Genomic DNA, 143,581 nt, shown 5'->3' on the forward strand with positions numbered 1-143,581 from the left:
AAACCTTTCCGTCCTGCTGTCAACATGGATGGTTTTCTGTGCAGTTTCCCGAGACAGAGCGAACATTCCCTGGGCGGTCGGTCAGCACGCAGAACGGCCGCTCTCCTGTCCGCACCAAGGCTCACCCAGCAGTGGTTTCCTGCCCAGCTCTTCCCCGGGGGGGGGGGGGGTGCAGGCGTGACTCACGCGGTCTGACTCCCGCTCGTCCATCCCTTCCCAATAGCTTGTTAAACGTACCTCCTCAAACCTCTCCAGGGTCTAGGCAGGGGAGGAGCTCCCCATGGGGATTCACAAACCCCCCTGTTGAGCCTCGTTGGGTTCTTGAAGATGCTGAATGGTTCCCTTTTGCAAGGAGGGGTCTGTGATGACTTTCCTCCCTGTGATCAGCTCTGTGGTTCTTGTAGACCAGACTTTGCATTTTTCTCCACAGATGGCTGCTGGGTGACAGACAACAGGAAGGACACTTATAATTAGTCCAATTATCTCTAACCTTCCCGTCGAGCACCGCCTGCGGTGACCCACGGAGACCTGTGCAAATTCAAACAGAAACCATAAACAAGCATGTTGCCAAGACCTTCCTTGCAAGAGTCCTTATCTCCATTCTGAGAGAAAGCATGGACTTGAGAACGACACCCAAGTGGGAACAAATGAGCCCGAAGAGGGCGCACGCCTGATCTGGCAGGGGGTCCACGCCCTCCCGCACCTGCGCACTTGGGGTGCAGATTCAGGCCCGTTCCCCAGCCTCTGGTGAGGGACGGAGTGGGCTTGCCAAGGAGGACAGGGGGCTGCGGATGGCCCCCTTGAAGCTGACGGCGGTGCCGACCTTTGTAAGAAAGATTCAAAGGTGGGGCGCCTGGGTGGCTTAGTCGGTTGAGCGTCCGACTTTCGCTCAGGTCGTGATCTCGCGGTTCGTGGGTTCGAGCCCCGCGTCGGGCTCTGTGCTGACTGCCAGCTCAGAGCCTGGAGCCTGTTTCAGTCCGTGACTCCCTCTCTCTCTGACCCTCCCCTGCTCACGCTGTCTCTCTCTCTCTCTCTCCTAGAAATAAATAAAACATTAAAAAAAAAAAAAAAGATTCAAACGGGATCATTTCTACAGGCCACGCCATGTTGCTCTCTCATTAGGCAAAGATGTATTGGTGCCCCCAGGGCCACGTGCTGTTAGGTCCCGCAGACGTGGAAACCTGTGGAGAAGGAGCCCGGTGTTCTGTTGGATGACCCTGCAGCTCTGTCTGCGTCATCTGGCCACAGACCACAAGAGCATTAGCCTGGTGTCCCAGCAGGTGCCCAAGGTTTCCAGGTAATTCTGCACCACTGCATGGAGTCCTCAGACTGTGATGCCGACGCCTGGACCATTTATGCTCTGGATTTTATAAGCATAAGGTTAAGACACACTTCTGAGAACCCTCCCAGCTGGGAAGCCAGCGTAGGGCATGGGGTTGCAAAGGGCCCGTGGTGGGTTCTGTCTCCCGGTGGAGGAGATGCTTTCTGGAGGCGGGATCTTCTGAGCCGGCCCAGCGTGCGAGCGGGCGAGGAGTGTGAAGGAGCCGTGAGCTCTGGGGTCCTGAGAGGTGGGCGGGGCAGGCGGAGGAGGGTCTGAGTGCAGGGCTGAGTGTCTGGTGCCACCCGACTGAGGACAGGAGCCTTAGGGAGAGTTAATGGTGAGGCTGTGGTGGACTGGAATTTCACAAGCTTTTTCTAGAGGTGGAGGCAAGAGAGGCCCACCCAGTCCCGGCGGAAAGCACCGGGGAAAAGACTGTGATGCTTGTTCTGGGCAGCAAATCTCCGGGGAAAGCTTCAGACCGTCACCCATCTCCCCGTCCTCAGTGCCCCCCAGACCAACGTGGAGCGATGCCAATGATTATCTGACGACGTTTAATGCCCCGTGGCCCTGGTGGTGCTGGTTGCGCCCTGGAGTCTGGGGTCCCGTGGAGAAGTCATGGGGGCCGTGCTGAGGGCACAGGCTAGCTCAGTGTTTGCCCACCCAAGGTGGCCCTCCTGCTGTATATCTGAGGCTCTGTGCTCCTCGCCCACTGCTGTCTGGACCCGGAGGGTGACTCAGGAACAGCCTCTGGCATCACACCAGTGAGCCCTCTGCTCAGACTAAGTCCACGTGTGGGTATTTGAATTGGCCAGCTGACTTATGATGTTTCTGCAAGAAAGTTCTTGGGAAAATTTGGCAGATCTAAGGATGAATTTGGCTTTTCACCAAAACCCTTCCCCAGACCATCAACTCCAGATTTTGTGGAGGTATTTAAAAAGATACTGTGGATTCCTGACCACAGAATGTTAGCTTAAGAGTGTTTAGAGGTTTGATCTAACTTGCCGATTTTTCTAGTGAAGACACTGAGGCCAGACTGTGGGTAGCTCTGAGTGCACTGGCGTTTCCCTCTCCGCACCTGCTCTGGACAGTCCGGGCACCTTCTGTGTGTTTTACTCTGTAGGGTAGCTCTCTTGATGGTGATGTAATTTCATCAAGATGCTAATGTTGGAGTTAGAAGGTGTGAGCACAGTAGTCAGCCCCAAATAGAATACAGGTTTGTTAGAAAAGTGTAAAGGGCTGGCCCCACTGGGGAGCTGCCCCTGAAGTCCAAGGCAGAAAGCAGCTCTTGCCAGATACAGAAAGTTCTTGGTTCCCTGTGATTGTCCTGCTCTTTCCCGTTCATTAACACAGAGCTCAGACTGCATGTGTCTCCTAAATGAAGCTGGGATTTTAATCACACAGGGAACACATCCACACAGATGCCCAGGCAGCTGAAACTTTAATGTGCTCCTTCAATAAAAAATTAATGTTACAGGTTTAACTAAGTGTTCATAATGAATATGCAATTAGAAAATCTCTTGGAGCATTTGGGGACCCATTCCTCAAAATTTCATGCTCTGGTACATACAGCTTCCCCCTGAGAGATGTGAGGGAAGTTACTCAGAGTTTGGGGCCAACTGCTCCAGTGGTTTCAGAAATGACATCTTGCTATTTATTAAACAAATATTTATTGAATTTTCTCAAGAAGAAATATAATTATACTTGAATTATAGTCTTTGTTAAGTGGTTTAAGTAGGCTTAAACTCAGTAGATGACAGTTCAAAACTCTTTGACTGCTATTAATATTCTAAGGAATTATTTGAATTGTTATTGGGGGAAGAGACTTTACCTTTGGTGCAAAAGGCAGTTTAGAAATGTACATATTGGTTTTTGTAGAGGGAGAAACAATAGGATTATTCCATCCATCCATCATCTACCCATTATCCAGCATCCACCAATCATCCATCCATCCACCCATCCATCCATCCATCCATCCATCCATCCATCCATCCATCCATCCATCATTTGTCTATTCATCCCCTCCCTTCCCCTCTTTCTCACCTAAGCTCCAGAGCTCAATTTTCTATTGTTTTTTAAAAGTGTTTTTAAAATATTTTTTTAATGTTTATTTATTTTTGAGACAGAGAGAAACAGAGTGTGAGCAGGGGAGGATCAGAGACAGAGGAAGACACAGAATCTGAAGCAGGCTCCAGGCTCTGAGCTGTCAGCACAGAACCCGACGTGGGGCTCGAACTTGTCAACCTCGAGACTGTGACCTGAGCCAAAGTCAGACACTCAAACGACTGAGCCACCCAGGTGCCCCGATTTCGCTAAATATTTTAAAGGCTCTCAAAGTCAACATACCCTGGCAGAATCCATTTTCTTTGCTAATGGATTCTTGTTCCAAAATTCCTAGTCTCAGTGAATGACACCACTATCCACTTAGCTGTCCAAATTCAAGGGTAAGGAATCATTTTGGACTACTTCTTTATCATCCACACAAGTCCTATTGACTCTGCCTTTTACACTCTATTTACTTTGTCTCCTCATTTCTACCGACTTAGTTGAGGCTCTCCTCATTGGTCCTATAGATTCTCAGAGTAACATTAGATTATGTTACTTTCCTTGCTTAAAATTTCCAATGGTTCTTGGCATAAAATCTGGTATAAAATAAGTGGCTAAGGTATATTTATATATACATTTTCACCACCTGCCACATGCATCCTATGATCCATTCATTTAACATTCGACAATAACTTTGGAGCCTCTGCTCTGAGTGAGGTACTTTACAATGAACAGGAGTGAATAAGACAACCCCTGCCCTCAGAGGTATTGCAGCTTAGAGGTGGAGCTATTTGTGCATCCCTTGAAGTTTTCTGCTGCGTGGTCGGCCTGGGGCGCCCCTGGAACCCTCTCCTGCTTCCTCCATCTGGACAGCTCCTTGCTGTGCTCTAACACGGTCTCAAGTTGTCCTCTTAGGAACTTCCCTCCCACACCTGCGGTTCCTCTCGGGCTCCTACAGCCTCATGCACATTCATGTTCCGAAGCACACACGTCCCAGGTACTGACTTTGTACGTGTGCACTTGTTATATTATGTTGCTAGGCTTCCCACGAGTGGGAGCGTGGTGACCCTCTGAGAATGAACCCAAAGCCTGTGTTAGTGTGGATCAGAGTGAAGACGTGTAAAGTGACCTTACAGACAAAATGTCTTAGGCAAAGATTTGTGTGTAACTTGATTGAAGGTTAATATAACCAAAGAAAGGGCTCATCTGCCAAAAGGGGAAAGATAGGAGTTTTTCAGCCAAGAAAACCATGTAAAGGAAGGAGCCCGTAGTGACTGGGCTGCCCATGGGGAGGGGCTGAGATCACTTGGGCTGGAGCCTGGACCCAATCCCCAGGAGAAGGTCGGGCTCTGCTGGCCCCTGCCGGGCTGGTTACCTTCCGACCCCTGGTCTCAGTCCTTGGCTGCGGATCCCTAGTGCCATCCCAGACTGCCTTCCCGTGGGCTAGCGCGTGAGGTGTCACGGCTCTGGTCCACTCTGACTGTCACCTAATTCAGCGGCAGTCTGGTTTGTATATATGTCTCTTGTGGATATGATTTGGCAATTTTGGCTTTTTTTGGGGGGGTTATTTATTTATTTTGAGAGAGAGTGTGCATGCAGACACACAAGCATGCACATGGTGGAGGGAGAGCGAATCCCAAGCGGGCTTCATGCTGTCAGCACAGAGCCCGATGGGGGGCGAGGAGATCGAATTCACAAACGGCGAGATCGTAACCTGCACCAAAATCAACAGTCAGACGCTTAATGGGCTGAGCCCCCTGGGTGCCCTGATTTACCAAATTTATGAGGAGGGTAAAAGCCAGAGGGTAGCCCTGGACTGTGAGGTCTAAACAAACCCTCCCACGTGCTCTCGGCCTGCATCCACGTGCCAGATCCTCAGGGTTTTGTCTCGGGTTTAGGACAATGTCCTGCAGAGAGAGGGATCCAGGCAGACGGCTGTTGTTTCACACATGCTCCAGGTTCTCCTAAGGCTAAGCCCTGTGCTTAAGTCTCCTGCAGGTATTTAGAGCATCATCTGTAACGTGTGCGGGGCTCCCTCTACCCCGGACGCTCCGTTAGTGTCCCCTTCAGGCATCTTTGGTGTGAGTCTCTCTTGCGAGACCCGCCAGAGGCCTGAGTTCAGAGCATTCGTATTTACTTGACCAACAGGATGTGTTTGTTTCCACACATGGCCCTTAAGTTCTCAAGGAAAATTTAAGTCCTAAAACTTGACTTTCTGCTCTTCCAGAAAGAATGGGTTCACTAGGTGTTTTCAGGCACAGATTGCTGCTTGCTGTCTAAAATTCTTTTGAAACATAAACGTGAAAAAAACCCTTTTCCTTGACCTAACACCTCAGAGCAGGGAAGCCAGCTGACACGGGGAAGCGGGTCACATGCGTGTCTTCTGTGTCGGTGGGGCCCCGTTCTGTCTCATTCACCGGGAAACACCGATGGGTCTCTGGATGCGTGCGTTCCCCACGGCGTGAGGTGCGGCAGTATCCGCCTTGGAGGAGCCTGTGACCTTCTTTGGCCCCACCTCCTGCCGTGGGGTCGAGTGAGGTCTGGGGGAGACGACGGCCGGGGTAATATTCCGAGAGACAGACAGGGCCACGTGCACTGGCTTCCCTCTGTGATGCCAGAAAACTGACAAATGGCAAATTCTAGTCTAGCCAGCTCTCCCCGGTGCTGCTCACGGCCGCTGTGGCCGGCGGCCGTCCTGAGCTGCGCCTGCTGGTAGTTTTCCAGGGCCTTTGTGTGATTGGTGGGTGATACTCACGACACATCCCTCCCCTACCTGGCCATCCCATGGGTCACATTTTCAGAGTCCCCTGGAGGACACAGTCCTGGGAAGGTTGCAGCTTGCTGATCTCAGACCTCTTGCCTAGATTCATGTTAGTTTTTATTTCTGATTTTTGGAAATAACATTTTCTGATTTCTCCTTCATATTGCTCATCCTTCAATTTTATAGATATTCATGTGTTCCATTGTGACAACACTGTGATAGATTCCATCTTGGGAAATGGGGTAGCAGGATGGAATCCCAACGTCTGGAGGCCTTAAGGATGGAGTTCACAGTGGTGGTCACGGCACTATCTGTGGTTTGGTCTTCTTAGGAAGGCTTCTGGAAGGACCGGCCCTTTGAGCGTTGTAGACGCTGAGTCCAAGCCCCTCGGTGATGGGGGTGCAGGTGGGTGGCCCCAGCTGCTCTCTCTAAGACAGGATGAAATGTCCGCTCCCCTGCTGGTATGTGCCCAAGACAGCCAGGATGCAAGTGCTGGGTGTGGTTCTTCTCTACCGTCTCTTCCTGTTGTGTCGGCTTGAGGCTCCCGGAGTGTTGCCGGATGTCACATGCCCATCAGTGCAGATGAGGGAGCACCACCCCAGGGAAGCCTCATCGTGTGGCCTCTCCCACCTTTTACATCACAGTAGCTCTGGGTTCAGAGCGAATGTGCAAGCAGTGGCTACAATGTTTTCTTTCCTCTGAAAGAGTTACCCGGTAATTCTGTGCAAAAGGCAAAAGGTTAAAAAAAAGCTGTTAAAAAGGGGCACCTGGGTGGCTCAGGCAGTTAAGTGTCATGATCTCACGGTTCATGGGTTTGAGCCCCACATGGGGCTCTGTGCTGACAGCTCGGAGTCTGGAGCCTGCTTTGGATTCTGTGTTCCCCTCTCTCTCTGCCCCTCCCCTGCTTGTGCTCTGTCTCTCAAAAATGAATAAATGTTAAAAAAAAAAAGTGTTAAAAATTTTCCATAAGCTGTTCATATAAAGAAAGGAGACCCAAACTTTATTTATTTTTTTTATTGGTAAGACAGGGTTTTTTTCGAGTTTTTTTAAAATTTTAAATAGTTTATTGTCAAGTTGGTTTCCATACAACACCCGGTGCTCACCCCCACAAGTGCCCTCCTCCGTGCCCATCCCCCCTCCCCCTCCCCCCACACCCATCAGCCCTCAGTTTGTTCTCAGCATTCAAGAGTCTCTCATGGTTTGCCTCCCTCCCTCTCCCCACCATTTCCCCCCTTCTTCTCCCCCACGGTCCTCCGTCAAGTTCCTCCTAATCCTGCTATACGTGCAAACATATGGTATCTGCCCTTCTCTGCCTGACTCATTTCGCTCAGCCTAACACCCTCAAGGTCCATCCACGTTGCTACACAGGCCAGATTTCATTCTTCCTCATTGCCATGGAGTATTCCATGGTATAGATAAACCACATCTTCTTGATCCATTCACCCTTAAAGAATTTAAACTCACGTTGTATCAACTCACATTGATATAAAACTGCTGAACCAACAGTCCTGTGAATTAGAATTCTAGGAGCTCATATGCTCTGTGGTGAGTATATGTGTGCATGTGAGTATATGTGCATGTTTTGGGGATGGTAGTAGAATAGTATCAAGGTGGGAATCTAGAAAATGAGTTCAGTGTGGGACTGAGATAAGAAGTCTACTGACATTTTGAAGGAAATTAACCCAATAGCCAAGAGGTGCAATGAGTGTGTTTCTGTGTGTGTGTGTGTGTGTGTGTTTTCCCAGCAAGAAGGAGGCAGAGGACGAGTCCTATAAGTATTTTTAAGCAGGACATTTAAAAGAAGAGTTGTGGTACACAGGGTAACACTCATGAGCAAACCTTAAACGTCAGCTGGCAGAGTGGTGAGAGTACAGTCCCGCTCGGCACATCGTAGGTAGTGGGGCTCTTTCCACGCAGTGACTCCCCCTCCGGTGTCTTCCACTTCCAAACACCACATTTCGACATCTGACTTCCAAGGGAAGGAGGGGGCAGAGTAGGGGTGCAGATCACTCCTGCCCACAGCTGGTCACATGGCTCCAAGTGGCCTCCGAGAAGCATGGAACATGGCACACCTCTGAGCGAGTCTTGCGCAAGGGTCTATGGCATCTGAGTTTGTGCTCTTAGAGCTTGAATTCTGAGGAAAGGCAGACAGCCAAAGACCTGAGACTGTGTTTTCTTTCTTTCTTTTTTTAATTTAAATTCGAGTTAGTTAACATATAGTACAGTTTTGGTTTCAGGAGTAGAATTTAGTGCTCATCCCAACAAGTGCCCTCCTCAATGCCCATCACCCATTTAGCCCACCCCCCACCCACCTCCATCCCTCAACCCTGTTTGTTCTTTGTATTTAAGAGTCTCTTTTGGGGGCACCTGGGTGGCTCAATGAGTTAAGTGTCTGAGTCTTGATTTTGGCTCAGGTCATAATCTCATGGTTTGTGAGACCGAACCCTGCATCAGGCTCCAACATGAGTGTGGAGCCTGCTTGGGATTCTCTCTTCTTTCTCTCTCTGCCACTCCCCTGCTCATGCTCTCTCTCTCTCTTAATAAATAATAAACATTTAAAAATGAATAGGGTCTCTTATGGTTTTGTCTCTCTGTTTTTATTTTATTTTTCCTTCCCTTCTCCTATGTTCATCTGTTTTGTTTCTTAAGTTCCACATATGAGTGAAATCATCTGATATTTGCCTTTCTGTGACTAATTTTAATTAGGATAATACACTCTAATTCCATCCACTTTGCTGCAAATGGCAAGATTTCATTCTTTTCAATTGCCAAGTAGTATTCCATTGTATATATACACCACATCTTCTTTATCCATTCATCAGTTGATGGACATTTGGGCTTTTTCCATAATTTGGCCATCGTTGAAAGCACTGTTAGAAACTGTGGGTGCGTCTGTCCTTTCAAATCAGTGTTTTTGTATCTTTGGATAAATACTTAGTCGTGTAATTGCTGGGTCATAAGGTAGTTCTATTTTTAACTGTTTGAGAAACCTTCATACTGTTTTCCAGAGTGGCTGCACCTGTTTGCATTCCCACCAACAGTGCAAGAGGGTTCCCCTTTCTCTGCGTCCTCACCAATGTCTGTTGTTTCTTCAGTTGTTAATTTTAGCCACTCTGACCAGTGTGAGACGGTATCTCATTGTGGTTTCAAATTGTATTTCCCTGATGATGAGTGATGTTGAGCATCTTCTCATGTGTCTCTTGGCCATCTAGCTGTCTTCTTTGGAAAAGTGTCTATTCATGTCTTTTACCCATTTCTTCATTGGATTATTTGGTTTGGGTATTGGGTTTGATAAGTTCTTCATAGATTTTAGATACTAACCCTTAAGCTGATATATATATTTGTAAATGCTTCTCCCATTCCATTGGTTGCCTTTTAGTTTTGTTGATTGCTTCATTCGCTGTTCAGGTTTGTTTTTTTTTTTATCTTGATGAGGTCCCAATAGTTCATTTTTGCTTTTGTTTCCCTTGCCTTCATAGATGTGTCTAGCAAGAAGTTGCTGCAACTGAGGTCAGAGAGGTTGTTGCCTGTTTCCTCCTCTAGGATTTTGATGGTTTCCTGTCTCACATTTAGGTCTTTCATCCATTTTGAATTTATTTTGTGTCTGGTGTAAGAAAGTGGTCCAGGTTCATTCTTCTGCATGACACTGTCCAGTTTTCCCAACACCATTTGCTTTTTCCCATTGGATATTCTATCCTGCTTTTTCAAAAATTAGTTGGCCATATGTTTGTGGGTCCATTTCTGGGTTCTCTATTCTGCTCCATTGATCTGTGTCTGTTTTTGTGCCAGTACCATACTATCTTGGTGATTACAGCTTTGTCATATAGCTTGAAGTCCGGAATTGTGATGCCAAAGTCCCAGCTTTGGCTTTCTTTGTCAACACTCCTTTGGCTATTCAGGGTCTTTTCTGGTTTCATATAAATTTTAGGATTGCTTGTTCTAGCTCTGTGAAGAATGCTGGTGGTATTTTGATAGGGACTGCTTTAAGTGTGTAGGTTGCTTTGGGTAGTATAGACACTTTAACAATGTTTGTTCTTCTAATCCATGAGCATGGAATGTTTTTCCATTTCTTTGTGTGTCTTGAATTTCTTTAATAAGCTTTCTATAGTTTTCAGTGTACAGATCTTTTCCCTCTTTGGTTAGGTTTATTCCTGGGTATCTTACAGTTTTTGGTGCAATTGTATGTAAATGGGATCGATTCTTTGATTTCTCTTTCTGCTGCTTCATTATTGGTGTATAGAAATGCAACAGATTTTTGTACATTGATTTTATATCCTACAACTTTGCTGAATTCATGATCTGTTCCAGCAGTTTTTTGGTGGAGTCTTTTGGGTTTTCCATGTAGAGTCTCATGTCAAAGACCCAAGGCTGTGTTTTCTATGACAGTTGAAAATGGTCACATTTTACAAATTCCTAACTGATTTATTACCTGTGACTCCTTATTTGTTTTTAGAAAATACTGTCAAGAGTTTTTACTTATAATTTCTCTGAAACACACTATTTATCCTCTTTTTATTTATTTCACTTTTTATTCATCCTTTTTAAAAGAGTAGTTGCCAACATATTTACCAAACCTGAAGTTGCTTTAAATATTTTCATCGACCTGCTGCATTACACTCAGCGAAAGGAAGCTAACGGCTTTCTGGCTGGGGAAGGGCCCAGAGACCTGGGCTCCAGCACTCCTGAACACCATGATCCTTCATCGGGGCTGGGCCAGCTATGGTTTTCTGCCTTTCTAGTGGCCCTCCTGCTTTACAGAGAGAGCCCTAGGGCAGGGTTGCGCTGTGCTTTGATCTAGGCTCCCCACCCAAACTCAGGATGTGGATTTTGGCAAGTTGCTTACCCTCCCAGGTCAGTCCTGGGATGTAAAAAAGATCAGAATAGGTGCCCTTATTTCAAATTGCTTTTGATCATCTCTGCTGGGAGAGGCTGGGAAACATCTAGGTTCATAGCTCATGGGCTGACGGGCTATGTGTTCCTCTGTCAGTCAGAACTAACAGATCTGTCTTATTTATTGGAATTCTGCATTCCATTTTATTGAACAAAATATCCCACTAATGTGAAAACCCCTGGGGAGGTTATTAAGAATCCCCCCAGCTCTGAGCCTCTGATTCAGAAGCACACTATTCTTTTAGTTAATGGTGTTCTCTTCTTCTGGGTTTTGGCTGCCCAGCTTCTGGCTTTTCCTGCCTCTTCATGGGTCTCCTAGATGGACAGGTAGGTGGGGGCAGTGCTCAAAAGACAATACAGATAATCCTCTGGTGACCATGGTGAGGGATTAGAAGGAAGGAAGAGGAAATTATTGGCACAAATAAAGACTTTGGGATATGAATAGATGTTCTGGCGTGTGCCCCTACTGCCTGCCTATCTGGAGAAGGAGCCTGCCCAGTCCCCTGCCCCCCCGTGTAGAGAGCACAGCAGGAAGCCCCACGCACAACTGCTGGAGAAGCAGTCAGAAGGCCCCGACTGTCTCCCCATCCCCAGCCACTAGTCTGCCATGATTCCTAAGATTTACATAATTAATCTCCATGGCTCTTGGGACAAGGATGCACTGGTGAGGAGGATGGTGGCATCCCCATACACTCCCACGGCATCTAACCCCAGGACATGCGTCAGAGTGGCTGGGTGATGGAGGCTGGTGGATGGTTAGGACGAGATGGGCAAATTGTGATGGAAATCCTGACGGTGAGATGAGGGCAGGGATCCCTGTTCCAGGGACGTGGAGGGAGGGGCGGTCCAGGAGGGGCTGGGGGCTGGGAGGGGTGGGTTGGCACCACAGTCCTGGAGCCAAAGGGAGGCATATGGCAAAGATGCCTATCAAAGCGCTTCTTGATTATTTTGTTATGCAGGTGTGGAGGCCTGGGAAGCCAGACACTCACTTCCTGTGTCCTGGTAAGAATAGCAGGACCGTCTGTGGCCTCACGGAAAAGGGAAGGGCTGTTTCCAGGGATGTGCGTCCTCAGCATGAAGTGTGAGCTAAGATGAAAGTCTACCCCAAGTGATTCCTTCCTTCTTCTTCTTTTTAAGTAGGCTTCGTGCCCAGCCTGGAGCCCAACCCAGGGCTTGAACTCAACACCCTGAAATCAAGACCTGAGCTGAGATCAAGAGTTGGACACTCAACCGACTGAGCCCTTGTGCCCTTGATTTCTTCCTTCTAAACTGAAGCCAGTGAACTAGGAGTGGGTTAATTTGTATACTGCTTTTTTAGGATCTTCAGAAATGAAAATTGTTTGTCTTTCAATACTGTGATGGAGTCTGAGGGTTTGAAAGAGGAGCTGCTGAAATCAGCTGTTGGCTGGGGCTTCTGCAGAGCCGGCCAAGCACTCGCTGCAGAAAAACGTGGGGAGACTGGGCCGCTGGCCCCCTCCTCCGCAGTGGAGCAGGTCCTGGCCCCTTGTTCTCCCCTCGCCGCCTCTCTTCCCAGTGCACCCCTGCACCTTTCCCAGTGTCACCGCCCTGCGACCTCTCCAGGGTCACCACCACCAAGGTCTGCTTGAAAAGTCGGAGAGACTGTAATGCTGCATCTGTTTTGATAGTGCAGTGTTGTTTGTGTTGCTCACTGTGACCAGGGGCTTCTGTGGGCCCAGCCTGTTACTGCCTGGGCTTCAGAAATGGAGCAAACTCCGAAAATGTCAAATCTCTAAATGTTGATGATGAGGACATGTCACAAGTGTGATGCATTAGACGTCTCAGGACATTTGCCCCCTTCATTTGAAAGGTTAGGCTTCATATGAAAATAATAAAGAAGTCCCCAAAGGCCAGGAGTAGTTTTTAGAAAAAGTATTTGATCAAACATCCTCTCAAGATTAAGAATGATCAACAAATGAGGTGTATAGGAATTTGGCCACTAAAGGCTGTAGACGGCAAGCCCACAGCTAATGCACACTCCAGGGTGGGGCATCTAGATCAAGAACGAGCAAGGTGCCCATACTCACCGCCCCGTTCGACGCAGTGCTGGGAGTCTGAGCAGAGCCAGCAGCCACGACAAAGAAGTAAGAGGCATCCAAACTGGAAAAGAAGCAGACTTGGCCCTGTGGGCAGACGACGTGATTCTGTATGTAGAAAACCCTGAAGACTCCTCAAGAAGCTGGTAGAACTCATAATGAATTCAGTAAATTGTAGGACATCAGACTCAGGTGCATTTCTACATCCTAACAAAGAACCACCTGATAAGGAAATTAAGAAAACAATCGCATTTGTTGGGGCGCCTGGGTGGCTTAGTCGGTTAAGCGTCCGACTTTTGCTTAGGTCATGATCTCGCGGTTCGTGGGTTCAGGCCCCGCGTCGGGCTCTGTGCTGACTGCCAGCTCAGAGCCTGGAGCCTGTTTCAGTCTGTGACTCCCTCTCTCTCTGACCCTCCCCTGCTCACGGTCTCTCTCTCTCTCTCCTAGAAATAAATAAAACATTAAAGAAAAAAAAAAGAAAACAATCGCATTTGCAATAGCGTCCAACACAATAAAATACTTAGGAACTAAAGTTTTTATAGAAATAGAAAAATATCCTAAAATTTATATGGATTCGGAAAATACCCAGAATAGCCAAAAACAATCTTGAGAAACATGAACAAAGCTGGGGGCATTACACATCCAAATTTCAAGATAAGTGCACAGCTGCACTGAGGGACGGGGTGTAGCTGAGCAAGCTTACAAACTGCATGGGAAGTGGCCCACGCTTGGAAGGAAGCTGTCCCCATGCACATGTCACCTGTGCATGCAATGTGACAGCCGCACTATTTTCTCTATGCTCCAAACCCTCCTGACACTGCACTTGGGAACTGCTAATCTGCTGGATTTCCAACAGATTACATATTTGTGAGCTCTTATAACCTCTTGCAAGGCATGAAGCACGGATGCACGTGTTGATGAAGTCTCTCCTTGAGAGCCGAGCCAGCATTTAAGGGAGAGATTCCGAGGGCGCTTTGTTCTTCAGGCCACCCAGTTAGATGCCGGGCAAAGGAAAGCACATTCCTCCCCTTGGGAGGCAGACAAGGTGGCTGGAGGGCCCTGAGAGCCCTTACCATCCACAGGCCTCCCCACGGGCCACCCGCATCCAGCGGGCTTGTCAGACTCCTGAGGCTGCATCTTGGAGCCCCTCCAGGCTTGCGCCTCAGGGAGGTTTGGGGGTCAGGATAGGTCATTCCTGCTACATCTACTGAAGGCCTCTGTGTTCTGGAACAGGAGAAGTCACTGGGACCAGCGTGGATGGAGAGAGGGACCCCGGGCCAGGATCTGGTGCTTGGATTCCCATCAGGACAGGTCTTACATAATGAGGTAGGGACATGCAGGAGGCCGGCAGACATTTGCCTCTCAGCTGCAGAAACAATTCTCAATGGTGGGCGCTGCCATTCTGGAACGTACTGTCCTGTCTGCACCTGTCCATGCAGTGCAGGACCGCATAGGCCACTCTCAGCTGCTGACTAGTTTTAGAGTCCTACCAGCTTCAGGTCAGGGCTGCCGCTTTCCAAGTTTGTCTTTGAGTCCTGGGCTGTGACCCGGTATGTGGACCCCGGGAGGTGTGTGCCGGTTAGTTTGGTCCAAATGTGAGGCTGTCCTTCACTCCAGGGTGCCCAGAAGGTTTCAAGCACCTGAAAAGATGGGCGCTGGCATCAGGTGACCTCAGGCTTGTCTGATCTTGTGCCCTGACTGGGGTTGGCCTGTCCATGTTGCATCGGGGGGGGGGGACGGGGGGGGGGACAGAGCCGACTCGGACACAGGCGTTCGTGTGCATTTCTGCCCAGGAGCTGCTGCTTCCCTCGGGGGAGATGGTTTCACCAGGGACGCTCTGACTGATGGACAGAAATGTCTTTAACAGACTGTTTTTTACTTTAAAAATACTAACAATAAAAGTTGGTTGTTCCTTTCTATATTGATCTGGAACTCAAGGTCTGAACTCATGGGCTGGACCCAGGCCCAGGGTGAACCTCCAAGAACAGGTCCCCAAGCTGGTCCCTCAGAGTGAGACACGGCTGGTGACCTGTGCCACGAATCGTGTACTTCCATGAGTGGACACTCTGTGTGAGCACACAGCTGAGCTGTGCACGCACATGCACACTATGCAGTCCACGCATCTCAAGGGTCACTGTACTGTGGAAGAAAGCCCCGCCCACACGGCTGGCTGAACCTTTGCCCAGCAGCCTTCTGACTGAAGACTTCCAGGGCCGGCCGGGAGCACCCGTCCCCGGCAGCCTTCTGACTGAGGGCCTCGCGGGGCCGGCCGGGAGCACCTGTGGGCAGTGGGAGCAGAGCAGACGGGTCTGCGCCATCACAAGGCAAGGCCACAGTGTCCTTGGGGAGTCTGAAGGCCTCAGAAAGGTCTCGGTGGCAGCGGGAGCCTGCGCTGCTGGAGAGGGGAGGGCAGCCCTCTGAACTTTCATTGACCCTTTAGGCACCAAGGCGAGATGCTAGGGTCCCCGTGCTTTAACAGTGTCTGACAGACAGGCTGAGCTGGTCCAAGACCTTAAGGTTTATTTCATAAAGAATATCTCTTGAGAATGCTCCATTTCAAATTTATTCACCCAGGGAAGATGCTAAGGAGTGAGGGCATCATGCCCTCCCTCTGCCCAGGGACTGTGGCCCGAGGAAGATGGGGTGATGGGCAGGGACGGGCGGCGACCCCACAACCAGGCAGGCCGCACCTGGTGCTTCCTGGGGCCAAGAACAGGCAATGGTCCGTAGGCCCTCTGGGGCTCAGAAGCCCGTAACCGGTCCCTCTGCAGATGAGGGACCCGTTCGTGGGAGGCTGTTCTGAGCCCTCGACACGTGGCCGTCTGTTAAAAAGTCACGTAATTCCGTTATTCTGCACCCTCCCACCCTGTGCGGAAGAGTGCAGACAACAGGTCGAATTTAGAGAATGACTTCTGGTCTCTCGTATGTTCCAGTTTGACTGAGTAGGTAGGGAAGTTGACAGGCGAGGGTTGGTAAACCAGGCCAGGTTTCGACGATTTGGGGGGGAGGGGTCACAATAAGGTCATGGGCAGGCCCAGGGCCCAACCAAAGGAGGGAGCTCATTTTTCTGAAGAAAACATATTTTCCTATCTTTATGTACTGAAAAGGTCACTGTGTTTACAAAGGAAACCTCATTTGGTTACCCATTTCCTGAATCTTCTTAATGCCCAGCCCCTTTCCTGTCCTCCTCAGGAGTTTGCGAGGTACGTAACCTGTACCAGTGAGTCCCCGGCTTCCTGTGGGTGGGGACGGTAGCGTGTCAGGGTGACCAGGAGACGCATCAGTGGTAAAGCTTTTTTTCTGAGAAAATAGGTTTCAAATCTGAACGCCTGCTCCCCCTTCCTTGGGGCGTGCTCACAGAGCACCTGTGACTTCCTGGCCACCTTTCTTCTAAATGCAGGATTCCAGTCACTCGAATGTGACCTTATTTCACCTTCTAACCAATGAGGAAGGTGACACTCACTTTCAGTTCTTCACTCTCTTCAGTTCTGAAGGTGAGTGCTCCATGACGTGCCTACCCCTCCTCCTCCCACTGAGACTGAGCCACGTGAGCTTGCAGGGTGGAGGTGAGGAAGGGCTCGCAGTTTCCAAGCCTCCCTGTGCTCCATCCCAGCAGGCTACTTGTCATATGGAAAATGCCATTGCAGCTTGTAAGACTCACAGAGCACTTGACCATGGAGCCATTTGCAAAGCCGTCTGCATAGAACCGACCCTTCTAAACTCTCCCCCTTTTCTCCGCTCTGCCCCTTGCCCCTGAGATGTCCTGGGGGTGGTGTTTTGTTTTATTTGGGATGATTTTGCAGTTGCAAAGTTCTGGTATTCACTTCAAAGTGTGCGATATTCACTTCTGTGCAATGAAGAACTGCCACTTTGATTTAATTATAGATGGTTTCCATCTTAGAAGTTAAGGAGAACACTCACCCCAAATTCCTGCAGGAGGGCCAGCCAGGGGCCCAGAGGACCCGACTTGGTGAACCAGAACACCACAGGAGCCAGCTCCCCAGGGCTGGGAGCTGTGGACAGGCGGACAGGGGTCTCGTCCAAATGCTCACCATGGCCTCCGGTGTGACAGGGCCCTGCTGAAATCACAAAGCCGGTTAAAAATTTCCCTCATACTCTCTGTCTCTTGATGAGAGGATTCAGAATGTGGCTCCGGCCACTCCCCTTTGGGTCGGGTGTCCGTGGTGTCTGAAGGGCCAGTGGGCTGTGCTTCAGACGCCATAGCCTCAGGAGGCCCCTGACAGGTGGGTGGAGGCTGAGGAAGGCAGGCGTCCATACTCACACACTCCTCAGGAGGTAATTTGGGTATGTGCTCTGAAACACGATCTAGGTCCTGGATGTGTGACTCGATTATTTACTTGGACTGCGTGGGTGTTGTCTTGTGAACCTAGGGTAGGATTTTTGATAGGGAGAGAGTCTTGAGTTTGCTACAGTTACAGTTGTTGTGGATTGAAAGTGTTCCCCAAATGTCCTTTAATCTCTGGTTGGCCTGGTGCTTGAAATCATCAGGCAGAACTTCCTGCAAAGATTTTCTTCCTTTGCATCTGAACCTCAGAAGGAGGTGGCTCTCCAGAGTCACTGTCCCCCACATCTCGTGGAGCACTGTGAACAGTGGACAGTGCACACGTGGCCCTGAGCCCCACGGAGCCTACAGTCCCTGGGGCCTCACACTGTACGGGGCCAGTGAGGCAACAATGCACCTGCTAATGGTCTGGTATTTGTGCCAACCCAGACAGAGGCCTTCCGTTTGCAAGGCTCTGTTGGATCACTGATGCCGGAGGGGGTGTGGGCGGTGAGCTGGGGTGTGCACACGCTTTGCCTGCGGGAGCCCGGTGGCTGGGAGGAGGGCAGCGTGGACGTGCAGACACTGGTCGCTGCTTCCCCATCGCTTCTGTTCGGAGGTCTTCCCGGGGCTGTCCTGAGGTCCTCCCAGCAGCTAACCCTCTTCCCACATCAAACTTTCATCTTGTTTTGGGCTGGAAAATTGTTTCGTGCCATTCTAATTTTTCTTCACACGATGATTTATAGTGTAAGCTGAGAGCTTTGGACCATCTAGTCTCTTTGTGCCGCTCAAGAAAGCTGTTCTCTCTTAAGAAGCCTGCTCTTGAATTAGAAGCCTGGAGTTTTAAGGCCCAAAGTCTGAGAGGAGGTTTATAAAAGTGATTTGGTTCTAAGCTTTATGCAAGCTCCCCATCCCCCAACCCTCAGCTAGCAAATCCCGTGGCTCATTTGGTTGTAGTGGGGAAACAGGGAATTTTTAAAGAAAAATAAGTTCTCTCAGTCATTTTATCACCTCCCCCCATAGTGAACCTTTGCATTTCAGTGAAGAGTTTTGCTTTCTCCCAGGTACTTCCTCTTCCAAGAATATGAGAAACGTGTCTCTGTTCTGAATCTCCCCCATCCTGAAATATTCCACCAGACACCGAGATTATGGCTCTTGGAGGTACGCCTCGTTACTCGCTGAAGTTGAAGCTCTCCTCCCATGGTCAGTGGCCTGTGACGTAGCCCGTAGGAGGCAGGAGCACGTTAGAAGGCAGGGTGTTCAGACCGAGTGCATGAGAAACATTGGGATAGCTCGTCGATGACATAGACTCCTATCTGTGTCCCTCCCTGTGATGCAGTGAGTCTCGCATGGGTCCCAGGAACCCAGTGTTTTCAAATACTCCAGGCAATTCTTATCTTTGACAAATACTAACATATCCGGTGACGGCTGGCCAACCCCAGCAGAGCCTGTCACTTATGGAGTTTGTAGACAGCAGAGTCTCAGAAGGTGAGACGTGGAGCTAGATGTCGATGGTGGCCAACGTCGGAGATGGGTGGGGGGGGGTGGCCCGTCAGGCAGCAAAGCAAGAGGAGCATCCCGGCAGGAAGGGAAGCAGAGGCGATGGGGTCGCAGTGTGACAGTTCTAGACTGGGTCAACATCTCCCATTAGTGATGTGAGGTTGAGAAAATTATTCTCAATGGTGTGGGTGGACCCTCTCTAATCAGTCAAAAGACCTTAAAGCAAACACCAAGGTTTCCCTAAGGAAGAAGATCCCCTCGGGACTGGAACTGATATCCTGCCTCAGTGTCCAGTCTGCTGGCCTAGCGTGTGGGGGTTTGGGCTTTTGGGCCCCATTATTGCAAGAGCTGATTCCTTGAGACACTCTCCCTGCACCCCCACCCCCGGCCCCCCAGTATAGACAGGAAACATGGCAGGGAAGTAAAATGAAAGGGTTACATCTGTTGGTTGATTTGTGTTCTGCAGCTATGACCAGAGGATTCACACATTTCAGATGGTTTTGTTGTGATTTAAATGGCCCAAAGGCTAAAATGAGCAAATCAGAGGACTCTAGATGCTGGCGAGGATGTGGAGAAACGGGCACCCTCCTGCACTGTTGGTGGGAATGTAAGCTGGTGCAGCCCCTTTGGAAAACAGCGTGGAGGTTCCTCAAAAAATTAACACTAGAACTCCCCTGTGACCCAGCAATAGCACTGCTAGGAATTTACCCAAGGGACACAGGAGTGCTGATACATAGAGGCCTATGTACCCCAATATTCATAGCAGCACTCACAACAATAGCCAAAACATGGAAAGAACCCAAGTGTCCATCAACGGACGAATGGATCAAGAAGATGTGGTTTATCTACACGATGGAATACTCCATGGCAATGAGAAAGAATGAAATCTGGCCATGTGTAGCAACGTGGATGGACCTTGAGGGTGTTATACTGAGCGAAATGAGTCAGGCAGAGAAGGATAGACACCATATGTTTGCACGTATAGGAGGATTAGGAGGAACTTAACAGAGGATCATGGGGGAGAAGAAGGGGGGAAATGGTGGGGGAGAGGGAGGGAGGCAAACCACGAGAGACTCTTGAATGCTGAGAACAAACTGAGGGGTGATGGGGGTGGGGGGAGGGGAAGGGGAGTGATGGGCATGGAGGAGGGCACTTGTGGGGATGAGCACTGGGTGTTATATGGAAACCAACTTGACAATAAACTATTAAATAAATAAATAAATGGCCCAAAGCTGACCTCTGTGGTGCTACATCTGCAGAGAGGAAATCTGAAGACTCAGCTTCAGGCTGAGCCACCTCCAACCCTCCAGCCCCACCGTCACATGTGACCGATCCAGACACTGAGCAGAATGACACACCCCGAGCGCTGTAGACATGACTTTGGCTCCGCAGAAGCAAGGCAGGGCCACCTCTTCTGAAAAACTGCCCTCCATGGACCCGGAGAAGATGGCCCTGTGAGACAAGGCTGAGCTTTTGGCGTCAGTTTTATGAAATGAGTTGTTCCAGAAAATGTTCTGCAATGTCAGTGTTGAGTGATCTCATCACTACCAGTGCAGGGCAAAACTCACTTTAGCAAATTATTTTATAATTAGTTAATGCTGTATGATCAAAAAACGATTTCAGATTCTGTGTCTCCCTCTCTCTCTGCCCCTCCCCAACTTGTGCTCTGTCTCTGTCTCAACATTAAATAAAAAAACAAAAAAATTAAAAAGATTTATAGTCTTGGGGCGCCTGGGTGGCTTAGTCGGTTGAGCGTCCGACTTTCGCTTAGGTCATGATCTCGCGGTTCGTGGGTTCGAGCCCCGCGTCGGGCTCTGTGCTGACTGCCGGCTCAGAGCCTGGAGCCTGTTTCAGTCTGTGACACCCTCTGTCTCTGACCCTCCCCTGCTCACGCTGTCTCTCTCTCTCTCCTAGAAATAAATAAAACATTAAAAAAAAAAAAGATTTATAGTCCTTAGAATAGGGCACACTGATCCAAAAATCAGCACCGAAAATCCTAGGAAAAGTACTCAAACAGTACTTGTTCTAAGCCCAGGCTTTCCTGAGGTAAGCAAGGCCCGAACCCCAGCCCAGCCCCCCAGCGAGCCGACTCAAGGCCTCTCGTCTGCCTTCGGCCTGCTGAGATGAGAGGGGAGCTGTGCTCTGCACTGAGTCCTCAGGCTGGAGGTTCCTCAGGCTGGGGGCAAGCCGCTTTGTGTCTAGATCTCCATGGTGAATGAGGGGCTAATTTGGTGGTCGCTTAGGACCTTCCATGGTAGAATCAGTGCAAATTCCTTTCTACTCTTGGAAGATAGCTTCCTTGCTATTATATCCCTGATGATGTTTGGATGTACCAAAATTTATAGCAGTAAGTTGATAAGTGGTTTTTGGCCTGAAAACATAATAATTAAAAATGAAAAGTAAATTAGGGAAAGATAGTCACTTTTAGATAGTAGAACCTGAGCAGTGCTCCTCAATTTGTCCTCTGAATTTTTCACCACAATTCTGCTTCGAAAGTCATGTCTGTGTCAGTTGGTGGCGTTCAGCACAGCAGGTTGGGCGAAGCTATCTGGCATCCTGGCTGTCACCCCATCTCTTCCTTGGGTAGGATCATGTGGGTCTCTCACTCTAGAAGCCACGTGGGGCTTCTCCCTTATTCACCACAGAAACCCAACTCTCCTGCCAAGCACACAGCTCTGCCGGCCTGTCCAGTTCTGAGTGCTCAGCAGAATGGGCCAGAGCAGATCTTGTCTGGTGTTGCTCAGGCCCAGTGTTTGGAGGGTCCATTTATTCAGACTCTGCTGGGGCGTGGATTCAACCTGTGTTTCCACAAATGGGCTTCTGGGCATCCCCGGTCTGAAACTGTGCCCTCAGACCCCCCCCTACACTTGGTCTTTCTGGGGATGCCATGTATAGTAAAACCTTGGTTTGTGAGCATAAATCATTGCAGAAACATGGTTGTAATCCAAAGCACCTGTATATCACAGCAAATTGCTCCATAGGAAGTAATGGAAATTCAGATGATTTGTTCCAAACCCAAAAATATTCATATGAAAATGATGATACAGTACTATAATATAATACAGAACAATAAAGAAAATCAAAATACAAAGAAAAATAAACAAATTAACTTGCACTTATCTTTGAAAACCTTCATGGCTGGTGTGAAGGAGATAAGAGAGAGGAGGGGTATTGTATAGGATGTCTTTCACTGTCACTAGTGGAATTAGTACTATCTATTGACTCAATGGAATCTTTCTTGCACGGGGGCCATTGAATATGCTTGCACGGATGTTGACTACAGCACAGCATTAATAAACTCTTGTCATAGGCCGTATGTAACGTAACTGGCAATAAGGCAGCAGAGGAAAGGGTCTATATCTGCAGGCAGCCTGACCTAGAATGAAGCAAAGGACTGTCCATAGGTGCTTGGAAGTGACAAAAAATACACTAGTGCTAGTTGTTGGCACCTTTCAGTGTTCTGAAAAAAATCACTGGTTTCTGCCAAACACCATGGCCTGAGCATCTGAGCGTGGGGGGCGATCACCCACAATTCTGCAGCAAGATGTGCGGGGGGAAGAGCCACTGGCTCAGTTGTGATCATGTGACATTCGGCATCGCGTACTACTTGTATTGCGCAACATCACTCATTTATCAAGATAAAATTTATTAGAAATATTTGCTCGCCTTGCGGAATGCTGGCAGAACAAGTCACCCACAACCCAAGGTTTTACTGCATAGGTTGCGCCCGGCTTGCCTTCATAAGGGATTTCGGTTCCTTATAGTGGCAGGTACTGCTAGACATGTCCTTGCCCATGACCTTAGAAAGAAGGCGTGGATCCGAAGGATGCTGACCCTGTCTGAGTTGGGGCAAGGGTGAGTGGGAAGGCGAGACAGAAGGAGGTGTAAATTCATAAGGAAAACACAAGGAAATGTCGGAAAAGTCATCTCCCTTCTTCCTCAGGATTTAAACATTTTCTTTTTTTCTCCAAACTTAGGGAAAATATTTTCCACTCGAATCTTCAAATGTTTATTTTGCTTCAAATCTTTACATGTATAATTAATTCAACAAATATTAATTTAATGGAGTGTCTCCTGTGTGTCAGGCACTCTTATAAATGCCCAGGCAAAGAACAAAGTCCCTGCTCTCATGGAACTTGTATTTTGGGTGGGTTTAATAACAAAACACAAATATTTTATGAATAAACCAAGTAATGAATAAGAATTGTATTTCTTTTTAAATGAAGATGACAGATGTTCTTTCTCCTTCCTCTCTTCTTTCCTTATGTTTCTTTTTTCATTTGTTTTGTCTTCCTTTCTTCTTTTAGAAACTGGCTTCAGACCTATAAACAACTCTGGGCAAGAACTTTCCTTTATAAAGAAAGCTTGAGGGGCGCCTGGGTGGCTTAGTCGGTTAAGCGTCCGACTTTCGCTTAGGTCATGATCTCGCGGTTGTGGGTTCGAGCCCCGCGTCGGGCTCTGTGCTGACTGCCAGCTCAGAGCCTGGAGCCTCTTTCGGTCTGTGACTCCCTCTCTCTCTGACCCTCCCCTGCTCACGCTGTCTCTCTCTCTCCTAGAAATAAATAAAACATAAAAAAAAAAAATTAAAGAAAGCTTGAAAAGCATTGTCCAGCTCTAGTTTTTCACCCAGGTTGTGGATGTTCTGAATTGTCTTCAAGTTTGCAGAGCCTCACACGTGACTTTGCTGGCTGGGACTCCAGTCCTGGGAGCGGACTGTGCTCTCCCGGGGAAGGAATCAGCCTTGGGAACCCAGTGGTCTTAGTGCTGCCTCAGCCACTCAGGAACCACATTTCCTTCCAGAATGATCTAGAGGGAACCACATGCTCCAAAGCTGCTCCTTGTTTGTTGTAAGGGGTCTTTGAGGAAAACACAAACCAAAGCAGACAAACCTTGCAGTAGAGATGCCCCAGCAGGGCCACCTTTTCCCAGGAGGCCAGAACGGGCGCCCCGCCCCCAGGGCTGGTGTGTTTCCTCAACCTCAGCTTTCCTTGCAAAGTCTGGAGTGGTTCACAGTGGTGGAGCTGAGCCCCAGCCCCTTGGTGGGGACTGAACACTGCTCTCTGTCACCGTGTCCTGTCCCCACGTTGGAGGGCCCCTTGAACACAGCAGCGACATCAGAGCCGCCAGACTCCGGGAGCACCCTGATCTTCTCCAGTGCTGTTCTCTGCTTTCTGGTAAAGAGGTACGTGGAGCCAAAACCATCCTCTCTCATGCTCTAAAGTGATGGCTGAGAAACTAGAATTTACATTTTTTTTCAACAAAGATTAATGATCATTAGATGCTTAAGTAGAGAAATAAAGAAGCAATTAATTAAGTCTCCGCTCAGAAATGTTTTCCCAGCCTTTCCCATTGTGAGAAATTGGCTGCACTCTCATACTGTCAGAAGATGAAGTAGGTCAGGCACTGCATAAAGCCAAGCCCAGCCTGGTACCGCCAGCGTCTCTCCCCTGCTGGGGTACACAGCCCTCCTAACTATGCCACTGTCATTAGCGCTCCAGGCTCCGATTAGCTTTACGAGGAATGAGAGGAGCCCGCCCCGAGAAAAACAGAGAGGCCCGTATGCCTGCTGGACAGAAGGGCGCTATGCTCAGACATCCCCCCGTGAAGCCTGTTGGATGCCTGAGCTGGGCAGGATGGGGGAGTTGGCGTCACCAAGACCCCAGTTTGTGCCTGTGGGACATGAGGCCCCAGGCACCCTTGTGGGAATCTTCCCTCAGAGGCTGAGCGGCCAGCGCTGCTTCAGCGAGTGTGTGTCCATGGCTCCCTGGTGCTCAGGACAGGCTGATCCCAGGGGTCCCTTGTACCCAGGAGCCAGGAGGCCCCACATCTCGGCAGTGTGATTTTGGCTCAGGTCATGGCCCCGGGACCATGCGATCGAGCCCTGCATTGGGCTCCGCATGGATATGAAGCCTGCTTGAGATTCTCTCTCTCTCCCTTTCTCCCTTCCCTGCTCATGCGCACATGTGCACGTGCGCTCTCTTTCTTTCAAAGAAAAATAAAATATACAATTTATTTGGCACTTTGGTTTTTTTCAAAATTAATATACTCATATCATTACTTAACTAAAGAAGCTTTCCTTTTTATTTAAAACCATGTGCATAAAATATTACATGAAATTTAATGTAAAAACAGAAAGATCCAAAGTAAATACTTTCATTTATTCCCCAAGCCAGTCAAAAGCTTGCCCTTTCCTTCCCCTGTGACCCTTCACTCTGTGCAGCTCATGAAGAGGAGTAAGCAATTGTGTTTTAAAGCCAGTGTGTGAAATTAAGATCTTGGTTGTGAATAACTTCATAGGAAACAAATTATTTTGATCAAAATGGTCAAGATTCCATTTCCACTTCAAAGTATGATGATGGCTATAACTTATCAAGCATATGTTTTGAATAATAAACCATTGTAAGTATTTTGTATTCGTTGTCTCTAATTGTCCGAGCCTTGCCTTAGGGGGGTAGGCAGCGCTGCAGTCTCGAGGGGCTACATTCTTTGTGACGTTGCTCCATTGCAAATGGCAAGAACGTCACTTCTGGGTAGCGCGTACTTTACATGATATAAGAAAGTGCCCGTAACCCAGGCCTTTAGAAGTTTTGTTTCTGTTGTGTCTGTTCTCCTTCTCATCACGGTCTCAGTGCCAGGGGACTGCCACCCCCTGCTGGACCCGTTCTCGTGCCCCTGGTTTACCAGTGAATGTGGGGGGCTCCTGCCGCGGCCTGTCCTGGTCTGTCTGCTACCAGCCGTCTCCCCTGACTGGAAGGCAGGTGCCCTGAAGGCAGGTGCTCTGTTCCGTCCACTTCCGCGTGCCCAGCGTCCTAAGAACCCTGCCCGGTGACTAGAAGGCACTTTACACGCGTTGGCTAAAAGCAGAGAAGCATGAGTTTCTGATCATGAACGAACAGTGCCTCCAGGAATAGCCGCCTTAGTGTGTTGTGTATTTGTTTTTAGTGTTTTTAATGTGTTTTATATGAATGAAGGATTTTATATAAAATTTAAAATTTTTAAAAAAATTTAACCTCCCAAGCATTATTTTTTATCATTAAAAGTTCACAGACAAGCTTCTGCACAGCCAAGGAAACAACCCAGAAAATTAATAGACAACCAACGGAATGGGAAAAGATAGTTGCAAATGACATATCAGATAAAGGGTTAATATCCAGAATCTATAAGGAACTCACCAAACTACACGCCTGAAAAACAAACAACCCAGTGAAGAAATGGGCAGAAGACATGAACAGACACTTCTCCAAAGAGGACATCCAGATGGCCAACAGACACATGAAACGATGCTCAGCATCCCTCCTCATCAGGGAAATACAAATCAAAACCACACTGAGATACCACCTCACGCCAGTCAGAGTGGCTAAAATGAGCAAATCAGAGAACTCTAGATGCTGGCGAGGATGTGGAGAAACGGGCACCCTCCTACACTGTTGGTGGGAATGTAAACTGGTACAGCCCCTCTGGAAAACAGTGTGGAGGTTCCTCAGGAAACTAACAATAGAACTCCCCTATGACCCAGCAATAGCACTGCTAGGAATTTACCCAAGGGATACAGAAATGCTGAGGCATAGGAGCACATGTACCCCAATGTTCATAGCAGCACTCTCCACAATAGCTAAAACATGGAAAGAGCCTAAGTGTCCATCCACAGATGAATGGACCAAGAAGATGTGGTTTATCTATACCATGGAATACTACATGGCAATGAGAAACAATGAAATCTGGCCATGTGTAGCAACATGGATGGACCTTGAGGGTGTTATGCTGAGCGAAATAAGTCAGGCAGAGAAGGACAAATATCATATGTTTGCACGTATAGGAGGATTAGGAGGAACTTGACGGAGGAACAAGCGGGAGAAGAAGGGGGAAATGGTGGGGGAAAGGGAGAGAGGCAAACCATGAGAGACTCTTGAATGCTGACAAAAACTGAGGACTGATGGATGTGGGGGGGAGGGGGGGATGGGCATGGAGGAGGGCACTTTGGGGATGAGCACTGAGTGTTATGTGGAAACTAATTTGACAATAAACTATTTGTAAAAAAATAAATAAATAAATAAATAAAAAGAAAAAGAAAAAGAAATAGACAATCTGAATAGACCTACAATAAATAAGCTGAATGGATTATTAATAAAAAATTCTTTCACAAAAAAAAAATAAAATAAAATGTATTAGCAGAAAAAAAATAAATAAATAAAAGTTCACAGACAGGGGCCCCTGGGTGGCTCAGTCGACTGGGCATCCAGGTCCAGCTCACATCATGGTCTCACAGTCTGTGGGTTCAAGCCCCAAGTCTTGAGCCTGCTTCCGATTCTGTGTCTCCCTCTCTCTCTGCCCCTCCCCCACTCGCTCTCTATCTCTGTCTCTCATAATAAAAATAAACGACATAAAAACTTTTTTTAAAAAAAGTTCACAGACATTGTTGGTCAACTGATATCCCAGTAAGTAGGCACACTGGGATCTAATCCTTCCTCCTAGTTCCCGTCTGTGGACACAGTTCTGGCCATTTGTGCATCTTTGTACGTAAATACGTGCTGAAGACTGAATTAATTTGCTTCGGATAGATTTTTAAGAAATGAAACTATTTGGTCGAAGTTTACAACATTTTAAAAGTTATTGTTGAATTTACTGAAATGCTTTCTCGAAATTTTGGACCAACTTAGTCCTATCAGTAACACTATGTCGAATGTTACAACATTACTTATTTATTTTTTAAAATTATTGTAAGTATTGGGAAATAAAAATGCATCACTTTACTTTCTTGTGAGGTTGAACAATTCTCACATATTTATTAGGCATTTTTTAAATACTTTGTGGCTTTTTATGTAATCTGCCTACTTAAGGCAGATTGAACCTTAGGAACATGCTTTTACAGTTCTTGCAAATATTTTTCTATATTATTATTTGCATTTTAATTTAGTGTATTCATTCTTTTTTATATGCAGAACTTTAAAATGTGGTAAAATGTAAGAACTTTTATGTGATAAAATGCAGCAATTTTCTCTGATATTAAAAAGAACTTTCTCAACCAATGATAGAGAAATTCACCTATACATTCTTTTCATCTTTTTTGGTTTTTATTTTTAGCATATTAACTCCTTAATCCCTCTGAGATTCATATTTATGTATAATGTGAAGCACTAGCACATGCTTATTTTTTCTTTCTTAGTTTTAAAAGTGAACTTAGATTTTGTTTTCCTCAAGAGGAATGTCAAGAGCCCCCTGGTTAGGTAAGGCGTCCTCAGCGCCTGGCTGGTGGGGCGCCACATGAGTGCCGTGGGCCCCCGCACACACCCGCCCCCAGGACCCCAGGAGCGGCACCGTTTGTTTCCCTCCCCACGTGTGGCTCTGGACTTGGTGCCTCCCGGGGGCTGGCGGGGCCTGGGTTTGCCGTTTATGGCAGCGGGCAGGAGCAGAGCCAGCCGCCCAGTCGGGCGGACATCTGCGTGGCCTTGGTTTCGGATTCCAGCCACACCACGCGGCCTGCGGGCGCTTAGTCCGGCTGGCGCTCCGGGAACTCTTCCACACGGGGTGGCTGGAGGGAGGCCTGATGGTCAGACGGGGTGGCTGGGAAAGAGCTGCCTTATTCGACTTTGGCTCCAAACCAGATCCACCTGCTATTTGAGAACAGGATGGTCTCAATGGAAAGATCCTATCAAAACAAAATCAGAAACTTTTTCTCGGAGGAAGAACTCTGAAATCCTTGGACTGATTATTTTTCATTCCGTACAGGTTGCTATAACAACAAGTATCTTGTGGTAAGGCAGACAGGAACCAAAGTGACATGCTTGAAAAAGTGAGTCACTGTATTTTAAATTATTTTTTTTCCTTGTAGAATTAAATGTTTTCAAATGTATTTCCAAGAAAATAAGCCCAAGGTCTATATAATCTTGACCTGGTTGAGCATGAGCTGCCTAGACTGACCAAAGCCCACCGTATGGGCCTATCCTCATGGAAATTTCAATAACAGTCTTGAATCCCTCAGGAAAAAAGCCATTTTTCCTTCTTAAGGGCATATGTGAATGTTGATAAATCTGCAGTCAGCATTCCTAAGCGAGGCATGCCAGAGGTCACTGTGCCCTTTCTCTCAAGCGAGGCTTGTTGGAGGAAGGACGGGTAATTGCACAAATCCCCCATAGGCTCGGCCTCTCCTCTGGCTTTGACTTCCCCAGATGCCCTGTCACCAGGCACCGCTGCCCAGCCTGTGAAGGCCCAGGTGCTGAGGCCACTCCCGCAGCCCCAGGGGCACCTGGCGGTTCAGCTTCAGGTGCCTCCTCCAGGCACGAGCAGAACGAGCCGGATCTACGCGTGCCGTGACTTGAAACGTTTGTGAAGAGCCGGGACCTCTGTTTCCTGGAAGGGTCTAGTGGGGACAGTGTTTGGGAAGTCTGTCCTGAGTAAACATGGTCTCGCTCTGGGCAGAGAAAAGTGTCCATGCACATTGCACTTGATTAGAAATAAACGGAGCAGGAGCCACTTGGCCAGTCTGTTCTGAAATACCCGCCTTATGAAAAATATCCACCTCATTAAAAATCCCAAGGGAGCGTGTCTGAGAGGTGCTACCTTAGAAGGTGGGCCAGATCCCTACATGCTTCTGGAGGCAGCTCGCACTCCTCAACCATCATCCGCAAATCATTACGGGGCAAGTTAACGCGGACCTGCGTTCTGCAGTGACTTGGCTCAGTGATGGGGATGCAGAGGTGACTGAGACGTCATTCCTATCTCAAGGACTTAGAGTCTAGGGGAAAAGGGAGCCTGGGACCTTCCCAGGGAGACTTATCACCAGGTACGAAGGAGGGTTGCAGAAATCAGGAGGAAGAGCAGCACAGGGTGGGGGTAACGACAAACTGGGAAATGTGAAGGAAGACTTTCCGGAGGCTGCTTCCGAGTTCGGGAGTAAACTGGCCATCTGCCTGTGGCGCAGGTGGAGGAGGGCGTTCTGGCCGGGGCCAGACCGGCTGTGACCGGGGAACGTTGGCTTGTCGGTGTGGTGGGAGCCGGGGACGTGCGTGAGGCTTTTGCAACGCTCCCATGTTTATGGTGGTGGAGGGCCACCGCCGAGAGCTCTGAGCCACATGTCATCGCATGACAGCAGGACTAACGTCACATGTGAGAGAGCGGTTTCTGTGGCTGATTTGGGGCTGAGGTAGCAGCAGGCCAGTTTGGCTGAGAGCCCAGCTAGGAGGCTGCTGGGTTAGCCCCTCACGAAATAGTGAGGCTACAAAGAGGGGAACGTGGAACAGCACGGAAGAGGGAGAAGGCAGGCAGTAGCAGGAAGACACTTGGGTGTATCGGCCATGAGGGGCCGGATGAGGAAGAATACCAGAAGACTCCAAGGCTTCTGGCTTGACAGGGCAGGAGTGATGACAGACTGGGGGAGGGGCTGTTGGCTTGTTCTCATAAGTGGAAGAAAGACCATTCATTGATTTTTCTAATTTTCTGTCTAATGTCTATATTTTAAGTTATAAAATTTCCCCCAAGGATTGTTTTAGCTTTATTCTACAGATTTTGATGCATTATGATTTTGTTTTCATTTGGTTCAAAATATTGTATAATTTTTCTTATGATTCCTTCTTTGATCTACTTAGGCATGTGTTGCTTAACTTAGTATTTGATGTTTTCTCATTCTGTTTGTTACTGATTTCTAGTTTAATTCCATCATGATCAGAGAATCTACTGTGTATGGTCTCGTTCATTTGAAATGTGTGAAGACTTGCTTTATGGCTTGACACATGGTCTATTTTGGTCAAGGTCCCGTGTGTATTTGAAAAAATACACATTCGGCTATTGTTGGCTAAAGCACTCTCTCTATGTAGATGGGCCAAATTGGTTGATATTTTTGGTTAATGTTATTCACATTATGTTTAAATCTCCAGATATGATTGTGGATTTATCTATTTCTTCTTTTAAGTTTGTCCATTTTGCTTGAAGCTCATTAGATGCCTGCACATCTTGGACTTTGTCTCGATGACAAATCAACTCTTTATCATTACGATGGGAAGATGCTGAGTGTGGGGCGGGATGTCAGGTGGGACATGGGACACCCCGGGGAAATCTGGGTTTGGACCTCAGGAAGAGGCACCACGTATGTGAAGATGCATCGTCACGTGCATTGTGACTGGCCTCTCCTTTTCCTTTACATTTGATCACAAAGTGGCTACATTTCATCCCTTAACACCCTTGCTAGGCGCGTAGTAGGCTCACTAATTTGTGCTGCATTGCTCCTGGTTTGTCCTGCAGGCAAATACTCCAGGGACGCGCACCAGTGGGCATGTCAGGTCGGACCGTCCACCAAGGCCACCTCAGGCAGTAAATGGCTCTCAGACGACACAGGGTCTCACTCTTCCTCCTGCCCACAGGCAGCTCTTTCCCATAGTGTTGATCTTGTTCAGGGTGCTCGGCCTCCGTGTGGCTGACTCCGGGTGCTTCTCAGAAGATGGGCTGGCACGTGGTCCCCGTGCTCCTTGCAGTAACCTCTCCCACATCAGCCTCCGTTCAGAGTCTAAACCACAACTTACCTAACCACCCTTATGTGATCAAACATTTTCATCGTTTCCAGTTCTCTGACATTGATATTATAAATAACATCACGATGATCCTTGTACAGGAATCACTGTGCACAACTGAATATTTGATTAGGGAAAACGCGTAGCTGGAAGGAACATTCCTGTAAGTCCATTTTCTAAGGGCTATTATTTTCCTTAGAAAATAATGATAGCTCCTCACGGGGAGAGCGACATCCCTCCCAGTAAGAAATAAGGAACAGCTCACCTTCAGCTCTTACTGGGTATCAGGACTGATTCCAGGACTTTCCACAGTTAACAACCCCATCCTCTCAGAAGTCGTGAGCCGGTCGCAGGTCCAGCAGGTGGGAGGGAGCTCGGGGCTCACCCCTGGGGGCCCTGGCCCAGGGTCTGCTTGTTAACACCCAGGCTGTGCCGCTCACGGGCCCCTCCTCCATGCGCTGTAGGGCCTCTGACAAGCTGGCCTCGCCCGTCAGGGGAACTGCCGGAGCCCTGATCCCCTCTCTGCTCAGTTGCTCCTGGGCGGAGGTGGGCCCTGGGGAGGGCCGAGAGCCAGGAAGGCTGCAGGAGCCCCTCGGACAGTGAGGGAGTGAGTAGGGTTCCTGTTAAATTCTCCTCAAGCAGCGCTTGGAGCCCAGTGAGGAAGCCCCAGGGCTCGTGGTCAAACCGCTCCCTTTCTGTCTCGGAATGACTTCTGTTCTCTGGGGCGTGCACAGACTCGCCTCAGGGCCTTCTGGAAGGGTAGGGAAGGACAGAGGGAGCTGCCGGGCAGGAGGGAGCTGGCTTTGTCAGTGGGTGGAGCACCAACGTTTCTCCTCCAGAACGGGGGTGGGGGGGGTGGGGGGGGGTAAGAGGGGCTGGGGGCCTGGGGTGTCAAAACTTGACTGGAGCTCCCCCCCATCCAAAGGGGAAGGAAAGGGGGCTGGGCTTGGATGGACTCTCAGGAACTTACTGAGATGGGAGTCAGGTACCTCACATGTCTGGTTCCCTTTGCAAACAATCATTCTTTCCACTTGCAGTTACATGCAATTTTTTAAAAGTTTCTCAGACATGCTTCCCTGTGTCCCCCAGGCCCCGGGGGCCGTCTGGAGTTTGTTTTTTCCTTAGCCCCTTTGCACAAGCCCTCCCCAGGCCGTCTGGTGAAAGCAGGCCTCTGCCGGGTGAAGGGTCTTCTGGCGGGGGCGGGGCCCGGGCTTCCCGGGGCTCCTTTCTGCAGCTGCCCCCGCTGAGCTCTCCCGAGGGCCTGCCGGCCCCCCTCCCCGACAGGCGGGCTGGCGGGAGCCTGCCTGGCGCCCCCGCTGTTCCGGCCCCGACGGCGACGACGCGCCCTGCCTGGTCACGGGTCTCCGCGAGTTTTGTCCACGTGGGCAAGGGGTGGTGGAGGGGCCGTGTTAATGGGAGTGGGATGGCCCTCAGAACAGCAGGAGGGTGGTGAGGGTGCCCAGGTCATTCAGGAAGTGGCCCCAAACCGCTCCAAGTGTTGGCATTCCTCCGGGGCAGCCCCGACGCTGTGGCGGCAGGAGCATCAGGGGGATCTTGGCTCTGCCGAAGGCCCTGGCACAGACACCGAAGGGGCCGAAGGCTCTGCCCCTTTCTGATTTCCTCTGCCAGGTATTCACGTCCAGAGAGCCGTCCTGCACGCACGGAACCCATCCTAGCCAGAAACAGGAGGGAACTGCACCGGGACCCCAGGAGACAGCGCGACGGCCCAGTGCAACACTGGCCACAGGACTGGTGGGTTTTTGAGAGAGAGAGAGAGAGAGAGAGAGAGAGAGAGAGAATGTGTGCAATCAGGGGAGGGCAGAGAGCGAGGGAGAGTCAGCGGAGAGCCTAGCACTGGGCTTGATCCCAAACAAACCCTGAGATCATGACCTGAGCTGAAATTGAGTCAGATGCTCAGCGACCCAGGCGCCCGCCCCCCGCCCCCTTTTTAGGACTAGTGATTTTATTTATCGCTTTCTCGGCTGTCACCCTCAAACAAATGCAGGACCGCTGGCAGCGGCAGGCAGGCAGTGGGCGGCTGAGAGCAGGGCTGCTGTGTCCCAGCTCTGGGGGCGCGCTCACCTCGAGGCCCGTGCAAAGGGCATCCTCGGGCTGTGCTGACCGAGGGTGCACGCTGTCCCTCGGTCACAGGAACATCATCAGCGTGTGATGCTGACCATGGTCCGGCGGGCACCACGAGGGTGTGGGGTGGTTTCTTCCCATCCCCAGGAACGTGCTTCGGACCCCACAGCAGCCGCTGCAGGTGAACGGGCCAGCCCGACAAAGTGCTGAGAGATGTGGACCCAGGACACGCGTTCCCTCCTTGTGGGGGCGCCGGGGGCCCCCAATCACAGGGTCCTTGAGGCACAGCTGGGCCCAGACTCATGGCTTTTCTCAGCGGTGCCTGCTCGGCCCAGGGGGCACAGCGCTACACCCCTACCCTCACCGTGCTGCTCTGAGACGGCTCCGGACCCAGCCTGCCTTGTGTTTGGGGCGTGACTGTCCTGCCCAACTGCTCCTCCTTCCCGTGGGCCTTCCCTGCCTTTGCTGCCTCTGTCTTGATCCGCTGTTCCTGACCTCGGCCTGGCAGTCCCGCCTTGACCCTGTCTGCTGACCCTGGAGGGTAATTCTCGCTGACAGACCCCTCCCCTCACAGCCCTCACACGGCCCTCCCCTTCCTGGTGTCACCTCTTGGCTAATCCCCAAATAGGACAGTGGGGGGGGGGGGGCGCACGTAATATTGCATCTTGACGGTGCTCCCGGGAGCCTGTTGTGTGACTGGGTTGAGGGCAGAGTGTGGGTTGGGGCAGCCGGTCGCGTCGGGGCCCCAGCGTGGAGCCATGGTCTGGCGAAGCGGAGGGCACGCGTAGCCGAGAACGGCTCGCTGGGGTGACTCAGATTCATGCTGGACGCTCGCTCTTTGCTCTCGCCCTGATCTAGTCGCGTAGATTTTATGCACAGATTTCTTTCTTTCCGGCTTCACAGGTCAGTGAAGAGTATTTCGAATCGGCTTGGTCTGGGGCTGTCCAGACACACGTGAGGTGCTACGGCGTCTCCCCACGTCTCCTCCGGTGTGGGCGGGTCTGATGCGCACCTGCGCCCGCGTGGCACAGCAGCGGGCAGGTGCCCCCCACCCAGGCCCTCGACATTCTCCTAAGAAAAACTTCCACAGGGCAGGAATCACCGAAGGCTGTTACTTCTGTAAGCCAAACTAATATTTTTTAATTGTTATTTTATGATTTGTTTTAGAGAGGGAGGGCGAGAGAATCTCAAGCCGTCGGCACACAGCCCGATGCGGGGCTTCAACCCACGACCCGTGAGATCATGACCTGAGCCGAAATCAGGAATCAGACGCTTAACTGACTGAGTTCCCAAGTGCTCCCAGACCACTCTTTTTAAAAGCAATGTATTCATTTTATTCTAAAGTGAACGGCATGAACACGTAGCCTCTTGTCCACAGCCTGTGTCGGTTCTGTACGGGTGTCCAGGGACCTCCCTGCCACCCTGGTGTCACCTCCTGGCTAAACTGACCCGCCAAGGGTGTGGTTCCCCTTCTCTTTGCCTCACTCCCCATCGTGCGCGGGCCAGCTCTCAGATGCCCATACACGACCCTTCCTCCCCCGCCCCAGACCTCAGTTCACCTCCTGAAACACCGCCTCGGCCATGTCATTCCCCAGCTCAAGGCCTCGGAAAGCTCCCAGTCTTCCAAAGGGTGCCCGTTTCACCTGCTATGAGCACCGGGCACCCGCCCGTCTGCCTGCACCTCCTCCACAGAGCGGAGTGTGGCCCCTCACGAGCTGCATTAACTCTATCGGTCCTCCATTTCATCTTACGTTCCAGTCACTGCCTTTCATGCGTCTCACACACCCCCTCTAACCGCATTTAGGGCCTGCTTCCTCCTCAAAACCCTTCTTTCCCTTGCGGAACGGCGGTGTTGTCTTCTGCAAAGCCATGAGCCGTCACAGGCTCAGATGGACCGACCGACAGTGGACATGTGGGTAGGCAGACACACTGCGGAGCAGCGGTGCTTGTCGACCCACGAGCCACGGCTTCACTCCCAGGGAAGTGTTCTATGGGACCGAAAGCAGCGTCCAGGGTGCCTGGTGGCTCAGCCAGTTGAGTGTCTGACACTTGATTTCGGCCCACGTCATAATCTCAGTTTGTGAGTTCAAGCCCCACATCAGGCTCTGTGCTGACAGTGCAGAGCCTGCTCAACTCTCTCTCTCTCTCTCCCTCTCTGTGCCCTCCTTGCCCCACCCAAGTTCATTCTCACTCTCTCGCTCAAAATAAATAAACTGGAAAAAAGAGTGAAAAGTCCATGCATCTAAAGGAATTTTGAGTAGTTCACATGTTTTCTTACAGCACGGGCGCCACTCCTGGGTGGTGGTCCTCACGGCTCCCTTTCCCGCCAGCTCTTGCTCTCGGCTTGTGTCCACCAGCCCTGCCCAGAGGGAGGCCTCTCCAGGCCTTCTCTTCCCATAGTCCCCCATCTCAAGCCCCAGAGGCTGTCTGACAAGGACGGATGCTCTTTGGAAGGAGGGAGAGAAGGATGTGGGAAGCCAGCCGAAAGAGCCCTGTCCAGAGGCAACAGGGAGGCAGGTGGAATGCGCCCATGCAAACGCACCCTATCCCCACAGTGTGTGTGTTTCACGAATACATATGAAAAACCTGGACTTAAGTTTACAGAGATTGTGCCTTACACACGTCCAGCTTCTGTAGAGCTAATAACAGACAGGGTTTCCACTGCAGGTTAATAGATTTGGGAGCCATCATCTACCCACACTAGGTAAAAATCTGCAGAAGTGTGAGCCCCTTGTAGTGGGCTTCACTGTAGTGTGTTTTCAAATCTGAGAGGATTGTAATTATTTATGTTATGATTTGAAGATAACAAAGCTTGCATATTCTAGATTCACAATTATTTAAACCATTCTAAGGTGTGCTGAGTTCATAGACTGGTTTCTTTGACTACATTACCTGCAACCTTCAGTACATGAGAGGGTATGTATGGCCCTAAATCTTAAAAGGTCCTGTGCTAGCTCTGGGGGTCAGTGTTCATGCTGTGACCTGCCACTCAGGGCTCCGTCTGGGACACCCTGGGGCAGGGGGAGGTGGGGCTGTTTCCATGAGCAGGGAGATCCCCTGCCGAGTAGCTCTGCCTGCTCCTCTTCCCTACGAGACCTTTAAAGAGGATGAAGGAAGCGAGTGTTTTTCTTTCCATCTTCCAAAGACCACTTTTCTGTATAAAAGATGCCCTACATCCTTTTTATAAGGTCCACAAGCCAAGTGGTGCCTCTCAAAGTACCTGACAGCCGTGACGCAAATCACCCATGGCCTCTGCTGCGTCTCGTCCCCGTTTCCCAGGAACATAAGTGAATCTGCAACACGGCAGCAGGACCTGTGTTCAGGAGGGGTGGCTTCCAGGACGGGAAGGGAGCTGGCCATCCGGCCGTGACGCCAATGTGCCAGGTGAGGCTCAGCCTTGAATCAGAAGACAGAAGAGGTGCTCACGTCTCTCGTGCCTCAAGGCGAGCAGCTTGGGGGCGGGGAAGAGAGGAAACGGTGATGCTGGGGTTAGTGGGCAGGAGCGATCACAGCCTTGGCGAGAGGGGCTGCAGCTGCCCAGAGGGGACTGTGCGTGCCTGCACCCAGCGTCTCCTCTTCTGGGAGCTTATTCTGGGAGGGCACCAGGCACATGTGCAAGCACTCGCCAAACAATCAAACATTCATCGGCGGGGGGTGGACGGGATAAACCAAATATACCCCGTGCCATGGAACAGCGTGTGGTTGTTAAAAACAAAGCCCGTCTGTAGGTTCACAGGCAAGATCCACACAATGTGTCTTAACTAAAGAAGAAAATCGTAGAGGCTTCTACACAATAACATGACCTTATTTCCACGAAGAGAAGAAAAGGCAAGGAGGAGACAGAGGTTTGCATAAACAGAGGGAAATACTGGGAACAGTATGAGTTACTTACAATATTTACCTCTAGAAGGGAAGGGGGCAGATGGAAGGTGGAATCGAGAGATTTTTCACATTTTAAGTAATATTTGCCTAGAATATTTGAACTTTTATAACTCCTGTATAATTTCTGTAACCTGAAAAAAAGCCACTTAAAAACTGCCTTTCTTGGTAAGAAAGGAACGCACCCGGTTCCCGTCGATGGAGAGGCGGGGCTTCTTCAGGGAGGCCCCGAGGCCTCACAGCCCTGTCCTCTGCTGCTGCTTCTCCTCCGCGGGACCCTCCCATCCGCAGTAGCTCACAACGTACTGATGCCGCGGCCGGGGGCTGAGCTGGGCCCCGAGACGCGCTCCTTCCCGCCCTCTTGCTCTGCTTGCAGGAACCTCGGCCCGAGCCGCCCTCACCCGCTTCTAGTCTGGCCTCCTGCACACCCGAGTTTCAGTCGTGCGTGGCATTCCTCTCGGAGGCGGCGTCTGGGTGAGCAGGGAGGGAATCAGAACCAGGTTTTACCGCCTGTGACACACACGAGGCTGGGGGTCAGCTTACAGACACGCACACACGTGCACACACACGTGCGTCAGCCCCGCCCCTAGTCAGGTTCTTGGGTTCTGTGGCCCTGGGGTTGGGAGCGTGCAGGGCCGTCACCCCCCGGGCTATGGAGCCTCTGTAAGTCATGACGACTGTGGGCCCGGACGCTCTAAGGAGGATGTCCTGGAAAGTGACCCAAGTGCTTGGGGAAGGGTGGCTGTTTCCGGTGGCCGCGAAGGTGCCACATGCCTCCTCCTCTCCCTCTTCCATCCGAGCTCCGCTTGAGGTGCGGGGAGATTTCCTCTGAAGGTGACGGCACTCAGCTAAAAAGTGCCAAGTCTTGCGTCAGTTAGAGACCCTCGGACCACAGGGTTTGCAGAGTGGGTCTACCAGCCTGCAGCTAGGAAATCGGGTTTTATCGAAGTGCCTCCACACGTGACTTCTGGGTGTCCCATTCACATTTATGACATTTAAGATGACACGTGCTGACTCTTGGACCACCAGCCCCTGCTATTAGTAAATGTTCAGTTTCCCGACCCCCTGCCCTTTCCCAGGCAAGACAGCCCGGTTCGCCCCTCACTGGGCCTGGGCGCGTGCTGCTGAGGAGAAGGTCCCTGGACGCCCAGGGCGTGTCTAATGCCTGAGCACGACCTGCGGCCCCACATAGGCCTGGGTCCCGCTCTCCAGCTGCTCATGTGGATCTAGCTACAGTAAGTCACCTGAGGCAGGGGCCCTGCCTCCAGGTGGGCTCTGAACGCAGCCGCTCTGCTGTCCGTTTGTCCAGGCCTCTGACACACACCAACGTGAGCTTCCGCTCTGGCCCAGCCCTGCCTGCCAGACCTTGCTCCCTGGCCCCAGCCATCGCGGCCTTTGGCCCTGTGGCCTCCGTCCATGGTGCCTCAGGAAGAAGACTCAGCGGCCTCATTTTTAGGGGCAACAGTATCATAAAAGGGGTCGAAGAACTGAGCGCAGCAGCGGGACGGGGTTTGGGCAGATGCCGCCTGCTGGGTGCACAGGGTGAGGGCCGGGCAGTGTGGCCTCCGCCCCCCTCGCCGGCCTCCTGCTCCCTCTGTGGCTCCGCAGCCACCCAGACCTCCCTCCCGCGTCTGCAGACATCAGGGCGCTGGAAGCTATGGCGGACACATCATTTACTTTGTTAGAATAATTCTCCATTTAAACAGAAATGACTTTAAGATGATTTTCATTAAAAGGAGAATGGGTTGGGGCGCCTGGGTGGCTCAGCTGGCTAAGCGTCCGACTTTGGCTCAGGTCATGATCTCACGGTTCGTGGGTTCGAGCCCCGCGTCGGGCTCTGTGCTGACAGCTCGGAGCCTGGAGCCTGCTTCAGAGTCTGTGTCTCCCTCTCTCTCTGACCCTCCCCTGCTCACGCTGCCTCTCTCTCAAAAATAAATAAAACATTAAAAAATTAAAAAAAAAAAAAGGAGAGTGGGTTTCTGCTCCCATCAGATAAAATGCCTCGTGTCTTTGTCACCCTGATGACCAGGTCCTACAAGCCCGGCCACCGGCCATCCAGCCTTCTCACCGCTCTTGGGGGAAGAGGCCTGACGTGGCCTCATGAAGAGTCTGCTCAATGGTTGAGGGCCCCTCATAAGCGCCGACACCCATGAGGGGTGACACGCCACTCCCTGCTGTGATCCTCTGGCACCTTCTCTGCACTTTCCTTGGACCCGGCCGGCTGTCCTGGTGGACAGGCAGGGAGAGGAGGCCCTGGGGCAAGTCAGGGCACCCAGCAGGGGCGGTTCCACCCGGGGTTGGCCAGAGTCTCCTGGACATCTACACAGGCTTCTCTGCACGAGTCCTGCAGGCAAGACAGCTGCCCGAATGGGGACCGGCCAGTGGTAGGGGTCCTGGTGGGGGTCATGCAGAGGGAGGGCCCAGCCCCCAGGTCAGGCCGCTGCCTCCTGCCCAGAACTGGCATCGAGATTAGGAAAGCCCCTTGCTTTCCTTCCATAATGGTTGGATCTGAGTTCTGGTCAAGGACTATCTCCGTCTCCCTATTCTTTTCAAAAATGGGCCAATTCAGCCAAACAACATTATGAGCAAAATTACCTACATGCTGGAGTTTAACACTAACCAGACTGAAGTCTCACTTACAACATAACCCAGTCCCGAGGGGATAAGCAGAGGCCAGCTCTATGACGTTACCGAGGACTTTTCTGTGGGATGCTCCCACCAGGGGAGGCCCAAGGGCCCCGGGGAGTACGTCTGCAGTATGTGGCACACTGATGTCCCTGTCTGCAGGGAGGACGGGGCGCGTGGTGGCACACTGATGACCGGGGTCCCTGTCTGCAGGGAGGACGGGGCGCGTGGTGGCACGCTAGATGACCGAGGTCTCTGTCTGCAGGGAGGACAGGGCGCGTGGCGGCACACTGATGACCGGGGTCCCTGTCTGCAGGGAGGACAGGGCGCGTGGTGGCACGCTAGATGACCGAGGTCTCTGTCTGCAGGGAGGACGGGGCGCGGGAGCCCCGGTGGAGCCTCAGGGCGCTCTCTGAGCCGTTCCTCGAGACAGACAAGCTGTGGAGCCTGTAGTCCCGGCCGCAGGGCCGGCTCGGACACCAGCCCCGCCACTTCCTCTTCAGCTCGCTCTGCACCTGCGGTGAGGGCAAAGCAGTGAGGAAGCGGGGGTCACACGGGGTGTAAGCTGGAAACATAAACTCAGGCGCTCTCAAGAGAAGCAGCCCGTGCCAGGCCGGCCCGGACAGGTTGTGGCCGACTCCTCTCCTCGGGGGGACCTGTGGGTACAGAAGGTGACGCCCCAACAGCGAGCTCCAAACAGCAGGAACCAGGGGTTTCCTGACACCGGTGGGGACTCGGTGCTTGGGAGCCACTGACAGAGGTGAAGGGCGTTTGGACTGATGGTGGGGAGAGGGACGTGGTGAGCGTGTTAGCAGAGGTGCATGGCAGGAAGGGTCGGGGGTGGCGCTGGCCACGCGAGGTTGGGCAGGTGAAGGACGTGGGAAACGACATTCAGCAGAGTGGGGCCCTGGGGGGCTCGCACATGGATATTCACTGTGGGCAGTGGACTCTGGGAACAAGCTTCTCATCTGTGTGCCCCCCACCCCCAGTCAGCCTCACGTCCACAGTCAAGGAGCAAGATGGTGACCATGCAGGGTGGCAGGGTCCCTCCCAACCACCCAGCCGGGGAGCCTTCCTGAGCAGGGCCTGGGGGAGGCCAGGGCGACCAACGCTGCTGGTGTGGAGAGGAGGAGGCGGCCTTGGCCGTCGGGGCACCGGGGCTGCCCCGACGGCAGACCTGGGCTCTCGTTCAGGTGGGGGGCACAGGAGGAAATCCCGCACAAGCTGAATGTCACCTGCTGTGACAGAGCACGTACTTCACTGTTGAGAAAACAGTAGAGGACCGCCACCACCAGGCCCTGCAAGTGAGAAAGGGGCGTCAGAGGCCGCTCACCCGGCTGGGGGGAGGGCACGGTCCCTTCCCACATGTACCTGAAACGATCCGATGCACAATTCAAACAGTATCTGGTATTTGGTGGAGATGCCAATAGGGAACACAGCAAACACCATGTAGTGCACCCCGAACAGAGGGATGAGCAGCAGAGTGGACTTGGCCAGCCTCCTGCACCGGAGAGAAGGGCGCCGGGCTCAGCCTGTGCCGTCATGAGCCTTGCACGTGGGCCCGCGGCGAGGGCCTCACCCATCTGGGCCTCGATTCTCACAGATTTACTTCCCCTCCCCTTCCCGGGCAGAGTGTGCCAACGTGGTGAGGAAAGGGACACCTCATAAAGCAGCGAAGCTCTCACAAGACATCCTGGAGTTGCCCACCACCGTGCTGGCCCCAGGCCTTACTGCCCCGAGCGGAGGGTCCGTCGGGACCCAGCACCATCAGCAGGGGTGCAGCTGAGCACTGTGCGTGGCTGCGGGGCCAGTGACCCACGCTCTGGGTCGCACGGGTCTTGTGGACCAGGTGCAGTCTCTGTCCGTCAGGGCCCCTGACCTCCCCAGTCACACCAGAAGGCAGATCTTCCGCTCCCTGCACCGTGTGCTGGGCTCCCCTCTGCCTTTCCCACAGCCGCACCTGCTGTGCTGTGTCCCTGTGTCCGTGCCCGCCCCGCGCAGATACAGTCCCTGTTCTCTAAGCCGGGGCTTCTCGGGCTGCACCAGAGCCTCCTGGAGGGCTGGCCCCACCGTCAGGCTGCTGGCCCTGAGGATGGGTGTCGTCCGAATCTGTGTTTCCACCAGGGTCCCAGAGATGCGGTGGCTGCCGACTGGGAACCCTATGCTGAGAACCACTGCTCCGAGCAGTGCCTCTCACTGCTGCACGTTAGAATCATCCAGGGATTAGATGCCGCAGTCCAAGCCGCCTCCTCATCCCTATGAAATCAGGTCTCTGCGGGCAGGACTGGTGGATCTGGCGGATCCCAGTGCGCGGCCAGATTTGACCCTTGCAGCTCCAGCACGGCCTGTGTCAGGAGCATTGGGGTCAACTGGGACTGAGGTCAACTGGTCAGGAATGAGGATCTTGGCCCAGGTCAGGCCACCTGGTGATGTGCGTGCAGGTCGAGATGCCCTAACTGAACATCCAGCAGCCTCTCCAGTGACCCAGCAGCCTCATCCCGAGGGAGGTGAGTAAGGAGGCCTCACCCAATGCTTAGAGAAAGTCATGAATTTCTTTACAAATTTTTGAGGCACCTGCATCAAACCTAGCACCTAGAGCCTGGTATGGGATGTAAGTTCAGGATGTCTCCTGTTTCGGGCAATCTGCACAAACCCCAGAAGCCCGGGGAGCGACCGGGGCCTTGTCGCCGAGGAAGGCCCGTCCGCAAGCACTGCAGCACTCTGCCCTTCACAGACCCAGACGTCTAACCTTACAAGGTGGCTGCACTTAACGCCCCGGTCCAGCATCAGCCTGAGGACAGGAGGTGGCTTTAGTTCACCGTGACATGGAGAGCTGCCTGAACGCCCCTCTGTACTATGCACCCCTGCAGTTTGCTCTCTGCTTGTCTCTAGAGGGTTTCCGGTGAGGCTGCCCTGCTCCGGGGACTTTGTTACTGTTATAATGACAGTTACAGAGAAAAGACGTCAAGATACAACCAGAGGGCAGTGTCATAGACATGCTCTGCCTGTTTTGTTATCCTGGGAAAAGAACAGATTCTATTTCTTTACTTATTTTTGTTCCTAAAATACAAGCAAGTATCTGTAAGACCCACCTAATGAACACTCCCAAAGAACCCACAGAAAAGGTCAGCATGGGGGCTAAACACGACTGGGCAAAAATCAACACTCAGTTTCAAGGGCAACAGAGAACCCTAACCCCACCCTGAGCGCCAGGTATGGGTGGCTCCAGGACCTTCAGCTTTATCCTTCGTGGTCTGATGCAGAATCTCATCGCTAGATCTGGCCTTTTGTGCAGCCTCATTCAACAGACTGGGCAGAGAAAGGGATTCCTTGGATTTCATGTGCCCCCGGGTGGAATCAGACATATACGTTAACCAAACTTTCCCACAGTACTCACTAGTGCCAGGGACTAAGTGTCTTTCAAATATTAACTCAGTTAATCTTCATGAGGAAACTGAGGCACAGAGCAGTGAAGTCACATCCCTGAGGCTTCCAGTTGGTATGTAAACCCAGCACCAGGCCTCTGACCATGAGACACACTGCCTGACCGGCTTCTAGGTCCACTCCCGTTGTCTGAAGGATGGAGAGGAAGGAGACAGGAGACGTCCCCCCACCCCCCCAGGCCAGGAGTCAGATAGCCTGCTCAGGGTCACACAGCTCTGGGTGGCTGAGAATCTAAACCCGGTCTATCTGAAATTGAGGCTCCCATGGGCTTGACAAACTACTCCAAGCTGGTGTCCACTTTATAATAAACATGTGGGTTTTACTTTTTCTTTATAAATTCTTGATAGAAATTTATAGAATCTTTGAGTTCTTTTATAGTCTTCAGATCCTCATTAATTAGCTGCATGATTGTGGGTGAATTACTTAACCCCTGTTCTCTTCCTCACTGAGAATGGGGAAGATGAGGACCATCTTCACGTAATCACTGAGCCAATAAACGTGAATTATTATTAATCTCAAGGCCTGGCATTAGGTGCCAGCAAGGACCACGTGGTCTGATGGGGCAGAAGAATTAAACATAAAATACAAATAACGTGAGGCCAAGGAGAACAGATTACAAAACAGGAAAGTGGGCAAAATGCCTCAGTGAGCAAGCTCACTAGAGGTCATCAATGCGGAAATGAAAGAAAGGGCTTGTCTGGAATAATCACCATGTCAACAGCTTGGAGCAGACACTGCCGAATTAGCCACAAGCACAGCCCTGCACCCGAAGGAGGCGACCTTGGGCCGCTGCCGGCTGCGCAGAGCCAGGGCCCTAGTGTCTCTGCTCTCCACCCATGCCCGTCCTCCTTACTCTCGGGTCCACACACATACTCACTTATACTGTGACTGGTCGTTGCCGCCGATGTCTGGGGATGTCAACTTCTGGAGTAAAATTCGTATAATACTGACAAAAAGGACAAAATTGACCTGCACAAATAGAGACAACATGTTGTGTGTGATTTCCCCTGCAAGGGAGGGAGGTGTGGCCGGGACACCCCAGCCCCCTGGGTGGTGTCCTCGCCTGGGACGCCCCAGCACCCCGGGTGGCCTCCTCGCCTGGGACGGAGCTGCAGGCACCCGTCACAGGAGCTCAGGAGCCCTGCCCAGACTGGGGCGCCCCCAAAGTTGCAGTGGCCTTGTCTCTCAGCTGCCTCAAATGTCTCATAAGTGAATCTGAGACGTGAGACGGAAAAGGGAAATGCAGTTGAGCCCTAATACTGTGACTTGGTGACTCTGACTCCCTGAAGGTCTCCCTCCCCCACAGGAGATCGTGCATCTCTCTCCGCCCCCCCCCCCCATACGACCTCGTCCTGAAGGGAGACTGAGTCTACGACTGTGACTGCGGGAAGGGGCTGGCCTGCTTGTGTGCAGTTCTCCCAGAAGACCAAATAGAACAGGGCTATTAATATTTAATACAGGGAAAGGGGCTCCCTTTCTGCCCACCTGTGCAACCCAATGGATAACTCATGTTTCAATACAGGAATTACTTACTATAATAGATATTAAAATCGGTGTTCGTATAAGCCACCAGGGAACACTGTGGTCATTGGTATCCCAGCAACTGTTGAAAAGAGAGAAGAAAAATCATGTTACCTCTGATTCATCCACAAACCAAGCACGAGGGTACAGGCGCTGCCCGTGGCCTCACCCCTGACATGGGGCCGGCATGGCACCTCCCACCTCATGCGCTGTGCGCCTGGCCTGTTACAGGGTCCCTCCCAACCGCCATGTGTGCCACCGTGAGAGCAGAGGTGCTCTGCCTTCACAGATCTGGATGCAATCCATCCCGCTGGAGTGGCTTTGTGTCACTTTCCAGAGGGTGGGAGGGGAGGGGCAAACCCCCCGCAAGTCCCTGTACTTGGGAGTTGGTATAGCTCACGCTCGCTCTAGCCAACATCAAAAAAGGAAAGTTTTTCTTCTGAAAATTAATTTCCTCTCACCTCTCAAATGTTTTGTATTTGTATCTTTTTTAAGCTTATTTATTTTTGAGAGAGAGAGAGAGACAATGAGCAGGGGACAGAGTGACAGAGAGAGAGAGGGAGACACAGAATCTGAAGCAGCTCCAGGCTCTGAGCTGTCAGCACAGAGCCCGACGCGGGGCTCGAACCCACGAACTGCGAGATCATGACCTGAGCCGAAGTCGGACGCTCAACTCAAGCCACCCAGGCGCCCCTGTATTTGTATCTTGAATGAAGGTTTAAAATGTCTTTGGAGTAACTGCGGCAGGCGCAGCCAGGAACGTCTGTCTAGTGGTGTGTTTCCATTCTGGGTTCTCAGCGGTCCCCAGTAGGGAGCTGGGATAGGGTGCTTGCAAGTGTCTCCATTATGCCCTCTGTGACCCTCACCCCCACAGTGGGACTCTGCAGCCCTTCCCACCAACGGCGGAGACCAACCCTCCCTCCGGATCTTAGCTGGTTTTGGGGTGTGGAGTCCTCGGAATCTGCAGGACAGAAAGGAGCCTTCCGGCGGGAGCTGCCTCAGACACGCCAGCTCTCGGCCAGGCTGGCAGGTGCCCACGGTGTGTGAGCGAGCCGGGCTCAGGCCAGAAGGGCGCCATGTGCACAACCGGGATCATGTAAGCCACTGACTTTCAGGGTGGTCTGTTACCAGTGGCAGATAACTGGTAGACCCTGAGAGCCCTTTAAAGGAGGCACAGCACTCAAGCTGGGAACGGTCGGTGCCTGAGTTTCGGGCCATGGCCCAGCTCACTGTACGCAAAACAGAAGAGCTCTGGGCCCTGCTCATGTGGCATCCTAGAGAACAACGGTCTCAGAGGGCTGTACTCTCACTGGCCATTTCAACCTGGTCTTCAGCTCGTCACCTGTCCATACTTGGCTCCAGGCAAACAGTGCCTGCGTTTTGCTTGGTTCCCTTTTGTAAGCCCTGCTTCTCTCACCTCAGCTGCTGCTCCCGTCCCTGCTGGCTTTATCCGAATCCCAGCTTCACATAGGACCTGGTTCAGTTCCCATCCCCCATACGCATCTTCTCCAAATACTCCCGCCCCAAACCACTGCCTCCCTCGTGAAGGTCAAGGTCTTCCCTTGTGCAGGGTGTTCAAATGCTGGCCGTGTTACTCTTTGCATGGCTGCAGCTGCAAATGCAAACCTTCCTTCCACCCAGATAATAAGCTTCTTTCTAGTTTCCAAAGACGTAAGGATGCCAGCAAGTTAGCATTGCTCAATCTCATTTTAAAGGCAGAGGCATTGGGGTGCCTGGGTGGCTTAGTTGGTTAAGCGTCCGACTTTCGCTCAGGTCATGATCTTGCGGTTTGTGGGTTCGGGCCCCGCGTCGGGCTCTGTGCTGACTGCCAGCTCGGAGCCTGGAGCCTGTTTCAGTCTGTGTCTCCCTCTCTCTCTGACCCTCCCCTGCTCACACTGTCTCTCTCTCTCCTAGAAATAAATAAAAAATATTAAAAAAATATATTAAAAAAAAAATAAAGGCAGAGGCATGAACACAGCACTCACCCTGTGTCTTCTAAGGAGAGCCTGGCTGCAGTCCATGCGCCTGTGCAGATGGTGGGGATGCCTGCAGAGAGACACCAGGTTACCCCTAACTCCGCGCTAGTTAGCAAGTGTGCACCTTCCTTCACCAGAGTCGGCAAGGACAAGGGCTTTCTGATGGGAAGATCGAGTGGAAACGCTTCAGAAGCACAGAGACGTTTATGCTCACACCTTACAAAGCAGTGAAGATAAACATGTGTTTGAAAGCTGAGGCTTTACAGGCCTGAAAAGCATCATGGTGCATCGTGAGTAGGTTACTGTGGGCGGGAGCACGGCCATGACCATGACTGTAAGAGGTGAGAACGTGGGTGTCCCGTGGTTTCACAGCCCTTCCAGTCCTGACTAAGGGAGGCTCCTGCTACCTGGCATGTCCTCAGGACCTCCTGACAGAGGGCCTACCTCTGCAAGCCCCTTCTTTCTGACTGTCCCACCACAGGGTGTGCCCCAGGAGTGGGAGCTTAGAGCAGTTTTAAACCAGGTCCCCGATTCTCAGAAATATGGAGGTGTTGCCTACAGGAACCCCTAGTCATCCCAGGAAAGCTTCTCCTAATAGGACCTGACGTGCGTCGTACGGAGACAGGAAAGGGTTTTCTGAGCTGAGAGGTCTGCGTTTGTAGATGTAGGGTTGGGAACAGAGGCCTGGAGGGTTGCACGGTGGCAGACAGGGTGTCGGGCACACATAGGGGACAGTCCTTACCCCAGCCGATTAGGAGATAGGCCACGAAGCGACGGCCGGGGGAGAATATGGCCACCAGGAGGGTGTGCAGGTACAGCCCTTCCACCAGCAGCCAGTAGAAGTTCGCCATGATGCAGTACTGGAAGAGCACCAGGCTCAGCTTGCAGCCGACCTGGAAAGTCACGGGCAGAGTGAGAGAACACGGCCTCACTCGGATAAAACAGTCCACCCGGGCAGAGGTGCTCCAGGAGGAGGAGCCGAGGACACCAGCGCAGCAGGGTTAGAGTGAGGCCCTTGGCATCCACAGCCCTGGGACTCAGAACTCGCTGGAAGGTAAACACGGGCAGGGGGCAGATGTCCGCAGACGCCTCTGATGGCAGCGAGCTGCGGGCACTTGGCGGTGAGCACCCCGCCCTCGCCCCTGCCCCTCCACTGTCTGCGTTGCCACCGTCTGCTCACCCACCTGCCCTGTTCGTCCTCACCACCCACTCGACAGGAGACAGAAAAGCAAAGGGCAAAACAAGAGAATCCAGCAAGCACTTATGTCCCTAAGCGCTTTGAAAGAGTCTTCCCTGGGAACAATCATGCAGCATATAAAAGAAATATGTTTTAATCTCTCAGACCTTCACCTAAACATGCAGGTATTTTAGCCTCTTGAGCAAATATGAAATTGAGGCTTTTAGTCAGTAAGTTTGTTTAAGCGTGCTGAAAAAGAACAGGACTTCATTTCTATTCTTCTGTATCTTTGCTGCCTCCCTGCCCCCCAAATATATATGTATACAGGTGCGATGGAGATGCATGCCTACTTACGTGTACTTATATGTGTGTGTGGATATATTTGATACATACGTGAATATACCTATACGGGTGTGGATATGCTCATATATATGTGGATGTGCTGAGACAAGTGGGTATATTTGTATGTGTAAATACAGGTGGACGCACATATGTGAGTTGTTGTGTGGATATAACAGGAGTGCTCACTAGGCTGCCCCCTGAAGGTGCCCCCACGCCACCTCCCACCCTGACCTTCCAGGTCCCTCTTTCCTAAGCAGTTTATCTTTGTAAGGTGCTGCCTAGAGAGCAGTTGCAGCTTCCTGAGGCTGAGTGCCAGACACCCTCAGGGCCAGGAGCCGGGCTGGCGCACGGAAGCCACCCACTGAGTGTCACGATCGGGCGCTGCAAGCGGAGAGATGCATGTGAGAACACAACTATGGGATGGGAACTAACCGCAGTGAACTTGTGACTTAATGCCACTCACTGGAACACAGAAGTGTGTGTTCTGCACCCACCAGACGGCAAAGCTCTGAAAAGCACTGCACATCATTGGCCTTTCGGAAACCCAAGCGGCAATGTTTGTTAGTCTTTAAATACGTGTGCCCTGCATCCCCCATGACTTCCTCCTGAGAGAGGAACAATGGTGCACGAAGACACCTGTGAAGACATGCGTGCGGTGACGCCCGCGGTGCTTGTAACTGGTGGGACGGTTAAATACGGTGACGTCACACGCTAGACTATTGTGCCACCATTCAAACTGACACGCCAGGTGACTTGGAGAATTGCCATGGTGTCCTGCTGGTTGAGGAAGAAAGACGCAGGAAAAGCGTGTGTAACCTGACTCCACTTTCTTGGTAAAACAGTGAAAACACCGTCTCTGCATTTCTTCCTGCTTTTTCTTTGACCATCAGCATCGTTTAAGGACAGGAGGTCTGAGGACTGCCCAGCTCTCTGCTGACTTCCCCTTCCTGGTCTGTGGTTTCAAACTGCATCCCTCAGGGCGGAGAGCATGTCAGGAGCACCGCCGGACCCGCTGCCGCGCGCACATACACACGCACACACGCACACACACACAGAGGCAGGTGGGCCAAGGCCCGTCCCCTGGTTCCAGAGCCTCCCACCAGTGCGCACGGCTGGCTCTTGCAAATGTCTTCAGAAGCGGACCCTGGGACTGTCTGGGGACGATGAGCCCCGTGTGCGACCTGGGAGGGTAAGGTTGGTTTGGTCAAACCCAGCTGGGAACAAAAATGTCCACACAAATGTAACTGTAGGAAAAGATGTTTTCTCTGTTCCTCATGCTGAGGGCTGACCGTGTCTCTGACCAACTTACTCAAAACCTCCGGTTCTCTGGGGACAAGAAGAAGGAACACCCAGGCCTGCTTCCCTCCTGCCTCCTTCCCTCCTCATCCCCCTCCTGTGCCCCACCCTTCTCTCCTCCGTCGGCACACGGCGTGGTGGCACCGTGCTGGAGGGGTGCAGCTGGGACCCTGCCCCCCCTTCTCACACTTCAGTCCCCGGACCTGGAGCCTCGGGGCGTCTCTGATGCCGGCGTGTGCTGTGCACCTGTGCTCGGGGCCCTGACCGCAGCCCCATGGGGCGCGTCCAGCTGCTGGGCTTCCCTCAGCCTTGTGTCCTCATTCACAAGTGAGCAAAGTCATTCACTGCACGGATGATTTCCTCCCGGCAACCAACGGAAGCGTCTGTTGCTCATAATCTGGGAGATTTTGGGTGAAGATAATGGCATCGTGTGTCCCCATCGGTACCTGGGGTTTCTAGCCCGGAGCTGCTGCGGCCCACTGCGGACAGTGGCCTTGCACTGTCCTGCCTCTGCCTGGGGTTCAGTGCTCATGGCCCATGACCTCCCAACCTTTGGAGGTGCCCGGGACACTGCTCACCCACCTGCCTCTGTCTCACCTGCCCACCTGGACCTGCTCTGAGCCCCAGCCTCTTGGGCAGTTCCCTGCGCTTCTCGGGTCGGACCCCTTGCCTTCACCAGGGCCTCGGAGACCCCTGTGCACTGGCTATGGGACTTCATCACAGCGTGAGCTGGAGACAGAGACTAAGGGGTGGGGCAGTAAGGAGGCAGGTACCTGGGGCGGTTCACACAGGCCACCCTCCCCTCAGTGAGAGGATCCTGCTCACAGGGACAGCCTTACCCAGGAGGATGGCTGGTCGGGGCAGTGAAGCGTGCCTGAGCTGGAGTACAGAATATCGTCCTTCACCAACACTGAGATGGCTCTTAGGATGAAGGAGAGGAACAGGTTCAGGTGGATGTAGTTCCGGGTACAGTGCAGCTTCCTGTGGTGGGGGAGGCAGGGATGAGGTACAGGGGGAGGTAGGGGAAGGGGTGGGGAGAGGCAGGGATGAAGGGTGAGGGTGGGGGAGGAAGGGAAGAGAAGGCGTGAGGTGGGGACGGGGATGGGGTAGAGGGAGGGTTAGATAATTAAACTTGGATGTCAACACTTTAACAACTGCCTCTGTGGCTTCAATCTTAAGGTTTTCTTCTTTTTGTATGGAAGTTACTGTTTCTTACTGTATATTTAGGATGTTTTCAGTTTTGAATTATGGTAACTATTTTCCTACATAAACCTGTTCCTTTATTTCTGATGATCTCCTTAGGCTGGGGTTGTGGAACAGGATTTAAGATAACAGTATAAAGCAAATAGTGCTGAGTCCTGAGCCTGCCATGGTGTGTGCCCACTTCACAGCCGTGAAGACCCAACATCTTCACAGCAAACTTCCTGCAAAGGCCCACATTGATGACCTGCCTTAACTTTCTGTGATACCTTGCTTCTCTAAAAAGTGCTTGGAACATTTTGTTTTTAATTCTCTTGTACCACTTAAATTCTGCTCTGGAGAAGGCTTATTTGGGCATTTGATTTGACTTTGACTTTTAATTCAGAGCCCTCGGGAAGCAAGCTTCACGCAAGTGTACTTCCACAGTCACTGAGTGCTAGATCTTTAGGTTTAAATAAAGTTAAAAATTTTTAAAGGACATTAAAAAACATAGCGCAGAAGACTTGCATGAGAGGCTACAAAGAAGCAGCTTATCTGACGACCTCCCCCCCCCCCGCCTCCCCCCCACCCCCAGGGCTCAGCGTGATTTCAGAAAGCCACCTGGAGGACCAAGACCCTGGCAAGAAGGGGGACACGGAGATGTGCCCTACGTCCACCCTGTGCCTCGGGTCTCCTCATGCGAGGCAGCTGCCCACACAAGGTGTGCTGTGCTGGCTGAGAGGCTGAGGGACGAGGCCAAAGCACTGGCTGAGGAGCAAAATGCTGGTAAGAAATGTTAGCAATCTCATGTACTGAGCAACAACTGCTGGAATTCAGGGTCAGCAGGAGCAGAGGAGCTCCCGGGCTTTAATTAGAAACCCCGGAAGAGCTATGACCTAGGAGCTGTGACAAACCAGAAATGACAGACTTCCCAAAGCCCAAAACACAGTCTCAAATCAGCTCAACCCCCGACTGGCTCTGGGTGGCCTGCCCATCTTGCTAGAAAAATTAAATCCTCTCTGTAGTAAGATGTCACCCAAAGCCTCTACAATTTAATTATTTGTAATTTCAAAAATGAGTTACAAGATATGCCAGGAACACGAGCAAACGATCAAGTGCAACAACCACCCCGAAGAATAGAAAGAGATTCATACAGTGGCATTTAAGACATGCACGGTCTTACTCAGGTTTATATATTCAAGAAAACTGACAAAGAGGGCCAGAATTTTATTAAAGAATGGAAGTGATTATAACAACCAAACAAACACTGAAAGCTCAGAAAGAGCCCTAAAATGAAGACATAGCTGAGTCTAACATTAGATCAGACACAGCACATGAGAATAATCTGAATTAGAAAACAAACAATACTCTGAATTAGAATAAGTACAGATTAAAGTAGAGACAAAATGAGGGAATGTGTAGAAAAAGTGTAGGAAATATATGGGAAAATGGTGAAAACCCTGAACACATGGCAATATAGTTTTGGCAGAAACAGGAGACAAAAAGGAAGATGCAATATTTAAAGAATACTAGCTAAGGATTTTTGGAAACTAGTAAAATACAATAACAGATTAAAGAAATGTTATTAACCCCGAGGAGAAAGACAAAGAAAACCACGTTAGGTAGCTGCTAAAACCCCGAGACCAAACAAAACCCTCTAAGCGCCTGGGAACACGACGCGTCCCTTCAGTGCAGCAGCCGAGAGACTGGCAGCGGAATTTAAAAAGAAAAACGAGGTTCATGTTTCGTGTGATGAAAGAAAATAGCTGCCGATGAGGAATTCAACACTCTCAAAAATATCCTCAAATGAAGGCAAAATTAAGATGATCTCAGGCAATCAAAAACCCTGAGAAGTCATTGCCGGCAGGCCTGTGCTGACGGAAATACTGAAGGGGGTCTTGGGGCAGAAGGGGAAGGGCCCCAGGGGGAGACACGGAAAACAGGAAGGAACAGGAAGGAAGGGAGAACTCAGGAAAAGTGAAGACGTGGCATCTCTAAGTAGATACTGACTTTAAATGATGGCAACTATGGCCTTAAAATAGATGTCGGATTAAAATACAGCATTAAACGCCAAAGGCATGGGGGGCGGGGTAAATGGAACCCCTCTGGGCTGCCCTGCTCTCACGGGTCGAACTGGTAGAACGGGGACAGAACAGCACTTCCCTGCTGCAGCTAATGTAAGGACCGAGTGAATAAACACCTATACAGGGTGGGGTGTGGTCTGTGTCAGCAACTGGTGCAGCTACTCCTGGGCTCGTGGGAACTGAAGCTGCCTTGTCAAGTGCCCGGACCACATGTGCACTCCAGGATGGCAGCTGCAATGACCACCCAGCGAATCCCACGCAAAACTAGGTCGTGTGCTTGTTATTCAAGTCTACGCTGCACTTTGGACTTGGCGTAGGAGGTAAGTCGCTCCGTTTCTGTTTGTAAAAGAAGAACATGGTTACTTAATGCTTTCTTAGCTACGGTATGAGGCTATTATGAACAGCAAATGTTCCATGACTGTAAATAATTCTGTTTCCTGGGTGGCTTTACTAGGATGGCAGAGTTGTTTTCACAGTCGGGAGTTTGAAATCAACACTGTGGCAGCGGGCACGGAAGCCCGGCTGACAGATGGAGGCAGAAGTGCAAGCATCTCTGTGGCCCGGGCTGCAGGCAACCCTGCGGGCTGCACACCAGCGTGGGCACTTTTCCCAGCGACCGTCACACACCGCACCAGCAGCAGAATGACATCCAAAGCAGACATGTCCTTTCCTAACCAAGTGTCACCAGTACGTGACTAATGACATCCATGTATAAAAGATTGTTTCATTTGACACCATTTGAGATTCTCTGTAAGACCAACATCCACGTTTGCAACTCTTCCAAAATGCCAGTAGGCTGGCTAATTAAATATGTCATGCATCACAAATCTGAGAGAAATTGCCAGTGCCAAAGATATGGATTGTTCAATGTGGGAACTCTTTAAAAATAAGCTGAAATTTTTCTAGTTCATGTTACCCTGTGCCAGCTTACCTCCCTACATTTTTCCTTTCTGTTTTAAATCTTTAACAATTTGAAGATTTAAAAATACATAAAGTACAGAAGACAGAACACATTAATGTTGTACCAGAGTTGTTTCTTCTTTTCAGAAATAGAATACGATGGCCTGCCCCCACACACTTCCAGATTAAAGGTACTGACTTACTCTTTCTGAGAATGACCACCCTCCTGATATATTTGAGATGCCTGAGAAAAAATAAATAACTTTATTACATTTGATGGGATTCTCAGCTACATTCTTCATCACTTTTCACTTGTTTAATTCCAAGTATGGATCTCCTAAGGGGCTGTCTGTTTCTAAAATATTCCATTTGTTATATCTTTGATCTAATCGGAATACTGGCCAGCGTGTGAGCTAATTTGTGTAAAGAGAAATAATACCTGGGGTGATCAAATCCCTGTTAAAATAAGAGGATATCATCTACTTTGTTTAGTGCTAGTGATACTCGAGCTTTTCAAGATGAAGCTTCTGTTCTGAAACCAAGGCCTCTACTTCTAACCCTGACCAACCAGCTGTATACAGTGCATGTCGTTAGCTACTGAAATGACCTACCCATGGTTCAGGTCAGGGAGAACTCTAACCTCACTACCAGGGAAAAAACTGGCAAAATTTAGAGTGCTTGCTGCATGCCACAGAGCTTCGTTAGCACCCACACTTTACAGGTTATAGAGAAGTTAAGTAATTTGTCCAAGGTCACACAGCTACTAAGAGACTGACCCAGGATTTGAACCCAGGCAGTCTGACTCCTGCTTTCATACTCTTGAACACAGGGTAGTGTCTCTTAATAAAGCACCGATGCCCCAAATGTAGCTGCTTTCTGAATAGCAAGGGCAAGATCACATGGCTTCCGTATTTTCAAAGGATTTGCACAATGGCTAATATTTAGTAAATAGCAGTTGAACTGAATTCTTGTCCGAAGTCAATATAATCTCTTTACATAAGAAATGCAGAATATTTAAATAAAAATGTAAATACTAGTATCTCATTTCACACCGGCATTCTCCAAGGGAGTTTTAAGAGAGAGCTTGGAGGCAGTGACCTTCTGTCCTCCTCTGAAGGGACAATTTCTGGTCTCAGCCTGTAGAACTGCTCATTTCTGATACTTACCTGCAGAGGCAAAGAATTATGCTTCCGGTCGTAAGGGAAATCAGGGAGACGCTGTAGCCCAGCGTGTAAATGGCTTTCACCAGAACATAAAACGTGATCTACAAAGAAAGGAAAACATGTGTGAGTTTTAGTGGCCAGCACTGCACAAAGCATAGGTTCCCAGATCCGACCACATGCTCCCTTTCGCGCAGGGCTCTTGGCTGCCCATCACCAGGTGCACGAGACAGTGTCATTTCACAGCCCACCTCCATTCTTTTTTTTTTTTTTTTAACATTTATTTAGTTTTGAGAGACAGAGACAGAGCCTGAATGGAGGAGGGGCAGAGAGAGAGGGAGACACAGAATCTGAAGCAGGTTCAAGGCTCTGTGCTGTCAGCACAGAGGCCCATGGGACTCAACCCACGAACTGTGAAATCATGACCTGAGCCAAAGTCAGATGCTTAACTGACTGAGCCACCCAGGCACCCAAGCCCACCTCCATTCTGAACCCAAACATTTTATTCACATCTTTAAACGCCCTCCTTTTTCCTTAAAACGCACTGCGGATGACTTTGTATGGAGAAAGGGGAGGGCTGACCTGAAGGGGTCCCCAGCTTCACTGTCTGCTCACTGTTCCGCTGCTGAGACCAGAGGGGTTTGGAGGGATGCCTCCTGTGAGAGCACCCCAGAAACCACAGGGACTGACTGGTTTTGCAAATACGTCCTGACCTAACCGGGTCTACGCTGCCCTGGATCCTGAGAGGGGGACCAGGAGACATTCTGCATTGGCCCTGATTTCTCCACAGCCCAGTTCACACCAGCTTAGTTCCAAACTCTAGACGGAGGGCTGCGCCCAGCAGGGACACACTGAGCAGAGCCCTCACCCCGGGTCATCCAGCAAACTCGGGTGCAGGCTGGGGCAGGAGGGCGGCCCCAGGAGACCCTTGCTCCTGCAGCTTCATGGGGCTCGGCTGCTTCTGCAGGTCAGCGGACCCCTGTGGGCTGCCCTGCACCCACCGTCTGTCCACTGTGTTGTTTTTACCATCGGGGTGATGCCCTTCAGCGAGAGCTTTCCCTCTCCGTGTTACCCTTGTTACTGGAGGCTTAGTCCTGGCTAATGACGCATTTCAGAAGTAAACCATAATATTTGGAAAAATGAGTGTCTAGTTAAGATTTAATGAGAAAAGGAAATTACTTAGTATAGCCTCCCAAATAGTTCAGGCAATCAACGTTAGCTTGAGGTTTGATCTGGCAATAATGTATCATCTATTTTAGGAGGGTTTTTGCTTGTTGAACCTTAAGAGGCAAACCAAGATCCCCATTCTAAATTGTAAGGAGTCCACACCTGTGATGACACCGTTGTCAATCTTCTTAGCTCAGGCAGAGAGGAGATAGCATGCTGGCCTTCTGAAAGTCTCTTTGAAAACTCCAATTTTAAGTCTTTGTCCATTTTCTATTTTCTGTTCTGAGCGAGGGATTATAAACAGGACTGGGGATTTTGTTTTGTGATCAGAGTTCACATTAAATAACTGGAAAATGCTGTATTTCAGACCTACCCAAAGCACAGAAAACAATATAATATATTTATATATAATGTATACATACCAGATAATACCTAATATATACATAACATGTAATATATGTTAGATGCATATTAACACATAGCATCTATTCCACACCTACCAGCAATCAGCAAAACCAGAGGGACAATGGTCGGACCCCCGGGATGCCCCAGGCAACCAGCCACTTCACTGATGCCGGGGTGCTGACCCCGTGATGCTTTCACAGGGCGTGTGCATGTGACGAATACCTCGTGCCATTGTTCTGACGTTTTGATTAGTTTTATTCGGCGCACATACTGCATATAACTTTTATCACCCCGTCAACTGTATTATTTGCTGTCCAGTATTTGCTCCACCTTGGTTTTTAGTACCTTCTGCCCAATTTTACCATTGCTTTAAATAGTCAGTCTTTGCTAGGCTTCCTTATTTGTTTATTTTTGCTTACATTCTTTCTTGATTCTCAGTTCTTCTTTCTGGCTTAATACCTCCCCTTAAAGCACATTCCCTGGGCATTATTAATGAAGGTCTGCTCATTGTGGATCCTGTTGGCTTGCTCTTCTGAAATGTCTCTTTCCCTTTCATTTCTGGGTGGACGTTCAGCTTCAGTACAGTCCTGAGTGGATGGGCCTCTTCTCCAGGCCCTCGGAAGGCACCTGCTGTCTGCCCGGCTGCTCCTGTGCGTGCGGGGGCCGTCTGTCCCTGGTCTCTGGCATTTTCTGGCATCAGCACTGTTGCCTGGCCGTGGCTTTCTCTCTGTACACGGGGCAGTCACGCTCTCCGCATCGGAGAACTGGAGCATCACTCGGGCCGTTAGCCGCGGCGTCACCTCCCACCAGGCTTGCCGTCAGACAGACCGCCGGCCCTCCTGAGTGGTCCCCTCTCCCTGCCACATCCGGCGCCACAGCCCCAGTGCCCACACTCTTCACGCCAGAGCCTGCGTCTGAGCCCCTATGCAATGTATCCTCTTGACTTATTTTTTTAGGTCGATTTTTTCCCAGATAAGGTCTGGCTAAAGCATCTTGTTTTGGGTTTATATTTCTAATTCCCACTTTATAAAAAACATTTCAAATGGATTTATTTGCATTGGTTATCTGAAGTTTTGAGGATGTAATTGCACTTTGCTACCTGCGGACTTTGACACACAGTGGCTCCTTCTTTGTGTAGTCTGTGCCTTTGGGAGACGAGCTTGTCCTCGGACTTGATCTATGGGGACTTGTGAGGCCTGGACAAAGATGCTTCCTCCCAGGAGCACATGTGCTTGCTTCTGCCACGTACCCTGCGGCTTCTAGCTCAGGACACTTCACCTGAATGTCTCTGCTTAGGGTTTCTGTAGCATGAGACGACACAAACGGGAAAACCCAACTTGTGGGGGACACACCTGTGGTGACAGTCTTAGATTTTCATCCCGGAGAGCAAATGCGGGTAAGAAAACGTTCCCTGTCACCTCTGCCTGATGACAGAGTTTTGGTGCAGCTCTCAGCTCCAGCCGCCCACCACCATCTGCACCGGGAGGCTGCGCACCCAGCTCTTCGTGAGGACCCAGCAGTTGCTCTGAGAACCGGTCGCCCCCATTGCCTGGCCCCTGATTCTCAGCTCTTGTATTGAAATTTTTTTCTACCTTCTTGAAATCTCAGCTGTGCATTTTAAAGCAACATTGTTATACCTTATTTAGTGCTTTTGGGTGATTTGTAGTGGGAAATTTTTACCCCTGATTTGTTATATAAGATTTTTATTTCTTGCTGGACACTTTTGGTATTACTGGTTGATTTAATTCATTCTGCTCAGCACATTTACTGAGCACTTTTTTATTACTTATTTATTTTTCTTTTTACTTAGCACTTAATTGGAACCAGATACTGAGCAAGGTGCTTTGGGGACAGGATGAGTGAGAAGGGCCCCACCCACAAGGAACTCACAGACATATTTTCACTGCCAGACTGACTGTCCCAGGAGACAATGCATGAGCTGGAAATGGAGACAGGTACGAATTAAAAAAGTTTTTATGTGTTCACTAAAAAAGAAAAAAAGGAAATAAAAGATAAAAGAATATACACATTTCAATTTCTATTACTTTGCTTAAAGCTGGTTTAGATTTTACCCATCTTATGTTTTCAATCATTTAAGAAGGCTTAATTTGGTTATTTGCAAATTGCCTCTGCTAAGTCCATTGCAAAGCAGAGCAGACCCTAGGGAGAGCTAGAGACCTCGATGGAAGGCAGCACCAGGGAAACCTCACCAGAGCAGAGCACAGAACAGCCACGGAGCAACACCTGCAAACCACCAGGACCTAGGCTAACAGGCCCCGTGATTACGTGCAGCGTAGAGTGAACAGATAGGAAACTTTTGCACGGCTGACTTTTAAAAGAATGAGGAAATCACAAGAAAACAATCTGGGGAGTCAGCTGGAGGAGGTAGGATGAACAAATTTTGGGGTCTTTTCTGGGTTCATCCAATCTGCTGTACCACCACCTATGTGGACAGAACTGAAGAATAAAAGTTAATGTTTAGAACATGAACCCTGAACTGTGTGGTTTTCCATCTTGGATGCAAGTTTAAATTCATTTTCACTAGAAGTGGCTAAAACCAGCTAAGTGGTTTCAAGAACCACACAGAGCGTCTACACAGGTGCTTTTGACCCTAGGCTCCAGGGTCTTCCCAGGTCCTACTTCCCAATCCAGCTACTGGGGGTCCCTAGTTAGACCCGTGGCCTCAGCCCCCTTAGAAGGTGCACATCCCATTTGGGGCCTTCTGAATAAATGCTCGTTTCCGAGGGTCTCCGTGACCCGTGGTCTATCTTTGTCATGAATACTGGGTTTTATTCTGCATGACTTCCAGCTGCTCTTAGAGTGGTGTCCAGACCCATTCTCACACCCACCTCTGACTCAGGGCCCTGGACTCCCCCTTGCCCACAAAGGGAGTTCAGCCAGTAGGAAGGAAATCTTAAATATTAGAAAGACTGCTTATAAGAGAACAGATGGAAAGGCTTTGCCCTTTTACTCTGGGTCCAGATAAGACAAATGAAGAGTCATATGAGCTCCCAAGTGTTTTGATAAATCGGAATTCACTGTGTATAAAAAACAGCAACAAAAAGCACTGCTATATTGCCCAGCACATTGCAAGGAACCATTAAATACCTGTGGGGTGAATGAATGATTGCACTGGCAGAGTAGAGAACAGAGGTAAATAGAACAGACACAAAGAACCAGATACATAAAATCCTGTTTTTAAAGCTCATGGGACATATGTATGAATGTAAAACTGAAAAGAGCAATGCAAGTAATGAATATCCCAACTTTTTCTTAAATACACTTTTTTTAAAAATTTTTGCTTGTTTATTTTTGACAGTGAGAGAGAGAGAGAGAGAGAGCAGGAGGGGGCAGAAACAGAGGCAGACAGAGATCAGAAGCAAGCTCTGCACTGATAGCAGAGAGCCTGATGTGGGGCTCAAATTCACGAATGGTAAGATCGTGACCTGAGCTGAGGTCGGATGCTTAACGGACTGAGCCACCCAGGCGCCCCTTAAATACACTCTTAAAGAATAAAATTATAATTAATTTGAAAAATTTTTAAATGGGAGCAATTCATAACAAATGTGTCAAAATTATAATCAGAGGCAGAATTACAGCCTTAAATATTGTTGTTAATAAATAAGAAGATAAAGCATCAACGAAAGAAGCCAGAAAAATAACAGAACAAGCCAAGTAAAACAAGGAAGTAATGATAGAAACCCAAGTCAGAATCAGTAGGCCACGGCTCCCCAGGAGACAAGCCCACGACGACATGAGTTTTCGAGTGTTTATCTGACATTAAGTATGAAAATGCTAGACAGCAAGGACTCTATAAATACTTGTTGACGCACATAAATTAGGAAATGGTCAGACTTATAATACCACGGAGAAGGTTTTTTTCTGTATAGGCCAATATAATAGATGTGTTTGCCAAGTATCAAAAGGAGAAAAATAAAGAGAAATAAATATCTAAATTGTATTTTATACTCACACTCATGTTTTAATTAAAATACTCAACTCTGTGCTAACAAAGTCAAAATTTTAAGAAAATGGGTAATATTCTGGGAGTGTAAAAATAATCATGACAGATTTGAGGAAAACCTAAAAATATCAATAACCAATGCAGAAATTTTTAAAAAGTTGATGACATATAATCTGTAAAAGTGACACTGGATCCAGTAGCTTCTACAGGTGAGTTCTTTCCATCTTATCTGAGCCGGATTATCCTTGGGATAGAAAATCCTGTCAGAGCATAATAACAAAGGCAAAGCATAACATTGTACTTGTGAAACTATCCTAAGTCTGGTATCAAAACCAGACAATATACTAAAACAAACAATACAAATAAACAAAAAGTATAGACCAGTTCACATATGTCTCACATGGCTGTGCTCTCCTTCTCGGCCACGCCTCCCTGAGCGGACTGCACTCCCCGTGTCTCAGCCTCACGCCCTGCCCTGCGTGGCCCGTCTGCCCCCCTCGGCATGGCCGGTCCTCTGTCCTCCAGCCCTGGCTGGGCAACTAGTACCATTCCTCCTCGTCCCTCTCCTCCTCCTCCAAAGTGTTGACAGGTCCCCACGTGGCTTCCACTCTCCGCACGCCCTCTCTGCAGGGTCTCCGCCGCCGCACACAGTGCTGACTCAGAAACTGGAACATCCAGTCCTGACTTCTCTTGAACTTCCAGACATTCTGTTCTCTGGCCTTCTAGAACTTTCTACCTATGCATTTCTGGGCATCACACACTGAGCATGCTTGAAAACTAATGCACAAACACGCTCCTTCTTCTGCAGCACCTGGGCTTAAATCTGGCCCTCCTACATGCCCACCCCATTCCCATCTCTGTGTGTGGTCTGTCACACACACGTCCAAGCAGTCGGCACACCCTACCACGCAGCAGAGGCCAGTCTTACTCTGAGCTTGCTTCCTTCCCATCCACGCGCACACGCCCTCGCGCTCTGTGTTCCCAGAGCAGGCTTCCGCACCGGCCGTTTTCAAGCTTGGATGCAGGTGAGAACTTCCTAGTGCCCAGGTGCCGTCTGCAGAGACTCACTTTCTGGTCTTGGTGGGTCCTCGGCCGCCCAGTGACTTCCACGTGCGTCTGGGTTTGAGGACCGAGCTGCCAGCGGTTCCCCCAGTGCAGCCCTCAGACTAGCAGAGACAGCAGCCCCGGGGACTCATCGAAATGCAAACTCTCTGACCCACCTGCCCCAGAACCACAACCCTGAAGGTGTGGTCCTCCAGGTGAACCTGATGCAGCTCCAGTTCCGGAACCTCTGGTCTACACCGCAGACAGGGTTGAAATGCAAATGTGACCTTTCCCATCCCCGCTGCAAACCCAGCACAGAGGCTCTCTGCTTGTGAGTAACAGGCACCTGCCGGCCCCTCCTCACGCTCGCATCCCCTACAAGGAGTGGGAAGCAGGTGCTCTCCACACACTGTGTCTTTGCTTTTCTGTCTTTACTCTCCTACCCGCCCCTCAGCAGTTACTAGGAGGGCCCTCCTCTGGGAAGCCACCCTCCCGGGTCCTGCCCTGCCCTCGCGAGGTTACGCCGTGGTGGCTGGAGGTCCATGAGAACAGGCACAAATCTTGTCCCCTTCCTGACCCAGCCTCCAGCGGGCCCCTGGGAACCCGAGAGGCAGAGCCTTCACGGTTTTCAAATCGCTGTTACCTTGTCATCCCATCTGCAGAGTGTGCGGAAGGAGGCTGGGGTGACTGCCTCCGTCGGGCAGAGAGGACCCACAGGTTAAGGGCAGTGAATGAGTGGACGGGAGGGGTGGGTTTGGGCACCCGGTGCTGGTCCCCGAGTCTCAGTCCCTCCCTGGGAAATGGGAAGGACAGCACCAGGCCCCTTTTCTTAAGGACTCGCTGACTTAGCACCGGAGCAGGGAGCTTGACCGTGGAAAGGCCTGGCCGCTGGGCCTTCCCTGAGGGTTCTCACGGGAGCGTCTGGCGCTGTGTCGGGTGAGTGCAGAGCTCATTAAACACAGCAAGCAGATAAGCGTGAAGTGACCCAATCGAGAGCGGCTTCAGTGCCCACACGAGCCCAGAGCTGCCTGGGCCTCTGACGGGCCACCCTCTCCTTGCCCAGCGGGCACAAGCTGCTCCCAGAACCAGGTCCCTCTGGAGCCTCACACGCCTCTCAGACCTGATTCCTGCACTTCTTCCAGGTTTTCCTAGGACTATGCTAGGGCTCAGGGCCGTTTGGCCGCCGCTCTGCTCTCTGAAGACCTCTGCTGATGGGGCACCGATGGGAGAGTAATGTGGCTCTGTTTCCACCTGCGGGGGAGGAGGTGCCCTCCGGCCCTGCCGTCAGCCCGTGGATGTGGCCACCATGGGTCAAGCCAGCGGGTGAACTGACTTTGTGTTTCCCCTGGTGAACAGACGTAATGGGTGTCCTGATCTTGGCCACAAGTGCCTTCCTGGAACAAAGCAGCCTGCCCCGAGGCCGAGCGAGGGCCGAGGTCTGGGCACTGAGTGCGTCGAGCCGAGTGAGCCAGGGCGCTGGTGAAGGGGAGGGCGCACCCTGCGCATGCGGCCACAAGGCCGTCTCCGTCTGAAGAGATCCCGAGCGAAGAGACCTTGAGGTCGATGCTTCAGGAGCCTGTGGCTGCACTTGCTACCACAGCTACACACTCGCGCTCATGTTCCATTTGGTCTTTTTAACGTTGTCTGGTTCCCCTGAGACGGCTCCCGGGTGGCATGGCCTCCAGGGTGTGGAGACAAGGTGCCTGGTGGGAAGAGCCTGGCCAGCGGGGGAGCCCAGCAATGACGCCGCAGTGCTTTCTTACACAGGAAGGGCTGCAAATACGGACGGGCACTGACAGCCACAGCACGGGGACACCCTGAGGCCAGGCGACACGCGGCCATGTTCCACCCCTCCCGCATGAGCACCAGGCGGCCCTGGGTCCCCTGCTGTAGAGCCTTGTGTTTCGATCACACATTTGAGGCTGATGTTTTAAAAGGTTCCTGAAAAGGTTTTCTTCTTCTTCATCCTCCTCCTCCTCCTCCCAGAATTGGGAAGGAAGACAAAACAGTCCAGGAACTCTTCCCCTTTCCAATACTTCTGAGAAGCCCGAGGCTCTGGGGGGTACAGTGGGGGGCCGTGGGGGGGACGGGACCCTCCACTCTGGGTCACTTCGGAGTCGGGCAGGCAGGCTCTGTGCTCAGCTTTTAGCCGCGGTCCTGCCCGGGAGGCGGAGACGTCCCTGCAGGGGCCGGGCTGGCCCTCCCCCACCGGCCTGTCACCGGGGCTGCTTCCCGAGCAGCACAGCACCTGCACTGGACAAGGTGAGGTCTACGTCTTCTTCTCGTTCTCCACGGACGTCAGTGCGCTGGTGCCGCAGGGCAGACTGGGCCCTTCTCAGAACGCCGAGGCCCAGCCAGTGTTTTCTAAACGGCGAGTCGTAACGTGGGTGACCACACACTCGGATTTGCCCGGGCGAGGCCTGGCTTGCATCTGCTGTCCTGGAGTCTTTATTAATAGCTCCTCCTTTCTCTCTCTTGAGGGGCCGCGTTTGGCTGACATGTGATAGTCACCCTATTTATAACCCATTTGCAGGTTATGTAATCCATTTAGTGAGCAGAGACCAACATCTGAAGAAGAGTAGCAGAGAAAGTGTCGTTTTGTGGACGTTTGTGCCGGGTTGCAGTGTGAAGTGGATTTCCAACTGCGCACTTTAATCAAAGGTGTTGAAAGCCCCTTGGCTAGACCAGAGGAGACTCGTGACTCAGCCTAGCACCGTCTCAGAAGCTTTCTGGTAAGAGCCGTGCCCACCTCCCACCTCTCTCTTCAGCACACTCGGGAGACAGGCACCCAGCTGAACCTACCAAGGTCTTCCTCACATGCATCACTGTCTGGTGGTTTCTCCCAGAGCCCCCTTAATGAAGAGTAGCCTGCCCATCAGCAAGTACCCCTTTGCACCAGCGGCAGAAGAAACAGCACTGACGCTCAGATAGCGTCTGTCTCAGGATGGGGCCCACACGGCCCCTGTCCTCAGGGTGCACAGAGTCCTGCTGGTAAACAAGACCAACACACGCCTGAAAAATGAGCGAGTAAGTGCTAACCTGCCTTTCTAAGTCCGAATTCAGACTGAACTGCTGAGGCTTGAGCACGGGCAAGAAGAGGTAGGCGGTAGGAGCCGGCAGAGCACTGGGTGGGGAAGGAGCGGTGCAGGTCCAGGCTGGAGGGAAGGCTCAAGCCTGGGGGGGACCCTGGGCAGGCGGAGCAGGGATGTCTGGGCCCCCGAGGGGCAGCACCGCTCACTCTGCTTCTCCTGACTCCGGGACTCGCACATTCCATCTCCCCAGGTGGCCGTAGGCAGGTGTGTAGGGCCGTGCTTGCTTCACGCTGCAGGACACCCTGATGTGCCGGCCTGTCAGGGGGCCTTCGCCTTGGGGTGGCTTCTGGGCTCAGGTGTGGCAGGATTTCGGGAACCCATGCGCCAGCAGCCCTCTGTTTCAGACACAAGGAGGAAGCCTGAAGCTTTCTTTGTTTCAAAACAAATGTGTTAGAGATCTTTAGAAACCACTTCCTATTTTCCAGGAGAATGTGGCCCAAGGTTCCAGGACAGGACATCAAAGTCCCTTTCCAAGACTTACTCCCTATCTCAAGATGCAGGATGAAGCTCAGGATCACATGTTGTTGTAAAAAGTAGCAGGTTGAAGTTTTCTTCTCGCTGGTTATCGGCAAAGTATCGTTTAAGATCCACCTATTCTACTACAAGCCATTCTGCTTGGGAGACTGAGCAACATGCACACAGTGCTGCAGCTTCTATAATACAAAACGTAACACAAAGTTCACTCACTTCTCCCAGCATCCTTGGGGAAGAAGCAGACTGAGTATTATTTCCATGTTCCCATTACACAGATGAGGAGCCTGAGCCCCAGGAAGGGAGAAGCAAGTTTAAGGGCACAGGGCCCTCAAGCTGCAGAGCTGAGACTCAAGCCCGAGCCCCACCGTGTCATCCATCCATGAGAGGCCACAGTTACTCTTCTGTTTCAATTTTTTCTTCAAAAGGAATTAGTTCTGCTTGAAGGGCTTGGATGTAGCTGCTCCATCCTGATAATGAGTAAAAGTCTGAACAACTTGAAAAATCTATTACTCTTCATAGATCTCAAAGGGAGGGGAGGACACAGGATGAAGTGCTGCCCAGGACTGGACAGACAGACGGTCACAGGGAGTCACTGCCAGGCAGAGTCATGAGACTTAAGACTGGTTCGGCTGAGGTAATCCAGTGGGCCTGGCGCTGGCGGGAGGTCGGGCAAATGTGTCTGTGGAGCAAAGCGGAGCTGGGACAGTTGGGAGCCATTCTGAGCCCACGAGTCGAGAAAGCTCCTGGTGAGGCTAAAGCAAGTTTTCACGGCCTCTTGCCATCAGATGACGACCGATATCCACCCCCACTCAGTTATTTCTGCTTGAGCACCGACCCCCAAGGTACCTTGTTGATCGGTATCAGGAGTGACCTGTCCCCTTATTCTGGCCCTGGTATGATGACTGCACCTTTTGAAGGAACTTATTGTGGGAACTACTTCTTTCGATTATGGGAACAGACATCGTGTCTCCGGCAGGTCCTGTTTCCCTCCATATTTCCCTTGAGCTATAAACAGGCTAATGACCCTTACTCATAAAAGATTGACCTTTACGTGTACAATTCTGTTTCTACCGTTGCGTTAGTCTGAGAGGTTCATACAACTCAACATGTAAATCGGCTAACCAAAAAGGTCTCTCATGCCCTAGCTGTTCAAGAAATCATAAAACTAGACACAAAGGTAAATGCACTCGAAGAGTGTTCTATGTATTGGAAATGAGCTAAACTCTTTAAGGGTACGGTTGGCTCTCCAGTGCCATAAAGAATACAACTGGACAATTAAGTCTTGCCTGGAGACAAAGAGCCTGACTTAGACAGAAGGAACAGATAAGAACAGAACATAAGTTACCACATACACTCTGCTAACTGGTGATGTATAGCAGCCCCTTCCCTAAGGCCTACGTTCCATAAACGCCTTCCCTTACCCTGGCGGCTGTGATAAGGATGGATACGAGCATCTACAACTTAACCTATGACTTAATCTTAACGTTATTAAAATGTGTACGTTATCCTGTTTTTCACTAAGAACACCCTGTTTTCTTAGTTACTCAACCTCATTCTAACTGGGGTAGTTCTGTACGAACACTTCTGTAAAACCTGTTTCTGTACATTTTCCAAAACATCTTATCACAGAGAGCTATCCATTGTAAAAATTCCATTTTCTGATGCCATGTTAATGTTTGATCTATAAACAAAGACACCAAAACTGACAGGGCAGAGATGCGTGCCTGGTGATCAGAAAGAATCTCGGGGCTCTCTCACTGTCTCTCGCCGACACGGTCCATCCTTCAGGGACCCCTGGATCGGCCGGAGCGGGTCTCCAGCAAGGGACAGAGACCTACACAGGTGGACACCGACATCAAAGGGGCAGAGTTCCGTGGAGGAAGGACAGCCTCTTTGTCACATGCTACTGAATGGCTGGACGTCCACATGCAAAACATGACCAGACACTCAGATCTCACACCCGCATAAAAGTTAATGCAGAATGGATCACAGACCCATATGTAAAATGCAAATCTGAAACTCCTGGAAGGCGTCTGAGGAGAGAATGGAGACGCCCCGAGTGTGGCGATGGCTTCGTGGCCACAGCACCGCAGGCACGGTCTGCGGGAGAAATGGTTGGTACGCTGGGCTTCATGGAAACCACAAAACCCTGCTCTGAGAAAGACCACGTCTGAGCGTGGGAAGGGAAGTACAGGCTGCAGATGCACCCCACTGTCACTCCAAACACACAAAGAACCCCCAAAACTCAACAGGGAGAAAATAAACAACCCCGTTTCAACAAAACGGGCCAAACACCTTAACAGACAGCTCACCCAAAAACAGGCACGGAGGGCAAGTAAGCTCATGGAGAGATGCTCCGCACGAGGGCACAGAGCGCACTTCTGTGGAGCCGAGACCTGCACCCACAGCGCACGGGGCGGCAGGCATGCTCCCCGCCGAGACCCGCACATGAACATCCCATGAACACACGACACCGTGAGGGCTCGTTCCCTTCTGCTCTGCTTCCCCCAACCAGAAAATGACGATAACCACAGCACCGTGTGTCCTGACTCGTCCAGGGATTAAACGAGATACGTAAAGCTTAGTAACTGCTCTTAGTAAGTAATTTATGTTACGTGGTTTGATTTTATAACAAAAACCATTTTTATGATGAAAGAGATTTTAAAAGTTATTAATACAATGACCCAAGTCCTTGTTCAGTTGAAGAAAGTTCTCAAACTTCTTTTGTGCATGTTGTGTGTTCACAGAAAAGGTCAGAACATTGCTGGAGAGTGGTCTCCTCTTCCCCATCCAGCCCCAACTGGCATTGCGTGGAAGGGGAGGGGGCAGGGCCGGGGCCCCAAGCCAGAGCATTCCTGTGGGAGATTCCGGCTGGTCAGAGGCACAGTCGGAGGCTGAACAGAGGAAGTGGGAGAGCCCAGAGCTGTGACCTGGGACCTTCTCCAGTCCCCGGAGTCAAGGAGAGGTGGGCACTGACCTGCCTGCAGACGTCAGGGACACCGGGGCGCCAGGGACAGGTCCTTACGCCTGGCGGGAGTCGGGGTCCACAGGTCCCAGGGCACACGAGGGCACACGAGAGCTCAGTGCTGATGACCAGGAGCTGTGTGTGACCAGCTGTCACGGCACTTCATGCCCTCCTCTCCTCTGTGAGGTCGTCGGCTCTCCTGAGGAAGGAGCAGACATCTGGAAAATGCCTCGCGGAGGAGTGGAGGACAGCCAAGGTTGTCCAATGTCTCCTGCGCTGAAAGACTGATGGCCCAGAGAAACTGCCGGCAGGTAGCGGGGGTGTGCGGTGATAACGGCAGTGTGAGTGTGCAGCCTCTTCATGCAGGGATGCATGGCGGCGTTTTAGAGGAGAGGCTCTGTGGGGAGGGGTCGTGTCTGAAGGGGCTGCCACACCACTCAGCATGCAATGCTGCCCCTTATTTTAAGTAACTACATGGAACAGTCCTATGTTGGTGGGGAGGGCTCAGAGGAAAAAATAATTTTCTTTTAAATCAAAACATGACATTTCTGAGGTAAATAGCCATAGATATTTTGGGGCATTTTATCCCACTGAGACCTGAATGTCATTATGAGAAACATCAGACAAACCCCAAAAGACCGCCGTTTACAAAATCCCAGGCCTATATTCTCCAGAAACACAATGTCATGAAAGAAGAAGCCCGAAGAATGTTCCAGATTGAAAAACACTGAAGAGTCATGATAGCCCAGTGCAACACGTGACTTTGTACCGGGACACTGACAGAAATGGGGCGTAGATGGCAGATTCAATAACATTAAATTTCCTAAATTGGAGAACAGTGCTGAGGTTATATCAGAGGGTATCCTCACATTTAAAAAATATGCCCTCACATTTTAAGAGGTAAAAGGGCATAAGCATGCAACCTGCTATCCTGGCAACGGGCCTGTACCCACAGCTCACAGGGACACAGCTCGTGGGGACACAGGTCACAGGGACACGGGTCACAGGGACACAGCTCACCGGGACACAGGTCACAGGGACACAGGTCACCGGGACACAACTCGTGGGGACACAGGTCACAGGGACACAGCTCACCAGGACACAGGTCACAGGGGCACAGCTTGTGGGGACACAGCTCACCAGGACACAGCTCACCGGCACACAGCTCGTGGGGACACAGCTCACCGGGACACAGGTCACAGGGACACAGGTCACCGGGACACCGGTCACAGGGACACAGGTCACCGGGACACAGCTCACCGGGACACGGGTCACAGGGACACAGCTTGCCGGGACACAGTTCGCTGGGACACAGCTCGCAGGGACAGCAGAGCAGACACGGTAAGACGCTGCCTGAAGAATGGGGCTGGTGATGTGTGGGTTCCCTGCACCATCTGTGCATGTAAATTACTTCAAAACAGGCCATACAACAGGCTGGACGGAGAAGATGGGACAGGCAGGCACCCTCGTCCTGACAAAGTCCAGGGTTAAAAGGCAAATGCAACTGAGAAATGATTTGATAAACTTGGCATAAATGTTAAGTGTTTTATTTTGGTTTTGGACTAAAATTAGATTTTATTTGAATATAACAGTAATATATGTTTACTTCTGAGAAAGTAGACAATGGAACAAAGACGTTTAAAAGGAAGAACACAGCTATTACAGAGACCGCCCCACGGCCAGGAGTTTCTGTCCTTTGTCGCCTGGGCCCCTGGCTCCCCGAGTGTCCAGCCAGAAACCCCACGAAGTATCCAAGTGACTGACCATCAGTAGGTGAACTGTGTCCAAACCTCATCTTCCTTTTGCTGGCTCACAGCCGAGCTCCCTAGCACCTAGCATCCTTTCTTCCATTATTTCGGTTAGTCCTGGAATGTGTACATCAAGTGGAGAAGCTAGTCGGACTGTCGGGTGAGTAGCCTGGGGGTTCCCCAAGCAGCCCGAGGACCAATGCCTTCCCACCTGTCCCCACCTAAGGGCCCAGCCGGGGCAGCCAGCGCCCCGGGCCCACAGACTGCCAGACGCCTGAGCCCCAAATGCCTGTCTCCCCCAAGCAAGGCTGCTCAGGGACAAGCCCAGTGAAAAGGGAGCACCGGGGAGTCAGACCCTTCCCACGGGCACCATTCGGGGCCCAGAGCCGCCTGGTGCTGTCCACGCTTCCACCAGGGCCTCAGTCCGGCTCTGTGGGCACACCCCGGCCCCACCAGCGTCGTACAAGAAACAGAGGTCTCTGCTCATCAGGCCCTGGGCTCACGGCTGAGCCCTCCCAGCCCTGGGACACTCCCTGGGTCTCCTCCGATGGCAGTGTTTCCCTTCTATCCCTTCTCAGCTTCTCATCCTGTGTCTCCTCTGGCCTTGGAAAGACTCATCCCTTTGCTGGGCAAGGGTCACACACCATCGCTACAGGTTCAGTTAACACTGGCATAAAACCAACAACTGGGTCCGTCTCATGAATCTTCTGAATCACATTTCTGCTTATGGTCAGATTTCTGCCTGGACTTGAGCAGCTTCTCACGCGAGTCAGGCTCTGCCCCCGCGGGCGGCGTGGTGTTGTGTGCTCCAGTCATGGCATTCTGACCCAACCCTCCTGCAGACGTGGCCCCTCTGTCTGAATCTCTGAGCCCTGTCTTGCCGGGCTCGCTGTCCAGGATCCCAGCGTCACCCACTGCTGAGGGGCAGTCCCCCTCGGCTGGACTCACGCGTCCCTGAAAACCACCCGGGAGGCTGGGAAGCTCCCTCCTGCCATCTGATGTGAAATGAGGCAGACATAGCCCTTGGAGCTTGTTCAGAAGCTGGATTAAATTGGCAACTGTAATGAAAGCAAACACGGAGTGTAGGTGCCCCAGATCTTGGGTCAGTTGGCACGCTCAAGTCAGCTACCTGGAGGCACAACTGCCACGTTCAGCGCTCCAACCCTGGCTCCACATCCCGTGGACAGCTGTTCAGCACGCCCCTGAGGGGCCCCCACCCGAGCAGCAGGCTAGCGGCATGCTCCTATAGGTCCTTCTGAGGGCCACGGCGCACCTGACCCGGGAGCACCACAGATGCCAGAGTGGCTGCGATCCTTGTTGTCGAGGGTGGGGAACCTCGGGGAGGCCACACTGGTGGTTAGGCAGAAAGAGTTACTGGTGTGTCTGAAAGCTGAGAGGAGAATGCAAAAATATTTTTAGGAATATGGCATAATGTGGAAGAAATGTGTCCACTTGATGCATGGGGAGGCTGAGATGCCAGACAGTTCTCTCGGCTAAATTTAGCTGAAGTGCTCTTTATTGAAGAACTATGTTAGCAAATGTATAACACAGGAGACACATGGAGTGCACTGCCTTGGGTGTCTGCTGCTCAGGGGACGCCGGTGTGCCGCCAGGGCTGCTGTCCTTTGGCAGGGTGGCCTGCTCAGCTGGAGGGCAGTCATGCATGGTGACTAAAACCCTGGGCCAGGTGCAGCCCTGGGCCCTTCAAGTTCATCTGGAAGACTCCTGATACTCAGGGAAGGGAGGAACCCCTGGCCCAATGGAGACCTGTGGTTGCTAATTTCTAGGGATTTCCATGTTTCACCAGTTCTCAGCAGTCCTGGGAGACCAGAGAGGTACAGACACTGGGAAACTAATGCAGGGAGCCTGGCTGGAGGAGTGCTCCCACCTGGGGCCTCAAGACAGCCTTCACTGCAGGACAAAAGCCGAGAGTCTGGGATCTGCACAGTGTGCTATGGCAGGGCGCTGCCCGGGTCAGGAGAGCCCAGGGTGGGGGACGCCCTGGAGAGATGGCTGACCAGGCAGATAGCTCCAGGTGGAATGGCACCTACTGGAAGTCCTGCCTGAGGCTGAGAACGTGACACCAGGACAGCCTCTTCAGTGCGGGAGACCCTTAGCTCCCATGAGTGGTGACACCCACATGCCCCCTAAAAGGGTGGGGGGGGGCCGCTGAGAGGGTCTTGTGGTCTATACCTGACCTGCTTTTCCCTGTAACACTCCCTGGGCTGGGGCGTGGGAAAGGACAGGGAGCAGCTGCCAGTGTGACCCTTGAGGGCCCCTGTGGGCCGCTCGTAAATCCCTAACGGGATGAGGCCCTTTATGCAAGGACCCAAAGATCAAAGGCCCAAGAGGAAAATGCTCCTACACCCGAGGGTGGTTTTGGTAGGGGAGGGACACAGACTAGAAAGACTGGCATATGACACCAGGGACCCAGCGACAGGGAGCCAGAGTCAAGCCTGGCCAGCTTCACAATTTCACTCTGGCTTGTGAGACCCAGAAGACCGAGGCCCAGACCCCTGCCAAACGCCCTGGCAACTCGTGGGCCCTCTTGGTCTAGAGTGAGAAGCAGCTTCACCAGCATTGTTCCCGCCATTGTCTGAGAGGCCCCTGGGCCTGCGGCCACTCTTCTCCATGGGACTCCCCCTTCCCTACTTCATTTTATTCTGTGATTCCTTTGCCTTTGTAGACAAGCTTGTGGCTTTTGTGGAGGCTAATTTTTTTCTTGAACTTAATTAATTTTGAAGCCCACAAAGATTGCACCACAACAGCCTGAGCAGAGCTGCTGTGTGAGAGCAGGAAACCCAATTAAAATCACAAAACTGGGAGGAGAGTGAGCCACTGATGAGATGAGGAGCGACGTCGGAGCGGAGCTCGCTGGCTCAAGGGCAAGGCTGCCCCCCTTCAGCCCGGCGCCCGAGGAGGCCCCGCTGGGCTCGACCCGCCAGGCCCTCTGCGCGGCCGCCACGCCACAGGCCTTCTGTCTCCTACGAGATTCCTTAAACAAGCAAGTATTCAAGGTATTTGAACAGCAGAAACTGCAATCAGGGAGAAAAATTATTCATTTTGATTTCGTGCCGTCATTTTCTTGTACACGTTAAAATATTTTGACTTTCTAATCCATTAGTAGGGAATATGCATTCATGATATTTATAGAATCTCTGAAATGTTTAATTAAGAAGAAAAATAGCTCTTCAAACAGGATGGAAAAGCACCAGGAAAGTAGGGATGCTCTATGCTTCACGCAGGCAGGATTTAGTCACAGGATTTTCCAAGGCCCAAGTGGACCCAGAGGAGTTTTCCATCAGTTTCCCTGGGAATGCAGTGGGCCCACAGTGTGACCCAGGGAGAATGTAAGGAAGGAGGAGCTGCGGCTTTGACTTGGGAAGTGCGCTAACATTGCCTCGGATGTCAGTTAGCGCCCAGCTCCTGCCCACCCGCGACACCAGCACAGCCACGTCAGGTTCACGGTAACCCTGAGGACCGACTCAGAATATGGCGGTTCTCAAGAAATGCTTATTTGTGGAATGAATGAATGAGGACAGGCCCATCCTCTTACAGGGAGCTGCAGCTGGCTCCGAATAAATGCTGCTGGGGACATTCTGCTTCCGTCCCCCCTGGCGCCTGGGATGCCGGCACACGGTTGAATGAGCGGTGTGGGTGGTGGAACGTGGGTGTCAGAGTCCCTCCCCCCCAAGATCCAAGATGTTCCTGGTCCCTAGGACCTGTCGTCTCACCCCTGACATGGTCTGACCGCGTCCGTCAGGGTCACCTGGGAGGCAGGTGACATGTGACAGTGTTCCAGAGCCCTGCTCATCATGAAGCGGGGCAGCCTCTGTGTCTGGTCAGAATTCAGGGTCTGCAGAATAGGCCCTGTGACCTCTTCTCGCTGCAGCAGCTGTTCCGACACTGGGGGTAAACTCTGTACCAGTTCAAGTGTTATTCTTAGAAGGTCAACAGGATGGTCTCGTGAGTTGGTCATATTATAAGCTATACAGCAGCTGGGGACTAGTCTGGAACCTGAGATCCATACGTATATTCCTGTGGAAACATGCTCTCAGTTCAGATTAGACCTGAACAGGTCAGTGACTTCGGGCTACACCCTGGAGCATCAGCACCAGGGTCATGGGGCCAACCTCCCCCATTGTCCAGCTGGGCCGGCTTAAGCCCAAGGACGCCAAATGGCTGCCACAGCCGTCGGCCACCATGTTCAAGGGCATTCTGCTACCTCACATTTTCTGCCCGACAGGGGACTCACGAGAGGCTGACATCTCACTGGGACTTCCTGCGAAGTCTGGTAAATACGATATGAACGATATGAAAATGTCCAAGGCTGAGCCTCACTCTGGCATGTAGCACAGCCCCCACCAATGTGCAAAGTCCGAGGTGATTAGACTCCAGGATGAGCCGACTGCTCTCACCCGGAGACAGGATAGACCGGAAGCAGGGGAGGAGGAAGAACCGATGGGGCATTCCGTGGCGTTAAATTCTGAATATGTGGGGGGTCTGAGTGGCTCAGTGGGTTGAGCATCTGACTCTTGATTTTGGCTCAGGTCATGATCTCACAGTTCGTGGGTTAGAGCCCTGCATGGGGCTCTGTCCTGAGAGTGTGGAGCCTGTTTGGGATTCTCTCTCTCTCTCTCTCTCTCTCTGCTCCTCTCCTGCCTGTTCTCTCTCTTTTTCTCTCAGAATAAATTAACTTAAAAGCATTTTCTGGGGGCGCCTGGGTGGCTTAGTCGGTTAAGCGTCCGACTTTCGCTTAGGTCATGATCTCGCGGTTCGTGGGTTCGAGCCCAGCATCAGGCTCTGTGCTGACTGCCAGCTCAGAGCCTGGAGCCTGTTTCAGTCTGTGACTCCCTCTCTCTCTGACCCTCCCCTGCTCAGGCTGTCTCTCTCTCTCCTAGAAATAAATAAATAAATAAAAAAAAAAAAAAAAAAAAAAAGCATTTTCTGAATACGTTGCATTTTAGTGATGCCCCAAGAGCTGCCCTGTGCCTACGCTTCTCTGTTTCACAAGCTTGGCTGAAGGTGGGAAGCCACCCCTCGTGTGTTGTGGGACGTGTAGGGTGCAGCACAGTGGTGCAATTCCCCACGAAGTGGCTCCCGCTGGCCAGAAAGAACACAGGCACCACAGAGGCGACTGCATGCTGAGGGGAAAAGCTAAATTTCAGTGATCGTGCATGAAAGAAACAGAGCTGGGGCCTCTGACCATGTCATGGTTTCTCTGAGCCTCAGTTTTTCCATCTGTAAGGTGGGCTGCCACAAAAACTAGATAAGGGGTGGGGGAAACGAGGGCAGGTTAGTCGAAGTGTATAAACTTTCAGTTATAAGATGAATGAGTTTTGTGTCTCACCAAAATCAAGGTAAATATGTGAGGTGATGGATAATTAGCTTGATTGAGGGAATCATTTTACAATGTACGTGTACATCTACACATCCCAACGTCACACATGTATAGACGGTCTGTGCAGTGCGTTTGGTTTCAGTAAAGCATATATCGCATTAAAGGGAGTCACGTGAGTTGTTTGGTCTCCCAGGGCTTGTAAGATTATGTTTACACCACACTGTGGTTTCTTAGCTGTGCAACAGCATTATGGGTAAGAATATAATGTGCAATCTCAGTTAAAAAATACTTTACTGTTAAAAAATGTTAATCATCATCTGAGCTTTCAGTGAGTCGTAATCACTGATCACAGATCACCATGACAAATATAAAATACTGAGAAAGTTTGAAATTGTGTCAGAATTAGCAAACTGTGACACAGAGAGATGAAGTAAGCAAATGCTTCTGGAAAAATGGCCTCTGGAAACTAACTTGACACAGGTTTGCCACAAACTTCAACTTATAAAAACATAGTACCCGCCAAGTGCAGTAAAATGAGGTGTGCCTGTACCTTCAATATACACAAGGTTTGCTTGTCAATAATACTTCATTGAAAAAGACCATGTGCTTTGACTGACGTGGCTCACAGTACACGTTCACCAGTGTCCGCTATACCAGCACCCCCCTCACTGACGATGGGGCAGGCGGCAGGAGACTCATCTTCCAATAGTGAGATATCAGCTAAAATGTAAGGTACTTCCTCTTCCAGAGTTTAATAATTTGGTGGAAAAATTGGCTTTAAGCCATCACCCTTAGTGAGGAGAGCAAAGGCCGCCCGTCTGTAAAGACGGGGCAGGAAAGATGGCCCCGCAGGAAACCGTATCTGACAGTGACACCAGCACGGTCCCCCTGATGCTAAGACAGCAGGGCCCAGGGTTGGCAGGAGGTGACAGCAACGTGCATGAGGAGCTAGGTGCTCCCTCAGGCTCTTTCAGAGGGCCTCACGTATGTTCCCACGAAGCGGAAGTCTGCAGGAAACATGCATAAAAGACACCACGACTTCAGGGTTAGAAGGCGTTGACCTGTCCACATGGCGTCAGGGGCGCAGCCCAACAGAGGACAGCGATCTGGTTTCCTCGCGGCACACAGAGTAAAACCACAAAGGTACAATGGGGCAGGCTGGGTGTTCAGGAAAGAACAGCGACCCCAGCCCTGGGGCTGTGGGCTGACCCCACAGACGGGCGCTCAGCAGAGTTGAGCAGGCTTGATTTGACACGTCATCTAAATGATCACATTCTCAGAGAAAGGGCTCATCCCCAGCCTACCACCACGGCCCCCTTGCACCACGCCGGCCACCAGCACAGCTCCCAACATGACTTGGGCGCTGTCGGCCAGGGACATGCTCAGTCTCTCGGTTTGCAAACACGCTCCACTCTCAGTTCCGTCCCCTGCTGCTGGCTCAGGGTTACAGAGCGACAGCGGGGCTTCTCGGCAGCCCACGTTGTGGCAAAGCCTCAAATGGGCCAAAGAAACCCATCAGAGGAATGGATGCTCCTCAAAGCTCATTTCGGACAGACAGAGCCACCCAGACGAACGGAAGGTAGGCCTGAAGGTCAGGCTTTCTGCCTCCAAAACGACAGGATAAGAAAGGGCTTCCAAGTGCCCAGCACAGAACTGAAATAGGGCCCTTAAGTCGGACTGCTCTTTGGGGGAAAGGAAACCTGCCTAATTCTCTCAGAGCAGCAGACGGACGTTGTTTCATGTGCACTTCTGGAAAGGGGCGAAAAAGTACAGGGAACCACGCAGGGGTCCTTACCTTGCTCTCGTCCTCGGGGTCATTATACCCGCACGCGTCTATGAAATCCGGAAACATCTCTGACCACCCATCACTTGTGCAGTTTTTGCTTATGTTTCCTGGAAGGTAAAGTTCAGGTGTCAGGTCTGCGGGTCCACGACAGCTGGCCTTAGTAGCGACGGCGTCGGCAGTGCTTGGAGGTAAGGGTGTTCGCCTGCTGGGCTTCCCACCCTTGAGGCCTGGGTTGGGCAGGGCCTCGCTGGCTCGCGGGAGCGCGTGTCAACAAGGCACAGGTGCGGTGTGACAGTAGCTATGCTGGTGATCACGGCAATGGCTGGTGCTGTCATTACAGAGAACAGTGAACATGAACAACTTGTATTCTGTCCGGTGAGAGACAATTCCGGGGCCTGCTGTCCCGTTCCACCCTGTTCTGTGCAGCTCTCTCACGCCGCTACTCCCTCACGCCGCTACTCCCTCACGCCGCTACTCCCTCACGCCGCTACTCCGGCCACAGTGACCAGAGCGCACAGGTAAGCACCGCTGACTGCTAATGTTGGAGGAAGAGACTGTGGGTCTAAGATTTAAATCACATGAAATAAAGGCAGTTTTGATCTAATAGTACCATTGTTTTGCTCCTAATTAATGTAAATGTGTATGTTAAACTCAGGAATGCAATGTTCCCTCAGGCTACTTAAATGACTGTGTCCTCAGCAGGTGACCATAGTCATTGAGTGATGTTGAGTGCACCGGTGACTTGTGATGGGGCTTGGTCTTGCGGGGTGGGCTTTGGGAGGCTGGAGCCCGGGAGGCCCTTCCTCTCTACCAGCAGCTGATCCCCCAGAGGGTCCTCGGTGACTCACAGCCCCTGTGGGGTTTAGGATAGCAAATATTTCCACTCACATAAGCCACCACCGTGAGGCAGTCGTGAGGGCAAGACTGTCCCCATTTTACACCTGAGAAAATGAGATTCCGAGGGTTCCATCACACGCCTGAGGTTCTGTAATGACTGAGTGGCTGAGATAGGTTTTCGAACTCAAAAACTCCTTATTTTGCCAACCCCAGGGCAGCCTACATGTTCATTGCTCTGACTGAATAATCAGACAAAATCAAGAGCAAAGCACACTCACGTTGAGGTGATAGTATGTGGAGGGATTCCTGGCACGCTGTGCGGAGGCAGGGGGAGGCCCAGACCCTGACCTGCCGGTGTCTCCACAAAGGCCCCGGCAGCATCTCCAGCGCTTGTGCTGCCCCGCGCTCTCCAACACCAGCATCCCGGGCAGTTTTCTGAGTCCAGGCCCCAAGCCTCCTCTGCTCCTGCTCCAGAGGGAGTCCCAGGGGGCCTGGGGGCGGCTGGAGGGCCGGGACCACAGTGGAGAGTGGAGAGAGGACAGAGTCCTGAGAGATGTGGCCCCACTGCCCTGTTTCCTAGATGGGGAGACTGAGGCCCACCGGAGATAAAGACCTGCCCAGGGTCAGGAATCAGAACAGCAGTGGGGGTGGCTGTGGCTGCCCTATGCCAGGCTTGGTGCCGAGGCCCCCGTTTAACCCTGATGACTGCATGGGGGGTCCTTTGATGGTCCTATGTCACAGGAGGGGGACCTGAACTGACAGGCGAGGGGCCCCGTTCCAATCCCAGGCAGGGGGCTCCTTATCGGCACAGCAAGCCAGCCGCCCGACCCGCATTGCCCAGCTCCGGGGACCTATACCTGAGCTCTGTGCGGGGGGCCAGGAGCGGGCGCTGAGCCGGCCATTCCTCATTAATACACAGCAAACACTAAAGAAGACACTGAAATGAACTTTACTGCATGAAGTCAAGGTCCCCCACAGGTTCTCTATCTTGCCTGGAAGACACCTGGAGGCAGAGGGGGGAGGTGAGCTTCCGGGAAATGCTTGAGGCAGCAATGTGTAGACAGGGCCCCGGAAGGGGAGAGGGAGCCTGGGGAGGTGAGTGAGGGAGGGCAGGGAGGTGAGGGGATCCTGGGGAGGGGAGACAGGGACCAGGGAGGGGAGGGAGGGGCTGGGAGGTGGGAGGGGGCCGAGGAGGGGAGAGTGGGCCGGGAAAGGGGGCCAGAAAGGGGCTGGGAGGTAAGGGGGTGCTGAAGAGGTGGGGGGGAGTCAGAGAGGTGAAAAGGGGACCAGGAGGCAAGAGGGGAGCCAGAGAAGTGAGAGAGGCCCATAAGGTGAGTGAAGGCTCATGGGAGTAAGAGGGGGCCGGGGAGACGGGGGAGGTTCGGGAGGCCAAGTTGGCTTGAGAGGTGAGACAGGGCCTGGCAAGGTGAGGGGGGCTGAGGAGTAAGAGGAGCCCCAAGACTGTGAGGGGGCCAGGGAGGTGGGAGGGAGTCTGGGGAAGTGAGAAAGGGCTCAGGGAGGTGAGAGGGGAGCCAGGGAGGTGGGAGGGGGACCAGGTAGGAGAAACGGGAGAAGCCACAGCTCTGTAACTCAGGAGCTTGGACCTCCTCCCTCCTCTGTGAGCGGACCCCTCCCCACTCGCCTCTGTGGGGACCTCCTCTATGGGACCATCTGCTTGGTGGGAACTCCCACCACTTTGTGAGGACCCCCCAATCTTTGTGAACTCCCTCTGCTGGAGCCCTAAGCTAAGCAGCAGTGCCTGGGGCCCTCAGCAGAGAGGTGACAGGTGCCTCTCTCCCGTGCTCCCCACGGCTGATTACAAGCTCACTGAGTATGAGAACGAGTGTGACTGTTAGGAGGGCCCTTGGCTGCCGCAGAGGCAGGGAGGGTGCGTGTGCCTCCACGGGGTACTGTGACTACAGCGGGACGGGGGTCCCTGCTTTCCAGACGACCCAGTCTGACGCGAGAGCAGCTCCCAAGTGTGAGCTCTGTGTTGCAGGCCCTGTGTTAGGCTCCACAGCCCTCCAGGGAAGGTCTGACCGCGACCCGAATGCGCAGCTAGTTTCGGGACTCACTCTTGTCCCCCCAGGACAAGCTGGCAGAGCCAGAACTCAGAGCCTCAGGGCCTGTGCTCTGGACCGTCTTGCTGTCCATCTGTCCCGGCTCTGCCTCCGATGCAGACGCGCCCGCCCTCTCTCGGGCCTGGAGAAACGCTACCCATGCTGGCACCACGTGCCCTGAGGGGTCAGCTCCTCAGAACAAACCTTGGTCTCCGAGCCTGCCTCCTCCTTCACATGAGGGTTTGTCACTGTCCCTGTTAAAGGCTCATCCTCGGTGCTAAGCTGAGTCCCCACAGCTTCCCTGTCACCCTGCTGGCCTGTGGGAGTGGCTTTGCACCCCATATCCTAGCACAGCTCAGAGGAGCCTCCCGCGGACCCTGGGGCTCATGCAGCGTCAGGACAGCAGAGCAAGGTGCTGGTGGCCATGACAGCAGAGAGCCCGCCTGATTTCCCCCTACCAGTAGCAGGGGACTCAGAAGAGAAACAGTTTTTACGAAAACACAGATCTATTTCTTGAACATCAGGGTCTATGGGCCGAAATAATCACAAGTCACTCTATGCTCTGGCTCTCCCCGCAGGTCACTGTGAGGAGCAGCTATCATATTTGTAAGTGCTTTCTGTTAACTGGAAAGTAACATACAGATCCAAGCCCTCCTGGTTCAGTTAAATACTTAATTGTATTTCAAGACCACTCCTTTTGGGGCGCCTGGGTGGCTCAGTCAGTTAAGCGTCTGACTTCGGCTCAGGTCATGATCTCAGTGCAGAGTCTGTGGGTTCAAGCCCCACGCTGGGCTCTGGGCTGACAGCTCGGAGCCTGGAGCCCGCTTTGAATTCTATGTCTCCCTCTCTCTGCCCCTCCCCTGCTCACACTCTGTTTCTCTCTCTCTCTCAAAAATAAATAAACATTAAAAAAAAATTTTTTTAAAGACCACCCCTTTTATCTCTGCCAAATTTCATCTTTGAGGCCTCAGCCCATTGCCATCTGATGCCTGTCAGCCCCAGCCCCAGCCCTACTCAGCCCCCAGCTCCAGATTATGTCCACATTTTTCTAATGTCCATACTCTGTGCAGCACTCTCAGAGACAACATTCACATGGACCACAACTTGTCAACAATCTGTGTAAGTGCCTCATGGTTCACAGTTTCTGTGACCAGTTAAACAAGGGAGTGCATCTACATTTCAGATCATCTCACTGTGATATACAGACTTAGGGAAATTTCTGAGTAGTGGAGATGTTCCCACAACAGCAAGGCGGTGTTATGTTCCCTGTTTGGATAAAAAAGAGCATCAAGCATTTAACCCAAGACAGATTGGGAGCCTTCATTCTCCAAAGGAGAAGGTGCACAATGATTCATAGCAGAGTCAGATTCTAAGCTGACCTGGGCACTGGGTGCCCCGGATGCCCGCCCGCCCCCCCCCCCCCCAGCAGAGCTCAGGCACTCACAGCAGATGGCCCAGGAATCGGAGCTCTGTGCTTCCCAGTGTGAACCCCCGGGTGCCCCCTGGGCATTTAGAACCTACCATCTACTAGGGGAAGTCTAGGTCTATGCTAACTCATTTGAGATTTCTGGGAGGATATTTATAGCCCAAACCATCCAGTAGAAATGTTGATTGGACAGGATATTTTTTAAAGTTTAGATTTTCTAAAACGATTTAGTTTTTCTAACCGGAAGATGACCAAGAATGCATATGCAGGTATGACCTCAGGTACCCTCAAACTGTTTCACTGACTCACTCAGGAAGAGTCTCACCTTGCAAGTCACAGGGATAAAAGGAAACCTTTCTTTTCCTCCATCCCAACCTGTGCCACAAATGTCTGCTTAGAGTGCCTCAACAATTCTACTTCTCAGAGTTTTTACCCTGTAACGCTTGCTCAAGCTGAAAGTAAGTTCTCTGTAGTGCTCTAAAGTAATGGGCCTTTCTGATTCCCAGATGTATCTTCTCTTTTCTCTTTTCCAGACAGATTTCTTCATGTTGTGAAAGTCTGGATTGTTCACAACAAAACAAAACAAAGACCACAATACAACACAGCACAACCGCCTTCCTGGGAACAAGCCGAGAGATGTTGCGGGGGCCTGCGGAGAGCAGAGGCGCGGGACCACGGAAGCCCAGCCCCGCCCGCCCCTCCTGACCCTGGAGGCAGAGGGACAGTGGGTCTTCCGGCCACGTGGAGCTAGTTCAGAAAGTGGGAGCTGGGAGCTGAGCTCAGTCCAATGAGCAAGATGTTTCCTGTGGACGAGAAACTGCTTCTGGGCGCGAGGAGAGGCTGGCCACTGTCCCTGAGCGTCAGGGCGCCTCCAAACCTCTGGAGGACACTCTCTGATGGCTTACGGGCACCCACACGTGGCAGGGAGGCACGGGACTGCACGGATGTCTCTTTGGTGCCTAAAGCCAGTGGCTCCTCGCCGGCATTGCGCCCACTGTGGTGCTCACACATCAGGCTCACACGCGCTTGCCTGGGGCTCTCCCTGCTGTTTCGCCTGAGCTGGCTGACCTGGCACGAGGCTTCTCATCCTCCCGCTCCTCACACCAGCTCAGTACGTGATGGCACAGCTGCTCCCTGACTCACTTAGTAAAGGAAACGGATGAGCTGCTTCTTGCTGCCTTCAGTGGAGAAACCAGCCCACAGCCTCTGCGGGGGTTTAGTTAGACACGGCGCTGACAGACGTACCTGGTTTGCTGTAAAAGTTGCTGAACACTTTAGGACAGGGCACTGTGACCGTCTCGCCTACATCCGCAGGGCGCCAGCACGTAATGTTGTCCCAGACGCCAGTGCAGGCTAGAAGGGAGAGACAGCGTAAGAAGGACTAACCAGGGCAAAGGAAGCACACTTGTCGCTGCTGGGGGGGCGCTCAGGTCGACAGGAGCACATCTGCTCAAAAGCTTTGTGAGCGCACAGTGCATTACTTAGGTAACTACTTTGCAAATTAGCTTTTTGTGAAACAAGCTTGCACCCACAGTATTACTGAGAATATAGTTAGCTTCTGTGTTCGTTTTAATCAGGTTTGGAGAAATGACCAGATGTGTGGGTGGTAGAAAGTATCTGAGTAACCCAGCGTGCACTGTGCGCTGCTGAATTTAATAGACTCATTACTTCTTTCCCGCTGATGTGCTTACCCCAGTGTGATAATACGGGTACTGCTGGCGGTTTGTATACGTCCTGGAGGCCTAGCACCCCCTGAATGAAGGTATACTTCTGCTTTTAGGGGACCTGATCTCAAGGATAATTACACATTTAAACATTTGATAAGATTTACTTGATTTTGTTTGGTAATGTAATTTTCTTTTTTTTTTTTTAATGTTTATGTATTTATTTATATAGTTTATTGTCAAGTTGGTTTCCATATAACACTCAGTGCTCATCACAACAAGTGCCCTCAAGATTTGCTTGATTTTAGTAGTCAAGATGACATCTAAGTAATGAAATCTTAGGTTACCCTTATGCAGTTATCAAATAACCTGATTTGTACAATGTTATAGCTTCAGCCCTTCTCCAGATCTCTTGCAGGGTCTTAGCAACCACCGCACCCTGTATAAGGGTACAAATGTGTCAGTCATTCAAGGTGAAAAGCAATGACCTCTCAACATCACACAAACCATGACTGAATCCACATTTGAACCCAAGGCTTTTACTACAAGTTCAAGGTACTGATATCGTATTAACTTCGATCTTGGAGGTGCTAGTCTTGGTAGAAACAATAGACAAACAATAGTTCTGATGTGCTGCCCAGCCCTGCATGGTAACTGTGCAAAAACACCAATGGAGTATTTACATTCTTGGTTCCAACACGGGAGTGTTTTAGTTCAAGAATCCAGATGTCTCTGATAAGTTGGGTATAAACCAAGTTTTGCAGATGAAAATACTTTCTAGAAGTTTTTAAAATAAAAATGAAAATATATTCGTTCTAAAAATTTAATTACATACCAATGATTAAATGAGTAATAAATTCATACTATATTAAGGTCCTTACATATTTAAAGAAAATATTGCTCTTAAAGAAATACTCAGAGTAAGTCATCAAGTACAAATGAATCACTAGCTACTCCAAGCTGTGCCCAGGCTGGAGAGACCAGGGCAGGGAGTGGCCCTGCAACGAGACCACATGGGACACTGCCCCATGCTGGCACAGGACAGGGGGTGGCTGCTGAGCCTCAGATGACACAGGTCAGGGCCGGGGTTCTCAACAGAGATCCAGTGAGGTAGAAAGTGAAGGTGTCCAAGTCTCCAGGGAAACAGTAGTGGCCGAGCCTTTCTACCACTGGGAAAGCAGTGTGTTCTGACCATTGGCCATGGGTTATTGTGAAGGTTCAATGTCTTCACCACAAAAATGACAAATTTCTGCTTTAACAATGAAATCTTAATGGAGATTTATTAAGTCCACGGGTTCATTTCAGTCACTCTTTTCCCAGTATAGTAAGATTTGACTTAAGTACCTAGAGTCTGATGGGCCAGTCCCTTCAACTGCTGGCAAGCAGTTCCTTTATTGTGCATTAAATGGACCCACACATAGCAGGCAATGTAGGACTCAGAGGCTATGGTGGCCGAGAGTAACCGGCCTTCCTACCTACAGTCGAGCAGGGAGAATGGTCTGCCGGGCCCAGGGGCCAGTGCAGAGGAGGACGGCAGGCTGGCAATGAGACATTTACATCCGTGGTGAGTCTGAGGGCAGGAGACAGCCAGTGACGAGTCAATGAGCTTCTCTCTTCTACTTCCCAAATCTCACAAAAATGACATCAACATGTTTGAAAAGGGCTGCAGCCAGAGATGTCAATAAGCTTCGAAGATAAAAAATGTATGTGTGGGAAGTATTGAGGCAGAGCACAGGGACACCCTAACGAGCCCGCAGCAGGGCGAGAAGCAAGCGGAAGTTGACACCCACTGGAAGGGCTCTGGATGCAGGACCCCCCCGGGACTGAATTCAAGAGAATCACGTTAAGTGTGACTTCTGAGCATTGAGACCTCCATCCTTCCTTCCCCTGTCAGTTTTTCCTGAAGGCTGACCTCTGCCACCTAACTATATCAGGACCCACAGGAGGCCCCAGATCAGCCAGGCCTACTGGGGCAGGAGGGTGGGGGCCCAGGAGGAGAGGCTCTAAGGAAGAAATGGCTTTGTGATAACCTTTTGGATGCAATTGTCCTGAGAGTATTTTGTTGTTCTGGTACAAAGGTTGATGCCTAATTATCAATAGATTCATAGAAAATGAAGAAATAGAAAAGTCAGGCACTTACTGTTCCAGGAAAAGCATAAAGTTATACAAGAAAGGAAATATTGATTGTTATGTGGTCAGATGTGATCATAATGCAGACCAACAATTGTGACATGACTGTTGGAGGGCAGATTGGAGGAGGGACAGAAGTGTGACACACAGGGCCCACTCTCAATAAAAGAACAGTAGGAATGAAGACATTACATGTGGGAGCAAAGGCTAGTCTGAAAAATGATGAGCAGTCTGGATTGTGGAAGACAAGGCGGCCCAGGGGAGGCTGTCAATCAGGCCTGCATGAGGAGTTGATTTTTGTCATGCGCTGGTGGCAACCCTTGGTATTTACGATGGTGATGATAAAATCAAGAGTCTACCTGAAAGGAGGAAAAGTCTGTGCATATCAAATAGACTCTGAAAGGTTACCTGACAGAATTTAGCAACCATTCCTGATGTTCAAAAACTCTAAATAAGAAAATAACATAACGAGACCACTCTAATATGACAAAGACTATTTGTTTACGTTAGAAAGTATTATTAGAAATGGTTAAACACAGTGTGCAAGCAAAGTCAGGAACCTGGCTAGATACTTGCTATCACCATTGTTATTTAACAAAAGTCAGTAGTTTTAGCTTAAACAACAATTAAAAGAAAGTGAACCCGTGGGTACATTGCTATAAAACTGAGAAACAAGTCCCAGAGCTGCACTTTCCAGTCTGGCAACCCCTCGCTATGTGTGACCATTTAAATTTAAATCTAAATTAATTAAAATTAAATACAATAAAAATTCAGTTCCTCAGTCGCAGTAGCTGAATTTCAAACTGGAGCTCAGGGCCAGGCATGGTTTGTGGCTGTGACATCACAGGTGGAAAACATGTCCATCTTCACAGGAAGTTCTCTGGGAGCTCAAGTTAAAACAAGCCACCACACAGCTAACCAAAAGCCACTCTTACAAATTATCAAGAAGCTTATGGGGAACCTGAGTGGCTCAGTCAGTTAAGCATCCAACTTCGGCTCAGGTCATGATCTCACGGTCCGTGAGTTCGAACCTCGCATTGGGCTCTGTGCTGACAGCTCAGGGCCTGGAGCCTGCTTGGGATTCTGTGTCTCCCTCTCTCTCTGACCCTCCCTGCTAACACTGTCTCTCTCTCTCTCTCTCTCTCTCTATCTCTCTCAGAAATAAATAAAACATTAAAAAACCCCAAATTATCAAGAAGCTTAAAGCAAAGAGAGAAAATAATAAAGCGCATCATTGCTGTACCTGTACTAATGCTGAGGGTAAGCCAGCCCAGACAGATGAGACTTTCTCCATGTGGTAGTTTATCAGCTAAAAGCGCTCACATACATTATCTAAAATATTTTATGAATAAATATAAGTGAGACTTTTTTTGGTAAAAATGTATTTTTCATTTATCACACAAATATTTTCTGTTTTTCAAAATCCACCAAAGAGATGAAGAAGAAACTCTCTTATTTAAGTGATGGTTAGTGGCTTGGTGAATTGAAAAGCCAGGGGAAAAAATGCCTCAGACAGCTATTAATTTAAAACAGAGGGGTGCTGGGTAGCTGAGTCAGTTAAGCCTCTGACTTCGGTTCAAGTGGTTTGGGAGTTCGAGCCCCGTGTCGGGCTCTGTGCTGACAGCTGAGCCTGGAGGCTGCTTTGGATTCTGTGTCTCCCTGTCCCTCTGCCCTCCCCTGCTAGCACTCTGTCTCTGTCTCTCTGTCTCTGTCTCTGTCTCTCTCTCTCAAAAATAAACTTTAATAAAAAAATAAAACACAAAAGTGTATCTTAACCTTGGAACATACAGCCAAAGGCTTTCCTTTGAGAATGGGCTTGCTGACTGGGCTTTGCAGTGTCTCTTCTGCATCAACACACCCTGAAGCCTTGTCTAGGATTCCCACTTTGAGAGTCTGGAGTGGGCCACCAGCCTCCTGCCAAACTACAGTTCCAAAACTGACCCCAGCTGTCACCCTCACCTCCTACTCCACAGCTGTTAGGCAACTTGCTTCTCCTAGTCTTTCCGATGCGCACACACTAGTTTTCTCAGAGGCAAGTGTGAGGTTTTTTTTGTTTTTTGTTTCTCCATCAGCTTGCATGCTATTTCACTGGGTGAGTAACAGATTTAGGGGGGACCTGTATGTTGCAAAGTGTCCCCGAGGCTGCAGGGAGGTGACAGGTGGGCAGGGAGAGCCCTTACCAGGAGCCTGGCCAATTACAAGGGAAAAGCAAGTACAGGAGCCCACTGTCAACTACACTCTAGACTCAACAGCTCAGAAAAACTGACCTTCCACGTGTGCAGCCTGCAGACTTTTCTTAGGCCTCACAGCACCATCACCACATGGATACCGCCCTCTATGAGGTTCCTGGGTTACTGCGGGCAGTGGCCATGCCCCGATCCATCTACCTTTCTACCATGAGAGGATCCAGTCCCAGACAAATATCAGCTCACAGAGAGAGAACCTTAGGAAACCCTGGGCCTGGCTCTGAGAGATGGACTGTGAGGGTCCCACATTCACAGAGTGATGGAGGCCTGTTTCCCCAGCACGCACCAGGAAGCAGTGAGCAGTGACAGGGTGGAGGGGGGCTCAGTTGCTGCAGCCCTGCCTGTGGAGAAAAGGCTGGGCTGCACCAGGAGGCCACGGCCTCCGAATCTCCTGGCTCCAGACGGAGTGGGGGATGGGCTGCAGGAACAGGGGAGTGGGGAGAGGAGAGTGAGAGAAAACTGTTTCTGGCCGGGCAGTGTTTGCCAGGATGCCTCCCTCCACATTAAGAGGAAATATTACCAGTAACTTCCTGCATTAAAAAACTTAATGTAAGTTGAAAGTCATGAGCAGCAAAGCTTCTTCCAGAATCAGACATTGCAGGGAAGCTTGGGAGGTCCGCCCAGAGCTCCCTCAGCAGGGAGCTACTGACCAAGGGGCCTCTCTTCTTCCCAGTTAACCCGGCACTCGCCAGGTGGGAGCCCTAACGGTTCCACGGGCAGTTTCTGCAGCCAGACGTCTCTCCCATCTCCACGGCCAGAATCCTGAGTAAAGTCCTGTAAGAGGAATTTCAGTTGCTTGGATGTGAAGGGATACTCTGCTCGGAACCATTTTACTGGTTTCCAGAAGCTGTTTATGAAAACGAGCGTCAGCCACACCCACCTGCGTGAACGCATAGACACACCAGCGAGACAGAGCAGGGTCAGCATCGCACGCGCCTGCCTGTCCTCTGTGCTGGTCCCTGTCTGTCGTGCGAGTGGCTCAGGAGTTCATGTGCATAAGGAAACGGAGCGGGAGGGTGGGAGACACTGCGAGGTATTTGCTAATAGAGGCAGGAGGGGAAAGGGGAAAAGGCCCCATCTGGGATCCGCTTGGCTCACGGGGCTTCCCACAGCCCGCGGTGGAAACACACCATCACATCCAAGGGCTTTCATTACAGATGCTGTTTTGATTTAGTTTTTATTTTTTATTTTTTTCTTAGTTTATTGTCAAGTTGGTTTGCATATAACACCCAGTGCTGATCCCCACAAGTGCCCTCCTCCATGCCCATCACCCCCCTCCCCTCCCCTCCACCCCCATCAGCCCTCAGTTTGTTCTCAGCATTCAAGAGTCTCTCATGGTTTGCCTCCCTCCCTCTCCCCCACTATTTTCCCCCTTCTTCTCCCCCACGGTCCTCCGTTAAGTTCCTCCTAATCTTCCTATATGTGCAAACCTTGCTCAAGAAAGACTAGAAAGACATCACGTCTCGTTCTGACCACCAGCACATGCCAAACTTTTCTAAACCTCAATTTCGCCCTCTGTAAAGTGGAGGTGATCCCCGACAGCACACTGAGCAGAAAATTTAGAGACTACGAGGTCAGAGGGCACTCACGCGCTCCTAAGGGTGCTGAAGCGCCCCCCGCCCCTCGTCTGCACCTCCCCAAACCCAGGAGCTGAGCCCAACAACCAGCCCCCCAGATGTGGCCACTGGAAGAGACACAGGTGGTGCCACAGCATTAATGATGATAGTGGCAGAGTGGACAGAGATAATGCCTCTTGTGGGCGAGGCTCTGCCCTCAGCACTTTGGATACATGAACTCATTTAGTCACCAAAACCCCATTGCACAGAGGAAGAGGCAGGCACAAGAGCCTGAACCCTTGGCCCACACAGCCTCTGTGCTGACTCAAGCGGGGTGGAGCGTAGACAGTCAGGGGGCCCAGGCTTGGTGTCCCTGGAGGCACCAGGCAAGTGGCCCCGCCTGGGGGTGGGAGGCCTCTGATCGCACTGGCACTGCGGCCTCTACAGGGGCTGCCCCTGGGGCCTGTATTTTGACCTGGGGCGACTCAGGCCACGTGAATCATTGCACATCTCCCAGTGGGAAAAAAGCACTTTAAAAACAAATGTCACCTTTCCTCACTCCGTTTGTCACTGCCCTCATCAGTCCCTTAAAATAAGTACCAATGCTTTGCCAGGCACAAAAAGTAGGAAATGTGATCGTTCAGAGGGTCAGCGGGACAATCATTCTAAAAGACACAACATTTCGTTACGGGAAGAGACTTACAACTCATCTGCGAAACACTCCACTGTGTGGAGGGGACCTCGAGGCTGGGAGATTGTCTCAGGTCATGAGACCCCGTTCAAGCCCTCGTCACACCCCACCGCCCCGGCATCTGTCCACTGACAATTTCTCAGGACTTAAGGTCACGGTAAAAGCACCTCACCAAAATATTTCTTTAAAATTCTACATGTTTTTCCAGCTGTGCATTCTACACCCACTGGAAGTGTGTTTCCACGTTAGGTCAGTCCACACAAGAGGAGAACGGAGACACCGCGCCGACGCACCCCCTCCTAGCGGTCTAGCATGCAGCCTGCAGCGTGAGGGGAAACCCACGACTCACGTTTACAGGGTGTGCACTGATAAGCCTGTGCCAGGCCCGATCTGCAAGGGAGCCGTCCCTTCGTGCCTGCCCAGTGGGAAACGCAGGCTGTGCCCCTCGAGTTTCTGATGACTGTGGGCTGAGGCACAGGCTGGTTTCCAGCAGCCTGCGGTGTGGCAGGGGCTGGGAGGGCCTCCGGGGCTTGAGAAGGCTCAGAGCTGACCTCAGAAGCTCTCCTGGTGGCAACCTCCACCCCCACTTCCCTGTGCAATGGGACAGGGCCTCTGTCTCTCAGCCACAGCCCCTGGCTCCTGGGCAGAGGACAAGGTCGCACTCAGGGGTGAGGCCACGCCTGTGCCCTCAGGCAGACTCATCTCAAGAGGCCCCCAAATGCCTCCAAAGCAGCTGGTCCCTTTTGTTTTCACATGGCTCATTCATTTTTATTCCTTGAGGAAGAGCCTTGCTTTGCACTCTGTTCTTGTAGGACAAGAACGAACCCGATAAAAGCTGAGACAAGAGCAACGCAGAGCAGGCGGCCTTGGGTGTCTGGGGCCCGTGTGAACTGTAGTCTCAGTCCGGCCCATTAGAATGAGAACCGAGGAGCCCCGACTGCACAGCCTGGCAGCCACCTAAGAGTTTTCCACAGATCCTCTGAGCTCAAAATTCGGATGTAATGGGGGCACCTGGGGGCCTCAGTCAGTTAAGTGTCCGACTTAGGCTCAGGTCATGATCTCACGGTTTGTGGGTTCGAGCCCCGCGTCGGGCTCTGTGCTGACAGCTCGGAGCCTGGAGCTGTTTCAGATTCTGTTTCTCCCTCTCTCTCTGACCCTCCCCTGCTCACACTGCCTCTCTCTCTCTCTCTCAGAAATAAATAAAACATTAAAAAAATGTTTTAATTCTGATGTAATAGTCTCTTCGTTTTGGTCATCAAAGTCATTGATCTGTTTCCCATTTCCAGCCCCCCTCCATGCCTATTATCAATTTAAAGAACTAAAAGCTCGATGGAATGACTCACCAATTGAGTTTGAATAAACCCTTTTTAAAAAGTGTTTTGTCTGTGAACACAGCCGTATGTTCTGACCTGAATCTCCAGACAAGCTGGCTCCTGCCCGGCTGCTGCCTGCTGGCCCCAGGGCCATGCCGCACCAGGCTCACTGAGGGGACACCGACCTATCCTTTCCTGCAAGGTGCTCACAAACAGGGGAACACACAGGCAGCTCTCCGAGGCTACCAGGGCCAGGAAGACTTCTGTGGCTAGCATTCTCCCGTCATTCTAGAGGCCATGTACTGGTGGGCACACAGGATTCAGAAGACCAGATGTGGCTCTGATGGACAACTGTGGACCCTCTAATTTCTCCCAGTGGTGGGCGGTCAGCACATCCTGAAGCAACCCTCCCACCTCGGGGGCCTCAGGTCACTGTAAGATTTGTCCCATGTCCCACAGTCAAAACTAAGCTAGTTGTAATTTCTGCTCTCAGACCTAATTCGGCTTCTGGAGGCTTCAGTGGCCAGTTGCAGGTACAAGTGCAGCAACTTAAATTCTCATCCCCACCCAGCTTTGACTCTCTGGGCACCCCAAGTACTCAGAGAGCACCCCCGGACACCGAGACCAGCGTTTCCCAGCGGCCTGAGGTGAGCACACAGCACAGGAAGGACCCCAGGGTCTCTGTGTCCTGTGCTCAGGGTGACCAGGGTGGAGGCGCGGAAGTCCTCCCTCCAGAGCTGCCAGGAGCAGCAGAGAACACTTTGTGCTGTCTCCTCTCAGTGGTCGCTGTAAACAAGGCTCCCAGTGCAGCTGACAAAGCCCGCAGGAAGCTGCCTGGAGATGCCCCGCGGGTCCAGGCCCCCAGCCCTGCGGACAGTGAACAGGATCTCCGGTAAACCCGCCCCTGGATCCAGAGTCTCCAAAACACCCTTCCCTCTCCTAAATGTTCCCACCAGGCCCTCCCTCGGCTTCAGGTTTTCTCCTTGGATATCTTTGCCTGTTGCCTGTTCAGGTGGCCAATTACAAATATCCTGTTACTCTAAGTCCTTAGAAGCCCAGTTAATCTGAAGCCAGAACAGTGATGATCAAATACTAGATGACAGATTCCTTCTTTCTGTTGTTCTAAGGATGCATATTTACTTTGTTTGTTCTTAAAATATTTACCAGTGAGATAAGGCAAGATACATCCAATCCATGCATTCGCGAAGCTGGGTTGGTGCTGAATGCTCTTTTAAAAATGCCACAGTCAGGAAGGGTGAAAGTAATGCTTCCTGGCAGAAGCAGAGTGGAAAAGGGGCTTTTGAGCAGAAACAGCCAATGCAATAACCCGGCAAGACTAATGAATGTGCTCTGGACATTCAGAGACCATCGGTGCAGGTGAAAGACAAGCACATGCCAGCAGCATGTTCTCAGAAGGGTCTGGAAGACAAGTTAATAGAACAAGCTTGGGACATGGTGACAACCCAGTTGTCTGTCGTCCGTGGAGGCAGAAGTGAAACAACACACTGTCCGAGCCACAGCCTGCACTTTCTTCATGATGTAACAGAGCTCATAGTTGACATGAGCCTGATCCTCTTTTCATCTGCAGTAACGAGTATTCATTTCCTCAACCAGTGTTTACTGAGGACCTACTATGTTCCCAAGGCTGCACTATCACAGGTTACCTACGCCAGGAGGGCCTTGACCAAGACACAGCAAGAGAAACAGCACAGAGACATCAGCTGGGGACTGGTGCTTTGGCATTCCTCGGGCTTGTACACGAGTCCACAAAGCAGGTTAAGCCCTGGGTCCCTGAGAGAAACAGCTAACAGGCGTGGGTGAGGCCCTGGGACCATACTGCTTCCTTAGGTCACCTGGAAGACACCTGGATTTTACACATTAGAAAACCCAGGTCCCAAGGCCGACCTGGGACTCCAAAGGCAGTTAAGGTGCTATAAGGGATATTTTACAGGGAAGGTATTTTTCAGACAATGCCAGGATACCCCAATAATCTGTCTAATTAGGGTGCCGAATGAAGTAATCCCCTCCTCAGTAGCCTGGAGGTGAACCACAACTAAGGTCTGGACATATTTGCTGGAACACTGCCACTGGATGGCGCTTTGAAAACAGATCACTTTGAAACTTCGCATCTGGAAGCAGAAAGGTTTTATTTTGGGGATGGCGGTGCAGGTGGGTTTCATCAGTGAGAGGCATATTCTGGGACTCAAACTCACACTAACTCAAGACTCAAAACCCAGAATTAACCAAGGCTGTTAACCAAACAAAAGAATTTTTCAAAAAAGAGATCCAGTTTGAACTTACATATTTTAAATATATGCCGAATCTTGGGCGCCTGGGTCGCTCAGTCGGTTACGTATCCGACTTCAGCTCAGGTCATGATCTCACGATTCGTGGGTTCGAGCCCCGCGTTTGGGCTCTGTGCTGACAGTTCAGAGCCTGGAGCCTGCTTTGGATTCTGTCTCTCTTTCTCTCTCTGCCCCTCCTCCATTTGCACTCTGTCTCTCTCTCTCTCAAAAACAAACATAAAAAAATTTTTTTTTATTTAAAAGTGTGCCGAATCCAATAAATCCCAAACATCAGAATGTCCTCCAAGTTGAGCCTGAGTGAAAATGTGATGTCTGTGGGTGGGACCCCCGCTCAGCACCGCTGCCCAAGGATGGGCTGCGGACACTTCAGAGGTGGGGACAGCACCCACACCCCCCTCAGGCGGCCTGCAGAAGCCTGTGCAAGGCCCTAAAATGGCGTCAGTATAGGAAAACTGATGTGTGTGCTAAATTGTGTGCAACATGCTTGTGTCTTTCACTCATTGAAGTGTTTGCTGTCATTACTGTCTATAAGCAGCCTCTGTTTCCTTAAACGTTAAATATTCTCAAAAGCCTTGCTCCCAATGTCTGTGACAACGCGGGGCCATGTGAACCCCTGGCGGGGCAGGGCACTGCTCTGCTGCAGAGGCCGACATGCTGGGGCTCCTGCCCTGTGATTCTCAGGATAACCCTCCACAGATTTACGATCAGGATTTGGGTGACTTCCCAGGACCGTTCCAGGACATGCTTCTACCAGTGTTATGATGAGCATCACAAATCATCCTCGCACACAGCACAGCAGACACACAGCTGAGTGTGACCCCGGGTGTGAGAACCAACCCAAGTACAGAAACGCCTGGCCCTGCTCTTCCAAGCCAAGGGTGCCCCCAGCTCCCTCTGGTACCGGCCGCTGTGGGAGGCGCAGCTGTGAAGAGGACCAGTGTGGCACAGCCGCCCGGGCCCCAGGAGTGTCTGCCAGTCAGCGCCCCAGGTCCAGATCTGGTGACTTCCCCAGGCCCGACCCCTCCCCTGGTGGCCCTGCGTGTGGGGCCCCCTGTACCTCACCCTGCCCTCCCTGCCCACCTCTTCCTTCAGCTCTGCCTTGGAGCTCGCCTCTGCATGCAAGGCCTTCTGCCGAATATAGTCCCACCCGCTCAGCTGCCCTCTGCCTCTCCCTGTCTCTTCTGCTCCTGCATGGACTCAGTGGTCCCCACTCCAAGGTACCTCTTCCTCCGCCCTCAGCTCCTCTTGCACTTCTGGGGAGCAGCGGACTCACACCGTCTGCACTTCGGCTGCTGGCTGCGCCCAGCTGTGGCAATGGCTCTTCCCATCGCCCCTGTAGCAGACACCTTCATCCCCCACCTGGGATGTTACTCACCTAGCGGGCTCCTCTGCTCCCAGGGCCACCCTAATGACTCCTCTCAGAAGCATCTGCCCCCTGAGCCTGCCTGAAGCACAGCTCACTTTCCAGACTCCCTCAATGGAAACACTCCCTTCTCTGAATCCCTGTGGAACAAGCAGACGGGCGTGCATGGATCTCTTCCTGTCTCAGGGTACTGAGCCCAGGGGCTCACAGGACAGAGCGCAAGTACTGGGGAGGGGGCATTTGCTGCCCTTGTCACGGGGGCTACGCGGGCAGGGTCCCGTGGGGCAACCTGGCCGCACCCCCACTGTCCTCCCAAACAGGCCTCTGTCCTCTCTCCTCAGGGACAGAGGGAGCTGTGAAGAAGTCACAGATTTGGAAAGCTGTGTTAATATTTCCCTGGAATGGGGGGAGAGGGCCTTTGGAGGTAGCTCCTAGGCTGTCAGAGCACTGCTGACTGAGTCACAGTAAGCATGCCATCCCAGGGGGTGCAGATGTCTGGGAATGTTCTGGGCCACAGATTTGTCATCCTGGACTTCACAGCCCCACCTCCAGAAAGACCACAGTTGCTGGTGACGGGGCCGTGTTCACACAGAAAAGATGAGAGCAAGGGGACCCCATCAGGGGTGTGATGAGGAAACTAAACCCAAAGGCACAAGGTACCAATCAAGGTCCTGTCCGGAAACTTCAAAACCATCACTGTAGGCCAGAGAAAAGGAGATGTTGATTTCACAAAGGGAATATTAAACGATGGGAATCCTTAGCCAAAGAGGTAGCTTCTGTTGAACATGCTGACAGTTAAAATGAGCGCTCAAGAGAGGCACAGTCCCGGCTAATAGATGGCGTGGTGTCGAAGGAATCTCACCTCCCTTTGAAGCAGACATTAAGGAGGAAGAAAACCCTTTTCTAAAGCATCTGCTCTCTAAAAGAATAAATATGGCTTTGTAAAAAGAGCATTTGACTAGGGGTCCAGGGGCTGGGCTCTGTGTGCCACCAACTTGGACGAGACTCTCAGGATGGAGGCCCCCCGACCCGTGCTGTGTCCATGTCGGCCTCTCGCGTCCTGAGACAGGGCTCAGCACAGCCTCTCGGGGACACAGCACGCAGGGTGCCTTCCCTCTGCCCTGCGCTGGTGGGGCTCGCACAGTCTGTGCTCTCAGGTCAATCCGGGCGGGTCAGGAAGGGTCCCTCCAGCAGAAGCGTTGGTGCCAAGAGGCCGAGGAGTCTGAGACGGGTGCCACGGCCGCAGTACGAGAGGGCGAGTGCTCACTGTCATGACAGAAGCAACACAGCGCTGGGCCCGGGGCAGGGTGGCTGGAGCCCCCAGGTGGCAGTGACCCGTCCCAGGTCTGACCCAGGACACATGAGGTCACCGCACAGGGCTGCTGTGCATGAAATGTTTACAGTAAATTGCCAAAGTACTGGTCGCTGGTTCGCTTATGATCAAAAGGCATCCATTGTTCTTGGTAGTTTTCCCACCCACCCTTGTTCTGTCTTATCTCTGAGTAAAGATAACAGAAGTCCTTAATCATTTTTCTATCACTGTCGGTTTCTGGTTCCAGGTAAACTGATGTCACTGTATGCCCACATTCTCTGGTTTCCCCTCAGAAATCCTGCTGTCTTTTGACTCAAAACCCTGAAATCCCTGCTCACCCCGCTGCCCTGCCGCAGGGGACAGGGTTCCCAGAGGGGACAATCACGGTCCCACCCCAATTTGTCTTCACGCCTTCCCTCCTGGCAACCCCTCCATAACAACACGCTGAAAAAGTTAATGAAAGACAGACTCAGCCAATGCATCAGCAAATGACAAGACAGCCTCATTGTCACTCACTCCATGATACAAGGCAACCACGGGAAACCAGAGGCTCTGACTTCAGGGTATTTCAATGCAGAGTCCCCTGGAACTGGTGTTTGACCCCGAAAACTCCACAAAGCCTTGCAACTGAACAACTTCAAATGTCCAAGTCCTTGTCAGGAAGGGCCGCCGGGGCTATCAAAAATATGTAAGACAAAAAGCCTCCAAGAATCCAAGGGGGGGCACGCAATAGCGACACTCGTTACTACGCATCATCCACATGGCGGCACTGGCCCCGAGCCCGTGACAGCCAGTGCCAGGTGGACACCGTGGCTCCGTCCGAGGTGTGTGCACAGAGCACGGGTGCCGGGGGCTGTGAGCCCCCCACGGCTCCCAAGCCAGGGCACAAGGCTCCAGAGAGAGCAGGCTGTGGAAACTCCCACCTGAAAACACAGCACGCAAAATGGGTGTGCAAACAGGAAACAATTAGAACTTGCGCTGCCAGGGGTCACCGAGAGAAGAAACCCAGCTTGAAAGCCCTATTCCCACCAACCAGAATAGCTGCAGAACATGCCACTGGTCCTGTGGGAACCCGGCGGAAGGAGGAAATTTGAGCTTAGAGGCGAGCACATGAAGCAAAGAGGCAGAAGCAGTGGAGGCCGCCGTTAGGCCGCTGAGCCGAGCCTTGGGGTCACCAGCACCAGGGACTGGCCTGGTCTTAGAAGGAAGGACGGGAGAAGCTAACTTGGTCCAAATCAGTGCAGTGTGAGCCCGCTTTGAAGTTCCTTCCTGTGATTTAATGGAGCATCAGGTTTCAGCCTTCTTCTTCCAAACAAGATCGGCGGTCACTGGGGCTTCTAGGTGTGCAGGTGCCTCACCTACTAGAAGCTGATCTCTTGTTTATGGTCCCTGCTGTGAGTCTAAACATAAAAATTTAACTCAAGGTAGAATTTTTTCAATGAGATTTGTTTCCTGTAAAAAGTAAACTTGGAGTCATTACTTGCAGAAAATTCAGTAAGTGATTGATTATTTATATAACCAAGGCCACTAGCTGATTTTAAGGAGTTTAGAATTGTGAGAAATCTAGATCCAGTCCAATGGGAAAAAACAGATTAGGCTATTTAACCTATCGGCCCAAAGAGATTTGGACTAGAACAAGGGCCTGCTTACGTCAGAGGGAAAGTGAAAGGGGGAAGAAACGGCCCTCTAGCGCCACCCTGACGTCAGAAGGGCAGCTGCCTACTCCTTGGCCAGGCCCTGAATTCTCGAATGCTTCCCTTCAGACCTACGTGAATAGAAGATCTACTGGCGTGTCTGCTAAGGACCAGGAATCGAAAGCCATGAATACAGTGCTTGCTCTTCAAGGGCTCGTGCTCTGCAGGGAGAGAGACAGCCACGCAGCCACAAAGCAGACAAAGCACGGACAGCAGGGCTCTGTGCACATGCTGTGGTGCCCGGGAACAGGCGCCTGGGACAAGTGAGCATCCAAGAAGAGTCCGCAGAAGAGACATCTTCCTCACTTGATTTTCAGGAAGGGTCTAGTTCCCTTTGTGATAAAAAGGTGCAAGGAAAAGACTAGATGTAAAATGTAATCACTTATATTTTATGTGACACAACCATCACAGAAATAAGAAAGCTGTTAAAATGTTACTCAGTCACAGGAGGAGAATGTTTCAATTTCATGACCAGTGGCTTGAAGCCCACCATGCTGGTGAAGTATTTTATTCACATGAACAAACGCAGGCATTAGAGCACAGCTTGTAAGCTACTTAAAAGCCCAGGAGTCTGGGACAGACTGACCAAGTATGTTAGAATACTACGCATCTCTCAATAGAATATTTAAATACAGAACCGTGTCCAAATACGTTGCTGAAGTTGAAAACAAAAAGGAAAGACTGAGTACAGACCAGAGTATACGGGTATATGGTACCAAGCTTCCGTTTGTCCAAAGGAGAAATGGGGAGGGATACGCACACATACTGTGTGCGCGCGGGTCTTTCGGAGGTAAGGGAGGGTGCTGGATGTTTGGAGTGGGAAATATTTGCCATTAGATATGGTTTTGAATGGTTTTTTTCCATGTGCATATATCACTTAATTTTTAATATGAAAAATGTCATTAATTTGTTCAACAAAAGCTTATTCAATATCTTTTTAAATGCCAAGTACTGTGTAAGACCTTGGGCTGTGGTGGACACGAAATGCCCTCTCCCCCTTGAGGCAGCGTGGTAGGACAGCTGGCTGTGGTCACAAAAGTCATGCCACGAATGAAACAGACAGTCAACCCTACTGAGAAGCCACAGTCCCGGGAAGAGCACGGACAGCTCTGTTTCGGATGTCTTCTTGAGGATGTGACAGACAGACCCGTGCTGCCCTCTGGGCCGAGCCCAGGAGATGAGAGCACCTTTCTCTGGGGCAAAGGCCGGGCCAGAGGGCTCCTCGGCTGTGACGGGTTAGGCCACCGCCTCAGTCCTGTGGGGCCTGGGAAAGGGAACTATGTGAACATGACGCCCAAGCTGCCTGTCTGCCAGGGGCAGTCAGGTCTCTCTCTGACCGTGGGTCCCAGGTCCGCAGGTGAAAATGTGGCAGCCTAACTTGTTAGCTTGCAAGTATGGGGAATCCAAACCCCTCACAGCTCTTGACAACTAGATCAAAACTCATCTAGTACCCTTTGTTTAAGAAACCAAAGAAAAGTAAGTTTTCTAGTCTGGCACTTCCCATGGCATTCGTTCTAAGCTAACATTTGCCATCAGACCCATTTCAGCCTGGCACCTTCATGGAACAGCTCAGAGGGTAGAGCTATCAAGAAAACATGGGTACCACTGCTGCCCCTCCCGGACACGGGCCACATCCCCTCCAGGTCCAGGCATAAATAATATAAAGTCACATAGAAGTTCCTATCCAATCTGCACACAGGCAGGAAAACTGGGCAAAGCCTGGAGTAGCTGACTCACGCCCTCCCTGCTGCAGGTCAGCACGGGCCACCGCTAGGGAACAGTGCTGGATTTTAGCTGTATTTTTAGGCATCTGTGGCCTCAGAGGGCCTCATATATCTATTAGTAAGATTAAGTTAGTCTTGTCAATGAATTAATATTAAGTGACAAAGTGACAAAGCTCTAAAGACTTCCTACGCTTTTCTTTCTTATAAAGTAAATCCTTTAAAGGGGTTTAAAATTGAAATTGTTTTTTGTCTGGATTTATGTGTTTGTGTTTGTTTTATTTTATTTTATTTTAATTTTTAAATGTTTTATTTATTTCTGAGAGAGAGAGAGAGAGAGAGCGTGAGCAGGGGAGGGTTAGAGAGAATGGGAAACACAGAATCTGAAGACAGGCTCCAGGCTCTGAGCTGTCAGCACAGAGCCCGACGCCGGGCTTGAACCCACAAACCGTGAGATCGTGACCTGAGCCGAAGTCGGACGCTTAACCGACTGAGCCGCCGGCGCCCCGTTTGTGTTTGTTTTAGGTTCAGCATGTAATAAAAAGAATTCCTCGTCAGATTTATACAAATTACCTCACTGTAACCTAAAGCTGGTTTTCCTTGCTTCTGTTTTCACATCAATTTCTGAATCCTACAGAATTTAAAAGTTGATACCACAGACCCTTAATATCTCCTCTCACTTTTAATTTCACTAAAAGTAAGCAAATGTACACTTTCTTGTCATCTGATCAGAATGCCTTCACTCTGCTTCTGGCTTCCCTCATGTACAATGTCTTTATTCTGGTAACTTATTACTATTTATATCCCTGGCATTTGAGCCCTGCATATTTCAAAGAGTAAGAAAAAAAGGAATTTAGAACACAAGTTGTCTCTCTTTACAGAAAGCTGAAGAGTAGCCAGGCCTAAAAGACTGTCACAGGGCCACCTGTCTCCTCAAGGGCAGCTGGCCTGTTACAGGCTCTTCCTGCAAACCAGAAGGTGAAATGGGTCACACGCAGATATGTTTGCTACAGAGCTAATATTAATAATAAAATCTTTCAATATAAGAAAATGTCCAAGGACCGACACTTTGCCATTACAAGAAAACTGAGGGACCTTTTCCTCCACCAACTCCAAACATGGAAGTTTATCTAAAACTACCATATTCTTTCTGCTCCAGCTGATGTCAGGATGAGCTTAGTGATTTTCAAAGACTCTGCCCTTAGGTATTGCCATCCAGCCGTCTGGTGTGGGTCACATACAGATCGCCTCCGGGACACAGAACCAAGGCTGGAGGGACATGTGAAGGAGACCTAACGGATGTTGGAAATGTCCTGGCCCATCTCTGCACCATCACACAGACAGCAATCTGACAGCTCTCAGGCTGTGTCTCCCTGCGCCAGAGGGGGTTCCCTTTTCTCCTGCCAAATTTTTTAAAGAATTAGTCGTACATTTTTAAGCAATTGGAATATTTTATGTATCAGTTTGCATTCCTGGTATTCTCCGAACCTAGGAACTGAGCAGTCTGGTACCTGCATTTCCTCCCTGTAACAACTGAGGGATGTAAGGAGGAGCTGCCATCCACAGTTCTAACGTGCCCACCGTCCCACGTGGCCCTGCCCAGCCGCACGGCCATCAGCTCTCCCTTAGGCCGACACCTGATACTCATGAAGGGCTGGCCTGGGACCAGGGGTCAGACCTGTGCCTTTGGAATAGAGTACAACTAAAAGGACATTGTTTTGAACTAATGGATTCCACACTCCATCTATGCGAGACAACTAAAGAATCTTTTATATCTATATCTATATAGATATTTAAAAAAAACCCTGATAGTGGATCATAACATCCTAATTCATCATGGAGGAAAACTTCACTTCCCTGAACCAGTCTCGTCTCCCATCTCACAGCACCCGTCCGGGGGTCACTGGCACAGACTTACAGATGCCCCTTCTGTCCTGCTCTGTCCGTCATCCCCCCGGGGCCCAGTGTGACAGGATTCCTCTGGGGGAAAGTCATGAGCTGTATTCTATTTTTTAAATGTTAAGTGTTCCTTGTTGCCCACTGAAATAGTGCCAGTTTTCTATTTGTTAACAAAATGTTCTTGATGAATGTAGGAAATCAAGAGTGACAAGAAAGAAACACTAAGTATTCTAGGAGCTTTTCCCTAAAACATCAGTTGTGAGAGATGCAAGGGGAGGCAAGTAGACACCCAGGTGCACACAAGGGACAGGTGTGTTGTCTGTAAACTATCTACCAACAATAATAAAATCGAGTACAACTTGGTCTACTGTTCATTTTGAGCACGTGCCAGCCATGTCAAGGCAATCTGCCTCCCTCCCCCAATTCGGGAGTGTCTGTGCATACCCATGGTGGATGGCAGAGGGCCTGGGAAGTCTGCAGGAATGAGAAGTGTTCGGCCCCATGGAGCCTATGAATGAATGCCCTTTGAAGAGTGGAAGAACACACGTGAAGAAGTAGTTCTGTTCATGCTCCAGGAGAAAAATTCATGCCAGTGAGCGAACGCCATTTGTGGGCAGCCTCAGAACATGTCAAATGGCGTGAGAAGGTGGAGCTCCCTTGGGATCATCCACTGAGGCTGCAGCAGACAGCCTTCCATCCCCTCTCACGCGGGAGGCATTGTGGACGGTGCTGCAGGGACCTGGGTCCACTGGCCACTCATTAGACAATTCTTCAGTCTGTCTCTTCTCCGCATTTATTTGTCTTAAATCTCTTAATTTTCACCAAAGGGAAGAAACCTCAGTGGCCATGACGAGTGTTTCGTCTTGAGGGGGTGGCTGCCAGAACCGTGTCTCATCTGTCCTCACACCTGGTTCATGGTCAGCATGCAGCTTTGCACAGGAGCGACGCACAGTCCACGGGTGCTGTGGAGCTGAGCTACTTCATTTGCCTTTCTCTGGTCAGAGTGCTACCAGACCATTTGGAACATGTGGCCTGGGGACCGTGTGTGTGTTACAAAAATCACAGATCTTTAAGTCTGGAGGAATCCAGGGGTCAGAGACTTCATTTTTCAGCCAAGGAAGTGGAGGCTCCAGAAGGGACCAGAAAGGGTGCAGGAGGCCCGTGTTAGTAGCGGTCTGGTGCTGTGCATCCAGCATGGGAGCCCCTGGCTGCGGTGACAACCTGAAATGTGGCGGGTCCAAGTTGTAGTGCAAATGCTGGCTTTCTAAGACTTAGTATACAAAAGTGTCAGTTTCTCATCAACATTTTCTAATGATTACAAGTTGAAATGATAATGATTTGGATATTTTGGATATACGCGCTGGGTTTCTAAAACTTAATATACAAAAAATGTAAAATTTCTCATCAGTATTTTATATGGATTACAAGTTGAAATGATTATGATTTAGATATACTTATTTGGATAAAGTATATTAAAATTAATCTCACTTTTTAAAAACTTATTTTAATGTGGCAACTAGAATATTAAAAATTCCCTATGTGGTTCATATTCTATCTTTTCTGTGCTGGTCTGGTCTGGAACAAAGCCTGTGTATGTAACTCTGGTCTGAAGTCCCTCTTTAGGACACTAGACTATTTGAACACATAACATAGTCGTACTTTGATTTTAATTTTTGTCTTGAAAATGGACAGAGAAAAAGAAAGTTGAAGGACAAAAGGTTTTTGCTACTGTTATAATTTGGGTGTTCACAGAATCCTTGGAGTTTATTGACCTGGAATGTGTCTAGTTGGATAGCACGTGGTCCCAACATGGTGTTCTTTGACCCAGAGAAAATAATGAGCAAATTCACGGTATTCACAATAGGTCTATCTTCAGGAAAACAAGTCTCATTTTCCTGTTTGATTTCTGATGTTTCCACCATTCTTTTTTTTTCTAAATAATTTTTTTACTGTTTATTTATTTATTTTGAGAGAGAGAGACAGAGAGAGTAGGGGAGGGACAAAGAGACAGGGAGAGAGAATCCCAAGCAGGCTCCCCATTCAGCATTCATTGAGGAGCCTGACAGAGGGCTTGATCCCAAGAACCACGACCTCATGACCTGAACCGAAATCAAGAGTCGGCCACTTAACTGACAGAGCCACCTCTCCACCATTCTTAACTTGACTAAAATCATCTGTGATGTGACTAAAATTTTTAAATGAAAGAAATTAGATAAATACTCATTCCATAGAAAATGGAGTTGATTTTTCAATGCCCATGAAATTACCTCAGTAACTGTTGCTATTATGTTAAACCATGGATACCGTTACTGCAAGGATTATGGTTTTCTTTTAAAAGGTTTATTATGTGAAGGATTCCCAAGTCCCAATAGTCATAGGAGTTTTACCAGCATTCATTAGAAAACAGTGGAAACAGACCCTTTTTTTGAAGATGCAGATGACCTTAAGCCTCAATTTTTAGAGTGAGGCATCAGCTATTTGCCCATCAGGCTATCTGAGACCTCTGTACTCACCACACCACTATCTTACCTTTGTATTTGTCTGTCTGAGTTCTCAGAAGCTCTGCACATTTTGTCTCTTCCTCCTGTATTTCCAGATGAAATCGACACTCTGGGTGAACACTGTTCACCTGCTCAAGGTTTAAAAAAAATGGAAGTAACTAAAAATTCCACTGTAAGAGGAAAGTCAAACAACAGTTCTACAAAATAAAATAAAACGCCCCATGGTTCTAACGTGCTCCCCAAATAACACTCATTTAAAAGTTTTATATTTCTGGCATGGTTATGAAAAACCAATTTGCTTTGTTAAGGAATTATAAAATAAACATAAAATCTAATAAAATATTTTTTTACTGAACCGGAAGAAAGCTTACTAACATCATACGTTGTATGATGTTGGTACTAATTTGGCAGCAATTGGGCTCTTTAATCCAATAATCTTTCAATATTTGAGTCCTCTATTTCATAGTTCTTGATTTGATTAAACTGCATACACATCTCCTCATAAGACCGTTCTTCATGACCGAACGCTACCCCCAGACGCCCACACGCCTCATCTGAGGACAGCAACCATCTGCATCACTGAACAGAGCTCTAACAGGATAACTTCATTTGTAGAGACTGCAGGTCACAGCTGAAACTTTGGAACTTGGTGAGAAGGGGATTTTCAGAAAGATTAGAGGGGTAAGTAGGGAGACGAAGAGTGGGAAGGGTCATATCACTACGGCTGCCACTGGACAAGAGGTGGGAAATTTCCCATCCCAATAGGTCGCATGAACTAAAGGTGCGCACAGATAGTGATTAATATTGTCTATTAATGTGGCAAAAGACAAAACTACACATTTCAGTCTTAGAAGAAAATATTCTCTGATTTACTTTTATGAAAATCCAATGTTCTCGTTTTTTATTTCTCCCCAGCCCAGGTGCTCACTCAGCAGGCTGGAGCGGCACTTCCCGTCCAGTGTCTGAATAAGATTTTATTTTTACTGTAAGAGAATCATACTCTGGGTATACTCTGGTCATCTATATTTAATTATCCTATTATCAAAATGGTCAGTTAGAACTCTAACCAGGAATATAGTTTCTGAACAGAATTAAGAGAGGAAAACGTTGACACTTTTGCCACATCTACCCTCATTTAAAAAAAAGACACAAAGCGCCTCCCCCCAGCCCATTACTGGACAACCATCAACCGTAGAAACTTCTGGTTTCAGACAGATTGTACTTTCCTATATGAACAAGTCAATGGTTTAAATTTCAAAAGTAGGAAAAATATGTTGACTTAAAAAATGTTTATCAAGGTATAAAAAGACACTGTGGTTCCTGACATTCTTGGGACATGCAGAGCAAGGACTTACTCTGGGACATCTTCGAAATCAAAGCTGCTTTAGCCGGAATAATTCCTGGCACTTCTAACTCACTGGCTCTTTCAAAGCACTAAAATGACTAAGAAGGGTCTTGTTAAACCCCCCTTTCCTTTGAGGGAGGAAAGACCTGGTAACCCTTCCTACGAGACAAGGGAGCTCCTGGGTTCTTGCTCCCTCGGTAGTGAGATTCCCTCAGCGACCACAACCTGCCTCCATCGCCCTGTCCTCGGCCTCACAACCTAGGGCTCAGCGGGGCCCGGATCTGGTGACAACACGCACGTAAAAATAGGCAAGACCGGCTTCGGTCTATGCGGAGGGGCCTGGCGGGGGGACGGGGGGAAATGCAAGAAACAAGGTTGACAATTTTGATTTAAAAGGTCTTCAGATGAAAGGAAGAATTCTTGAGAATTAAATAATCTATTAAAGCAGTCATTTAACAAACCACTCTTCAGTGTATCATTTCTTTCTGTGCTCTTAAGAAACGATGAAAAAATCAGAATATTTCCGCAAGGGAACTTTCTTTAGCCACACCGTGTCCCTCAGAAACAGCCTAAAACGCACAAAACGGACTATTCACTTCCCTCCGGAACGTGAAGCCGGCGCAGGTGGCCGCAGCCCCGTCCCCTGTCCCCCCTCCGGCCGCCGCGACAGCCCGAGCACGGACGGCCCCGCGCCCTGGGAAGAGGCGCCGAGCCCGCGCCGCGTGGGCCAGCGCCTTGGAGGAAACTGGGTCCCGCTCCTCGCAAACCTGGGGCTGCAGGCGCATCTCCCCGGCGCGCGGGAGAGGGTCCGGAGCTCCCCAGATTCCGGGGGGCGCGGGTCAGTCCCGAGCCCCCACCCCCCACCTCCCGGGCGAGCGGGGGAAGCGCGGCCGGGGAGGGAGGACGAGGATCGGGGTGCAGGGAGGGCGGGGGTCGCGGGGCGCACTCACGGGGGCGAGCAGCCAGCCGCAGCAGGTCAGCAGCGCGGGCGGCAGCAGCGCGGGCGCCCTCATCCCGGCGCCAACGCGGGCCGAGCCGCGGGCGCGCACCCCCGGCTCCCGCGGTCCGAGCGCCGCGCGCCCTGCCTCTGCCGCGGGGCGGCCGCCCGCTTCCCCGCCGGCCCGGCGGCACCCCGCGCCCCGAGGCTCCGCCCCCCGCCCCGCGGCCCCGCCCCGCGCCCCCCACCCTCCCGGTCTCTTCCTCCACGCGCCCCCAGCCGCGCGCGCCCTCCCCCGGGCCCCCGGCGCTTCCCCCTCCGCCCGCGTCCCCGCCGCGCGCCCCCTGCTCCCGCAGACCGCCCGCACCCCCGGCGGCCCCCCGCGCCCTCAGCTGCTGGGAAAGCGGTGAGGAGCCGGCACGGGTGGGCCAGCAAGTGGAGAGGTCGGGGAGAGCCGGGGCGTGACCCCCCCCTTGGGAACAGGCCCCAGGTGAGAACCGAGAGGAGTCGGCGCCTGCTTGTGCCCTCCTTGTTAAATAATAAGCGAAAGACGCCCAGGAAAGTGTCGAGAACCCCAGTTAGGGTGGGTGTGCTACCTTCGAAGCCAGCGAAGCCGGCGGGTTGGGTTCGGGCGACTGAAAATAAGAGGAGTGTGAGAGTCGTTGGGTGGGGGCCGATTCCCCCCTGGGGCAGGCCGGAGGGGGGCAGGGGCGGAGGCCGGGACGCAACGGGGCGTTTCCAACGTCCCAGGGGATTCTTGCAGCACTAGAGCTAGTTGCTGGATAGCTCGCAATGAAAAATGAAACAGGTAATTCTGTCGTGGTTTTAACTTTTCGCTTGAAAATAATTTCAAACTTACACAGAGGTTAGAATAAGAAGAGTACGAAGACACCCTTAAAACGTTTTTTTAAATGGTTGTTTTTGAGAGAGAGGGAGAGACAGTGCGAGCGGGGGCGGGACTGAGAGCGAGAGAGACACAGAATCCGAAGCAGCTCCAGCCCCTGAGCCGTCATCATTTATTTAGATTCAGTAATTAAGGTTTTACCTCATTAGCTTTTTATCATTTGCGTTCTCTGACCAACTCTCCTCCTCCCCCATGTATCCATTAATACCTATCAGCCATCTGTTATCTGTCTGTCTGTCTATCATCTGTCTTTCTCTCTGGTGGGAACAGCAGTAGAGGCCAAGATCTGGATGCTCTAGGTGTGCAGTTTGGTGTCTTGAAGCTTATTGATTCTGGGTCCAGTTTGATGAACAGTTCTACTCACTATTCCACCCTGAGCAAGGCAATGAACTTCTTTGAGTTCTATGTAAATGAGAATAAGCCTACCTGCCTTCCACCTCAGAGCGTGGCTGTAAGAACCAAGATCATTAATGCATGCACACATGTCTTGTTGTTGAGGGCCTGCACTCTAAACATTACTACGTCGGGTTCAGGGCAAGACGCAAAGTGTCTTCCGTGGACGAGCACACCTGACATGAAGGAAGTGGGCTTACCTCACACAGGCTAATGGGAGAAGGAGGAATTGGCTTCTTGTGGCCGGAGCTTGGAGGCGTGGGCACCTGTGTGTGACTGGTTCAGAAGTATGGTTACAGGTGGGAGATCAAGGCTGGCAGTGGAAAGCATCTCAGGGAAACACCTTGGGCAGAAGCACAAGGAACAAAGAAGGTGCTGACAGCATCAGAGAAATCATGAAGTGTGCCCAGTTTGGGAGGCTTGAGAAGCTGAAAGATGATTGACCCAATGCAGAGCAAAGTCAGTACTGTGTATGAGTCAAAATGATACACCCTGCAGATAGAATGCACAGCCAAATATTCTTTAGTTCTCACTGTTCTTACATTGTTCACAATTCCCACTGGTGTCGGGATGGTGGTACTGTCCTTTTTGGATAAATGCCCACTCTCCCAGGAATTTTCCCACTTTCCATGAAGAGGGGCCTGTGTGTTCTCAGGGCTGGGGGAGGGGTTACTTTGTGGGTGCCTGATACAGTGCACCATTGACCTAATTTTCTGGGCTTCTGGCACTGGATTTGCTGACTGTGTTGTGCTGACGCCTTGCAGAAGTCTTGGTCCCTACCCTGGACTCTGGTCACAAGGGCCCTACCTCTGCCTCCTGCTCCCCTGAGTCTTCTGACCACACCTGCCCTCAGCACCTGCACCTGCCCATGTTCTGAGGCACCCATGCCCCCCCCACCCGCTGCCTGGACCCCTCTTCTACCGCCACCTCCTCGCCCACCCAGCACACATTTCCTGGCACTGTTTCGCCTGTGGCTTCCCTGGGTTTTCCAGGCTCAGCTCTGAGTGGAGAGAACCAAGTCTTCCATGGTGGAAGCTGAGCAGATTAGAAGACCGGAAACTGGGGCGCCTGCCTGGGTGGCTCAGTAGGTTAGGCGTTCGACTTCGGCTCAGGTCATGATCTCATGGTTAGTGAGTTTGAGCCTCACATCAGGCTCTGTGCTGACGGCTCAGAGCCTGGAGCCTGCTTTGGATTCTGTGTCTCCCTCTTTCTCTGCCCCTCCCCTGCTCATGCTCTGTCTGTCTCTCTCAAAAATAAATAAATGTTAAATAAATAATTGTTAAAAAATAAAAATAAAAAAAGAAGCCCAGAAACCTATTGATTCAGTGAGGGGAAGCCTTAGATCTTGCTGATCAGAAGAGAGTGAAATTGCCCAAAACGAAATACTTTCCAAAAGAGGAAAGTAAGCTTTGAATACACATGACTCTGAAGTCCTTCTGGCTCCTCTGCCAGGTCAAGATGAGTAATTTTGGGCACCATATTTGCTTGGGTAGAGGTCATGCCTACACCCCATTGTTAATTTGTACCTATGAGGAAATTCCCCATTTGCTGTATCCCAATTTGTGTGACTTTTAAAACCCTGGATGCTAGATTTCTAGAAAACTTGTACTTTCTCCTGCCCCCCCTAACCAAAGCCTGAGGTGTTAGAGAACACTTTTAGTCATTTGCCCACTCACAACTGTGTGACTAGGGGGATCAGCAGGTGGTCACAGGCACGCCCTTCTGGGCCTAGACCCTGGCCTTGCACCCCATGGATAGAGCACATCTCCTGTGGTTGTGTTCCCAGTTCCTATAGGCAGCCAGCAGCCTGGTTTCTTGGCGACCTAGTATTCAGGGTACCCTGGAGCACAGAGCTGATGCTCAATGCATCGTGTCACAGAAGAGTGAATTATTTTCCCAAGCTGTGGAGCAGAATTCCTGATATGTGTGCGGCCTGCTTCTCAAGATGATTATAAAGATAAAAATCAAATATGAGCCATGGAGAGCCTGCACAAATGTTTTTGAAAGTATACAGATGTGAAGTGCTGCCTTGGGGATGTGTCCTCCTCAGCCCCACTGTTGGCTCTGGCTTCCTGGGTGGACAGATAGAACCCAGGCTTTGGCCCCAGGATGGGTCAGTGGCATCTGGGCTGCAAGTCTGCCCATGCCATTGCTGGCCCTTCTTATTTTCAACCATAACTGACCTATCCAGTGAGGTGGATTCATTAGAGTAAATTCCCTTTATGCCTGCAGCCTTCTGAGACCCTGGCGGTCCTGGGTCCTTTTCTGGTAAGGATCTCTTTTCCAGATAGCAAAGGCCCTGTGCTGTGGGATAGCAACTCTCCACTGCTTAATTAAAAAGGTTTCTCTCCCAGCAGTCCCTATCAAAATAACACCAACATTCTTCACAAAGCTAGAACAAGCAATTATAAAATTTGTATGGAACCAGAAAAGACCCCGAATGGCCAAAGTATTACAAAGCTGTAATCATCAAGACAACATGGTACTGGCACAAAAACAGACACTTAGGTCAATGGAACAGAATAGAGAACCCAGAAGACGGATGTATGGCCAACTCATCTTTGACAAAACAGAAAAGAATATCCATTGAGAAAAAGACAGTCTCTTCAGCAAATGGTGTTGGGGAAACTGGACAGTGGCATACAGAAGAATGATCCTGGACCACTTTCTTACACCATACATAAAAATTAACTCAAAATGGATGAAAGACCTAAATGCAAGACAGAAAAGCATCAAAATCCTAGAGGAGAAAACAGACAACAACCTCTTTGACCTCAGCTGCAGCAACTTTTACCTGACAGTCTCCAGAGGCAAGGGAAACGAAAGCAAACATGAACTATTGGGACCTCATCAAGATAAAAATCTTCTGCATAATGAAGGAATCAATCAGCAAAACTAAAAGGCAGCATATAGAATGGGAGAAAACATTTGCAAATGACATATCAGATAAAGGATTAGTATCCAAAATCTATGAAGAACTTATCAAACTCAACACCCAAACCAAATAATCCAGTGAAGAAATGGGTAAAAGACATGAATAGACACTTTTCCGAAGAAGACATCCAGACAGCTAATAGATACATGAAAAGATGCTCAACATCACTCATCATCAGGGAAATACAAATCAAAACTTCAATGAGATACCACCTTACACCTGTCAGAGTGGTTAAAATTAATAACTCAGGCAACAACAGGTGTTGGCGAGGATGCGGAGAAAGAGGAACCCTTTTGCCCTGTTGGTGGGAATGCAAACTGGTGCAGCCACGCTGGGAAACAGTATGGGGGTTTCTCAAAAAATTAAAAATAGAACTACCCTATGATCCAGCAATTGCACTACTAGGTATTTCTCCAAAGGATAAAAAAAAAAAGTTGATTCAAAGGGGCACATGGACCCCAATGTTTATAGGAGCACTAATGACAATAGCCAAAGTAGGGAAAGAGCCCAAATGTTCATCAACGGATAAATGGACAAAAAGGATGTGGTGTAAATATATACAATGGAATATTACTCGTCGATCAAAAAGAATGAAATCTTGCCATTTGCAACAACATGGATGGAACTAGAGTGTATTATGCTAAGAGAAATAAGTCAGTCAGAGAAAGACAGATATCATATGATTCCACTCATATATGGAATTTAAGAAACAAAACATGAACATAGGGGGAGGGAAGGAAAAACAAGATAAAAACAGAGAGGAAAACAAACCATAAGAGACTCTTAAATACAGAGAACAGACTGAGGGGTGCTGGTGGGGTGTTGGTTGGGGGATGGGGTAAATGGGCAATGGGCATTAAGGCAGGCAATTGTCATGATGAGCACCGGCTGTTGTTATATGTAAGTGATGAATCACTAAATTCTATTCCTGAAATCATTATTACACTTGAGGCACTTCACTTGGTTCAAGGGAGGGGAGGCATCCCCTGGCTCCCCTGTGGAGATGGGCACAGTGTCAGGCACAGGGGGGTCTGTCCTCCAAGAGTCCTGCCCTCCTGGCCTCCTTCTCTCACTCAACTTGGAGCAGAACCTTTGGGGTCTTTCCCTTGGCAATTCTTCTGTTGATTGTCTAGCACTTCGCTTTGAATCGTGGGATACTTGATCATACTTTTTTGGCCTTTGAGTTTAAATGCTGACATAACTGACTGAGCTGCCTTTGATGTTCTTTCATACAGCTCTCTGCTGAGCCCGGCCCAGCTCAGAAATATCTGGAGAAGGGCCTAACCCTTTTTCTTTCCCTACTTCTCCAGAGTAAAGGAAGCATGGTGGTGGGGTAGAAGATGCATCTGGAAAGGTGTGGTTGCAGTTACACGTTCACAGTAAAACTGAGTGGAAAGGACAGAATTCTCACATCCTCCTCACACTTCCACATCACTGCCTTGTTTATGCATGACTGACATAAGAGTTTCCTTAACATTGTTATTTCAATACCTGAAGCTGTTCTGTTACTTCTGGGTTCTCATTCTGTCTACTTTATACAGAGAAGACCATGCAAATAAGAAGCAGCTCAGTATTGGCTTCTCCCTCCATAATCCCCACTTCCTCCACTCCCTCCGGGGCCATAGTGTCATCTACCATATGGTCCCCCCATATTCCTGCTACCACCAAAGTTTTCACTCTTCGTTGGACCATTGTTAGAAACAATTCTGGCTACAATTTCCAAAATCATTGTAACCCCCACCTCTGTAATTTCCTCCTCCAAGGTTGTCATAATACACTCAATATGGGGCTCAAGCTCACAACCCCAAGATTGAGTCACATGACTGAGCTAGCCAGGGGCCCCAGTTTTCTCTTTATTAACATCTTGTACTATTGCAGCACATCATTAAAACTGATTGGCCAATGTTATTATTAACTAAGGCCCATAGTCTACTGTCTCCATAGTTTTGCCTTTTGCAGAATATCACATAGTTGTAATTGTACAGTGTATAGTCTTTTAGATTGGCTTCTTTAACATAACATGCATTTACGGTACCTCCCTGTTTTTTGTTTGCTTATTTGTTTTGTTTTTGTTTTTTAGATCGGGTAGTTCATTTCTTTGTAGCATGGAATAACATTCAGTTGTCTGGCTGTACCACAGTTTATCCATTCACCTACTGAAGGACATCTTGGTTGCTTCCAAGTTTTAGCAATTATGAATCAAGCTGCTATAAATATTCATGAGTAGGTTTTTTGTGTAGACATAACTTTTCAACTCATTCAGGTAAATACCTACAGGTGTAATTGTTGGATAATACAGTAAGAGTGTGTTTAGTTTTGTAAAAAACTGCCAAACTCTTCCAAAGTGGCTGCACCATTTTGCATTCCTACCAGCAATGAATGAGCGTTCCTGTTGCTCCACATCCTTGCCAATATTTGGCATTATCAGTGTGTCAGATTTTGGCCATTCTAAGAGGTAGGTAATGGTATCTTATTGTCTCACTTTGTATTTCCCTGATGACACATAATGAAGAGCCTCTTTTCATATGCTTATTTGCCATCTGTATATCTTCTTTGGTGAAGTAGTCTGTTTCAGATCTTTTGCCAGTTAAAAAAATTGTGTTGTTTGTTTTCCTATTGTTGAGTTAAAAATTATTTTTGTACATTTTTTATTCTAGCCCTTTATCAGATAGGTGGTTTGCAAACATTTTCTCCCAGTCTGTGATTTGTCTTCTCAGTTTCTTAGTATCTCCTTCATAGAGCAAAATTCTTTAATTTTAACGAAGTCCCACTTACCAATTTTTTGTTTCTTGGATTGTGCTTTGGTGTTGTATCTAAAAAGTCATCACCAAACCCAAGGTCATATGTAGTTTCTTCTGTGTTAACTTCTAGGAGTTTTATAGTTTTGCCTTTTACATTTAGGTCTGTGATTCATTTTGAGTTAACTTTTGTGAAAGGTATAAAATATGTGTCTAGATTCACTTTTTTTTTTTTTTTTTGCATGTGGATGTATAGTTGTTCCAGTACTATTGATGAAAAAACTGTCGTTTCTTTATGAATTGTGTTTCCTCCTTTGTCAAAGACTAGTTGACTATATTTGCCTGGTCTATTCTAGGTCCTCTATTCTATTCAACTGATCTATTTGTCTACTCCTTTAACTGTCTTATCTTTTAACATATTATTTTAACACTGTCTTGGTAACTGTAGCTTTATAGTAAGTCTTGAAGTCTAGTATTGTTAGTCCTTGGACTTGTTTCTTCTTCAATTCTGTGTTGGCTGTTCTGGATCTTGTGCCACCATATAAATATTAGAATCAATTTGTCCATACCCACAAAATAACTTTTGGGATTTTGATTGGGATTGTGCTGAATCTGTAGATTAATTGAGGAAGAACTGACCTCTTGACAGTATGGAGTCTTTTTATCCATGAACATGGACTATCTCTCCATTTGTTTAATTCTCCTTTGATTTCATTAATCAGATTTTTGTAGTTTTCTTCATATAGATCTTGTACATATTTTGTTTGATTTATAGCTAAGTATTTCAGGGGTCTTTTTGGTGCTAATATAAATGGTAAGTTCATATTCCAATTGTTCATTACTGGTCTGTAAGAAAGAAATTGACCTTTGTATAATAACTTTGTATCCTGCAACTTTGCTGTAGTCACTAATTGGTTATAAGAGGTATTTTTGTAGTTGATTCTTTGGGATTTTCAACATAGACAATGATATAATTTGTGAACAAAGATGGTTTTATTTTTTATTCCCAATATGTATACTTTTTATTTCTTTTTCTTGTTATTGCATTAGCTAGAACTTCCAGTAAATGTTAAATAGGAATGGTGAGATGGGACATTCATGCTTTCCTGATTTTAAGGAAGTATCTAGTCTCTCACCATTAAGTATATGGATACTTAACTATAGGATTAACTATAGGATTCCCCCCTTCCTCCGGATGTTCTTTTTTATTTTACTTTTATATTTACTTTATATTTTTTTCTTTTTCAAAGTTTTATTTAAATTATAATAGTTAACATATAGTGTAATATTGGTTTCAGGGATACAATTTAGTGATTTGCCACTTACATATAATACCCAATGTTCATCATAACAAATGTCCTCCTCAATACTCATCACCCATTTAGCCCATCCTCCACTTACCTCCTTCCATCAACCCTCAATTTGTTCTCTATAATTAAAAGTCTCTTATGGTTTATTTCCCTGTCTTTCCCTTTCCACTCCTCTTCCCATATGTGTATCTGTTTTGTTTCTTAAATTATACATATGAGTGAAATCATATGGTATCTGTCTTTCTCTGACTGACTTATGTCATTTAGCGTAATATACTCTAGCTCCATCCATGTTGTTGCAAATGACAATATTTCATTCTTTTTGATGGCATATATATACATATACATATATATACATATACATGGTGCTAGTACCATCCTATCTTGATGATTATAGCTTTTAATATAGCTTGAAGTCTAGAATCGTGATGTCTCCAGCTTTTTTTTTTCAGGATTGTTTTGGCTATTTGGGTGGATGTTCTTTTTTAAACTGAGAAAGGTCCCTTCAATTCCTCCTTCATTGAGAGTATTTATCATGCATAAGTGTTGGGTTTTGTCAAATGCTATTTCCATATCTACTTTATGCAATTACATAATTTTTCTTCTTTAGCTTATTGATGTAATACTTTATATTAATTGATTTTCAAATGTTGAACCAGTTTACATACTTGGAATAAATCCCACAAATTTGCACTGTGTCATTATTTTTATAAATTGTTAGATTTAGTTTGTTAATATTTTGTTGAATATTTTTGTATCTATGATCATGAGAGATATTGGTCTGTAGTTTTATTTACTCACAGTGCCGTTGTCCAGTTTTGGTATTAGGGTAATGCTGGCCTCATAGAGTGATTTCAGAGTAGTACCTCTACTTCTGTCATCTGGGAGAGATTGTAGAAAATGTGTATAATTTCTTCCTTAAATGTTAGGTCAAATTCTCCAGTAAACCCATCTGTGCCCAGTACTTTCTGTTTGGAAATGTTATTAAATGTTGATTTAATTCACTTAATAGATTTAGGCTTATTCAGATTTTTCATTTCTCTTTGTGTCAACTTTGGTAGATTGTGTCATTCAAGAAATTAGTTCATCTTACCTAAGGTATTAAACTTTGGGGAATAGAGTTGTTCCTAATATTACTTTATTATCCTTTTAATGTCCATGGGATCAACTGTGATGAGCCCTCTTTCATTTCTGATATTAATAATTTGAGTTTTTATTTTTTATTTTTAGATAACTCTCAAGTTCCTCACATGCTGAATTAGAAATTAAAAGTCTATTGAAAGCTATTTTTTTCTTTTTTTAATGCAAGCCAGAAATGGAGTGGAATGTAGAATACTTTTATAAATGTACCAGAGTACTCTTCAAAGTATTTTCCAGAGTACACATCAGATGGACTCCAATGTTTACTCAATGTTTGATTAAGTTCAGGGAGAATGAACTGATCAGAAAATTAACTGATGAATCAACAATGAGATTTTCTGTACTTTTTTAAAATCAAAAAAGCCTCAGTGGGTATAACTTTAATATTTTACATGGCAGGCTGACTTTACAGAGTTGATAAATTCAAACCAAAAGGCTGAAGATTAACAGCTTGGAAGCAGAGTGAGCTCAACTGAATGATTCCTTTTACATCTGCTTCACTCACTCCATTTGGTCTAGAATCCTTGGAACTAGTACAGGCTGTACATTATTTGCAGCAAAAGAGAAGAGGAAAAACAGCAAACATTTCAACACACCTTCTAACTCTATTTGGCTTCCACAACCCACGCTCTGCAATCCTGTTCTGCATTCCTCTTGTCTCTTGATAGAAATTATCCCTAAATGGTATAGTTATTGCCCCAAAGCAGCTGCCTGCTCACATCCACGGTGACACTAATGGCTGCTGTGAGCACCAAGGGCAGAGCCCAAGCACTCAAGCACAGCCCCTCCTTGTCTCGTCGTTTTCTGCTCATACCTCTCCCAGGTCACTTTCAAACAAAGCAGTTTCCTTCAGTTTAAGCCAGAATCTCCCAGTGCTTCATCTCTTCCCTGGCTTTTTAAAAATCTCAGAAATGGCATTTAGTGCTTTAGATGTCTGACTTGCGTATATTTCTGTACTAAGGGACCAAAGTAGCCAGTGAGGATTTAATGCTATTTCTACCCAGGATGGTGAGTCCAGGGCACAGGGCAAGCCTTCCATGGATGATCTCCTTCCAGGAAAGCTTGCTCTGGATGCCTTCCCTCTCCCCAGCACTCACTTGCTTCCTCACCACCTCAAGTTTCCACTCTGTGAGACCAGACTCTGCTTGCCACTGGCCACCACGATTGTGAACTGACTGAGTTGCTGGAGAGTGTGGAAAACGTGCCTTAGACCACTGGTTGTCTCTGGGTATGGCTGCCCCTGCCTGGCCGTATGGGACCAGAGAAGGGCTTCTGATTGGCAGCGCCGGGACACTGAGCGCAGTGAGGCCAGGCACAGAGCAGCCGGCAATGCACAGAACAGTTCTTTTCCACAAAGAACGTCCCTGACAAAACTGTCAACAAAAGCTCGGGAAGAAAAGGCCTGGTCTTTTCTGGTCACCTGAAGAAAATGAGGGGTGCACATGGAGGTGATGATGTACCCCCACATGGAGGGTGTAGGCAGAGTGAATGTTCTCAGAAGTCTTAAGCCCATCTGACGTGTCTTTTATGAAGGGAACCCTTGACCACGACGTGGAGAGAAGTCACGTGCACAGAGAGCTGTGCACCATTAGAAAAAGTCAGGAAGTGGAAGACTGTGTTGCCTTCAAAACGGCTTGTTTCGGTTTCTGTTGGGAGCCATTTATGAACTCACTAAGTTGAGAAAAACTCCTTGTGAGGTTAAGGTAAGTTTGCACGGACTCTTACATCAGATGGCGACCAATATCCACCCCCGTCCCCCACTCAATTGTTTCTGCTTGATCACTAACCCCCAAGGCACCTTGTTGATTGGTACCCAGAGTGACTCCTTCTGGCCTTGATATGCTGATTGTACTTTGTGAAGGAACTTCCTATAGGAACTTCTTTTGTGGTTATGGGAGCAACATTGCATTCCTGAAAAACCTGTTTTTCTTAATACCTCCCATTAATCAATAAACAGGCTATTAACCCCTGCTCACAAAGAACTAACTTTTGCCTCTACTATGCTAAAAACATTATTGTGTTTATATCAGAATGCCATTTCTGGACTGTTCCCTATACACTTATGCATATCAATGTTCTGGAGAATTTTTACTGATCAAAGAATTTATCATCAGAATGCCACTTTTGTGCCATCCCCCAAACACTAAATCATAACAAATAAAGTTGAGTCTCACATGTGGAGAGGCCTGACTGGTGACCAGAAAGAATGTTGTGCCTCTCTCATCCCTCCCTGGCCGATACCGTCCACCCTTCAGGGACCCCTGGACCGGCCGGAGCTGGACTCCAGCATGTTTTGTAGGGAGAAGAGAAGAAAGGGAACAAGTCTGAAGGAAAACAAAATAAATATCTCCTCTTTTTAACCACATATTCAGCAGAAATGAGAATTAAGAGGTAAATTGGTAAATGGGACTTAGTTTAAAGATTTGCTTCTAAAATAATCAGGGAAGGATAATTAATCACTCAAGTGGCCCTAAAATGTTTGATAATATCCTCCCAGGAGGAGTGGACGCACCACATGAAAGCGAAGGCTTTTCTATGCTCAGTTGTTTGCAATCGCTAAAGCTTTAATACACAAAACCAGACGTACTAATGAAAATATCAAACAGTTTCATCCTTGTCCGATTATTACAATGTTGTTGCATCATCTCTGCCCTTTAGTCCCCCCACCCCAATACTTTCTAGTCTCTTACTGGCCCTCCTGTAATTCCACAGGCACTTTGGGAGGGGGGTGAAAGGGCAGGAGCCAGTGCAGCAGTTCTGCACTGAGCACGGAGTGCTCCAGGGTGCTGCTTACCTCTGCGCTACTTGACGTGAGCTCCCCTGGATGTCACATAATAGCAGTTAAGGAAAAATTCCCTTTCTGACTCAAGTGCCCAGCTATTATTTTTAACCTGTGGTCATTGAGGAGAAGAATCTTGGGAACCCAGGTTTTGCCTAAGCCCGGCCACGTGAGCCTGCATTATCATTTTACGTCTCAGGACACATGCCTTGTCATTTGTAAAATGAGTTAGTGAACAAGCTAGTAGACTGTTCTGACTAGTTCTAAGACTCTCAAAGCAAGCTAAATTGATAGTTAAAAATTAGAGTTAGCTGCATTTTCATATTTATTGTAGTCTTTAAAAGAACAAAATGAGGCTTTAAATATTTTTTAAATTCTTATTATTTTTTTTATTTTTAGAGAGAGAGTACGTGAGCAAGGGAGAGAGAGAGAGAGAGAAAGAGAGAGAATCTTAAGCAAGCTTCATGCTTAGCCTGGAGCTCAACATGGGGCTCCATCCATGACCCTGGGATCATGACCTCAGTCTGACACTCAACTGACTGAGCACTCAAACACTCCCAAAATGAGACTTTTTACTTACTCTGCTGTCAAAGCTGGAATTGATTTCCTTTCTTCTTCTTTTTTTTAATGTTTATTTTATTTTGAGAGTGAGAGAGACAGAGCATGAGCGGGTGAGGGGCAGAGACAGGGAGACACAGAATCTGAAACAGGCTCCAGGATCTGAGCTGTCAGCACAGAGCGTGACCTGGGGATTGAACTCATGAGCCATGAGATCATGACCTGGGCTGAAGTTGGACACCAAACCAACCAAGCCATCCAGGTGCCCCTAATTTCCTTTCTTTTAATTTATTTTATTGTGCATCTGTAGAAGACAAAAGCTCAGGACTGTTTTCACACCTGAAAGCAGTGAAGATAGTCTGCTATTGTGTCTGGTCCTCCCCTCACTGTGCAATTGTGACCTACAGCCTGCAAACCAGTGTCAGCTCTTTATTTGAAGGAGGAAAGTATCACAGTGACCACTCACTTATCCGAAGATGACCTTTCCAGGAAACTCGCCGCATGGCCAATGCCACTAGCAGGAAAACTGGCAAATGACTCTGCTCATCAGGGCTAAGGCCTTGCTCAGGTCGGTCCGCTCCGCTTTCACTGGGTGTGGCACTTGGTTATCTGACTTTCTGGTGTCCAAGTTCAAAGCAGTCTAGAAATTTTGAGTCAAGTTTACAGAAAACTATAAAAAATTAGTGGAGCAATTTTAGTGGAACAAAAAGACACTGGAACTGAAAAGTAATGCAAGTGGGTGTCTTTGCATGCAGATGACATTATCTGGTGTCACGAAGGCGTGACTGAAGAACCAAGCAAATGCTAGGCACATAGTACGTTTAGAAAGCTGAGAAGTGAGAACATTTTTCACAAACGATGGTTAAGGTGGCCTCAAAGTGTAGGCTTCAGCAGGTCGGTGGGACATTTGCTCCTGTGGAGCACCCTGCTAATGGCTAAGGCCAGGCAGGTGAGGCCAAGCAGTCCTGCTTAGATAAAGCGAGGAATGAAAGCTGCTCTCTGGACTCCAAGACCTCAGGGGGGGGCCGGGAGGCAAGATGCTGCAGAGATAAGGTCTAGGGACAGGGGCATTTTAAATCTGTACTCGAGTTGTTTAAAATACGTTTTTATTAACATGGAAGGAGCCTAAGTGTCCATCAACGGACGAATGGATCAAGAAGATGTGGTTTATCTACACGATGGAATACTCCATGGCAATGAGAAAGAATGAAATCTGGCCATGTGTAGCAACATGGGTGGACCTTGAGGGTGTTATGCTGAGTGAAATAAGTCAGGCAGAGAAGGACAGATACCATATGTTTGCACGTATAGGAGGATTAGGAGGAACTTAATGGAGGACCATGGGGGAGAAGAAGGGGGAGAATAGTGGGGGAGAGGGAGGGAGGCAAACCATGAGAGACTCTTGAATGCCAAGAACAAACCGAAGGCAGATGGGGGTCAGGGGGAGGGGAAGGGGGGTGATGGGCATGGAGGAGGGCACTTGTGGGGATGAGCACCGGGTGTTCTATGGACACCAACCTGACAATAAACTATTTAAAAAATATGTTTGTAATTTGCTGGGAGCCGCACTGGCCTCTCTGGATGGCAGTCACAGCAAGGAAATGGCTGTGTTTGCACAGCTCCTGCCATGAGAAACGAAAACTGGTATCTCCTTCTGCTACTACTGGCTCATGTTGGAAATGAGCCTGCTGGTATTGACCAGGCCTCACAATATTCCAGATCAGACCAATATTCTGAACACAGATACCTCATAAGGAAAAGCATATTCCTGCCTTTACAAAAGAGATTTTAGATGAGAGCTCTGTGGGTGATTGTCAAAAGCCTCTTCCTATGGGCCTTGCATATCAAAGACAATTGAGCCTGGGCCCGAGAGGAAGAGCCTAATATAGAGTTAAGGAACAAATGGGGGCAGAACTTAAATTAATACTTACACCTTCTTCTAACTGGTGATGTAGGGCAGTTCCTTCCCCAAGGCCTGCCTTCTGCAAACACCCTCCCTTACAGGTGGCTGGGATGAGGATAGATAAGAGTAGCTAACACATAACCCGAAAGCAAAAGGCTAACACATTTAGGGCCCCCATTGTGTTCACACATTCAGCATCAAATAGGTTTCCACAAACAAACCAGTTCAAAAACATTCATCCTCTTGAGAGCCAGATGGAATGAGTCCTAGCCTAACTATTTACGACTTAACATATATATGTCGTCCTATTTTTCATTAAGAACATCCTGTTATTTCCTTAGTTGTAAAATTCAACCTCACTATGATTGGGGTAATTCACAAAAAGGCTTCCCATTATAAAAATTCCTTTTTCTGATCTCATGTTGTTGCGGAACTTTTAAATAAAGACACCAAAACCGACAGGACAGAGATGCCTGCCTGGTGATCAGAAAGAATCTCAGGGCTCTCTCACTCTCTCTCTCGCCGACACCGTCCATCCTTCAGGGACCCCTGGGCCTGCTGGAGCCGGCCTCTGACAGTATTTTACTTTTCTGTTGGCACTAAGATGCATGTACGAAGATGTTTGTCACATTTGTGCATTGCTATCAAAAAATTTTAAAGGTTGTGTGTAGTGCTATCTGAACTGCCATGTGCAGCCCAGACAGCCCCTGTCCCTCTGTGAGGACATTCTGCGCCTGCTTATCTCACTCCATGCGTGCCAAGGCCAACACTTTGTTGTGCCCTTCGTTAAAGAAGGCTGGACTGATGGTCTTAATTTCCAGAACGGGGAGAAGCGAGCTCACACGGCCTAGAGGGGTCCCTAACTGGGCATTTTGGTTTGGTGGGGGCCAGTCATGCTACCAGCTGGACTCTGTACACTAGAGACTCGAGGCCTGGACGAACCCTGCCTGCGTGGGCCCGTGTGAGGCCGCCAGGGTCCAAAGAGCACCTCTGGGTGTCAGATGGGTGCATATTAGAGGTCCTCATACCATGCATCCAGCTACTTGAGCTATTCGATAACTTAGCTGGGCCTGCTTGCCTCTTGTATCATTACATTTAAATACATATAAATACAGAAACTGGGTGGGCAGTGGGAGCTTTACACTGGATAGTAGGGGAGGGGCACGCCGAAAAAATGGGGAATGAGCCATGGAAGAGGGTGATATAGGAGAAGATGAGGAGATAGAGGTTCTGAGGATAAATTTGACAACTTTGACTTCAAAACTTTGCTGTGGCTCTATTCTCTACGAGCTAATGTTGTGATGGTCATTTTTGTATACTAAAATGCAGGGCTCTCATCTGGGTCTTTTGCATTTTTTCTATTTCTGTATATTTTTGTTAAAGTTTCTAAACAATTACTTTATATACAAAAACAAAAGTTATTTTTGAAGTTTTTAATGGAACAATATATACCTGTAGAAATGCTTTTTCTTTGGTCTATTTTTTTCCTTCATAGTTTCTACCAATATTAGGCTTTATAAATATTTATATATTTGTTAGTACCTCTACTGTGCTGTGCACCAAGCCAGGTGCAGGAAATATGAGTCACCAGAGGTGGGTCTCTGCCTCTCTCAACCTTGGGCTGGCACGTCCAGGGTTGGGGGGTGGCAGAGTCTTTCAGGAAAAAACGCACATGCATGCACTTGTACACACACAGCATGCCTCTCTGACAAGATGAGTGCATTTATCCCTCATTTCAGTGCTGAGATTCTCATAAGGTTTTGGGATGTCCCATTTCCAGCTGGAAGAGGATCAAAGAATAAAAGTGTCAGAAGAAAAGACTGCTCTCCCAGGTATTTAATTATTCTATCAGTGACAAGTTTTGGGTTTAAAAATATTAGATGAAAAATTTCTGACACAAATGGATAGGAGAGAACAAAGACAAGCCTTTCAGGCAAGAAACAAGGGGTGGCACATTTTCCAGGAACCACATCTGTCTCTCTGCCTTCCCCAGCTTGTGATGGAGCCAGAAATATACACGTTTCTGGATTCAACAAAACGGTGCACGTGTCTGTTCTTTGAGGCACCTTTTCCCTATTTACTTTCTCCAGGTGATGTGTGTTTTGCATATGCACACACCAGTGGGACCAGAGCTAGGACATTTCCAGAAACCGGGGGCTCCGTGGCATCCTTCCCATCACTGTCCCATCTCACCACCCAACACACTTGTGTCGAGGCTCCAGTGAGGCAGTGAAGAGAACACTGACGGGGCCTGGCGGTGCAGCGCGGAGACCGTGGCGGGGCGTGTGCCACTCTTTTTGGTATGTAACCCCGTGTTGATCTGTGTAGCTGACTGATTGTTTTATGGCTGCGCCTCTCAGCTGAGTTGTAAACCCGTCAAGTTCAGGCCATGACCCACACTTCTGTCGCCCCCTGTGGTGCCAGTTGGGGCCTCCAATATGGCCATATTTGCTGTGAATTAATCTGAAACATTCGACCACTTGCCAGCCCATCTTCAAATGATCACACAAGACAGAAAACCTAATTATCCAACTGACTCTTCACTCCTCAGCAAGTATTTAGTTGGCGCCTAGTATGTATGAAAGACATCACTGAGAACCAGACTTGCTGCTGGACTCACGGGCTTGCCATCGGTAGGGGAGACAAAGATCTGATAATTGCAGGAAAACCATGCTTTGCCCTAGCGACTCAGCTAGCCCATTATACAGAATGAGTAACTAGATAGGTAGATGGACAATAAATGAAGTAAGTATTGAGGTTTAACTGAAATGCCTTTGTGAGCCAATATAACAGCTAAATGCATCAACTTGGACACATTGCAACTGCAGAAAAGGAAGATCTGTTAGCCCACAAATCAGCCCACATTTCTCCTGAAAATGTTCCTTCTTATAATTGAGAGCACTTTAGCTGATTACTTAAAATGTTTCATCATTCAAACAGGTCACATCCTGCTTCAATTTTCTTTATGAAGTGTACTGTCCTTCCAGCTTGTCAAATATCTTTGAGAGGATTAAAAATAGAATGTGCAGAATCTGGAAGAGGTACCGAAGAAGCAAAATGCAGACAGGATGATTAAATTTCCCTTGTGTTGATTTTCCCACACCATCCATAGGAGGCAGGCAGCTCTGGGGAAAGGTAATTTGTTTTCTTGCTCCAGAGGCACCGTGTGTGGGTGGCTGCATGTGGATTATATGAGATCAGGGGACTGCATAATGCTGTCACCTGTCCATGGTGCCCCCAGGAACTCTGCAGCAGCGTCACGAGGTGATCAGCGGCAGGGGCCGAGGGAGGGGCTGCCACCCCTTAGTGAGGACCCGGCCAGCTGGTGGGTGAGATGCCGGCTGCAGGGCGCACCTGGGCTGCTGGCTTCTAGACAGAGCTCCCTGACCCCGTGCTCCCAGATGCCCTGACCATGGGGCATGAGGGCCTGGCGGACAGTCACGACTCTCCACGATTTCATCTCTCCCACTGTCGCCATCTGTGACGGGCTGGGTGCAGCTTCTCAGAAGGCTGTGCTGAAAGGATTCAAAGACCCATCCCAGGACACTGCTGAATTACCACGTTCTGTTCCAGGCAAGAAGGGCGCGGTAGCACGGGCCCTCAGAGGTGTCCTTCAGGGCAACTTCTGAGGCCAGCACTTCTGCTCTGGGCAAGCGCAGAGCAGGGCAGCCCCTTCCCGAGCAGACGCTGTCGCCCCAGCCACCTGCTGCCTGCTCCAGGCCGCCTCCCTCAAATCCTGGTCGGGAGCCAGAAAGTCAGGCACTGTCCACAAATACCTTATGAAACCCCATTAAACCCTATTGGGTAAATGTCATTAGTATTTCTGTTTCAGTGACGAGGAAACTGAGAAGAGAGTAAGACACTGAGATATTAGGTGGTAGAGCCTGATACAGAGTCGCAGTCACCTAATTTCAGAGACCATAACTTTAATGTCTACCTTATGTTCCCTCCTTGTTTTAAGGTGTCTTTCTTCTGGGATTCACAAAGGCAGGAGGTGGCAATCTAACAGGTACCAGCTGAGTCTCTGCCTCTAGCAGACCAGGGTGCAGCTGGGGGCCCAGCGAGGAGCTGACCCTGGTCGCCAAAAGGCTAATTCAGCCACTTTCAGATAATCGTGGAACAGACTAACTGTGGAGGGAGCTGCCCGGCAAGGGCCAAGCCTGGGCACCTCCCAGCCAGGCCCTGGTTTCGTCCGTCCTACGGAAGAGAGAGTCCCATGACACCGATTCAAGCCCTTGTCTGGTCATCAGAGAAGAAAACCTCAGTCATCCAGGGACCTTTGTTATGCTTTAGGAAACATGTCATCTGTTCTTCTAGAGACAAGGCCCAGCCCAACTGCCACAAATACCATGGACCTGTTTTCTTCTCTCCTTCCTTGCCCTTCCTTCCTTCCTTCCTTCCTTCCTTCCTCTCTCTCTCTCTCTCTCTCTCTCTTTCTTTCTGGAAGAAAAAGACTATTTTAAAAAAGAAGCACTGGGGAGCCTGGGTGGCTTAGTCGGTTAAGCGTCCGACTTTCGCTTAGGTCATGATCTCGCGGTTCGTGGGTTCGAGCCCCGCGTCGGGCTCTGTGCTGACTGCCAGCTCAGAGCCTGGAGCCTGTTTCAGTCTGTGACTCCCTCTCTCTCTGACCCTCCCCTGCTCACGCTGTCTCTCTCTCTCTCCTAGAAATAAATAAAAATATTAAAAAAAAAAAAAAAGAACCACTGATTTCATAGACATTCAAATGGATGGACCAGCTAGTAGTAAACTCATTAATTTCAGGAAACGGAATCAGAATAAATGAAGGATAGATTTAGGGGATTAGAGAAGTCCATTAAACACAGGTCAAAGGTCACTATGATCTTTATTAATGCAGTTTGGCTGATGAACATTCTCTTCTCTTTGAATAAAAAATATCTCTTCAGTATTTCCAATTCCTGACAGTCTTTTATGAGCAGAAGCAGATGAGGTGTATGCTGAAGTTCATTTGAGGAAAGACTAAGATTTCTAACATTTAACTTTTCGGAGTCAGTTGCTGGATTTTCAGTCAGTTGGTGGATTTTCTTTTATATTTTAGACCCTTCACATGACTTCAAAGGACAGTGAAAATGCTACAAAACTGAAAGCCGATCAAAATACTCCTTGAAGAAAATAGCAGGCACCATGTCTTAGTAGCATGGTTCTTGGCTTCATCAGGAGAAAATTGCCACATCACAAATACCCATGCAGCTGACGCTGCACAAGGGGTGTGACGGGGAGGTGGCCTCCGAGTTGGTGGTAGGACGGGGGAGGGGGGCAGACAAGAGACAGGGAAGGGACAGGTCGGTAACAAGCAGACTGCCTATGTGGGCAACTGAGGCTCAGTCCCAGTGTGTGTCCCTGGGGGTGAAACTGAACATGCCTCAGAGGGGTTTGCCTGGGGATGCGGGCGCCAGCATTCAGCCTGCAGCCAGCGGACAGCCCCCCACATGCCAGCGGAGCCCCTGGGGCCCCAACTCTCCACCTCTGTTCCAGGTGGAGACCTGGAGCCCCGTGAGGCAGGCACGCGCTGGAGAGGTGAGCACCGAGGCCTTGTGGCCTGGACACAGTGGTGTTTCCTACCCAGCCTGCATTCAGAGTGTCAAAATTCTTTTTCTTTCTTGTTTTCTTTCTTTCTTTCTTCCTTCCTTCCTTCCTTCCTTGCTTCCTTTCTTTCTTTCTTTCTTTCTTTCTTTCTTTCTTTCTTTCTTTCTTTCTTCTTTCTTTCCTTCCTTTCTTTCCTTCCTTCCTTCCTTCCTTCCTTCCTTCCTTCCTTCCTTCCTTCCTTTCTTTCTTTCTTTCTTTCTTTCTTTCTTTCTTTCTTCTTTTCTAATTTAATAATTTTAGACAGAGTGCAAGTGGGGAAGGGCAAGAGAGAGAAGGAGACACAGTATCCAAAGCAGGCTCTCGGCTCTGAGCTGTCAGACATGGGGTTTGACCTGCAAGATCATGACCTGAGCCAAAACCGCTCCTGAGCCACCCAGGTGCTCCAGATTGTTTCTAAGTTACATTTGAAAATCAAAATAGATTTCTTTTTCCTTTAGCACTTTTTCTTTAGTCTCAAATCTGATTTTAAAGCCATGATGAAGTAGAGACAATCATTCTGGTATTTCAGACAATATCTCCTAACTCCTGATGTAAAAAAATAAGAGATTTTGGTCCAGGTGAAATCCTTTCCTGAATGGCTCACTTACTGAGGGGATTCGTTTGGCTTTTTTCTCCCCTCTGGGGTCCTCCTCCCTTCAGAGCCCCTTCTATTTTGCACAAGGGAAAACTGTTAAGACTCAGTGAAGACTTGCTCCCAAGCTCAAATTTTACTTATTTTCAGCAGAGAGACATTTTGAAAATAATTTTTTTTTTCCATTTGAGCTTACAGCCCAAACTCCATTTAGACTCCAAACGCAAGCTGTATGCAGAACAGAGCCCTCCTTGCCATTTGTCTGGCAGGGAGAGGGGCCAAGGGGAAAAGACCAAGAAGTAGAAACAACTGTTCTGAATTCACATCTTTCATGCCAGTATCCACAAGATGTTTGGGCGGCTGGACTGTGCAGGAATGTGGCTATCGGCCATGGGAGATTTATTGTCGTGTGTTCCTGGCATTGTCACACCCTGGGATAAACTTTGGGGGAACATCTACTAAATGAAATCAAGGATCTGATGCTAACCTGGCACTCAGAAGAGATGGATTTACACTCTGCCAAATAAACTCCTTCGCCTGCCCTCCTTTTGGCGCTGGCTATCACATCGGATGTCACGGAGAGTCATTTGTAAAGATTTTTCTCTGGGAGACTGTAATCTACAGAACTGGCAACAGGGAAAATCCTTGATTTGCATTGTTTTGGGAGCAGAACATAGTTTCCGACTCAGACCTAGTTTAGCCCAACACTATCTTGACCGCTGTGTGGCACCTTGCTTAGGCTTCTCAACCTTTAGAAGGCAGACAAGGTCCTTAGGCAGCAAAATGAAGATAATAGTAGTCTCATCGACACAAGCTATTGTGACGATCAAATGAGATGAAACACAGAGAAAATCTAGAACGGGTCCGGGCACAGTATGGGCTCTCTGCAGGGTTAGCTAGTCCTGGGGTGGCAGTGTTTCTTTCTGCTCCCAGCACTGCTCTATTTCCCCCAAAGGCTCTTTGTCTCCACCTGCTTTCTTGCCGCTTGCTCGGCTCTTCCCTGTGGCCAGCCAGTCTGTTCGTCCGCACACTGACCCTCCACCCCCACTACCTCTCAGATCTCAGAGCGCTTAACCTTCCCTGTCCTCATCCCCAAGATTCCCCTACTGGGCAAGCTTCAATCCCACAAAGTATTAAGCATTAAGCTGCTAATGGGTGGTCACAATTTAATGTGGCAGGCCATGCAGGTGACCTCTTACTTCTGGCTTTTTAAGTCAGCCTCCAAGGGTTTAACCCAAAGGAGTGGGCACAAAAAGCAAGCAAGCAAACAAACAAATAAAGCTAATGGTGAAAGTTCTTACCGACAGAGGAGGCTAACCCTCCTAACTGTGCTAATGTGTTTTTTAAATGTTCACCTTGATCTTGATAAACCTCTCTTACCAACCAGCCCAGCTATGTCACCACGGCCTCTACCGAACAGCAAATGTCTCACCTTCCAAGACTAAAGGGCACATGTTGTCCCCGGCTGCGCGCAGCGCTGTCTGTCCTCTGTCATTCTACAGACAGAGGGACCTTGTTGGGATGGGCGCCTCACACCAGGGGGACTGTCAACAAGTCGCCTTTGGCTCTTTGGGGCTTGATAATACACCAAGAGGTCTGAGCCTTGGCATTTTCCCTTTTCCTGAGGAGTCCATGGAAAGCATGTCACCCCCCAACCCTCTTCTACGCCAGAAGCTCCTCCACGCCCAGCCAGAGAAAACGGTTCTGAGCTTCCTGTGGGGGGACTGACAGGCACAGCAGGATTTATGACTTTATTTTCCAGACAGAAGGAAGTCTAGTTTCTTAACATGTGCAGATTTTCCATCTACGAACCTTCGTTTATTCCAGTCAGTCGTGGGCACAATTTCAAAGCAGGTCATTGCCACTTCTTGTGTTTCCTCCCTACTTTTTCAACTCTGAGCGGTCTTGGACCCAGTGCGCACTTAGCTGTCTGAGGGCCCTCAATGCAAAGCCTGTTGTCCCTCACATGCAAAGGCAGAGTGAATAGTGTGAAACTACTGCCAGAGACCCAGTGACAAGACCTCAGTTGGCAGTTTGAGCAGTGTCATGGGATAGAATCTTATTAGTGAAATGGCACTACTATTTGTTGATGTTGCCTTGTTAGTAGTCATAGAAATTATTTTGTCTCAGTAAAAGCTCAGTTGCCTTGGTGATACAGGAATTCTGGGTGGATGGGAGGACTTCATTTCTGAAGACCAGTCATCAGCCCCAACACAACTAGTCGCTGCCCTGCCCTTCATAGGCCCTTCACTACCGCCCGCGCCACCTGTGTCCGCATCTGGCATGTTCGCCGCTCCCTCTTCCCCCACCTGGGACCGTTCCATACTCTGATGCTACTTCCACCTGATGAGTTTGTGGTGCTTTTAAATTCTTTTTTTTTCTAATCATGGAAATAATTAATCTTGACTGCAGAAAATTTAGTAGACATAAACAGAATTAGGTTTCTTAAATTTCTATCTTTCAGGGATTGTTTCTGTAATGTTTTGATCTATTTTTTGTTTTATCTACATTTTCCCCATCTTTTCATATATACATTCACTTTTTATTTATTCAATGTGCATATAATTATTACGTGCTCATGATGTGTAATGGACAATCTGGAGGTGTGGGAAATACAATGAACTTCCTCAAAGGGCTAAAAAAATCTAGCTGAAGACATCAAATCCCTATATTCTTTCATGTGACAAGCATTTATCAGTACCTTTTAATGAGTGTCCTCAAGTGGCTTAGAGTTTAGGGTGATGGTGGATGTGGCAGCAGGGTGATGAGGTGTTGTGAGCCCATAGAAGAGGTGCCAGAGCCCAAAACTGCGCAGGTCACTGCTGATGGCAAGGCCCAGGGAGAAACCTGTGGGAAAGGACTGCAAGGCAGTCAGAAGAACCCCCTGAAGAATTCTTCTTCTCTGCTTAGTCTGTGCCTTTTACTGTCACTTCCACTGTTAGTCTATTCTAGGGTTAATATGAAACCAGAATCGCCCAAAGTTCCCCCTCTTCCTCCAAAATGGAATGTACCTAAATATCATGTCCGCCCCTTCAATCAGATGTTGTCTAATGAATATTGTAGCAATTAGCAAAATTGGAGACAATCTGGTCCACATGGGGTCTATAAGAGACCTAGAATTCATTTTTCTTGTATGGGTTTAATTGCCAGTAAGAATACATATTATGCCATAAGCAGAGACAAAAACAAGACTTGCTGGTTTTGGAGGACTTTCTTGGAAAAGTGTTAGAGAAATATTTGCCTGCTGACCTCAAGCCTGTAAGGCAACTTATGGATTGTTCTGGCCAAAGAATGAGATCAGTAAATGCAGAGACCAAATTCTAGTTGATCCATGTAAAACATTTCCATATGTCATCTATGATAAACGTTGACATTGTTCTTTCTTGGTAAGGGGTTGTGAGAGTCTGTTACCTACAACCGCAGGTACAAGTATATGCTGTTTTTGCTTGCCCACTGAATTTAAACAATCAAAGGGCACTGTGATCTCATGTATTCTGGCAATATGCTCCACTTATCCTTCCATACCCTGCCACACATAGTAAAGAACATGTAGAACTTTGTTATGACTACCTGGTTAAATTTTACTGGTTTAAGTGGAAATCCTGTACCGTGAAATCACTGTTACCAAGAAAACTTAGAAATGTTAAGTCCCATGACTGCTTTCTAAAAATGTAAATTGTTTAAGCATGATTGTTTAGATTTGCTATATAAAAACCCTAAGCTGAAAAATAAATGTGAGCAGTCCCCCTAAAGAGGCTGGCTCCGTGTCTTCTTTACCAATTCCAACCCTCACTCTCTGGGTCAACCCTGGCTTGCTGCGGCTAGGCCCCTGCAAAGAGGTATGCTACCAACCCTGGCTTGCTGAGGCTGGGCCCCTGCAAAGAGGTGTGCTACACATGCGAGCAGGGTGTCGTTGAGTCCATAGAACAGGTGCGTGCAGGGTGTCGTGAGTCCGTAGAACAGGTGTGTCACAGGTGCGTGCAGGGTGTCGTGAGTCCGTAGAACAGGTGTGTCACAGGTGCGAGCAGGGTGTCGTGAGTCTGTAGAACAGGTGTGTCACAGGTGTGTGCAGGGTGTCGTGAGTCCATAGAACAGGTACATGACCAAAACCTGTCTTAAGCGTGGATAACAGAATCAGTTCTCCTGCCCCGTAGGTACACTGCTCTACAGTGTCACACAGTAAGTCTAAGGCAGTCATGTAAGAGATGTCACCTGGCCAAATGTTATTAGCTAACCCTAACTGCCAAAAAGGTGATAAATATATTATTTAATTAAAACCGAGATGGAGATTTTTTTACAAGGGGCTCCAAGTGTTGAAGAGGTAGAAGTTGCCAAATAAATAAGAAAAATTAAATGGTAAATACATCATGATATTTTGTTTAAATGTAACTAACCTTAAGAAGAACTATGAAATTATTGGTCATTAACCCCTTCTGAGGGTATATTCCGCTGGCTAATGAAAAGCCGCAACTGGTGTCTCTGATAGGTAGAGGTAGATCACGAGTGAGGGGCAGCTGGGAAAGTGGGGTTTCTGGGACTGGGAGTTTGTGGAAAGGAGGAGAAACTGAAGAAGTATTTGGGGTGTGGAGACCTCTGGGTCCACCTTACCTAAATGTTTGTTCCAAGACGCTTGCCTAACATTGTAAGGCTACGAAACAAATCACTGTTTTTTAAAAAAATTCCTGAAAACTCTATTTTAGTGACTGTGTTCATCTGGGCAAGCACTTTCCAGTCAGATAGGTGTTCACGTAGACAAACCTCAGGATTCTTTTTAAGTCCATCCGTGCGGGGACTCTTTTCTTCTGTTTTGCCCTTCTCTCTGGAGAATTCAACACTGCTTTCTCTGTTAGCTCTTTACCTCAGGCTGTTAATGTGTTTGAATCATTTGCATCCCAGGAGGAAAACACAAGAAGGCAAAAGAGTGTAAAACATTCTCAGACGCAGTCCCAACCTCTCTCCTTAGCTTCTCGGCAAAGCTTCCTACAGAAGAACCAGAACGCAGTGTCTCCTCACAACGCACACACTTCCATCCCCACTGAAATCAGCAAGACACGAAACTGCCAGCACGATCCACGTGACCTCTACGCTGCCCAGTCCCCATTGTCAGTCTTGGTCAGTGTGGCTTCTCGGTGGCCTGTGCAGGGGGCCAGCACTGCCGGAGGCTCCCCTCTGTTGACTTTGTTTTCGGTCATCGAGCTGGTATAACCACGATACCACGGGCCGTGTGGCTTAGACAACGAACCCTTACCTCTTGCTGTCTGGAGGACGGAAAGTCTGAGATTCTGTGTCTGGAGGAGAGGCCCCCTTCCTGCTCGCAGACAGCCGGTCCTCACGTGGCAGAAGCAACCACAGACTGTCGGGCGCCCTTGTGGAAGCGCACAAACCCTACGCACGAGAGCGCCGTCCTCAGGACCAAACACCTTCTAAGGCCCCATCTCCAAATACCATCACACTGGGGATCAGATTTCAACATCCGAATTTTGGGGTGAGGAGCACAAAACACTCCATCGACAGCAGCCTCTTCATTCTGTCCAGTCCTGATTCTCGCCTTTCATCCCGGACCAGCTCTTAATCCCGCCTGCGGCCTCCAGCGTCAGTGTTCCCAGGGCTCTGTCCTCATCTCTGTTCCTAATCTAGGCCCAGATACGGCTCTTCCCCCCGCTTCTTTGAGTCATATGTGCATTTCATTACAGCACCGTCATACTACAATGTGATTGTTTGTTTCCCCCAAATTAAACCCTTTGATTTGAATTACTTGAGGGGAATTACTGTGTCACATCTCCAGGTCTCCAGTGGTAGCTCAGGACTGACCGGCCCTCCTGAGAATGAATTTATGCATTTCCACGATTAGTGACCATTTACGGCACAGTGACCTCAAAATCTGCATCTTTGCTCACACTTCTCACCTGAGCTTCAGACCAGCACCCAGCTGTTTGGCAGAGAGGTGATATGTGTCACGATTAGGACCAGAGACCCTGGAGCCCAGCAGCCTGGGCTTAAACTTGAGTCTTGCTTCAACATGCCACCTACGCTTCCCAGTCTTTTTATTTGAACAACAAGATAGTAACAGCTGTGCTCGAAGCACACACTGTCAGAGACTGAGTGTGCTCTATTACCCGTGCTTACTTGTATTCTCACAGGAATGTTCCAGCACTAACTTACCCAAAATTGAACGCACAAACTGATGCCTCATCCAGGTTAGTGACACCATGCTTGGGAGCCACCTAAGCCATCGTGACTCCATCCTTCTTCCCCTTCTCACTGCCTCTAGAATATGTCTTGTATCTTTTGCTCTGTCTTCAGTGCCTCAGCCTGACCCCAGCCTGACTTCCTTTTCATCTCATTGCACGATTGGTCAGTCCCGCGTTTCCTGCTTCTCAATTTCTGCTCCATTCTCCACACTGCCACCAGAAGGTGCTTCAGAAACAAAGTTTCAAACCGGCCACTACTCGATTTACAATTCTACAAAAACTCTTCATCACCGTCAGGATAAAATCTAAACTCAGTGCAGCACTTAGGTTCCTGGCGATCTGACTCCTGCCTTGAATGTCAGTCTTAGGGGAGCCCCTGTGGCATGGTTTACAATGAAGCGATTTGCCCTTGCCTTCCAAGCAAACACCTATTCATCCTGCAAAACCTACAGAGTCAGGGTTATAATCTGAGAAAGAACCAATCGGCTCACCCCACCCAGGACAGGTGTAACTGTTCCTCTCCTTGAACTGTATTTACACCTAACACACTCTTCTCTTCTTGGATTTGCAACACTGAGTAACAAAGTATCTCTGTTATTTCCAGCTCCCTTGAGGTCAATTCCATACATAAATCCTCTTTTTCTGTCTAGTACTCAGCATAGCACTTAGAGAACATAAAAGGTGCTTATAATTTGATTTTTGAATTTGTTTGTGGAAAAAACCCTGAAGTTAATATTGTTCAGAAAATTAAGCCATTTTCTATTGTGTTAGGTTGGATTTACCATTCATCTCTATTTTATTTTATTTATAAAAATTTTTTTTACAGTTTATTTATTTTTGAGACAGAGAGAGACAGAACATGAGTGGGGGAGGGTCAGAGAGAGGGAGACACAGAATCTGAAACAGGTTTCAGGCTTTGAGCTGTCAGCACAGAGCCTGACGCGGGGCTCCAACCCACGAACCGTGAGATCATGACCTGAGCCGAAGTCGGACGCTTAACCGACGGAGCCACCCAGGCGCCCCTCCTCTCTATTTTAGTCTCCAATGCTTCACTTCGTGAGAGAGGAAATATTGTTGTGAGTCTGGGGACCCCCACATATCAAGGGAAAAGAGTTAAGCCCCTGGTAGCTTTAAGTAGGTCTCTTCCCGATGTGGAGGGTGTGAGAGAGGAGCCCGGGACCCTCTGCATTTGGAAGAAGCCTTTTCTCCCAGGACCCCTAGCTGTTAGAAGGCCAAATGGCAGCCAGCAAGGGCTCAGGCAGAAGGAAGCATGGAGTTGACCCTCTGTCCCTATACAGCAGCCTGCCAGGTGCAAGGAAAGCTGTGTGCAGGAGGCACTAAAGATCAGATGAACAAGCCGGTGCACACAGCCGGTCCGCCAGCAAGCACCTTGTCGAAACACCACACCCGACTGCATGGGATCTGGGAGATATGGTCCACCTGGGTAGCTACACTCTCAGTGAAATTCCATTAGAATGAAAGATGAGAGAATTTTGGTGGACATGGACTCTGTTTCAACCTATGGGTTTTGTTGGATTTGTTGAAGAAGTTGGCAGTGGATTTAAGATAGAATGTTCACGTTTGCCTCAAAACAGTGTTTTTCATAATAAAGCAAATAATCAAAATTAGATTCCCTTACAAACCAAGTGAATGTTTGCATATTTTTCTATACTGGCCTTAAGCTCTATGAAGATAACTGTTATCTCTGCTCTATTCCCTCAGCAGACATGCACTACAGCCCACAGACACTCACAGGTCCTGGTGTGTGATTGTAGCACAGTCACCGAGGAGGAAGAGAATTTGCTAGTATGGAAATGGTAACATTGCCTTGTGCTCCTCTGAGGGTTTCACACAAACCAGTGTTTTTCTTTTAACAACAAACATTGTGCTTCTTCCTAATGAATTTTAACTTTTCTAAGTGTGTGTAAGCAACTTTTCCCTGTAAAGTTTTTCCCGCCTTTTATATGGGGCGTTGTCTTTCTTCTGGCCCCATTTTTCAAAATTGTCTCTAGTTTATGGAGATTAAGCTTCAAAGTAAAATTTATAAACAAAGCATTCTCTCTCTGCATCTCTCATGCTAGCTTTCTCCTCATGAAATTTCCCTCTTAAAAATCAAATTTTTGCAGCAAATACTTTTTCTGTCCTAAAAATGTAATGGTAAAACCTGTTGGAGGGTTAGAAAAGAGTATTTAAATCATCATAATTTTCTTCTGCATTAAAACTCCTTGTTTGGTTTCTGACTGCCCCTAAGGTTCCGCTGACTAAGCTTTCTTCATCAGTTTTCAGCTATGAGATTCCTCTGGGCAGATTTTCCATAGCAAGATCCGGAAGCCTTTTATCCTGGCTCTCAAGCTCTGGACAGCTTGTTAACGCAGTGCACACCAGAACGAGGTCACGGCTCAAGCTTGTACCAGCCCTGAGTAGCTTCAATTCTCAGAGTAACTAAATATTTGTCAGGTTCATTCTTTGTCTGTAAGTTTTCAACAAGTGGAATCCATCATTTTGGCTCGTTCTTGAGGACCTCTCCAGTCACATGTTTGTCACATATGGTCCCAGAGTCACAGTTCTCCAACCAGTGTCCTGCGGTTTGCTTTGCCAGTCCGGTCAGCTACCTGGTCATAAGTATACTTTTAATATGTTTACCTATTTATTTTTTTACCTATTTATTGCTGCATTCATTCCTCTTTGCATATTAAATCCTACCCAGATTTCTGGTGAAACTCAAATTCTTCCACTCTTACTAAACTTTCAAGTAACTTATGGGACTCTAGTTTCCCTACTAAGAGTTTTAATAGTATGTATGATTTTTTTTTAATTTTTTAATGTTTTTTATTTATTTCTAGGAGAGAGAGAGAGAGAGAGACAGCGTGAGCAGGGGAGGGTCAGAGACAGAGGGAGTCACAGACTCTGAAACAGGCTCCAGGCTCTGAGTTGTCAGTCAGCACAGAGCCCGATGTGGGGCTTGAACCCACGAACCGCGAGATCATGACCTGAGTGAAAGTCTGACGCTTAACCGACTAAGCCACCCGGGTGCCCCTAATAGTATGTATGATTTATACCACTCATTTGACCCTTACCAAGTGCTGTCTTATATTAGGTATCCTTTTAATTAATGCATATAGATAAGTAACAAGTAACATAAAGCAATAGAGGCTTACACAAGATAGTCTTTTGTTTGTCTGTAACATCTCAGGCGCCCAGAAATGGTCAGTTTAACACCGGTGTGATGATCTATGGAGTCTGGGATCCAGGCACTTTCCATTTTGTTGTATTGTCTTGTAGGACTTTCATTGCCAAGGTTATCTTATTGTCCAAGGTAGCTGAAAGGAGCTCTGGCCATTTCACTTTTTCAGTACTGCTATGTGGTTAATACAGAAACTTATATCTAATTGATTCACTTTATAATATATTTAAAAGTTTCCTGAATTAAATTTAAAAGTGATTTTGGGGGAATTCACTTCTGTTAGTGGTAGACTAGTTAATTAAAAAAAAAAAAAAGCCTACTGTTAATAGCAACTAGAAAAGCTGTACAAAGATAGAAACATTTGCTTGAAGGTCTGAGGGAGCCAGTAAAGATATGGGGCCAAGACTGAGGAAAAGAAGGAAATCCAGAGGGTTTTATTTTATTTATTTATTTTTAATGGAGGCATTTACTGTTTCTTGCAAAGACAAAGGCACATGAGAGATTAAGAAGCCTAACAGAGCTTTTCAGGGGAAAAGCGATGAAAACTGGGATCTAGGATCTGCTAGGAAAACATAGGACCTGATAAACCCTGGGTTCACCCATGACAAAAGAGAGTCAGAAATAAACCTGCCCTTGAAAGGCCTGAAGCCGGATTCAAATCCTCTCAATCCTTAGAAATGGATGAAGGTGATCAGGAATTGTTAATTCTTATAGTTTAGCTGACTCTTAAAAATAAACAAAATTCTCTCTGAAGAGATATAATTTCATCTTAGACCTTAGGGCATTCCATTTTTTTCATATAAAATATATATCCATAAATTTATGAAAATAACCTGTTTTAAGGAGACAAGTCATGTGATTAAAAAATAAAATAAATAATAGATGATAGATAAAGATCCACAAGTTCAGAGGAGCTATCTTTAAAAAGATTTTTTTTTTAAATATTTTATTCATTTTTGAGAGAGAGATAGAGACAGCATGAGCAGGGGAGGATCAGAGAGAGAGGGAGGCACAGAATCTGAGACAGACTCCAGGCTCCGAGCTGTCAGCACAGAGCCCGATGCGGGCCTCGAACCCACGAACCGTGAGACCATGCCTGAGCTGAAGTCGGACACTCAACCGACTGAGCCACCCAGGCACCCCAATCTTTAAAAAGATTTTAAAATAAAATTTTTAAATAAAATGAAGATAATAAGGGACAAGGACTGATAATTTTGGCAGAGAAATGGAGATAAGACATAAGAACTAAATGGAAATTCTAGAACTAAAAAGTACCATAACCAAAACCAAGAACTCAATGGTTGAGATTAATAGAGATAGAGCTAAGGAGACAACTAGTGGAATTAAGATATATTTCAGAAGAAAATTTAGAGAATGAAGAATGAAGAAAATAAAATGGAATATAGAAGAAAGAGAGGAAGAGGCATAGAGGAAATAGTGCTAACACCCAGTGTGGCTATAATTGTAATTTCAGAAGAAGAGGGGTGAGAGAATGAAGCAGAAATTATATCTGAAGAAATATTGCCGAGAATTTTCAAATATGATGAAAGACATTAAACCTCACATTCAAGAGTCACTATGAATCCCAAACAAAACCACATTCAAACACATCATAGTATAACTTGACAAACTAATGACAAAGAAAAACTTTCAAGTAGACAAAAGGAAAGACAATTATTTTTCAAAATATAATTTGTTGTCAAATTGGTTTCCCTACAACACCAAACGCTCATCTCAACAAGTGCCCTTCTCAATGCCTATCATCCACTAACTGGATATTTGTTAGCTTTAATGAGTCATTTTAATTTTTAGTGTGTCATATGTAATTGTGGCTATATTTTTTAAAAGACTTCTTATAAATGAAACATGCTTAACTAATTATGAATGAAATTATTTAGTGACTGAAATATGTTACATAATCATCTAATAGAATGTATGGGAAGACAGATAAAACAAAATTAGCCCTGTATAAGATTGACTGATAGTTGCTGAAATAAGTGATAGTTTTATGGAGACTGTTTTCTCTTCTTTTGTATATTTCTCAAAATATCTATTATAGCAGGTAAAATAAATATATCTTAAATAACTATGGTTCAAAACAAGGCAAAAAATAAAAAATATTTGGAACTAAAAAAAGTGAAAATACTATATACATCAAAACTTATCATATGCATAGCCAAATGAGCATAACACAAACTTTGAAAAATGAGTTGCTATTATAATTACTACCTATATAAGGTGAGAAAAAATTTTAGGTTGAATCTAACCAGGTTGATTGCCTGACAGAACAAAATATCAGTGTTCTCTAGATAAACTAAAAACAAATAAACAGGCAAATAATTTGCACCCAGATAAACCCTAACTAAATTGCTAAAAAGCAAAGATTAAAAAAACCTTGAAAGCAGCTGAGAAAAGTGACATCTTTCATATAGAGGAATGGCAATTTGAGTGACTGAATTTCCCATCAGACACCATGGAAGTGACAACAGTGAAACATTTGTAAGTCCTGGAAAGAAGCGCTGTCAACCTAGAATTCTATATCCAGTGAAAATATACTTCAGGACTGAGGGCAATGCAAACAATTCTCAGATGAAGGAGAAGAAAAGATTCTGTAATCAGTAAAAGATTTTGCTCTATAGAAATGCTGAAAGAAATTCTTCAGGTAGCGGGAAAATGGTAACAGAAAAAAACATGGAATTTGAAGAGTGGAAGAAGAGAAACAAAAGTGGTAAATATATGGGTAAATATAATAGACTATCTTTCTTCTCTTAAGGTCTTTTAAAGAATTTTTTAAATGTTTATTATTTATTTTTGAGAAAGAGAGAGCATGAGCAGGGGAGGGGCAGAGAGAGATAAAGAAACAGAATACAAAGCAGGTTCCAGGCTCTGAGTTGTTAGCACAGAGCCCGGCATGGGGCTTGAACACACGAACCATGAGATTGTGACCTGAGCTGAAGTCAGACGTTTAACTGACTGAGCCCCCCAGGTGCCCCTGTTAAGGTCTTTAAAACATACAATGTTGAAAGTAAAAAATTAAAAAAAAACTTTTTGAGGTGTCCGTGCATGTAGATGTAATATATTTGAAAAGTAGAACATAAAGTGGGGAGAGTAAAAGGGTCTTAGGCTGTGATGCTTCTGTTTTACTTGAAGTGGTGTAATATTACTCTAAGTTAATACTATAAAAATGAATATAAACCATAAAAAAGTAATACAAATATTAATACAAAGAGCAAAAACTTACATAAATTAAGATGGAATACTGTTAATACCCAAATAATCCTTAAAAAGTCAAGATAGGTGAATGAGAGAAACAAAGAAGAAAAAAATGAAATGGTAGATATAAGTCCAAATATCTCAATCCTTATATTAAATGTAAATCATCCAAACACATCAATTAAAACACATTATCAATTTGGATAAGTAAGGAAGACCCAAATACATGCAGTCTACAAGAAATACATGATATACCATGCAAGCACGAGTTCAAAAGAAAGCTGTAGTGACCATATTACCAAGAGACAAAGTATACTTCAGAACTAGGAAAAATAAAAGGCATAAAAATGATATTACACAAAAGGTCAGTTCATCAAGAAGACATAACAATTCTTTTTTTTTTTTTAATGTTTTATTTATTTCTAGGAGAGAGAGAGAGACAGCGTGAGCAGGGGAGGGTCAGAGAGAGAGGGAGTCACAGACTGAAACAGGCTCCAGGCTCTGAGCTGTCAGCACAGAGCCCGACACGGGGCTCGAACCCACGAACCGCGAGATCATGACCTAAGCGAAAGTCGGATGCTTAACCGACTAAGCCATCCAGGCTCCCCAAGACATAACAATTCTAAATGTTCATGAACCTAGCAAGAGAGCTTGAAAATATGTAAAGCAAATATTGATAGAAATTAGATATAATCCACAATTAAACTTGAAAATGTCAATACTCTTTTCTCAGTAATTAACTGAACAAGTAGCCAAAAGATATATATCAGTAAAGATATACACATCTGACAAACATAATCAAACAACTTTACCTAACTACAGAATATATACTGCAAATGCATCTTTTCAAGTGCAGATGGAATATTAATCAAGATAGACTACATCCTGGGTCATAAAGCAGTTCTTAATGAAGTTAAAAGAATCGAGACCACACAATATGTGATATCTGATTATAAAGGAATTTAATTAGAAATCAATAAAAGAGAGATAGCTGAATATTTTCCAATTATTTGGAAATTAAACTAAACATCTCTGGGTTATAAATGGGTCAATAAGTAAATATCAAGATAAATCAGAACATGTTTTGAATTGAATGAAAACTAACATGAGACATATAAAATTTTGTGGGCCCTAGCTAAAGCAATGGTTAGAGGGAAATATTCTAGCATTGAATGTTTACCTTAGGAAAAAATATAAAGAACTCCACCTAAAGAAAGAGGAGAAAATTAAACACAAAGGAAGACAAAGGAAAGAAATAATAAATATAAAAACAGATAATACTGAAAAGAAAAAAACAAAACAATAGAGAAGATTAATGAACTCAAAAGCTTGTACTTTTTTTTTTTAAATATATATTCAATGTCTTTAAAAATTTTTTTAATGTTTATTTATTTTTGAAGGAGAGAGAGAGAGAGACAGAGCTTGAGCTGGGGAGGGGCAGAGAGAGAAGGAGACACAGAATATGAAGCAGGCTCCAGGCTCCGAGCTGTCAGCACAGAGTCCGACACAGGGCTTGAACTCGCAAGCTGTGAGATCATGACCTGAGCCAAAGTTGGACGCTTAACTGACTGAGCCACGCAGGCGGCCCCAAAATCTTGTACTTTGAAAAGTCCACTAAAATTGATAAACCTCTATCCAGACTATCCCATGATGAGAGAAGACATTATTATTATCATCAGAACTAAACAGGCAATACTAAAGAACACAAAAATATTAAAAGGAATTTAAGGTACTACTACAGACAATTTTGTACCCATAAATCAATAATTTAGATCAAATAGAACAATTTCTTAAAAGATACAAACTACCAAATCTCATTCAAGAAGAAAAAGATGATCTGAATAGCTGTATATTACTACAAATTTGTGGTTAACAACCTTCCAACAAAGAAAACTCCAGGCATAGATGGTTTCACTGGTAAATTCTAGAAAATATCCAAAGAAAAAAACCCCTAACTCTACACAATCTTTTCCTGAAAATAGAAGAGGATAAAAAAACTTCCCAACTCATTTTATGTGGCCAGAGTTATCCTGATGTGAAAACCAGAAAAAGTCATTCTAACAATATAAAACTACAGACCAATATTCTTCATCAATAGTGACACAAAAATCCTCAACAAAATTTCAGTTAATTGAATCCATATTTAAAAAGGGCTAATATATAGTGACCAAATCAGGTATATCTCAGGAAGACAAGGCTTGTTCAACAACTCAAAATCAAACAATGTAAGGCACCTTACTACATTATAATCAAAATAATGTACCAAACAATGTAATCGTCATATTACAGACAAAAAAAGAGAAACTACATGATCATATCAATAGATGCTCAAAATGCATTTGATAAAAGTCAACATTCACTCATGATAAAAATTCAAGGGGCACCTGGGTGGCTCAGTCGGTTAAGCATCTAACTTCCACTCAGGTCATGATCTCGCGGTTTGTGAGTTCGAGCCCCGCGTCAGGCTTTGTGCTGACAGCTAGCTCAGAGCCTGGAGCTTGTTTCAGATTTTGTGTCTCCCTCTCTCTCTGACTCTCCCCTGCTCAAGCTGTCTCTCTCTCTCTCAGAAATAAATTTAAAAAAAACATTAAAAAAATTTTTTTAAAAATCAAGACATACTAGGCATAGAATAGAATTCTCCCAACTTGCCAAAGGATGAAAAACCACCATGCTTAATAGTGAAAGACTGTTTTCCTCCTAATATGGAAAAGAAGACAAGCAATAAAGCAATAACAATAAAAATAAATAAAAGGCATACAGATTGAAAAGGAAAAAAAAACCTTCACTATTTGCAAAAGTTGTAATGGTCTAGGTAGTAAACTTCATGGAATTTATGAAAGAACCTCCTAGAAATAATAAATGAGATTAATATATTTAAATTTAAGTGGAATGGACATATTACTGGAAATGTACAATTATATTTATGCATGAAGAAGTGGAAAGGAGGAAACAGAAAATGAGTAGCTTTAGGGTTTTAAAGAAATTTAATCCATAATTAAAAACTGGAGGTGAACATGCGGAGGTTTTTTAGGGAGCACTCTTTGGGTCAACATCTATGAAAAGAAAGGGAAAGAAACAGGATTGGATCAGAGAAAGAACCACAGTGTAAGTTATGCCACCTACCAAGAATATCTATTCCAATTATACATTTGTGCCCTGGTAAAATTACCAGCAAGTGGGTTTATGTGTCCCATGGACCCAAGCCAGGATTCTATCCCTTGGACCCAAATGCTCTCATTTTAACAGAGGGACCATGATGACATTTTTAAAAAATCTTTAAAAAAATTTTTTTTATTTATTTCTGAGAGAGCATGAATAGGGGAGGGTCAGAGAGAGAGGGAGACACAGAATCTGAAACAGGCTCCAGGCTCTGAGCTGTCGGCACAGAGCCTGACACGGGGCTAGAACCCATGAACCACGAGATCATGACCTGAGCTGAAGTCATACGCTTAACGGACTGAGCCACCCAGGCGCCCCATGATGACATTTTTAGATTTTTGAGTACCAGTATCAATTTGGGCTGCTGTGGCCAATGGTCTTTGTAATGTTTGAGGGTCCCCCTCTTTCCCCACTAAGCTGAATAATTGGCTCTGGATTTGCAGGAAGAACTGAGGGAATACGTACTATGTCCGCTTGCTCTGATGTAGCAAGATCCCCCTGTTGTATGCCTAGAGACTCCTTCAAATAATGGATTGTGTGGGTCCAAACTGGCTTGAATCTGGGAACTAGAGTTTTTATTGGGGTGATCATATACTCAGTTAAATGAACATCTTTGATTTGATTGTACAGATTGCTTGGTACCTTTGTTGACTACCCACCTATTTTATAACTGGGAACGTTGTTCTGTTAACCTTCTCTACAACCCTCTCTGAATTAAGCTCCTCCTGACTTCCACTCCAGCCCTGTCACAGATTAAGTCATTCTACTTGGCTCTGGGTGGTGAAGTGTAGCCATCTCATATATATTTTCAGAGTCTCATAATCCCATGAGAGAGCCTAGTTCAGTATGGCCTCTGCCCCATCAGTCCAGCCAGCATGGGAGAGCCATCACCTCCCCTGTCATCAGCACATTCCACGTTGCATTGGTAGTGGTGTGTCCTGCGGGGCTTCTGATGAGATGCTATCCTCTGGTGGCTTTTCTACCCTAGCACACCCA

At 48.7% G+C, this 143,581-nt stretch overlaps 1 protein-coding gene across 4 annotated transcripts; it reads right to left on the reverse strand.

Annotated features, from left to right (window-relative positions):
• Positions 1 to 40,219: 40,219 nt before the first annotated feature.
• Positions 40,220 to 106,079, reverse strand: VIPR2 (vasoactive intestinal peptide receptor 2). Of its 4 annotated transcripts, XM_039224339.1 has the most exons (13): positions 106,017 to 106,079; positions 103,750 to 103,849; positions 82,571 to 82,678; positions 77,012 to 77,109; positions 55,023 to 55,120; positions 50,533 to 50,674; positions 47,621 to 47,771; positions 46,888 to 46,948; positions 44,915 to 44,984; positions 44,259 to 44,350; positions 41,309 to 41,438; positions 41,194 to 41,235; positions 40,220 to 40,452 (listed from the first exon to the last, which is right to left on the reverse strand). In XM_039224339.1, exons 1-13 carry the CDS (start codon positions 106,077 to 106,079, stop codon positions 40,279 to 40,281), a joined length of 1,329 nt encoding a protein of 442 aa, XP_039080270.1. In that variant the 3' UTR covers positions 40,220 to 40,278. The 4 variants fall into 4 exon arrangements, with proteins under 4 accessions (XP_039080270.1, XP_039080269.1, XP_039080272.1 ...); XM_039224338.1 differs by having other exon boundaries at positions 40,385 to 41,235; XM_039224341.1 differs by lacking the exons at positions 103,750 to 103,849; positions 106,017 to 106,079 and having other exon boundaries at positions 40,385 to 41,235; positions 77,012 to 77,330; positions 82,571 to 82,646.
• Positions 106,080 to 143,581: the final 37,502 nt, after the last annotated feature.

Source organism: Hyaena hyaena, unplaced genomic scaffold (assembly GCF_003009895.1).
Source record: "Hyaena hyaena isolate Hyena2069 unplaced genomic scaffold, ASM300989v1 scaffold_1604, whole genome shotgun sequence".
In the NCBI taxonomy this organism is placed as follows: domain Eukaryota; kingdom Metazoa; phylum Chordata; class Mammalia; order Carnivora; family Hyaenidae; genus Hyaena; species Hyaena hyaena.

Excerpts from the sequence above, each read along its gene's own strand:
- VIPR2 (XM_039224338.1), bottom strand. The coding sequence starts at position 106,079 with ATGAGGGCGCCCGCGCTGCTGCCGCCCGCGCTGCTGACCTGCTGCGGC. Across the intron at positions 103,850-106,016 it reads GCGGCTGGCTGCTCGCCCCC|GTGAACAGTGTTCACCCAGA; the intron begins GTGAGTGCGCCC and ends AACCTTGAGCAG. Across the intron at positions 44,351-44,914 it reads CGATTTTAATATCTATTATA|GTCAATTTTGTCCTTTTTGT; the intron begins GTAAGTAATTCC and ends CTATTTGTGCAG.